The sequence below is a fragment of the Manis javanica genome, chromosome 2 (assembly GCF_040802235.1).
Source record: "Manis javanica isolate MJ-LG chromosome 2, MJ_LKY, whole genome shotgun sequence".
Taxonomy (NCBI): domain Eukaryota; kingdom Metazoa; phylum Chordata; class Mammalia; order Pholidota; family Manidae; genus Manis; species Manis javanica.
The window spans coordinates 126,870,772-127,014,950 of record NC_133157.1 but is presented as its reverse complement, the minus strand read 5'-3'; the positions used below and the strand labels follow the sequence as shown (position 1 = coordinate 127,014,950).

At 41.5% G+C, this 144,179-nt stretch overlaps 1 long non-coding RNA gene across 1 annotated transcript; it reads left to right on the top strand.

The window, feature by feature from the left end:
* Positions 1–25,229: 25,229 nt before the first annotated feature.
* On the top strand, positions 25,230–134,117 carry LOC140845209 (uncharacterized). Its single transcript, XR_012123982.1, has 3 exons — positions 25,230–25,302; positions 37,592–37,669; positions 133,837–134,117. It is a non-coding gene; the product is annotated as an uncharacterized lncRNA (long non-coding RNA).
* The last annotated feature ends 10,062 nt before the right edge of the window (positions 134,118–144,179 follow it).

Below are 144,179 nucleotides of genomic sequence, written 5' to 3'. Positions count from 1 at the left end.
TGATTAAGCATTGTTGAGAGAGAGCACTGCTGAAATCTGGGAAAGGAAGCAGAGAACCACAAGATGCTGATGAGCATAGGGAAAATAACAGGGTCATTACTGAACAGCCTTGTGGGGACAGAGTGATACAGTCAGTGCTTTAGATGTTTAGAACTTCGAGACAGAGAAGGGACCTTGAATAGAAGGATATGGCAAGTGAACAGTAAGCGAGGAGTGAGAACTCTTGCTACAAAGGGACAATTTTCCCTTTGAAGATATTGACAAGATCTCAGGTAAAGATGGAGAAGAAGGGCAGTGGATAAGGCAGACATTAAAGGTCTAAAGCAGAAAGAGTCATCTTGGGTTGGTAGGCGTAGGATGCCATCAGAGGGGCTATTTAGCAAGGAGAATGGCAGAATTAAAGAGAGAAGTTCATTCAGGTTCATAATTATAGTACAAACAGGAGGAGATGGGTATCTTCTCTGTATATTACATCAGTGTTAAATCTCAATAATTTTAAGTATAATTAACCTTTAATAATGCCTTAGATTTAATAATGTAGTTATTGCATGGGAATTGTCTACAAACCATTATAAAACTATTTGTTTAGGTTTACCATCCACGTAATAAAATACATGTGTGGAGCTTTGGTAGTGTGGTTCAGAGTACAGTGTATGTTTATTAAGTGTCTTACTCAATGTAATTGATTGTAAACCCACTTCAAATCACACAAAATAAAGAACATTTTACAACAAATTAATTAAAACAAAAATTTCTCTTTCAGATATTATTTCCTAATTTTCTCCCTTGTCCCCTAAATGTCTGCCCTTGGGGACATTTTTCCCTCCTAAATGTTACTATTTGAGTAATTGTAAAATGTGGTCTCTCTTAGAATCTTGTTTTTTTTTTTTTACCCTAGGGACCCAAATCCTGGGTTAGAGTTTATTAAGGAGACCAAAAAGGGGGGAAAAGCTCATTTTTTTGGCAACTAGTTTTTTGGGTGATAGGAGGAGGGCTTCCCAAATATCAAAATATATTTGTGACCCAAATACCTGCAAATTCAAAAGCATACTTAGATATCAATACAAGTAGATATAAAATCCTATTCTCTGTTGCCAATTATTTTATCTAAAACATCTCCCAAATCTTTCTCTTTATAATGGGTCATAGTGTTTGTATATTCACTGCACAAACGAAATGCCCAAGCAGAGGTCTTTAAAGATTGAAGAAGGTGAAATGTGCATTGAAATACATCTTTAAGTGATAATGTGCTGATTAATTTCTCTTCAGAAGGCTTTGCTGCATTATTGTGAGTTTTAAAGATTGAGAATGAAATCTAACTATCCATGACCTAGACGAAATGAAAGAATGCACCCTTAGTCCCATGCCATTTGGTGGACCTCAATTCGGGAAAGGATGGTTCTTGTAAATGCCCAGTTTTTGTTTACTTAAAGCTGTAAGAGTGCCTTTGCCCAAATTTCAAATTTCAAATTTCAGGAATGGCATCGGAAATAGGTTTTCTAGAAGATTCTAAGTGTGCATATTGGTGGTCTCCTTGGGATTCTTGTGTTATTAGCAGATATTTAGGCAATAATTAGTGGTCCAGTACCTCAGTTTGAAAATGTGAGGCAGGTAGCCAGCACAGGGTAATGTTCTGGTGGCCCTTATTATGTTTTCTATATATTGGGGAAATATTGGAGCAACTTAAATCTTAGCATATGCTGTTTGAATATGAATCTGAGCTCAGCCAACTGAATGAATAATATGTGGCCTAGTCAGTTTTACAATCCCAAAGGCTGGTATAATACTTGGTATACAGTGGGTGTTCTAAAAATATTTAACAAATGAATGCATAAATAACCATAGTCTTATGAGTTGCTCTGTGACCCACAGAAGCAAAAGTTTAATAATCCAATGGAGACATATCCTTGTCACCAACAAATATATATTAAAAGACATACAAAGTCTGGATTGATTTATTTCTTTCTCTGTCTTTCTTAATAGCACGAACAACCAAAATTCAAAATAAACTACCATCACCAAATGAAACAGCTAAGCTTAACAGCAAAAACAACTCTTTGTGCTTATGGTGGTCCCTGATCCACACTCATATTCTAGACCATTTCACATCTTTCCTTTGTGCCTTCTCCATCCTCGTTCTCAGAGCTGAAACCCTCGTTCCTGGGATAGCAGGTGGAGATTTGGAAGCTTAAAAATCACTGATTTTGCCTGTCCATCAGGCAGACTGTTCCCCTGTTCAATTCTCCAAGGTGGTTTTATGCCAGAAAACCACCGACTTCCTTATTTATTGAAGCATACCCATTGGCTTTCAAACCTATGAAAATTTTACTGAATATATTCTTCAGTATTACCTATCAGTTTCTATTACTGGTGAGTTTATGTAAAAAGAATTTTTTTTGAACCAAATATGAATAGATGATAATCTAGAGAAAATTGCCATTATAGGTATCCATCATTTTTCACTGAGTGGTTTCCAAAAGAAAAATATTTATTACTTTTAAATAAAATTGGACTTTGAGAAATACAGCTTATCGTATGTTTTATGATCTAACTCTCTTCATGAAGCAGGGTTCAAACTAATTGTGGTAATGAAGGCAATTCTGAGTTAGCCTCATCAAAGATTTGCCATGGGAAAATCTGTTTTAAAAGCTCTGTCAATGTTATCATCTGTTTACCACCACCTTGATGTACTCTTCCCCTTGCATGCTGCATTTCCCTCCAATGACAGCAGCAACTGAAGAAGGAAAGCGTTTTAAATCAAAACAAATCATCATCATCCTGGTTCCCTGGGACTCCTGGCTCCTTGCAATCATTGTATTAGGTGAAATACAGTTTTTGCAGCAATTTTTGTATTAGTGTGAAAAACAAAGCCACATGGCACAGTGGAAATCCCCCTGGGATGGGAATTAGGCAGCATCTTTCCAAATAGCCATTAGATATTGGGCAAACCACCTTATTTCTCTGGGTCTTACTTTATATTACATATATTGTTATACACATATATAGATATTGTGTTACATAAACAACACACTGCTTATATTGACCTGAGGGTTAGTTAGGCCAGCTGATGTCTTTATTTGCATCTCTGTGATTGGGTTTTGTACCTGCCTCTCAGGGGTTTCCTTTTCTCTCGTGTGAATGGGATCTCGGCACCTGTGCCCGGACAGTGTTGGAGTGTGGACCCCAGCGGCTCTCACTCCAGACCCTCCCATTATGCCTCACCACTGTTTCCTGTTCTGCTTCCTGGAAGGGCAGGGGATTGGACGATTGTTCTGGCCATAGCCCAGCTTCCATAAGATTCCCTTCCTCATTCAGAGGTAAGGAAGAGCTGACATTGTGTGAATCAGTTCTGCCACTGGTCATGGTTCTTAGTCACTTGTAGAAGTTGTAGAATCAAAATCGGATGTCAAACGTCAACAAGTAGAACCAATCTTAACAAAATATTTTATGTTGTTCTTATCTCATGGTGAATGAAGATTGGAAGGGACCCCCCAAAGAAAAAATGGATGCATTGGAGATGATGATCGTGGGAGCTTGTTAGCAATGTATGAAAGGGAAAGCAAGAGAGGAGCCTGGAGGAAAAGCTTGCCATCTATCTTAAAGAGAAACAGGGATGGCCTGGACCAAAATTCAAGGAGAGGCCAGAGCTTTGGGGTTAAGATAAGATACGTGTGAACAACCTCTAGGGAACTACAGCAGAAGCCAAAATGGGCAAAGGGGCCATCCATTTGGCTGCAGGAGGGAAGTAAGCAAAATTATCTCGATGGCTTGACCTTTTGAAGGACGAGCCCCACAGCAAGGTCATGACGATAGGCTAGCTCCTGGTCCTGAGTGTGGTCTGCAAGCTTGAAGGAGAAGATGAAGGGAAAGAGAATGGTTTAACGCGTTGACACAGAGGAGCAAAAGTCAGCGCAATATTGAACTTCAGCTGAGTAGCTTGCAGTGAAAATTCCCTTATAAGTTTTAAAAAATCCTTGCTGAGAAGCTGTCAGGACTGCCCTCAATTTTCTGCAAGGATTTATCGCATTGCTGTAAGTAAGTACGTAGAAGCATTTACTGAAATGTTCAAAGCTGTGGAAGTTTGTTTCTCACATAATTCAATTAAAATGTGTATTTTAGTGATAACTGAATCAGAACAAAATACAAAGAAAACATGAAAAAATGTGTGTGGGAACTAAGGACTGCATGCCCACTATGCATGGATTTGTTAAGTAATAAGTGGGGTGTGATGCAGCACCCTGTTTCTGAGTGTCCTGTCTCTTCCGAGAGGCCATCTGTCATTAACCTCATGTTGTTGTGAAAAACTGATTACCTACAGAAGGACAAATATGGCATTTTCTATTACACTTTCTAGATAAAATAATTTATATCAGAGAATCCTTGTTCTAATAAAAACTGGTGAGGAGCAAGTTTTGATGGCTAACTTCAGGTAGTTATATTGTGCTCTTTGGGGATTAGCAATTCATCTCTCTATTTTATATCTTTCTAGATCATTCCCATTGTCCAAGTGCTGGGCTCCTTCACCACATCTTTGAGAGCTTTTTTGCTTGTAGAAATAAGCTAGGAAGTAGCAAAACTATCACTCTAACAGGGAAACGTTAAGACCCTGGGATCTGAAGCGGCCTTTAAACGTTAAGACCCTTTAAATCTGAAGATTTAAAGATCAGGGTTTCTTACCACCTAGACTGTTTTTCCCAGAAAGTAGTTGATTACATGGTAAAGCAATCTAGAAAGAGCTCTTGGGTTTCATCTGGCATCTAAAATCTTAGGAGAACATGAACCCAGTGAACAATTGTCCAGAGGCTTCTTAGAATGGGCAACTTTTATGTCAAGTGTGACCACATTGACCCTCTTGCCCCTTCTTATCCATTTTAAACTGGATTTATCATGCTACGGGCCTTATGAAAGTGCTGGGAGTATTTGAAAAGCTCTTTGAAGATAAGAGAACTCTTTTAATTAAAATGAAGATATCATCGCCTAGCATTATGTCTTTGATCCCTGTGGACCATTGCATGCTGGAACTTGTTGTTTCTGGCAGTTGCTACTCTTTTTTGTAAGCCAATTGGAGCCCTCCAGCTTCTGGCAAATGCTGAGGCAAAAACCATTTACTCCAGTATGTAATGGTCAATGAACTGTTTGGCAGATATTTTTTAGTTTCTTTTAATCATTCCTTTTCTGTTTTTGTTCTGTGTTGAAGGGGTGGATGGTGAAGACCCTTGAAACTTAAGACTGCCATCAAAGAAATGCTTTACCCTGGTGTAGATGACAGTTAGTTCATGAGCCAGCCTTCCGTTCCACCCTCCACCAACCAATGTGTGGCTTCTCAAATAGAATTACATTCTGCATTCATGGGAATGTGCGAAGAAGCTGCCTCGTAACATGAACAATGAAAAGAAGAAAATTTTTATGAAAAAGAAAGCATCGAAATGAAAAAAAAAATAAGATTTTCTGTGTGATTTAACTGTGAAGGTTAAAGAATGAGAAAACCATACTAGATAGAGGAGAATTTCTACTTAGTGCATGAGACTTTGGGCAAAGATACTAAACACCTCGAACTCTCCCTCCTAACTACAAAGGATGGTATTTATAGTTCCTTCAGCATAAGAATTTGGTTTGGTTCTTATTTAAATGCAAAAAAGTAAAAACAAAACCTTTTATATTTTACTATGTCACTTCTTAATTCATGATAAAGGATCAAACTGAGGGTTCTGAGGTGTGTTTGTGGGGCCCACTGCCCCACGGCGGGAGGGGAGATGTCAGCTCATTGAGCCCCAACGTGCAGCGCCTAACAGAAGACTGGAGCCTCCTTGCTGGACTCTGATGCCCTTTGGTGTTTAAAAGCTGTAGGTGCTCTGACTTGTTTCTCTAGTCACCAAAAATTCTCCCTCCCCCCTCCAAAAGGCACCAATCTGAGTTCCTATTTGACCTGAATCTTGCCGCTGAAATGAGAGATTCTCGGAGGGATTTGGGAGGTCATGTAGTTTTAGCTCCCTCACTTCACAGAGGAAAACACAGGGGGCTCAAGATCATGGGGTCGGCAGCCGTGCCTGAATTAGAAATGCAGCCTTCTGCCTCTCAGGCCTGACTCCATATTCACGCCCTGTGGGCTCTGCCGATGTCACCGATGCCACCGTGACAGAGAGCGGTTGGGGGTGCACGTGCTCAGAGGGGGCTGTTCAGGTAAAAGGAAGCCGGGAGCAGGGGTCCTGCTTGGCCGCGAGTCTCCCTGGTGTCCCTTCTCTCTGAGAGGCCAGCTCTCCTGCCTGACAGGGGGACAGTGTGACCGAGAATTGGTGATCATTCAGCATAGATACCATTTAATTTCATGGTCTCAGTGGGGGTTGTAGAGGCAGAGCAGTTTATAGATGGATCTGGCGACAAATTACATACTCAGACCCTGGGAAATATTTCCCATCACCTTGACTTTACTCTAGGGGAGACGGTATTCCTGAGAAAATTCCTCAAATGGATTGTCCCCCAATTTTAAAATATATTCCTGTGACATGTCATATAATGCTTTTGAGGCAAGTTCTGAGAGAACACTCAGCCCTAAGTGTCCAGTTCACGTGCAGATGATTAAGGCATCACCATGTGTGCCCTGAGTCCCATCTCTTTAAATTAAAAATGATTTTAATGTTTAAGAATTGTTAAGGATTCTGCTTAAGGAGTCAGTCTGAAGGTAGGAGGTTCTAGTGCAGGGTAAGTACTAAGGAAGACTTGTCTTGATAGTAAACTACTTGCAGTCTGTGCATGAAAACAGACCAGGGTTTGAACACGACTTCCTTCACATCAGCACTGCAAGGACAAGGACCATGTTTTTCACTTCTGCCTTTCCCTCAAAGTTTCGATATTAAAAACAATCCCTAGCAGCTACTGGGCACTCACTAGATCCCAGGCACTGAACTTTACAGGGAGTATTTTCTTACTTAATCCCCAGAATGAAAGCATAAGCCATAAATGATTCTCATTTCCATTTTACGTTGGAGGAAATGGACTTAAAACACTTAAATGCCTAACCCCAAGGCCCCACAGCTAGCAGGTGGTGGTGTTGGGACTGAATGGAGGCAGCCTGACCTTAGAGCCAGTCTCAAAGAAAAACTTCTGAGAGAAGTTTCTTAAAGCTTCTAACCAGCAGCCATCTCGAGCTTTCAACAGAAGTCTTTGCAACGATGAATGTGTTCTGCGTGGGCACTGCCCAATATATCAGCCAGGAGCCGGTGGTGGCCTTTGAATAAAAGCACTCAAACTGTGGCTAAGTACAACAGAGGAACTGGATTTTAACATGTTTATTTAAATATGATTAGTCTAAAAGTAAATGTAAATGCCCACATGTGGCTAGTGGCTTCCATATTGAAGAGGGCCACAGACAGTGAGACTCTCCTGGTGGTTCTAGACGATGTTTATTCCCGATTCTTTGCTTACATGAGCTTCTGAGCTCAAATACACCCAAGTTAAAGCAGAAAAAAAAGGAGGGGGGTAGGGAAGGGGGAAAGAGCAAAAAATAAGAGAGAGAAAGAAAGAGGAAGAAAGGAGAGAACATTTACCTTGAACATCATGGTTTTGATCTGTGGGGTACGATTTTGAGTGCCTGTTTGGGTTCTGCATTTGGACCTCCTCAAATTTTCACTCCAAAGTTGTATTTATTAACATTATATTATAAATTATTTTGATCCGCATAAAACTCACCAAACCCGACTCCTCAGTGTAGTTTCGATTTTTTTTTTTACAAAGACCCTTGTCCCCGTGCATGACCTGGTGACTTTGACTTAAAAAAATATTCATTTCAGAATTGTTTGATGTTGCAGCTCAAACTTCTTTTTTACTTCATATCACTCAGCACTGTATTTTTTTTAACTATTATGAGAAGTGCATAACCACTTTTTAAGCATACTCTTTGTTTTTAGACTATTTCTTCCAAGACAATCGAACCTTTCAAAACATTTCTTAATGTGAGATAAAGTGATTTTCAAAGGAACAAAGAACCAAGAATAAAACAACCTCAGAAATTAAGGAAGCATCAAAATTATTTTAGCATCACTGTCAAATCACTAATTTTCACTTGAGAACATACAAGCAGGCCCAATCCTTTGCAATAGCTGGTATAAACAAAGATTGAGCACTTGGCATACATTTGTTGCATAGAAAACCAAGCAAAGTCTTTTTCTAAAAATTCATCACACTGGCTAGAATTGGGCGGGTACTGGGAATAGTCATCTCATTCATCTGCTGAAGCCCACGTTAGTGTTTGTTAGGGCTGCTCCCAGGCAGTTTGTCTCTGGTGTCTGGAGCTGCAGAGCAGCTCAGACTTTGCCTAGAGGGGACTGAAATCTCCCTGCAATGAATTACTCATGTCCCATTTATGAATCTTGTTCTCTAGAAACTTTATTCATCACAAACTCTTTTAGAGCCAAAAAAGTTCTCAGCAATCAAGCACTCTAACACTGCTAGCTGTTAAGCAAAGTAAAGCCCACAGACACAAAAGATGCACCTTGGCTTGCTTAGCCCTTGGTGGCGGAGCCAGTCTCTCTCCTAACTCCCTAGTCTAGCGTTTGTTAGGCTCCTTGGAACAATCTTTGATGCTCATTTAGGGTTCCATGAGTCCTGCTCTGATTCTCAGGAGAAACTCATCTAGAAATCTTCTGGTCTGTGATCCCAAATAGTTGCTGTTTGTTCTGCTGTGTCTGTTCCCTTGTGCACCTGAGCTACGATAAGCCATAGACAAAAAAGGAACAGAGGCTCTCCCATACAGTCGCTAGAATGAAATAATATTCTCTGCGATCTGTGCGTGGAGATTTGGTGATGCTGCTCTTTGAAGACTTCAGTCCAAGTATTAAAAAACACCCAAAACAAACTTTTTGGAGCGCTGGTGTGGCAGCTTGTCACTAATGCTGGCTGTCACTGGGACCCTGGGAGGGTAGAAAGGAGCATTTTATTTTAGGGAGGGAAACCAAAGTGTCCAAGCACTCACTTCAATGGGAGCCCATTGTGAGTTTTAAGTGGTTGTTTAGGTGGAAGATTTACAATGACAAGTTCTGGGCAATACAATGTACTAAGGAGAAATGTAATATTAGAGCAATTTAAGGAGATTTTTAAAAAGTAACAGAGGACTATCTAATGTAAGGGTTTTGAATTGCTTTACAACATTACCTAATTAATTTGCAGATACTTCTGTGAGGAGGAATGTGTCCAAGCTGGATGTGTTACCAAAATGAGGCCTACTTTAGATTTCAGGTACATCAGTGCAGAAAGGGGTGCATTGGAGAGAGGCAGAATCTTTGATGATTGATGGGGTAGGGGGGAGTAAGGGTCGGGGCTGCAGATGTTAGAATACTTCTTGGGTGTTTAGTGTTAACGTTTAGTAGGGTTTAATCGGAAGGAGTAAGTAGAGGCAATTAGAACATGAATGTAGCTATTGAGGAGCCAGGAAGCTCAGAGGTGTTTTTCTCCTAAAATTCCAGAGTGACTTTTGTGTTTAAACTCCCCACCTAAATTCCTCCAGGGCACCCACCTGGCCTTATGCCTTTCTTATATTCCCCAGAGCACAATGCTCAGGGTTACACAATAAGTATTTGCTGGGTGACTAATCTGTTTAGAGACTGGAATTATAAGACTATTTTAGGTTGTGACTTACCAAGGAAGTATGAATTTTCAGATGAAAAAGAAAGAAAGAGGGAAGGGGGGCATAGGTAGGGCGGGGCCTGGGGAAATTGTTGCCGGAAGGGAGTGTGGGGGCTAGCGTGGGGAGATTATTGAAAATTAAAAATAAGGGGTGTCTAGATGCTGTAGTAAGCCAACTCTAAATTTAGAGATGAAGCCTAAAATTGTGGCATGTGAGATTTTGGCAGGTAGGTAACATCGGATGCAGGGGAGGATGCTGAGAAGGTGGTTGGTTCAGATGGAGGAACCAGTGGCAGAGGCATTAAGAAGACAGTGAGCAAACGTCAAGGGAGTCTCAAGTGCATCAGGATGCTGCTTTCTCCCAGCATCTACACTAGCAACCTGCATGTCCACCTCCCTTGATCTGTTACCATCTTGGGAATGACTGTGGCCCACCTCCCAGTTCCTGCCTGTAACTCTGCTTTAGGAGGCTGATTTTGCCTCCAAACTTCCCTTCCATTTTCTCCTTATTTCCTGCCCTTCACTCTGCCTCTGGATTAAAATCAAACTACATCTGCCTCTTCCTGTCCATAGCTGTCCTGGTTATCATGCCTCTCACAGTTGCCAAATTTGTTGGGGTCATTTTTCTCCAGAGAATGAGAATCTGAATGAATAGTTTTTTTTTTTCCCTCAAACCCATCACCCAAACTAAATTGTGTCAATACATTGTATTTTATAATAAATGCTTGTCTAATATATGTGTGCAAAGATTGGTTGCTGGACCATGCAGCTTGGGTTCAAACCCTGACTTCCCCATTTCCCAGCCTCAACCCCGTCAGCTTCAGACAAGGACACTAGTGATGGTGTCACCTTCCGGTGGACATGGTGGTGATTAAATGAGATACTGAAGATAAAGCCTTGAGCCCAGTGCTACATTATTAATATATTATCACATTATGTCAGAGACTTGGGCTCTCAGTATGAGGGTGTTTTATCCCTAGATCCACCTGGGATGAGTATTTGATATCTTTGAAGCTAATTTTTCTATCTCTAAAATGGAAACATAATACCCATTTCTTCTCCACTTTGCAGAGAGTCTGTGAGAATACCAATATTATATTTATCAGACTCTGAATCTTTGGAAGGTATGAGGCAGTTGACTTGAGAGTCAAACGTCTTTGATATTTTTGGGTTTGAACCATTTTTATATGAAGAAGAGGGTCTTTTCCACTAATATCATAATCAGAAAAGGGGCAAAAATGGGCCAAGGCGTCCTTCTGTGCAAGTGGCTCCATGACTGGCCTGGCTTTGTCTGCCTGCCCAGGAACATCAGGGCTTGGCGACGACATTTAGGGTAAAATGAATGGAAGCAGGAAAGTGTGTTTTCAGCTTATAGAGTAATCTTTACTAAGCTTATATTAATGCACAGTAAGAAAAGTAAAAAGCTAGTAGGGAAGACAATGTTATTACTAATTGGAATAAGTCAGTTATCACCAAGGATGAAGAGTAGATAGAATTTCTAGGCTTGAGATTCCCACTTAACTTCAAGCAGTATGCATCATGGGGCTTTCTGGCATCTAATGACCAGGCAGCCAGTACCTCTCCTGGAGAATAAGTTATCTGGTGGATGGACGCCCGGGATAGTGTGTGTTATGACACAGATGCTGAAAAACCCTGCAGGGTTTCATGGAGTGTTGGCTGGCTTTCTGCCTGAGCTTGCTCTCTATTCTTTATGGCACAGATGAAATGTACTCATTTCTTAACATTCCACCCCAAATAGGAGGCACTTGGGTGCTTTCTGGAAAGAATCCGATTTTCTTTCCTCTCTTTCCCCAAGACCTGACATTTCTTTTTTAAAAAAAGAGCCTTCCTTTGAGACCACCCTTGTGCTCCCGTCTGATGTCTCTTCATCCCAGCAGACTCAGCCAGTTGTTTGAGGCCCTGGAACTTGGTGGGAAAAGTGTCAGTGTGCCAGGCAAGAAGTAGTTCCCCAGTGGGAAGCTTAGCAGCATCCCCAGGCTGGCTGGCTGGCCTCCTTTGACCTGTTCCTGGCATTTCAATTCGATCCTGGTTTATCAGCCTCCCTCCTGACCTGGCCATCGCAGATTGAAACAGTCACCTGAGCCAAGAATTACTATTCCCATCTTCCCGGGGTCTTGCCCAATGCCTCTTTATCAGATCTTCCCTCTGCAGGCTCTCCTTGCTTGAAAACATTCTCCTTAAGTTGCTGCTCACTCTTTCCTAACAGACTTGCCTCTGGTGAGTCCTGCATTCCACAACCTCTATCAAACCATCTGCTGCCTCCTCTTGCTGGTTCGGGATCTCCTCCTGCTGGGAACTTTGCCTTCATTGCATTCAGTCAGTTTGAATGAGACAGGAGCCTGTGGGAACTTGTGACCATCGTGTGCTCCAAACTGGCCTGTGAAGAAAGGCACTGGCTTTCCTTTGGGTCTGTGGTGGCTTTTCTCCATCCCACCATGAGGCAGTCCAAACAAAGACTCCACTTACAACTTTTGAACAGAAGAGCATGTTTTTTCATTCTGTCCTTCCTTGACTCAATTTACCTGATTACATCTGAAGCAATGATTTCGGCATGTTTTGTTTCCTCCTCTATGCCCAAGGCCTGAAATCAGTACCTGGCACAAACTAGGTACTTAAGTGTTTGTTGAATGGATACATGAATAACTTGTCTCTGAATCCAGATTTCCAGATCTCTTGGGCCACCCCGGGGGTCATGTTCATTTTTCTCAACAGGAATATTAGCATATGTCAGACCCACATTTACATTTCAGTCTTTTTCTCTGCTGGAAGTGGCTACTGGGAAGCTGGGTGTGTTCCCATAGTCCCACTCCCACCTTCCAGTGCAGGTACATCTAAAGGTCTGTCAAGTAACACTCAAGAGTTCACCTCCCAGTACACACAGTTGGCATCTCAGGTAATGCTGAAGCCAGTCGGCCTCACATTCCTGAGTGAGGATGGAGCAAGTGCCTCCCTCATGATGGATGGCCCATCGGAGGCTGGCAACGCTGATTTGCTGTGATGAATTTGCTTTAGTTGTTGGACAGAAAGTCTTCAGTGTTGCCATGGTATCATGGGATCCCCCTTCTTCGTCCCTGCAAAGGGAGTGCAATGTTCACATGTAAATCCTTTATGCAACTTGCTGTACCCCTCTTCTGGTGGGGTGGAGGTGGTGGAACTGTCTGCCAGGATCCCTCAGAACAACTGCCTTCTGTTGGCTCAACTTCCTTGCCCGTTTCCATTAAATAAGAGAGTCTAAAATTTTTTCCGAAATGCCACCACGTCAGTCTATTATTTTTCACCTCCAACAGAATGTTGGCATGCTGGGGTGAGCAGTTCTGACCTATAATTAGCAGTGGAGGGTATGAAATTTGTCATAGCAATCTGGCATCCCCGAGGATGACAGGTGCTTCATAAATGTAAGCCGTGATTATTTCTTGACAGCTAAATATAAAATTTCCACTAAATAACTACTTAACATTGTTGCCTTAAAGCTATTAATTGGGTCTTTTAACTATGTAATGCAATTATAATAGAAAATAATGGGTCAGCATGGAGAAGGAAAATAATGCCTAAAACAAGTAGTAAGCAAAACATGAGAAGTTAAGAGCCCACTGGTTAAAAGTTTACTTTAGTTTAAAAAGCCAATCAACCAAGTCTGTCTCGGTGGGTAAACATTCTAGTGAAGTGTGAGATTTGAGCAGACCTATAATTAATCCTGAATACAATGGTCGATAAGGGCAAGAAACATCGTGAGTTAGCTGACAGGTCCCTTCCAGAGCTTTCCATCAAAAATCTTTTCTCTGGCTTTGTAAAATGCTATTTTAACATGACTTCCATGGAGTAAATCAAATGCCTCCAGCATCCGGCCCCCTTGTTGTGGGGGAAAAGAGGTTTCAGCTTGTGAAAACGCTTTGGGGGTGGTGCTGTTGTTGTAGGCTCTCGGACTAACACAGCTCAGAGGGAAAGAAGATTTTTTTTGTTTTGAAAGAAAAGAGGAAAAGAGAGGGTGAGAATCATAAACTGGAGATTGTGGCAAGCTTTACAAACCGGCACAGCCTTATCAACAGCATTTCATGGTTTTCTGGAATTCTTTCAAAGGCACATTTCTTGTGCTAGAGACAGTTTAAGCTTTTTATTATTTAAAGTTCTATTTGAGAGGTTATGAAAATTGCTTTTTAGTTTCCCAGACTCGAAAGCATCGATCCTGGTGTTTACTTCTTTGGAATGTATCTCCTGGCCGAGGGGACTTGCAGTGGCTCTCGGCAGCACGTTGTCATTTACCCTCACCTCTCCCTCTCTCTCCCTCCTACTACATTACAGGGTTTCAGGTAGATCACTACTGGGTCCCGACAATTTCCCCTCTCCATTCAAGTAGGTACTGAATGTCAGTCCCTTATGGTCAGGGACAGATTTTTGTCCTGTAAGGTGACTGTCAATTTCACTCACCAGAGGCTAGCTACTTTTCGATTTCTAGGATCTATGCAAAACTCTTTCCCATGCACTGTTTGGGGTCCAAGACCACATCTCTGACATACTGTTTTCAGCCTTGGGCGCACTGGGACGTGTGCTATTATTTTAATACCCACATGACAAATCCTGTTAAAGATTATAATTAAAGCCAACAATCTTTCTAATTAAAAAAAATTCAAACCCCAGCCAATGACTCATTTATTAAAACAATATTTGACGATGCAGAATTCTCTCACCAAGGAATGTAGAAACCTTCAGAGTTCTTTGTCTAGGATCTCACCTAGAGAGTTCTGTTCTATATGCTCCTGTCCCTAAAGGTAGGAAGCTATTATCAAGAATGCTAAAACTAAAAACATTTCTTGGGTTTTAAGGCTCCCCATGATATTAACTGGGTATAAGAGGGTGAATGAAGTTGATTTTTATTGAAGTCTTTAAAAGAACAGGGTATGGAGTGGACAATGTCTTAGATTCTTGCTCTGCTTTAACACTTGAGAGATCTTGGCTAAGTCATTTAATCTTGGTAAGATTTAATTCTCCTCAGCCTATGTGATATCATACCTAAAGAGCTAGTGAATAGATATATTATTGTGCTAGTCATTGCATGGGTTTCCCAAGCTATCTGTGTATACATATATATGTATAATTTATCAAGCTGACCTGTTTGGGGGCTTGTGCAATAACCTTGTAGCTACAAAAGCAGAATGAATAAAACAAGTGTTTTAGGATTGACTGAAAAGCAGTGACTCAGAGAGACTGGAAGGCTGAGCGAAGAGTCACAGGAAAGAAGTGTTCTCTAAATTACAGCAATGCCTTTCTTCATTGAAGAGAGCCTGGTGCATTAGAGGTGATATTTTTAAAAAATGAAAGTGTTTGCTAAATATGGCATTAGGATGGATGTGTGTGCTAATGAACAAACTTTTTAATTATGAGAGAAATTAGTTACTGTTTTAATTACTCAGAAAGTGATTATGGAGCGTTTGCCCGAACACCCCCCTCTCCCCTTTTGGGTTGCTTGAGCAATTTACTGTGATCAAGAACATATTTACAGAGAGCAGTTTCTTTAAAAACAAAACTCAGTTTCAAGAAAACAAAATTCTTCCCCCTCTCTTGCAGACAAACACCCATTTCCATCTTTAAGAGTCTTGCTGGAACCTCATTGTAAATGTTGTGATGAAAAGTGAATCTCAGTATTTGTGTAAGGCTCTGCGGAAGGTCAGATATATAATCAATAATAACCATGATTTGTTGGAGCTATTGTTTGAATTTCTAAGCAGGGACATTTGAGACATCTGATTTAATTGAAACCCAAGATGCTAGAAAACTTTGTTAGCCATCATGGAAATAGAGAATGCTTATTATGAAGCATTGTTCCCATGACTGTCAAACAAGGACAGACAAATCAAAATCAGCCTTTTAGACATATGTACGTATGAACCATACAGGCCAGTTATCTCAGACACTTGCTAATGGACACCATCTTACCTTCCGTGCCATGACTAGTTGCTCATATGTCTTGTGCCCTATGTATTTTTTCCTTCTTCACAGATTCCTCCCATAAACTGTCTTATGAATGGCCTTCTAATAACATCTTGTAAATTCAGACCCACCTTCAGCTCCAGCATTGCCTTGGAGACCTTATGGTAAGACAATGGGTTATAAGATGGTGAGGACAATTCCTTGGAAATTCCTAGGAAGACTCTTCTTTCTGATGAAACAGGAATGTAGCAGCCCAGCATGCAAATCAGAAGCCACTCAATTAGCTCGTTAAATATTTTGGGACTGAGGCTTGACCCCTTAAGAGGTGCCGACCACAATGGAGGTATTTTGGCCATTTGAAATTCATGAGACTAGGAAGGTTTAAGATGAGCTAAATACAAGGGGTTTGGCTTTCTAATGTAAACACCATTATCATTTGGAAATCAATTAGCTCCTTGCATGGGGGGAACAGAAGACCAGGGTCTTCTGAACTACTATTGTATGCTGGGGTTATTTGCTTTAATTAAGAGGAGACAGAGTGGATTATTGTCTCAAGCTAAGGAGTTGGGAAGAGTCAGAAAATTGCACTTTGCCTTAGTGAACAACAAAGCCCAGCATCAGTCTGGTCTAAAGCAAATTATTTTTTAATCTAGAAACTTACTGAATAAAGACTCCTACAACAAACAGTTGGAAAAAAATGCCAAGCAGAGGTCCTTCCACAGTGTTAGGCTGCCCTAGAGAGCTTGCCCTGTTTCCAGGTCTGGAAGATCTGTGTGGTGTTTTCCTTCGCCACTTACTTGTCAGACATTCATAATTTATTGTAAAAAATAATTTAAAATTGGATCTTTGATGCAAAAATGTTAGTACCATTTATGTGAAATTACTGCACTAAAACCTGAATGAAAAATGTGATATTTTCCTTGACTGGCTGGAAAAAAAAATGGTCTGGTAACTAATAGTCTACAATGTCATTTGCCTGGGTGTCCACAGTCCCCTCTGCCTCTCTGTTGCTGGGACTTTATGGCAAACCAAGATACTGAAAAGAGTTGTGGCTACCTTTCTCATCCACCCACCCATCCACCCATCCAATAAATAAAGACTAAGGGCCAACTGTGTATCATAGTGCTAGGTTCTGGGTGATCCCTGGAAATAAGGCGTAATATTACTTTGAGGAGATAGTGAAGTAAACACTTGTGGCTACAAGCATTTAGAAATGCCTTCTCCTTGGGAGTCAGGGAAGGCTCCATATCCTGAAGAAGAGGCAGAAATGGCTGGCCCAAAGAAAACAAGCAAGGGCAAGGGCTCAGGGATGTGCAAGCCCTGGGGTCCAAAGGTGGAGAGGAGGGTGTGTTGTGCGGCATGTGAGGGAAGGTCAGAGAGGGAAGCAGGGGCCAGATACCTGAGGGTTTTTGCTGGCGGGCTAAGTATCCTAAGGGCAAGGGGAGCCACGGAGCAGGAGAGTGTGGTGAATCAGATACTGTGGCACATGTTTTAGAAAGATCATTCTGATAGCTAGGTAAGAACAAGTTTGAAAGAGGAAGATTGGAGATAGACAAATTCCAGGCTTGTTCTGATTATTCATATGAGAGATGTCGGGGGCCTGGACTAGGGTGGAAGCAGTGGGTACAAAGAAAAGCCTGGCATTCAGATGGTGGAAGCAGTACAATTTTCTTGTTACTGAGATGAAGAAAATGGGGAGATGAGATGGGTCCCCAAATTTCTGGCCAGGGCATCTGTGGGAGCAGTTATCTGAACATCTTGCGGCAATTCTATCATTTGTGTAACCAATTCTCTATTATTTTCACAGTATTTTAAATACAGATGAGGGGTGCCCTTCCTTATCCTGTCTTTGGGATCTGAGCCAGAGAGGCTAGTAGGTGCATGTGATTGGGTAATATACACGTGTGGATGGTGATTCCTGGGGGGTAATATACACGTGTGGATGGTGATTCCTGGTATTCATGACCATATTAAACAGGGTTGACTCTGTAGCCGGGAAGGTATTGTGGAAATGTCAGTGTGTGACTTGGGAAGCTGGGCATGAAAGATATTCTGGCTTCCGCTGCCTGGCGCTCTCTTGATCCCTCACTCTGGGGCAAGCCAGCTGCCACGTCATAATGCCATTGTCATTCAAACAGCCCTGTAAAGAGACCCATGTTGGCAAGAAGCTGAGATCTCCTGCTAATAACCAGAGCTAACTGGCCAGGGTATGAGGGAGCCACCTTGGAAGTGGACCTTCCTGCTCAGGCCGGCCTTCAGCTGATGCAGTTGGCTGCGCCCACGTAAGGTGATCTAAATTCCCGATGCACAGACACCGCAGGCAAGAAGAAGTGTTCTTGGCGGCTTTAAGCTGCTAAATTTTGGGATAATTTGGCAAGCCACAGCAGAGAATTAATACGCCTTGTGTGGATTTGGCACATAATTACTTAGTAATTCAGATACTGCAACTCAGGTGTCAGGTGTACCACAGGATTTATACATTTTCCTCACGTAACTTGTGATGCCTTTAAAAAAATATCTACCTTTTGCTGTATGGCTTAAATGTAGGGTTTCAAGGTAGTTCCTTTCTCATCCCTAAATTTCCTCCTATAAAGCCAGGCATGGGAGTACCAATAATGCAAGCTTAAATGCTGAAATGAAAGCTGTGTTTCAGACTTCTTGGCATTTAAAACGTTAACCTTTCCATAAGCCAAAGGTGAAACCTACCTTTAGATTTTTCAAAGATATTACTGATGCACTTAGCTGCTGAATTCTTTAATTTCAGTCAGAGCATCGTTAAGACTCCATTGAAGCAGGACTGACTCTAAATCAGGGAAGACCCTTAGGCATTCACAAAAACCTTTCAGAGGCATGGGAAAGACTTCAGGGCTGAGAAGCCAACCTGTTTTCATGCACCATCAATATGCTGGGTTTCTTCTGATTAAACGCTTGTGTCTTTCCTCTTAATCTTAACAGCAGTTTCCTCAGCTCATCTCCCCTGCTGTCCCATCGGAAAATCCATACCCACAACCTTTCCCAGCCTTTAATCTGTCCCTGGAGAATCAGGGAAGCCAATGGGGGCTTTGTTCCTTTGGCAACTGTGCTGGCCTTTGGGGTAGAGAAGCGTGGTGGGCGGCGTCGATGGCAGGAGTGAACGAGGAGGCGAAGCCATAGGTATTGTGCCTTCTGCCACAGGTTAGTGGCTGCCACTCCCGAGGGAGGCTTGGCTTGGGATCACTTCTGTTTGCAGTACTGTGTGTAATGTTGGCAAGCAATCAGCAGAGAAAATATTCATTATTGCCTGACTGTCTGCTGAAGACAATTTCAATTATTCTGGCATTTCAATGGGTGAAGAAGCCCCTTAGGCTGGCCCGGGAGATTAGACTTAAAGGCTCTGTAAATTAGGAAAGTTACAATCAGTATATTATCTGGCAGGCGGCTGTGGAATACACCACAGCAGGCAAAGAGAGACAGATTGCTGTATTCCGGTTGTGGGTTTTGATATATCAATTTACAAGCTTAACATACACTTTTGTGAAAGAATGATTTTGCATTTCTTAAATCACTTTTAACTGCCGGCACTCGAAGTCTCTGAACCTGTAACTTGAATAGTTGGCTTGCACTGCTGACGTTTTGTTTTAAAGCCCAATTTCAGCCTGGAAAAAATATTGCTGAGGACAGAGCCTGGGAATTAATCTCTCCTAAAGTTATTCAAATCATATAATATATGGCAGTTAATCAGAATATTCCATTTGCAGAAATGTGAATAATGCCCCATATAAAGGCTTTTTCTTTAATAGGATGTTTTTCATGTTTTGTTTTCCTAGATTCACCCTGTTTGTGAAAATAATATCTACATATTTAACATCTATTATTTCACCACACCTGTCTGATGTGATAAGTTTGAAAATAAAAATAAGTACCATAATCACATATCACAGTATTTTCCAAACAGTTACAAAGTGAAATCTACTGGTAAACAAGCTTTTCATGATTCTTCAAGTTCTTTCTGAACATTTTTGGTATCTTAGAACTCAGATATCCTTTAAACAATAGATTTTTTTTTTACCTTTGTAAAAATGCTTTAAAAAAATACATTTGGACACTGATGAATCCTTGTATCTGTGCCTGAAATAACGTTAGTATTTCCTGGATGATTTAAAGCTATTTCTCATTTTCAGATTTTAAGAAAAATTTTTAGCTTTTTGTTAATACGTAAAATATTTAACTTCTCAGTTAAAATGAAAAAAGTTTTAATTTTTAAATTTGCTCAAGTCCTCTATAAAACAAGTCAAAAGATATAAATAAATAGTAAAGCTAATAATTATTTAAAATTAAAATTAAAATTTTCTAAGCAAGAAAGCTTTGCAAATAATGTATGGCTTCATTAGCTTCCCCAAATAACTGCTACTATCTACTGCTCACCTCTGAAATTTAACACTAGTACAAAGAGTTCCAGAGGAAGCTCCTTGGCTTTGGAAAGATTTATATTTATTGGGTAAAGCAGATGGGCTAATTTTGATATGTCCTCATTCTCAGTCTATTTTAAACGATTTTTAGAATTTTTAACTTAAAAGCTTGTATTAGGTACTTCTTTGAAGGCCAAGGCTGACATTCAAGGGGCACATGTCCCAACTGCATTTGACCTGGTTCTTTGCTCTCCGTGTTGAGCTCAACAGTACTTCTATCAGTGTGTCTCTATACACCTTGTCAGAAAGGGCTTTACCAATCAATAACATGGAATTCATTTTTTTCTTCCTTGTTTACAGAGCCGGATTACCCACGAGGGACAGTTCTTGTCTTGTATAATACACAGGAAGCGCCCTTCATCACAAACACTGAAGTTCGACTGTGGCCTTACACGATACATTGTGCTGATATATTTTTTCCCATGGGAACTATTGGACTAGTTCAGGCAAGCATCACGTCTACAGTTCTTAAATGGACAGTTTCAGACTGGAGAACTTAAGAGACAATCAAATAGAGTTTTAATGCCCTGTGAGATAATAATGAAAGACATTTATGAAAAAAAAATTCTAGTTAGTTTGAAAGCCAGGGCCCACACTCCATGTTTTGACACCAGGTGGATGGCTGGCTCAACTAATCCTGGTTTGCTTTCTGACTTGGATTTGTCTCCCTGGTCCAGTGAGATTGTGAGGGCTTCCTCCAATCTGGTTAATGTTCAGAATCAATGTTTGAGTTGTAGACTAATTATGGGCCAACCACTGACATTTTTTCTATAATGTGAAGACTGGTGCCAGCAGTAACTCAGTGAGATTTAACATAAAAGCTAGATAAAACAATTAAAGTGGAAGAATATTTGATTAAGTAGATCACTGATTTATAGTGGGGTAAATTGAAATTGAAAGGACAGTGAACTTTTTATGGCAATCATATATTATGCTCATTATCAGAGACTCTGGTCCTCTGTGCTTTTGTGATTTACAAAGAAACAAACCAGCTTAAGGAGAGTAATCCTGGTAGGCATCGTTTTTGTCTTCCTGAGTTATAGTTTCTTTTCGATGCAAAAGTTAGATAAATCACATTTAAGTAAACTTGTTGCAAAACATTGAAATAGACAAAAAAGTGTAGTAACAAGGCTGCTCATGGGAAAACAGACACAAACAGTTTTGTTTTGGTGACAGAGCTTGACATATACTTCAATCATCAAGTATTTGGTATTTGCAAAAATTGTAGTCGTGGCAACATCCCTTAAGGGGTCTTGGGCATGGTGTCTAGAGGAACAGAGCACCAGAGATCTGGTATCAGACCTGGGATGTTGTGAAACTGCTATGTGCCACATGCCTCTTCTTGTCCCATGGCTGGGTCTGCTGCAAGACTCTGCTTACCTTGGAATTAAATCCTTTCTAAAGCTTGCTTTAGCAGGTGCTTGCAGCATGCTCCTGACATCTCATCCACAGACATCTGGACCTTCCTCTGTGTAAACCAAAATTGCTTTTGCAGTGGTGGCTGAGTGGGTGTGGCACCAGAAAAGTGAGCATCACAGTCTCCAGGAAAACAGAGAGGGGCAAGTCAGTGTAGGTGAGACAAAGGAAGAGCAGAGAGTGGTGGTTTAGGAAATGCAAAGAGCTTTGCAAAGAGGGAATTAAAACAGCCAATAATTTGTTTTGTTGTCCTGCGAGCATTGTAGAGGAAGGACCAGAGAGGTGCTGCAGTAGAGGCTGACCCTCAGCTGTGTAGGCTGACTGTGTGAGGTGCCCATCCACCTTTCACCTTTCAAGCTTGTGCCCATATACCAAGCTCAAAGGGACAGAGGAAATCAGAAGGAAAAGTGCTGCCTGCATAAAGAGAATATGCAATCATCAAATTATTCAGGTTTAGCCTTGATTCTTTGATGACACATCTGAGTTGCACTCATTCATCATTACCAAAATGTTATGCTATTGCTCTTTTTAAATTGTTGGCACAGGAAGAGGCCAACAAAACAATGAATGCTTCAAAGAAAGAACTCTGAGCAGAGTTCTGGTCCTAACACTGCCTCTCTGCAGGTGTGTGGCCCCAGGCCAGGCTTGCATGTCTGGTTCCTGGCTTCCTCGTGTGTGCAGGTGAAGGGTAAGGTTCTCTCAGGCGCTGAAGGGGCACAACTCTGTGACTGCTATCTGAAGTGGGGGAAAGAAGGCTCCTACTGCCAGCTACAACTAGGTTTTCCATTTCTGCATCCCACAGACAAGCTGGATGGGAGTTCGTGTAGCTGATTGGGATAGTACTTCACACTTTTCACAGGAGGCAGTTGTTGGTATTCCTGTCACCAAGGCATAAATGAATACACAATGGAGACGTTGGTTCTGCTACCCTCGAAAGAGGGGGCGGCGACACCAGCTCCCATTCTGTCATAGTGCCTGTTGCTGCCAAGCGTCCTCACTGTGGAGTTAAGGGACACTTGGTGCCATCTGTTCATCTTTTCAGAGATGTGCTTTTGTCTAGCTGCTCTGTGACATTTCTTCCCCTGTCCCTTTGCTCAGGACATCTGCTTTCAAGTTGTTTTAAACCAGAGCCTTGATTCAGAAATGAAAAGTCAAAGAGAGTGGGACAGAAGTGTTGGTCCTGTTGTGGGGCGGAGGGCAGTCAATGTCACAGATAGTCCCAGAATTTGCTCACAAAACTCCCTTTTCTGAAACAGTTTTGTCCCAATACTGTTGGACCACAAACATTTGTAAGCTAATGAGATCCAATCCCGAGTCACATAACCTTCCATTGCTGACAGGTTTAAAAAGAAATACATGGTCTACCTGTTAGCAGGTGTCTGCTTAATCAATGTGTGTGTGCAATCACTCAGACCACTGGCCTTGGGGGTTGACCCCCGCTCTCTGAACTACCCTGTGTGCGTCACAGAGGCTGGACTCACCCACCTGTTCATGAACAGCCCTGGCCCTGGGCTGGTCACTGTACCTCTCTCATTGGGAAAAATGAGGTGACAAGTCATTATGAAGCCCCAGTGAGGATGACATGAGGGGATGCACTGGAGGCAGCTTTGTACATTGTCAGTTGTAATGTACAAACATTACATAGATAATGATCAGATAAGCTTCCCGTGGAACTCCTGGAGGAGGTGCTCCACAAGCAAACTGAGGACACCACGGGAGGGGAGGCCTGGGAGCCAGGAAAGAGGCTGACCCAGGAGAGGGGAAGGCAATCCCCTCAGCCCTTGCGCCCCGCCAGAGGACTTGCCAGAGGTCAGCTGGGAGTTGCCAGGAGAATTGCCTGGAAGTCCTCAGGAAGACAGAGAGCCCTGGAGGGACGTTTCCCAGAAAATGAAATTCAAACAAGTTCAGAGATTATGAGAGAAGTGTTGGGATTCTCCAGGGCAGTCTGGGTTTGAAGAAATGATAATTTCATAGCAAATGGAACAATCAAAAGGCAGTGAAACCATGAACTCTAGAAAAAGGGATGACTAGGTTAAGACAGGAAATCCAAGTGTAATCATCCTATGGTTCAACTTTGAAAATTTTTGCCTCAGAATAAGGTGAACACTAAATTCCAATTTAACCAAAATTATAATGGGACTTCTTTGGAAGGATGAGGGAGGGGAAGTGGGGTGAACTTGGGAGGGAAAATCTTTATAGAAAGCAAGTCACAATGATGATGACTAAAAAAGAGAAATCAAGAGATGACAATGTTTCATGTATGAACATGAAGGTAAATACTAAAAATAACAGTGAAAGAATTGCAGAATTCTAGATGGCTGGCTCCAGGCAATTGCACTTGGCCACTGAAAGATTAGGGCTAAGGATGATGATTATTTCTCTAGGGTTTGTGGTACTATTTGACTTTCAAAGTATGTGTATATACTATTTCAATAAAGTATGATACATTTTTGAAATCTATTGGGTGGAAGGATAATTGCCTAAGAAAACGACCCTTTGGTTTTGGTCACTGTAAATCCATACGGAAGGTTGTTCAAGGTTGTATAATGAAGGCCTTGCAGAATCCAGAAGTTTGAGGACCATTGTCCTCAATTTCATGATCCCAATTCGTCTCTTGGAGGACAACATAACACATCAGTGGTATAGTTAGGGTACTTGCTAGGAATCTCACTTCTGCTTTCCCTTTTTAAGTCACAAAAAGCTCGCCCTATGCCTATAAGCATAGCCATCATAAAGGGATCTTGGACCTGAGAAATCCACCCAACTCTTCCCTTTTCTGCCCCAATAATTTTGTGTATGTTAAATTGGGGTAAATGGAACATTCTTGAAAGATAAATTCCACCAGGATGAGCTTGTTATTTCCATTCACAGGACTAGTACAATGTCTGGCACACAGTAAGTGCTCAATAAAAATATATAGCATGAATAAATGAATCAAGGGCATATGAAGCACCAAGGATTCACAGATGCCTCCAAAGATTAATTTATTACATCCATTCTTCCTTCCACCCTCTCCTTCTTATCTTTGTCCATATTGATGCCCAAACAATCTTGTCCAAGCTTAACTCTGATCTGGCTACCTTTTTGCTGAAAACTTTCAGTGGTTTTCCATTGCTCTGATACAAAGGACAAACTGATGTGGCCACCTGCCTCTGCCTCTATAATTTCATCTGATCACTCCCCCCTTTCCTCTGCCCCTTGCTCTCATATCTTGTTCCAAGTAGTGGACCTGTGGTCTTCTGCTTGAAATCATCCCCCTGTCCCTCATTTACCTCCTACTCCTCCTTCAAGGAAGCATCAAATCCTCAGAGGAACCATCCTCAACCTTTAGTCAAAGCCTTCTTTTTAGGTTTCCATAGCAATATCTCCTCTGCTTTGTTCTGTTGTAATTGCAGTGTAATATTTACTCATCTGATAATTTGGTTAATATCTGCCTCACCCACTGGGATAACAAGGATCTGGAGGGCAGGAACCACTTCTGAAGGAGCATCTCCATCTCCCTAGCCCAGTGCCTGACCTCAGGGGGTTGCTTGATAATGAGTGGATGAGTAAAGAAAAGGACAATGGGCATCCTTAGAGATGGGATCAAAAACGGGGGATGTCTTCAGTCACTGATAATGGTGGGGATGGTTTGTGGGCTAATTGTGCAGAGTACTCAGAGGTTTTTAGAACAAGCTGGTAAGCTGCTGTTTTCATTTGTAGCTTCTCTGAGTCACTGCCCACTGCAAGCATCTTGAGGTGTGTCCTTACACACATAAAACACACACACACCTACACATTACATCCTGAAGCTTAAGGGCCAGCAGTTTCACCTGTGACATTGGATGACTCAGCAACCCACCATTTCAAGCATCCCTGTCAAATTCAGTTTCCTGTGAGTATTGATGAGTAGAAATTTGCCAGGGTTTAGGAGGCTGGTGGGAGTTGAGAGGTTGGGTGGGGCAGAAGGAGAGAGGTGGCTGAGTTCCCCAGTAGCAAACGTTTCCAAAGTCTCTTAATTCCTCAAATATTTAAATGCATAGTTCAAGTTCCTGAGATGGTTAGCTGTAAACTTATAAAGGTGGTCTGTCTAGAAAGTTCGGGTGCTGGACTGCTGAATTTCTGGCTGCTCCTTAAAAGCTGCGTGCCAGTTTTGAAATGTGGCCATTGTGGGTAAAATAGTGACTCATACTTTTAACATTACAAAAACCATTCCATCTGAGCAACTGTGAGGGCAGCAACTGACTTCCTTATAAGAAGGAACACCAGTCTGAAAAATCAAGTTATTGAATAGGCTTGTTATAAATATAGACCTTTCCTAGCTCTTGCCATTGGGCAGAAATTCTCCCCCACAGAGTAAAATTGTTTTCCATGGTATTGCTTTCAGTACTATTTGCAGTCAAGATGTGCAATTAAATGTTAACTAGCTCAGTGTGATTAATACAGAAATTAAGTAATCCATTTGTATCGAAAATGTGTGATTCATTTTCTCAAAGTTATATTTAGAAATTGAGAGATTCAAGTGGTCTCAGGTTTTGATGTAGAATAAGAGCACATCACAGCAACCTCCACCTCCCTTTTTCCCCAGTACAAACCGAACATGAGACCTTTATCTAATAAGGATTTCCAAACCTTTTGTTGTTGCTTTCCCTTAATGCCCTGCTTCTGCTGATGCAGGAGGCTCCACCTGGGCAGCACCAGGACCTTTATGCTTTTGGGGGCTCAGTCCTGCATTGTCAAAGACTCAGAGCTGGAGGGATGTTCTTATTTTTAGCAAAAACATGTTTTTCCTTTGGCTACATTGTAATTGTAAGTCTTTCCTTCTGGATCTTTCTAGATTAATGGCATTAGTAATGACAGCATCACTAACAATGATAATAAACATGGCCAGCAAGTATTGTGTTCTTATTTCAGACAGTGAAACAAACCCACCAACTAGACATTGTTATTATTCCATTTACAAGTGAGAAAAAACAAAGCTTAGACTGTTTTCTAGCTTCCCTTGCAATGTTGTGTGACCATATGTCTAAGTTCTAGCTAATGAGCCCTGGAAGGAAGTGTCAGAGACCTTTCTCTTCCTTCCTCCTTTTTTTTCCTCATTGGAATACAGATGTAAAGTCTAAGTTCTAGCTAATGAGCCCTGGCAGGAAGTGTCAGAGACCTTTCTCCTCCTTCCTCCTTTTTTTTTCTCATTGGAATACAGATGTAAAGTCTGGTGTTTGGCAGCCATCTCAGACTGTTTGGCAACATGCTATAGATTGGTAGAGTAGCAAGATAAGAGATTGGGACACTGATGACTGTGGAGGCACAGTACTAGTCTTGGTCTGCTTACTTCCAGACTTATTTTTAGGTGAGAGAAAATAAAGTTGTGTCTTGTTGAATTCACTGCCATATAGTAATTAAATTGATAATGTAGCTTAACCACATCTAAGTGATAATGATATACTGTATGACTATAGAATGATTGATAGAATAAGAAGCTATCAGAGAGTTCATTAATGAACCGTTTTACAGATGGGGAAGGTAAGTACCAAGACTTTTGAATTCCTGAAAACACTAGCTAAATTTAGTAATGATTTCAGTGAATAAACAGAAGACAAGAGGCTTCAAGTAATATGTGGAAAGCCGTTCTATTGTGCTTTAATTTTATGTCCCAAAGAAAGTGTGCTTTAGAGAAAAAAAAATTATGCTCTGGTCCTTGGGTCGTTTTTGGGACTTTCAGGTAAGACTGAGACTGTAATATTGAGTGAAAGAGGGTATCCTCATTTCCCTGTTATTTATGAATAATATTGCTATAGTAGCATAGTAACACACGGCTGACATCTGTATCTAAATAACAACCAGTGAGAGTGACGCTAAAATTTTTATGTTCTAACCAAATGCATATGTCAATTATTTCTAGTTTCGCATTTTGCTTCTTTATATTAGCATTTCCTTAAAAACTGCCAGTGGAGATAAAGGATCTTCACCAATCCTTAGCTTCTGAGCCTTAGAAATTCTGCCTACCAACATCAAGTCTTCAAAACAATACTGCATTTTTCCTCTAATATTGGAACGTGGTGCAGGAAAATCCCTTGGCTGCAGCCATGAAATCACCTTGATTGCATTGCACTGTGACAATGAAAGTGGATATTTTGCAATGGGGGGATCCATATTTTCTGTGGTCTTGTGCAAGATTAGGAATCTTGCAGCCTCTCAATCTGTAAGCCACAGCCTGGGGCAATGAGCACTTCTGAAAAAGAAACCAAAGGAACACAAATAATCTCCTAAGGGTATGAGGATAGATTCCCCAAAGAATCATGGATCCTTTGCTGTCACTTTCCTTCTCAAGAAATGGCTTCCATTTCTGCTTGCTTTATACATGAACTTTTAAGCAATTTTTTTCTCTCGCTAGATTGGTGTTTTTATGAATTATTTAGAAGCCTGTGAACTCTAAGTTGATGTCTGACCAGATCAATTAAATCCTTCCTCTGAATGACCTATTCCTAGACTCTTCCTGGTGTGTGTGTCCTGTTTGATGAGAACTATACAATCTTGAGGCCCTTTAAAAGAACTGAAATGATTTGCTAACTTCTGAACATTTGCTTGTTACAAATGGTTTAGTATTTCACATACAAGCTTTGGCTTTTTGTAGATGTCCTTAGAAAGACATTAACCCTGGAACTGACATGGAAATTCACTTCCTTCCTTGGACTGATTTGAGTAGTTTTAGTTTAATTGACCTTAAGCATCAAGGTAAAACCCCACTCCCTTTCCTAGTTTATCAAAATGGAAAATAATATGGTTTTCTGAACAAATTTTATGAAACGTGGTGCACACCTGCAGTGTTCAAGTATTTTTTTGGATGTAATACAGGAGAGATGAAGAAGGTTTTTCTTAATGTTTTATAGTTTCCTACTTTTGCAAAGCAGGGAGGGAACTATAGTCACCACACATCAATTTGCTGCAGTATATTATTTTAACACTTGTCATGTTCTACGTTTGGAGGCTGCCCTGTTAGTCATCACAGAGGACATGTATCAGGAGTATTTGTTACCCAACAACTGAGTCTACATAACCCACCCACACCCTCAAGTTAACCATTTAAGGCTGGTGGAGTAAAGCTTTTCATCTGCTGCAATTAGGCCCAGCATAGCCCTATGCTGCTTTTGATAGCTAACAGCCATCAATTCTTGAAGAATTTCTTGACTATTTACAACAGTTAAACTATTTTGGTTAAAGGGTTATAAAGATCGACATCTATGGCATTTTTCTTTCTACTGGGAGATTTTGCTTTCAGTTTTCCTGAATTTACTTGATTTAAAGGTCAGATACATTTAATGGGATTGCCAGATGGAGGCAGTGGTGGTAAGAGGTACCCCAGGAATACACAGCCTCGCCCTGGCACTGATCAGTCCTGAACATCTGTGACTGCATGGGTAAATCCCATGTGTTCCCTTTAGGCACAGCAAGAACTTCTCTTTATTCCTCTTGTCTAGGCATCAAAGGGCAGCCCTGTAAAGTGCTGGTGATCTGGCCGTAATGCTCAAACCCATGAATACAGCTTCCAGGGAAGTGAAGGCCTTCCAGCAGGCGAGGCATCAGCTGCTCCTACATAAAATGCATGGAGAAGCTGGCAGCTAGGCACCAAGGTGCTTTTTCTGTCGTTGCCAGGAAAGCCACATTAAATATTCCAATGCTCTGGGCTCAAAATGGCAAAAAATTGACATTCTCACTTCCCATACTGGAGTGGAGTACGTGGTTCACAGACCTCTGCAGCATTAATCAAGCCGTGTTTACGTGGAAAGATGCCAAAAGAGCAGAGCCAAAGAGGTGTGTTTGGAAAGTCAGCTGATGATGTCATCTGGGCAGAGCTGCCCCTGCAGTCACTTAGCTGGCTTAAATGCCTGGTATTCAGCCGTACAGCAAACCCTAGCTAAGTGTCGGAGGAACACCACTGTGTTTGGCTCTGTTCTTTGGATTTACATGGTTGTGCTATGTTTTGTTTATCAAACAGTGTAACATCATCATTTGTTTTTATCTCAAGTGAGAAACAGGCTGATCTGCTGGTAACCTGGAAAGAAAAGAGTTCCAAACTTTTGCAAGGAGAAAGTGTGCATGCACATGCACATGCACACACTCAAAATACAAAGAAAAAAGTGCTACTGTTCCCAGTGATGGAATTATTTTTATCATACTACCAAAGCATTTCAGAGGGGAACTTTGGTTTTGAATTGACTAATATACTCTTTGCCTGTGATGTCTCTGCCTCTTATTATTATGAAGAATCCACTATAAAATTCGTCCTTGGTCACTTTAACGTAAGGCCTGCTATGTGTCAAGTACTGAGCTAAGTGAGGTATTGAGGCCACAGTGCTGGATGGGATGGTCATGGTTCTTGGCTTGATGGAGCTAAGTTGTATCAATCTGTTGATATAATATGGTAGAGTTTCTCTGAGAAGCACAGTGGAACTGGGCCATTTTTGTGTAATCATATTAATGCCTGATTTATAGATACTGTTTTTTTAGGACACTCCTGAATTAGCTCTTCTGAATAAGTCAAATATATTCAAGTGACAGTTTTTATCCATTTTTTAAAAGGATTCATAAAATGATCAGCATAAGAGATGTTTTTTTAAAAAGTAAACAACATGAAACAAAAATACCCCCCCCAAAGTCAGGTTAATCTGGAAACTGACTAGCCCTTGAATAATTAGTTAATTTTATTTAGGATATTTTATGTAACATGAGCAAAGAAGGGACTCGAACTTCTTATTGAGACAATAACTCAGTCTTAAGGAGAAATTATACTACATTATCTTGAGGGGTGTATAGAGTCTAGCAGTTTCCTCATGGTGCTGTTGGAGCTTTATAAGGGTAGTCGGTGGAGTAAGGACTTAAATAAAATAATGAAATAGTGTGCAAAGAATAGCAGGAGTACAAGAGCCTCTACTAGATAATTCTTGGGGAAAAGTTTGCTTTCAGAGTTAGACAAATGACAAGGCGATGGCAGCGGGCTTGAAATTAACCTGACTTCTTGGAAGCAGAGATTCTACTTTCTGATAGGAACTGACACAACACTTAATCTTCTGAGGCAGAAAAAGTGGAGTTTCATGCAATTTAGGAGACTTTCAGAACACTTCTTGAAAACTACAGCCTTCTCTGCTTTGGTTTTCGATGTCTGGCCCTGGTTGGTTTGGGATCTGTTTTGGTCTCCCAGCTCAGGATTTGATCTTGACTTCTCTTTGTATGTTTTACAGAAATATTTCATAGTATTACACGCTTTTCCACCCAACTTCCCAGTTACATAGCACGGAAACTCAGTCCTACTTCTTTAAGAAGAAAAATGGGCAGTTTCCTTACGTCTTGCAAATGTGTTTGTGTCTGGCATTTTTTTGGAAAGAAGTGATTGGTTGAGAATCTTGACAATAAACCTACTTAATAAATACCATATTATTGCATGAAAACATATTCTCTATTGCTTTCTTTTGTTAGAGATTATCAACTGTTAACCAGTATAGATTAAGAAAAGTCATGAACTGTGGTTGCTAACCACTCAAGCCTCAAACACTTTTTTTTGTTTTAGGTAGTATATATTTCATTCTTCCCTTATTACCAGTAAAAATGAATCTACATTGCCCAAATTGAAGTAGAGTTTGGTAATTAACCACATAAACTAATCAATGGGGATTATAAAACCATTAACAATTAGGATGCAAAGAGAAAGTTTTTGGTGTCTGTGTATTAAAGGGAATATTGCAACATATTTTTCTCTTTGGGTTACAGGAGGCATGACCATACAACATTCTTTTAAAGGAAGTGTTTTCAGTTTTGGATCAACTAATAATATGAGTACAATCAGTATTCAGAATGCTGAATTCATCTGTATGGTTGTAAATGAAGGAAAAAGAAGCTCTCTTTCTTAGACATAATTATGGAGTACACAGTTTACTTAACTTTTAAATTCTTTTATTGTCACTAGGGAAATGTTTGAATGACTATTATGGAGTCTTTCAAATTGTACCATGTGACTTCTTCAAAGAGCTATATGAATAGTGTATGCTTTAAATTATACACCCTTAAGATGCTGGTTTCATAGAGTTGGAACAAAGCATTGCTGTTTGCCATGGCTTAGGCATTACTCAGTTTGGCAGTATATGAAAGATTTACAGATTCAAAATAATACTGAGCTGAATTAGAACTTCCCAAAATATCTGCCACCCCTGTGGATAACAGCCAGTCCCACCCTGGGCCTTTACTGGGAATCTGTAGGCCCTCCTATTGTTCTTATATGGTCAACCAGAGGCAAAGGGCGCCTAAGGACAGTGAGGGCCGAGTCCCCACACCCACTCACACATCGCTGTGAAGAGTTATCCCGAATTCCTTTCCACACATACACCTTTTGGAAGAAAGCTTTCTCCCAGGTTCTTACCAGCTGACTGGAGTTAGTGCACAAGTGCCAATGTGGAGACAGGTGAAAACAGACCAGGTTTGGGGGCAACTCTTTGGTCTCTGTTGTTCTGTGGAGTAAGGGTGATAAAACTATTAACTGACTGAAAGATTAACAAACCAGAAACACAGTCATTAGGCATGCCATGTCTAGGCATGACAAGGCTGTGATATGAATAGCCAAGGGGAAAGCTGTCTCCCTTGTGGGGTTTGGATTTGTTCAGATATCCATCCGTGGCTGTGAGAAACCACTGGTACAGCATGGAGGAGGCAGTCCAGCACTCTCTCTCCTGGCATGGGGGGCAGGAACAGACCGTGGTTAACATCTATAGCGGGTCCTGTCTCACTTTGTTTTGTAGATTTCCCCTGCTTGCCCTTTTGGTGTTCTTTTGTCTTTGGGGTGGGAGTGTTGCCACCAAAATGCCTGTTGTAGCATCTGAATCAGCCTGGCTCTGCCTTGACATCTCCAGAATATGAAGATTTCAGTACGGGTAGAGCAGGGGAGACTGCTTTTTGGAGGGCAGTGGGTTTTGTAGGTTCTAAATCACATCCTCAGTGCAGCAGAAAGTATGTCTGGGAGTCTCCACAGGAGGACTTCCTCTCCCCTTAGAGGCTCCTCTCCTCTAATTTGGAAATCAGAGGTCAGAGGTCAATTTCTTGGAGTTTAATTTTCTCTTGGGTTCCCCAAATTTAACCTTAGGATATTAGTTTGGATGATTCTTTCATATCAAGCAGAGCCCCTTTTATCTGTGGAACTCTATGAAAGTTTCCAAAATAAATGGAAAGGAATGAGCAGAATGCAAAACCTTAGCAAGTTTTCAGCATTTTTATATAAATTTTAAAATCAAGTTATAAGACATCCTATAGGGATATTTTTTAATTGCTATTATTTAGAATGCATGGATTCATTAATCTGAGGAGAAATTTGAGTGTTATAACACTGAGTCTTCCAATTCTTGAATGCATTATATTCATCCATTGTTTCACATCTTTACAAGTTTTTCTATGATAGTCTTATGTATATATATATATATATATGGCATATTTTTATATGTATAAAATATAGAAATCATATATATACATGACTTATATCTCTGTGTTTTATATTTTTGTGTTATTATAGATCATCTTTAAAAATGTAATTTCTTAATGGGTTGTTTTAGCATAAAGAAATACACTGACTTTTTTATGTTGACCTTGTATCTGGTAAATTTGCCCAAGTAATAATTCTAATAATTTATCTGCAGATTGTTTTCTATTTTCTACCCACCAAATCTTATTATCTATAAATAATGACGATCTTAATGTTTTCTTTCTATTTATTTTCCTTACCTTATTGCATTGGTCAAAACATCCAGAACAAGATGTAATGAGAGTAGTTAGAATGGGCACTTCTGTCTTGTGTGATTTTATTTTTCCTTTTTCTTTCTATTTTTTGCAGAAATATTTTATCCAATTGAGAAAGTTTTTCTCTTTTTTTTAACTAAGAGTTTAAAATTATGACTGGATATTGGCTTTTATGAAACATTTTCTCCTTTTTTTCTGTACGTGTAGAGAATTACACATCAGCCACCTGTGGTGACCGAGCACCCCAAACTGGCTAGTCCAAACTGGGAAGTGCTGTAAATACAAAATCACACCAGATTTTGAAGGTTTGGTGCAAAAAGTAATGTTAAATATCTCATTAATAATTTTTCATATTGATTATAGAACTTTGCTGTGAAGTTAGGGGCAGATAAATTGTGTCTTGGGTGATCTGTCTTCTGGTGCTGAGTTGGAGTGTCTTAAATAACCTCAGTCATTTGACTGATGGTGTATTTCGTTCAGACAATTCAGCTCTCAGTGCAGTTTCTTTGTACATGTTGTTTCTTGCTCCTGGGATGTTGTCTCATGCTTATACCTGGTAAGCCCTTTTCCCTCTTTAAAATTAATCTTGTGGGTCACTTCTTGAAAGGTTTCTCTAACCCTTTTCTCTACTCTAAAAGAATAACCCCCTCCACAGGGTTTTGGTGCCTTTTCACTCTATCATAAGAATATATTTTTCTATCTTCACCATTAGACTGTGAAGTACAATGACTTGTTTATGTGTCTTTTTACCTCCTGTACCTGGCTGGCATGTGTGTTCTATTAGAGGTATCAATAAATTGCTGAAGGAATGACTACTTTGTTGTTTACGTGTGTCTTGAACAAGCTCTATAAATTCATACGACTAGCTCTAGATGGTAGAGTTAAGTGATCGTAAATTCTACCTGGTCTCGCTACTTCCTAGTAGTATAACTCTAAACCTCAGTTTCCCTCCTCCCCAAAAGAGATGATAGCAGTACCTACCTCATTAACTGTAATGAGCATTAAGTAAAGCAATTCCGATAAAGTATATTGCACAGTGCCTAGCACATGGTAAGCATTCAAAAATATTAACTATTATTTTTGATGAAGAAAGAAGTCATCTTCCCAGATGTTCTCTTAACATTTCTACTTTCTTATCTGAAGGTTTTTTGTTTTTTGTTTTTTGTTTTGGTATAAATAGTTGTGTACAATTGAGTGGGATTATAAGATTATAGAAGATGCCACGTAAGTATTATTTTTTCTTTCTTGTCCTCAAATATATAAAAGATTCATCCTTGTTTATGGTGCATAAACAATTAAACACTTGACTTTCTGATCATCCTGACCTACAGGATTTGGGTTGGATTTTCTGAATTCTGTAGCACTTTGGCTGACATCATCATTTGGTACTTGGCATATATTACCTTTGCCTCAAACAGTCATCACTTCCTGGGTGGCTGTCTTAGATTTTATATCAAAAGCTCCATGTGGGCTGTAATTACATCTCACACATTGTATCCCCAGTGACACAGCATTTTGCTCACAGTGAATTCAATACGTATTTGTTGATTAATTGTCTAGACTGGAGAACAAGCTGTAGTCTTACAAAGAGTAACCATTTAATTGATTCCTAAGAAGTAGATAAATAAGTGTTAATGCTTTTGTATTTTCAACTTAATAGGTGATCAATCTACATTTCTTTAATTGATATATATAGTGAAGCTGTTAATATATAAATATGCAAGTGAAAGTATGCAAGCAATATCTTCTCTAAATCCCTCTCTTGTGATTATACCCAGTAAATGTACAATGATCACTCTGGATTAAATAGGACCTTTATTTTTAAAGTAAAAATGTCACTAAGCAGCATCTAAAGTTGATTAAATTATTCTTTGCCATGCTGTGCACATGGTGTCCTCACCGACCACAGTGCCCATGAGTGGAGGCACCATTGGGTGGGAGGATTTTATGCAGGCAAGACGGAGCAGCTCTGTGTGGCTCCCAGCTGTCGCCTTCACTGTATGCCCATGTGAGGACTTCCCTTTGGTTTGCGGTCACAACCAAAGCACATAGAGACTGTGGTGTTTATCTTATGGACTGCGTGATGCATGAGCTCTAAATAGCCACTCATCTTCAATTACCGCTTCTTAACTTGGCCAACCAGTTGCTTCTACTATTTCCTAGCATTCTATGTCTCAGCCATATGGCTTGCAGTAATGGGGTGGTGTCCTTGGGACCTCTTTTAAATGATGTTTATTTAGTCTGAATATTTAGGGGATGCCTATGGTATGCCAGGTAATTTTGTAAAATGCATCTCATTACTGCCCCATGCCAGAAAGCGGAAGAGCCAGGATTCCCACTCCAGCTCTTTGACCCCTATGCTCTTCATTCCCTCATGGGGCAGCACTGACTCTCACCATCAGTGGCATTTCCACTTTAGTTTTATATAATTAAAATAGTAAAAATATCACCTAATTTATTTTTTACGAATGACTTATTTGATGACATCAAATCAGTGTCCAAGTCCCAAATTCTCTCTCTTTTCTGCCTCTCCTCTCCAGCACTTTCCAACTCCATTGTGGTAGCTTTATTTCAGATGCTCATCATTTATTAGCTGGACCATTGTGATGGGTTGAAAGAGGACAAGGTTGGAAAGAGATGGGAGCTGGATGAAGGTTAACCAGCAGGGGATGAAAAGCACATAAGGGCTGAGGTCAAGGGTAGGTTAAGAGACAGCTACCAGCAAGGACAAGAAGATTTGGTCAGGCAGTAACAACGAATGTGACACAAAAGTCATGTGATAAAAAAGTCATTACTTTATTTTGACTGTGGTCATTTCTACTATATAACAAGAGGATGCAAAGCTACCTGTGTTAGTTTCAGTGTAGGAAATACCAGAGTGTGAACTGGGAAGAGCGAGGGGATGTGTGTCCAAGAGGGGAAGAGGAAGAGAAGGACACTAAGAGAAATCATCTGACAACTAACTCTGGAAGGTTTTAGAATATAAAGACTGTCCAGGGATTTTCTTCTTTCTAGGTAGGATAAAAAACTGAAAACGGAAGTATGCCTTCTCACAATATTTCCAATGCCATCTTTTTCTGATATAATCAATGTTTTAGTTATTTTACCAATTATTTCATAAGAAATCCAGGAACATTTTCACTGCTTTCTAGACTTTTATCTGCTGCATTTGGCTTTCATGAAATAGTCTGCAAATTCACCACAATTAACTTAATTAATTGTATTCTATGACTTTGGGCTGGAATGCCAGAATTTCGGTGCCAGTTGCATTGTACTCATTGAAACCTCAAGAGTATCTTTCAGATATTGGTTTTCAGACCTTTCTTTCTGAATACATTGCTATTTACTTACTATGTGCCAAAGCCACCATGTCAATGTAATTGAAAACAAGCAAGAAAGAGACTGGATGGCTCAGATGAATGGAAATGCGATCCAGACCCTTCCACCCACAACCCATTGGCTGGAATCCAGGCGAGGCTGATGGGGACTAAAAGTAATTACCATCTGATGGCTGGACAATGGTCTGTGTGAAATGAGCTGGTTATCTCGAGTCTAGCTCCTCATGGACAGGTGTTCATATTGCAGTTTCCACCTTCAATGACAGCAGCCCAGGGCCTGAAGGAGTCGGAGACCTGGACTATCCTCTCTCTCATTTGAGATTGGATGCCTCTTTGTGACACAAGGGAACTTTAGGTTCCTGCCTTAAACCTTTCAATAGATAAGCAGAGAATGTGAATGTGAATGTCCATTCAATCTCTTTTTTTTCCCTGCCTGCCAGGAGTGTGAAAGTTACATGTAAAACAAGGACAAATGTTAGGCATTTTTCATTTGCCATTTAATTAAAAATGCTATAGTATTAGCAAAGGGACAAGGCAATAATAGAAAAATGAGAACAATATGACTGTTTTTAGCCCCATAATTATGTGGCCTGAACCCTTAAAATTCCAGCCTTTCCTTATAAACCACTGAAGGATAATAATGAGAACTCATTCCCCCCATCTGTTATTAAAGTCATAGGAAAACACCCAAATTCAGTATCAATATTATTATCCATTCTGCCAAAGCCGAAGATTACTTCCCCCGTTCATTTAAGTAAAAGATTTTCAAACTTTATAAATATTGTTATGTCTCTCAAATGCATTACCTCACAGGTCTCTTCTGAAAGGTATCCAAATTCTACATTAAGGCACTTGTGGGAAAAGTAGAAAAAATAAATGGTTTACTTTAAATGGGATTTGGAAAGGGTATGATTACGGTCTGAAATGTATCGCACTGACATAGTAAAACCGAACTTCCTAATGGATTCTTAAATTTTGAGTAAGCATTAAATCCATTTATTGAACTCCTTTCTGTATGTCTAAAAGTTACAATAAATACATATATTTTTTCTCTGATGGACTTTTCTGCAGGGAAGGACATCATGCATTAGCTGTGCAGGCTGCGCTTATAGGATGCTGAGGACACAGAGCTGAATACGGAACCTGAGGGTAAGGAGAGAGCCAAAATATTTTCTGAGTGAACAATTAAGTATGTGACTGGAGAGAGATGTGCTTTGCTACATAAAGAACAATTACTAAAATATGCCGAGCTAAATGTCCTTCAGTAGACTTAGAAATGGATGGCGTCTCTACCCATGGTGTTTTTATGTCATTAGGTAATCAGCGCTGAACTGTGTCCAGAAATACATTAAATCTTGCACTTTGGTGGTGCCAGGCAGACAAATATACAGAAGGACACACAATGGCAAAATTTAAACATGAATAGAGAGCTGGATTTTCATTGTTTGCTCACAATACCTCTTGGGTGGAAGGAAGGAAATAGGCTGTACTGCCTAATAACTCGAAATGCCCCAGAGAAAGAAAAACAGACAGATTCCCATTTTGGTGGTGCACTGGCTCTTGCGGCCAGCGGTTCCTAGTGATAAGTTTGTTAAGGGCTATTTTGCAGGTCCTGCTCAAATTCTAAAGCCATAAACCATCCATGTAGTCAATGAGTCTGTCTAGCTGACAGGGACACAAGGGTATGATTTACAGTCTCTGCCAAGGAGACATCAGGATGGGAAAGTTTGCTAAAAAGCTGTGTATGAAAGAGGCTCAAGGATGGAAGAATGGTGGCCAGCTCTTCTCTTGTTTCTCTGCTTGATTAGTTAAATAGAAAAAAATATATTTTTGAGTTTGTAAAAGTTATGTGTGTGCTCTTGGCACACATTCTAATAGGGATAAATTTACATTTTGGCATTTGGTCAGTAAGTGCAATAAAACCAGAACTTTAAGATAAAGGAGAGTAGAAGTTATGGAACCCAAATGCCCACAGACTTGCAGAGAAAGGTTAACCGATACTGAGAAAGTGAAATGCTGCCTTCGAAGGCATCTACTTCCCGGACCTGATGGCAGACCAAATGGGACCACGTGTGAAGATCTCTCAGAAATTACCTTCTGATGTGATGTTAGAGCCAGTTACATTTTTGTCTGTACAGCAAAGTTCATTGGTGTTCAAACAATAACCCTCATCCTAATTTTTATAGTCTTTACTTCTAATTTTCCCACTTTCCTCCCCCAACAATGATTTTGCATAACAGACAGAGGGACTAATTTGGTTTCAGTGTTCCTACACGGGTTTTATTGCTGTAGGAGTGAGCTAATGTGGGGAATACAGACTGCAGCAGGATGTTTCTTTGACCCATAATTAAATTAACCATCTGAAAATAGGCATTATATGCTAACACTGCCTTTTTATTCATTTACCCACATAGTTTTTGAGTGAATAACGTCTACTGAATAATCTGCTGGGTGATAAAGTACACACATTAAAATGTGTAGTATGTGCATACATAAAATATGTGCAGAAATTTCTTTGCAACCTTGCTCAGTTTTAAATTGCTAACTTCTTATGAGGTAGGAAAAGTGTAGGAAAAGATTCTTGGGTGTCTACTTTGTAGAAACTCTTGCTGGTAATGAGTTATGAATTCTTTTGTTACAACCAATACAGGCTTAATTTTGTTAACTATGGTATTTCACTCACCACGAAATAAAAAAAAGAATATTTTGCATATTGTTTTGTTATATGAGTTGTTTTAACCATCATCAATGTCATTTGCACACTTTGTATCCTAATTAAACCTTAAGGAGTTGAATTTTTTAAATGTCCAAGGGTTCTATGGGGACTGTTTATATCAATGTTTTGAACTACATATGTACATAAAGTACTGATGCAAGGATAACAGATAACAGATAAGCAATTGGAATGTGCGTTATGTGCATGTGTGTGTGTACACAGGACACTGACTTGCAGGCGCCAAAAAGAAAACCACTAGTTTGATGGTGGACTCCAGAAAAATTAATTGGCTGTACTGTTTCACCTACTAAAAGAAACCTGTTCTTTCTTCCATCATTTCTACCCCTATAAAAGCATCGTACTTTTTTCACTACCTTGAGATTGATACTTTGAAAGAGAAAAATGAGTGAGTCAGTGCCCTGCTCATTTTCAGGCAAAAGTCAAACTGAGCTCTTCTGAGGAAAGACATTGCATTATTTTCAAAATGAGTAAGTGCCTCAAATTCTTCATTTAAAGTAGCGTTTTTTAAAAATATATGTCAAAATATATGAAAGAATGTCTTAAAATAAAAAATACCTTGCTTTTCACCTCCCCAAACCCCCATGTTTCCAGCTTCAATGGGATTTCTTCAATATATGAACATTTATGAAAATTGTCAAAGACCCTAGAATGAGAGAAACTATGAAGTCTCTCCATCTCAGACAAGCTGGGTGTCCTAAAGAGCTAGCTTCCACCCCTCCTTGCAAATCCTGGGTGTCCTACCTTTTGGTGCAGCCCTGTGTGTTTGCATAATTGAGGTGGATGCATCTCTTTGACCATATTTTATGGCTTTTGAAGCAGCTATCAAATTGATTAAATTTAAACAAAACAGGTCAAAGAAATTTGTACACTGAGAAAACCCCTTAAGTGTGCTTGATGACATTTCCAAACTTAGATTGGAAAAACGTCTAGTCCTATATGTTTTGCAAAAGTGGTATCTATTGCCATATAAATATTGCTAGATGTAACTCTTCCACGAAATTATAACACCTTTCTGATGTAACCAGGAAAGGAAGCATAGAAGTGGCTGCTAAAAACACTGACCTTTTTATAACCTCACAGAAATAGTGATCTACTTCTAGCTGGTAACAGAGGTTAGAATGGTACAGTTTCCATATGCTGTAAAAAAATATCCTTCTAATTTTCTAAGTTTTACAGGGGGAACCAGGTTCTCTCTCCCTGACCCACTTTGTGACCTTCAGTCACTATTCACCTGACCCCCACCGTTCCTAGACTAGGAGAAGGAGGCCTGCTTAACCCAGCTGACTCTGCTATGGGGGTGAAGAATCCCAGGGGTTCTTAGGAGATGAGGGCAAAGGAGCAAACAGTGGTGTGGGAACTGGGTTGGTTGGGAAGGGATGGGGCCTGGGTCTCCAGGGTGCCCGCAGGGCAACTTTCTCATCAGTTCAGGTACACAGAACAGTGTTTGGCTGGAACTGGTCCTCGGCTGAAAAGCCAGGACTGAGGCTGCCCGGGGTGCCTGAGTCGCTCCCAAGCACAGACAGTCGTAATGTGGACTGCCAAAGGGCAACACCCGTGGCTCTGTGAGCAAGCGCACTGACCTCCCTCCTAGGCAGGACAGAGGGTGCAGTCCACGTCCCTGTAAGTCTGCCTTACTTGCTATTGTTATTGGGTCTAACATTGAACCCCGGCTCAGAGAGTTATCTGTGGACACCTTCCCACTCTGCAGTCTCCTCTATGTTTCAGCTCACCCTCCCCTGCCCCCCAGAGGAAACCCACATAGGATAAGAATCTAGCCTAGTGTTCATAAGCTCTTTCCCTATTGGTGCCAATCTTGAAAAACGAGAATTAGAAGCTGCTAGATGAGAACCCAATGCCTTAGCCAGGACAGATGAGGAAGAGGGGGGAGAGAAGTCAGATGAAACAGACACCACTCAGATATCCGCCATTTTTCCATATTCAGGAGGGAGCCTGTGGTGCAGAGGAGAGGAGGGGTGGTGGTGTGATTAGGAAGAAAAAAACAAAGCAAAATAGACAATAGCCCCTGGATGAGAGCAGCTTTGTTTTTAGGTGTAATTGAAAAAGCAATCAAATGAATGAAGTTACAGTGGAATTTTCCCACCTTTAAAATTGTTTGGACAAACACAGGGAATGTAAATTGGTCAGCAGGTTGGACAGAGTAGTACAGAACTGCAATCAGAGGTTGTAACAGTGTTAAAGAAAAATATAATGGAGGCCAGGAAAAAATAATAGGAAACATAATCACTCACTTCATTGGGAGATTACATAACCAGCAACCTGAACAGGAAATTATCAAGGGCACTATCACCAAAGGATGTCCCTTGGATGCTGTATCATATAAAAAACACAGTCATCCTATAAAAGTTATAAAATTTATGAGTATAATGATTTATCATAAAGCAGTATGCAGACAGCTCCACCCCATCATCTCACGTCTGGCCACCATGCACCTGTTTATAAGCCAAGAGTCCCCACTAACTCCCAGGATTTCCAAAGGTGATCGCTCACGGCCCCTTCACTCCCGTTGGCTGCATTTCAATCCATGGTGAAGGCGGAGGAGGCAGTTGCCAAAGAAAAGGAGAGAATGAGGTTTTCAAAGCCCAGTCAGACACCCGTGGGTCTGTTGGTTACTCTGGCCTAATTCTCTCACTGTGAATCTGCTTCATTTTCCAGGGGGGTCTTAGATTGGGAGAAAATAGAACCAAGAATACTAAACTTACTGTTTGGTCTGAGAAATTCCAGCTGTTCTACTATCCTCACTATGCCTTTTGAAAAACTAAAAATTTAATGGTAATGGTCATTTAGGGGAAAAAAAAATTAGCTGACAACTTTGGTTTGGATCGGGACATTTATGATAGCTCCATTTCACAGCATTTAAAATGCCTTCCCTTTACTGCAACTGAGCTACACACAGCAATGTTAGACTTGTGGCTGTAGCTGGCACTTGGAGTAATTCTGTTTTTTCACATGTAGGTTGACTCAAAAGCCTTTTTCCTCCTATCTGTGCATCGGGCTTTCCTATTTATTGCTGGTACTGTATCCTAGAAATCCTTACATTAAAGAAAATAAAAACAAAAACATGCTTTGTCTGCCAGCATTGAAGAGATCCATATTGTAGTATGATTTCATGGCATGTGCCAGTTTGTAAATGACTTAAGAAAAAATTAAGAACTCACCTACAAATTTGTACAGGCTTCCTGAGGCACAGCTCCAAACAACAGGAGGATGATAGTGTGCCATCCTCCCAGGGCAGTTCTGCCACTGTGTTTAGTTCAAATGGTAGGCTGTGTCCTCATATTTGGCTTTCTGTTTGGGAGGACATGTATATGTCAGAAGATCAGTGTGATACCCACGAGGGGCACTGACTTCTGGTGGCTAAGCGCATTCACACAACACATATAACTGAACAATATGTTCTCTTACCGACAGGTATCTTTCTGGATGGCACTCAGCAATAATCTGTGCTGTTACTGTGTCCTCAGAGCAATTACTTCCTATGGCACCTGTACTGTACCGAGAGGCATTTCTGTACTTTGGCTTCATATACAGAGTGCAAGAGTTAGCACAAGTTGGGAATAATGTGGAAAGAGACTGAGAATGGAATTCAGAATACAAAAGGATGGGAAGCTGTACATCATCACACACAGCAACATTATAACGTGGTGGCCTCAGTGAAGTCTTCTGCAACACCATAAGCTGTGGCCAAAAATACCGCAGTGCTTGAAATTCGAAACTGACTGTAAACTTGCCTTGAACTGCCCCCCTACACTTTGGCCTTTGTTTATTGAGGTCTTCGTTTTCCTCTGACAGTACCAGGAACCTAACATTTTCCTAGTCGAGTACATTTCTGTCTTCATTGTCTCTGCAACGCCAGGTTAAGTTGACAGCTTGACAGCTTGGTTGCGTGAACGAACCTTTATTGACGATCTTCCTTATCCTTCTTCTCTGCCTATTAACCTGAATTCAGTTCTCTTTTTTCTGGTCAACCCGGTCCAACGCTATTCCCTCTAAGAAGTATCAGAGAACTAAACTCTGTGTAGGCAACTATAGTGAATTTTGTGGGGAGTCAGGAATATTCCTGTAGGATGGTTTGGCTTCAGACAGGGTTCAATGGTACCCATCACAGCCCTTGAGAGCTTGCTGTGTGACTTTTGGGTAAGTCATAACCTTTCTCTTTTTAGTTTCCTGAAAAGTGGAGATAAAGCCGCAATGCTTTTCATCCATCTACCTTGGAGGAGTTCTGTGAAGGTTAGTTAATTAATTGTCAAGACTTCTGCACATGGGATGTGTTAAGGGCATGTCAAATAACAGGTCAAACCAGGCAAGAGGAGGGAAAAAGGAGTGTTGGGAAAATAATTGCTAATTTTTCGACTTCAAGTTTCTAGGGCAGTTGTCAGGCAACTTTCCCAAATTTGATCACTCTGAAAAACACTGAGATGACAGAAGAGTTATTTCTAGCTTCATTTCTTTCTATAGGATTCTATGTAGGAATCTGTTGATTCAATAATTGTCTTTGAACTTCAGTAAAGTAGACCAGGCTTTGGGGAGGCTTTTGCCTATACACGTGAGCTTCATCTGACCATGTCTTTGAGGATATATTCAACCAACATTCATGCAAAGGAAAAGATGAAATTGTCTTCTTTGAGAGTCTGCCTCTGCTCAGGGTTTAGAAGAATTGAAGAGTTTAGAATAATAAAAGCTACCAGTTCTTGAACACTTAATATGCTCCAGGAACTTCACTTACATTATCTTATTTGCCCACAAAGCAATCCAACAAAGGGAAATGAAGCTTTCTGATCCCTGATTCCTCTCTTGCTCTATTACCTTGGCAATCAACTTATACCTCTTCAAGGCAGTAGCCATAGGTCGTGACGTGTGGTCATGAACCTGAGAGGCATGAACAGGCTCTTAGGAACTCAAACCTGTGAACCATTCTGACCACAGTAGGGGCAGGCTTCGAGCAACTATGTGTGAACTGGTAATGGACATATGAAATGTAAAAGCAAGCATGCAATTTAACATAAATCACCAAAATGTTAGCAGTCCTGATGATTCCAGAATCTCAGTATTAGAACATTGCAGCATGGGTTGGCCTATATATTTCAGTTTGGGGCACTTAAATAATCATCAAACTAGAGACATATTGGGGTGAGAAGAGAGTATAGAATTATAGGGCTGCCAGAGCAGTTGCTTTTCATTTTTAGACAGGTTGGGTGAAACTAGGAAAACAGACAAAAGGAAAAAAGTGTGTGTGTATGTGTGTGTGTGTGTGTGTGTTTGTGGTGTGGACATGTCTTCTTTGCTTATTTATTTTGCTCACATTTGGACAAACTAGAGGAAAGTATGGGCCAGAAATCTGTCTTCCTTCTAATGCGTAGCAATCCAAGGACCCCATATCCATTGTGGCTGAATGGCCCACACCTTGAGAACTTGATGGCATCCTGCTGCTGGAGAGAAAGTGCTTCCAGGCAGCCTGCTCACACTCACATAGTGGTTTAATGGCTTAACTAGAGATGGAAACCAACGCCTCTGACTTCTGATACCCAGACTGCCATCCGTTAAAAGTGAAAATAATTTTCATTACTTGATGCGGGGAATAAAGGCAGTTTGTAGAAAATACAGGCTGGTCAAGAAACACCATACCTCCTAGAAAATCAGTGTGTAAGCTATTAACGAATCCTCTGAAAGCATAAAAGTTGGTGTCTTCTTGGACATGTGTAAACATGCCGGGGAGTGTGATGTGTGCCTCTTCCTCCCTTCAGCAAATACTTAGTATGTCTTCAAGGTACCCAGGAGGAGGCCAGGCTCCAGAGTTGATGGAGTGGGTGGAATACATCTAGAACCCAAAGCTAACACAAAAATAACAACGTAACACACACACACAGGAGATTTCGTCTTGTCACAGGCATGTTGTGGAAAATCTGTGTGCGGGGGTCGAGACCCACGGGCTGCTTGTGTGGGAGTCGGAACCGCCTGGACGGTGAGGTAGGAGGCAAGGGTAGGTAACTTAGCCAGAAAGCCACACGTGCTCGTCTATTTATAGCTCCCCGTGGTGAAAAGTAAAACCAAACTGCAGCTTCTATCTGCTGTTCCCAACTGAAGCGAACAAAAAACGGATAAGACCTCCTTTTGGTTGCCTTTGTAGTTTCAACTGACACACGCCGAAGTGATGACTTAGGTCGTTCCCTCCCCTCCCCCTCCTGCAGGTGAGGAAGTCAGGCAGCCCCGCCAACGTCCTTCCTTCCCCTGCCTGGTCCGGAGAAGGTGTTCGTTCCATCGTCAGCCTTGCTAGGTGCGGGCCATGTTGTTTGTTTGTTTAAAGAAAAGTTATTGTACTCCCTTCTTCAAGGGAGCTTATGACTTCCATTCAGGAGCTTTCCCTTTCCAGTTCATCCCAAAGAACACCAAGGTACTGTGTACCCTTTATCTTTCGGGTCTTTTCTCCCCTCCAGCTTATGTGCAAGGCACGCACACAGAGAATCGCAATTCTTCACCGACGAACTACAAACAAAACAAGCCTAGTAAAAAGGCCGAGTGGTGCCTTGTAAACAAGATCTAGCTGCTGGCGGAAGATGACGTTCGCAGGAGCTCTGGCCCTCCCGGGGCTCGGTGTCGGGACCTCGGTGCCGGTTCTAGCCCTAACGGTGCCAAAAGGGCATTTTCAGGTCTGCGAGGAGAGCTGATGGGGCACGCGGAAGGCTGTGGGCAAGAGCTGGTGATGCTTCTTCTGAAAAGAAAGCCTCCAGAGAGGAGGGCCATTTGGTGGCAGGAGGGGTGGCATTGACCCCCTAACCGCGTGTCCCCACGGGGGGCTGGCAGCGCCCCGGGGCGCAGGGTAAGCAGGAAGCTGTGGCGAGGCCGAGCCGCTCGAAAGCTACTGGAGCTAATAGATTGCGGTCGCGAGGAGAGAGGCAGCGTCGCGGTAGTGATGGGAACACTCAAAGCATCGTCAAAACAGTTGCAGAAAGCTGCTGAGCTCTGCACTCGGCGCGCGCGGGCGGGCGCAGGGCCGGGCGCTGGGAGCTCTGCAGCCGCCTGCCGGCGAGCCCGCGCCCGCAGCACACCGCTCCTGCCCACCCGGCGGCTGCCCGGGCGGGCGGGGACGCGCGGGGAAGGACAGGTGGGAGCTTCCACCTTTTCTTTGAAAAGAGGAAGAAGGCAGGCAGCAGCGGCCGGAAGTGTATGGATTTGAATTTTGACACGGAGGGTTCTAACGCTGGGTGAAAACTTGCCGGGCCTTAAGGACCCTGCCACCCGAGCTCCCTCATGTATAAAAGAGCGTTGCTGACACGCAGAGAGGCCACACAAGCCAGAGAAGCACAGAGCCCAATTTACTGCTGTTCCCAGGGCTTCTTGGTTCCCTGGGTTAGTGTTTACTGAGCACTTACTGTGTTCAGCCGGTGCTGGGAGCCGGAGTTGCCAGCAGGGGAATATCCCTGGCTTGGCCTCATTTATCATGCGCCAGACGCTGCACGCACGGGTAGAAGGAGAAAGCAGCAAAGCCTGGGTTCTAAGGTGCTCACACTCCCAGCCATGAAACAGTATTGCCTGTGTGTGTGTTTATGTGTGTAGATCTGTATTTATTCATTCCTAAACTGGGCCCCAAACTCTTTATTATATTACACCACCCCCATGTGCCTTGACAAAGAAAATCAGCTGGAAAAGGGTAAACATTGTCTGGTGGCTGCTTTTTATTAGAGATCTGTCTTGCAGTCCCATCGTCCACTAGACAGACACTCAGTTGTATGGTTAGCGCTTCAAAGCAGGTTCATATACCTTCCTGGCACTTCAGCATGATCCTTTGAGGCTGCCAGTATTACCTCTGCTTAGTCCACTTGGCACAGCTGGGAGTCATGCCCAGACCTTTGCCCCCAATGCAGGAAGCTCATCTCCTGATAGCAACAGAGGGTCAGTTAATTCAAAAAGTAAGCGGGCCCCCAAGAAGGAAGACAGAGTGGTACTGACCAGGGGAGGCTGTCAGGTTGTAACTGGCTAAGGACAGTAGATAGATTGCTATCCTGTATGCCAGTTAATAGCATAATTCCTGGCATCTTTTCTTTTCTTTTTTAAAAGTTTTTAATAAGGTATCATTGATATACATTCCTATGAAGGTTTCATAAGAAAAACAATTTGGTTGCTACATTCACCCATATTATCGCCCCCCCATCCCCCATTACAGTCACTGTCCATCAGTCTAGTAAGATGGCACAGAGTCACTACTTGTCTTCTCTGTGCTACACTGTCTTCCCCATGACCTCCCCACACCATGTGAACTAATCATAATACCCCTCAATCCCCTTCTCCCTCCCTCCCTCCCCCACCGCCCATCCCTACCCCTCCCCTTTGGTAACCACTAGTCTCTTCTTGGAGTCCCAGCGTCTTTCGTTATTCATTTTAAAATAACAATTTTTAAAATGCTCCCAGTTGAAGATGTAGGATGATTCATTGTCCTATGCTAGTAAGCTGGATTGTGCAATATCAATGGAAAATAGCACACTTCTCAGACAATATCTGACTCTGTTATTTCATTCCTTTTTCCTATACAGAACTGGAGAGTGTTAGGGAAAAGAGGGAATGGGAGCCTGATTGTGCTTCCCTGCATGAAGCAAATTTGTTGGAAAAATGTGGTAGGAAAATGATGAGACTGGTTCCCTTGTTAAAATACACTAATGCCAAAGTAGAAGCAACCAGCAACTTCCTGGAAACATTTGGTATGTACTGTGAGTTGTGAATTACCTTTCCCTCCTCCTTTTCTCCTTCCCTCTCATTCTTCCAATTATTTCCCACTCCCAAGGACTGTTTTGGAAAAAAAATTAAAACATTTGCTGATGTTTCCTTTTCTCCCCCCATTTAAAATAAAAAGGGCTTTATTAAGATGCATGGGAAAAAATTAAATTCTTGTGACTATTTTACTGAATAAGAAGACATCAGTGAGAATTTGAATGTCTCTTCAGCCACTGAACTGTTTGTACCTGAGCATGTATGAGAAATGGCAAAATGAAGTCACTGGCCGCTTATCCTAAAGGGGAGGCTCAAGGGCGTGGGTTATTTACCATGGATGTACATGCTCTGGAGTGGGACTTCATTCCGGTGATGGGGAGAGGGCACTGTGGGGCAAATCTGTCTTTGGTCTCAGACTGACTAAGTCTGCATTCTCTGATTTCTGCTGGGTGTCCCTGATGTTGACTTTAGTTACAAGCACACGTGTAGAATTAGTTCCACCTGTCACCTCATGGCAGAAAAGCATACCTCTTAGAGCACCATCTAGAACACTTCAGAGCAACAAGAGCTATGGCCTTTGACATTAAATAAACAGGACAAAATAAACCTTTCCTTGAGTGGGTGTGACGTCAGATTTCTTTCTGAATCCTTCAATCTAACCTGACCCAAGTTCTCAGAACATGAATGCCCACAAGTGCCTTCAAATACATTTCATTGTTTTGTTTACTGCACTTATCACCAGTACAAGCAATCTACTGGTATTTTTTTTTCTTTTGGTGGTAAAAAAGAAAACACCTAACATGAGATCTACCCTCTCAACAAAATGTTAAGTGTACAGCACAGTATCATGCTGTGAGCACAAGGCTGTACAGCAGGTCTTAGAACTTTCCCATCTTGCTCTGCCGAAACAGTACCCCATCAAACAGCACTTCCAAAGGCTCTGGCACCTACCATTCTACCCTTTGCTTTTATTGGTTTACTTTCAATACCTCATGGAATACAGTATGGAGAGTCCTCAAGAAATTAAAGTTAAACCTACCAGATGGTCCAGCAAACCCATTTCTAGGTGCAAGAGTTTTAGCATCTTTATTGTTAGATCTCATAAAAAAGTGTGTTCACCCTCGGTGGATTTGAAATGACTTTTGGGCAGAGCTGATGGGTGCATTTGCAGGGAGGTAAATAGTTTCAAGGCTTGGACTCTAAAAAGTAAAACTCTTTTTAAATGATTTTATGAGGATTTTCTCTTAATAGAAAGGGGAAGTACTATTTCATCATGAACAAATTAAACCCAACAAATTAGAGAGTGGGAAATGATAAAACAATGATACAGCTTCTCACTAGGGAAAAATAGCAAGAGATCAAACTTTATAACCTTATCATGTTTTCAGTACCATTCAGCAATGATTTCAACAAGCCTTTGATGGACTTCTAAGGTATGTCTCCTGAGACTTCATCCATATATGTTAAAAATCACACACAGGGGGTTTTCTTTTAGGGGGCCAATGGTTCTCAGCTTGCTAACCCCATGGAATGAGTGGTGTACTCCTGTCCCAGATTTAAAAAAGTACTTAAAGAGAAAGACACTCCCTTCCTCTCTTCATTTGAAGAGAAAGATGTATGTATTCTATTTATGAGAGTAAAGAGAAGGGCATTTAGTTTTCCCCCTCACACCATTTTCCACAGATAAAAATGGAATAGATGCCTTCACCTGAACACCTGTGTTGCCATAATCACATTAATGTTCATCACTTTTACATTTTTCTTCTTTGGTGTATATGTCAGGAAGAAAGGCTTCACTTTTACTGGTGCTTTCCATTTACAAGTTTTCTCTTTAATTTCCTTAGAGTCATTTTCAGAGTCATAAATTACTATTCGACCCTTTCCTGTTCATCTGCCACCCTCTGTTTAGAACATACATCTTCTCAATAGCACATGGCAGTTTCTGGTCTGGGCTCTAGTTCACTTCTGCTACTGGCTAGCTGGGTGGCTTTGGACAAGTTACTCCATCTCTCTGGGTCTGTATTTGTCATTTCTGAACTCTGCGTGTTAGGCTAGAAAGACGCTGCCTAAGTTCCTTTGAAGTCTAAAATCTGTTAGGATGTTGTGGGGCCAGTCATTCAGTAGAGCTGTCTGGTGACTTGCACCTTAGTATTAAGGACCCATCACCATGAGATCTTTATTTCAACAACTGGAACTCACCGGGTAAGTTTGCTAGAGGAAAAAACTCAGGGAGAGGGCATGGTTGATGGGTCTCTGGAGAGAACGATTCCGTTGAGCTCTTCATGTTCTAGACAGTTCTTTGACAACATCACTGAAAGTAAATAATCTCCAACTTATGTTTTCTATCTTTTTATAAAAGTGGCAATCATGTTTAACTGTACAGGTGTCTAAATCAAAACATGTTGAGCGGAAATCCCTCAGACAGTGTGGGAGAGCATTGGAGATTCCTCTGCTTAGCTAAGAAGGGGCTCACAAATATGGTACGTCATTAGTATTGATCTGGAGACTCTCCACCATTTCTGAGCCCCTAGAGACATTGTCACCCTTGGGTACTAGAATGGGAGTTCAAGTGATTGTTAAAGATTTTTGACCTATATTAATATAACCTCAGCTATTTCCTTAGAGGCTCGTAGAAGGGCTATAGTTCATCTTTATTTGGAGAGGAGAAATGGGGATAGAGGTGGCAGCGGGAGGAGGTTGACAATCAATTGTTCTTAGTAAGTTTTAGTTCATTAAAATATTGTACCAATCAATTCTGTATGAGTCTGTGAAAGTGAATGGAAAGTTTTGCATATTGGAGAGAGTCAGGTTAGAATTTGGGAAATGATGGACAGAATTCTGTTCATAGACTCTTTAAAAGTAGATAGTGTCAAGGGATACAATGAAGTTTGATTAATTCCTTAGTCTTCAGCTGAGCATGCCTGCCAGCATGCCATTAAGTTGGAAGCTTAGATAACCTCTGGATGCAGTTGGTTTGACATTTCTTTGGGACTGGAGGTGTGATTACATCCACATACAGTTTAACTTTTGTTTTTAAACGAGAAGCACATGACATCGTGAAAAAGTGTGGAATCTGGCTCTGAATTTAGGCAATGATTACTGAACCTCATCTTCTCTCTTCTTTTTGTAAAATGGATATATTTACTGCACAAGTGAGTTGTGAGAATGAAAAACCATTAACATATGTAATTAACATCAAACTATGTCATTCTCCTTCAGTTCCCTGTTAATAGGGAAAGTAGCTCGAGTAAAAAAACCTATGGACTAGAAATCTGGCAATTGGATATTCTAATTTTGTCTTTGCTAATCACTTTGTTTGAGACCCCATTCTCCAGTATAGAAAGGGAAATAATGGGTCAGATGGGTACCACTATATACTAATGTTGCTAACCTCAAATGCACTGTCATAGCTCTGCCATCCCCTACTGCTTCCTGGGTCAGCTTGTTCTCTTGCTTTTCATAATGATCATGTCAGATATTCTCTGCCCTCAGACCCTTGGATCACCCTTCTTCCCCCTGCCCTGTCTCATGCTGTTTCCCTGTCTCAACTACTGGCCTTGACTCCTATAGCATAGCTAAATGGAAGGTATTAGATGGCAACTTCTCCATCTCCCTGGTCTAGAAACATGAAAACTTCTTCTGTCTACACTTATTCTTTCTTCCTTCTCTCTGGTTCAATAGAATAGGAGGGCTGTCTTCCAGTTAAAATAAACCTCCTCATCTTTGCTTGGCATCCCATCCCTTACCACCTTCTTGGAAAACATCCATTATTGACCACCCCTTCTTTCTCCTGTATATTCAACATCACTCTCTCCAACAGGGTATTTCTGTTGTTCAAGCAACATGAACCACCAAACTGTCATATGGAGGAAAGATGCCCACTAACTAATGATCCCCACATTGGCTATTATATGAACAAGAGTTGATCAATCATTGGCTGGGATGTAAATCTGGCCCTCCACCGATTTTGTAAATAAAGTTTTATTGGAACACACAGCTATGCCCATTTGTTTACATACTATCTGGGGCTGATTTTGCACTGTAACAGTGCAGCTGGTGCAACAGACACTATCACTCTCAGTAACTAAAATATTTGTCATCTGGTCTTTATCAAAAAAGTTTGCCAATATCTGTTGTGTTAAGCAAATGTAATTTGGGGTTTAATTGTTTAGCAACAAGTATTGCCCTAATTAATATATCTCATTAAGCAGAAACATACTTGTCTGCACCCTTTCATTAGCTGATACATTCTTTCAACAAGTCTTGACCATCTAATATGTTTTTAGTATTGGGGATACAAAGGTGAATGACAGGTTTACTACTCTCAGGAAGTTTTGATAGGGAGATAGAGGAATCAATTGTCAATGAAAATACAGACACTGGTGGTAAATGTAGGGAACTAAAGACACATGGAGAGGTACTCATGCAGGTCTTAGGAAAGGCGGTGCTGAGGTTAAGGCCCTCACGGAGTGAGCTCTGAGATGGATATTAATGTGCTGGAAATTGACTGTTGGGTGCTTTCAGGATCAACACCTACAGGGAAAGGGAGGAAACAGGATTAGGCAGAGGAGGGAGCTGGGCACTGTTTTCGCAGCACAGCCCTCAGCCAAACCTGCAGGGAGCTCTGAACCTTAGGTGGGACGTGTGGTGTGACCCCATGAGAGGAGGTTCTCTTCAGCTGAGTGCTGTTCCTGAACAGAAGGTAGACAATAGTCCTCGGGGGAAAGTTGTATCTAAGCTGGCATCTAAACTTGGAGGGGGTTTTCATCTTGCAGAAATGAGTTGTGGAGAGTGCCCTTGGGCAGAGGGACTGAAACGTTCAAAAAAAAAAGGAGAGAGAACACGGGGAGGGTTAGACGGTTCACTCCATCCAGACTGATCAGCAGGTTGTCCATGTCTGTATGTCCTGCCTCCATCTGACGGGAGCTGCCAAGGGACTTCTTCCTGTTAATTTGTGATTGCAGATTGCCTACCTTCCAAGCAGCTCCAGGTCATAATTAAATTTACCTTATGTTTTTTTCAAACTAAGTATCCTCTATGTAGTACAGTTTAACTAAACCTGCAACCTGGGTGCAGCTTTATGAGATCTGTATTAGGAATGTAATATCTTTATTCTCTCATAGTTTGAGTTAATTACCTAGAGTCAGTGGTTTCTCATTCAAATCATGAGATTTTTCTATCTCCTGAAATTCTCATTCTGCTCAGAAACCTATCTGCTACTTACCCAGCAACTTTGACTGGCTGGTGTGGATGTGAGCAGAATAGTGGAAACTTCTACCCTGATGGAAGACACGTTTGTGTTCTATAAACTCAAACATGGGGTGAATTTGAACAATTCTAAGGGTAAGTGGTAAAGTGATTGGACTCAGCATTCAAAACAACTGGATGTCTGTCAGTAACTTAGAACAGATGTGTGACTAGCCTCTACAACAAAAACGCTACAGAAAGCATGTTTGTTGCAAATGCCCAGGAGGGATTTTTGTATTTGAAATCCCACGTTTCAAGTTCTATACTCCTAAGTATATCACTTAACAGATTCCTCGAGTTGATAATTGTGAATCTATTTCTAAACTTTTGGTCATCATTTTTTCTCTTTTTATTTAGTTATTATATTACTAGTTCATGATATTCAATTTAGATCAAGATTAAAAATCAGAAATCACATATGTGTTAGTGTGTTTTATGAGCAGAATATTTAACACAGTGCAATAAACATGTTGTAATAAAAATGTTGATTTTGTATTATTTAGTGACCTAAATGTTAAATAAGAAGCACAAAAATGAAAACACTCTTTAACCATTCGCTCACTGTAATACCAGAACATTAGAAATTAAAGCCTACCTTTATGCCCTTTCCTGATCCAGTCCTGGCTCCTCTCCCTTTCTCCCAAGAAGTAACTATGACTGAACATTTGTCTAACATTTCTTTGTTAATACAATAACAAACATATATTTAATCTAAGTAATAATTTTGCTTGTTTCAAATGTAAGAAAAGTACTAAATTTAGTCTCTTATGGAACTTCTTTCAGCTTCCCATACCTAAGATTCATCACTGCTTATGCACGTAGCTCTAATTTTCTGTTTTTACCTCTGTGAAGTATTCTGTGATATGTATATTCCACAGTTTACTCATTTTCTTGTTGATTGATATTTTTTCTAGTTTTTGGCTTTTCTGTAACAAACCATGGTGCTTTGAACAGCTTTTCTGTGTCCCCAGAACATGTGGGTGGAAATTTCTTTTGGATATATGTCTGGAAGTAGAACCACTGAATGGAAGAGTAGGCAGATGATCAACTTCATAAGGTAATGGAGATCGTTTCCCACAGTGGTGGGGCCACAATTTAATTCCCACCAGCAGGGTTTAAGACTTCCCATCCTCTCAGACATGCCAACCCCTTGTACCAAGAGAGTAGTTGAGTGGACTTTAGAACCTCAGGTCCAGATTTATGTCTTTGCTCTCGTATTTACTAGTTGTTTGTGTTTACCTCCTTTCTAACCTCCAACATTTTTCTGTAAAATGGGGATAATGATGGACTTCTAAGGGTTCTATGAGATTAAATGTGTGAATATAGAGGTAGCGATTAGATGAGTATCTGGGTTCACAACAATACTATGTATTTGCTATTATTTTCTTAAATGTTGCCAGCCTGATAGGTGTAAAATAACATCTTGCTGTGGTTTAATTTTGCATTGCCTGCTTATGTATCAGCTTGTTTATCAACCTTTCTTGTATTTTGCCTTTGTATATATTTTGGACATTTCATTACTGGGCTGTTCATTGTCTTCTGTGTTTTGGTGTTCTTGATATATTTTGGATTTTTAAGAACCTGTTGATTCTACTTTTGCAAAATACTTTTTCTAAGTTTGTAGCTAATCTTTTCACTTTTAAAATAGGGTATCTGATATTTCTTTTGTGATTAGTGGGGTTTTGTTTTTTTTTGGTATCATGTTTAGGAAATCTTCCCAATTCTGAATCATAAGGATATTTTTCCTATGTTTTTTTCTAACATGATTAAACTTTACTTTTCTTAGTTAAGTTTGTAATCTACCAGGAATTTATTTTAATGGGAAGTAGGAAATATGCTTCACTATATATGCATAAATAATTATCTCAGTATTATTTACTGAATTATCCTTTTATTTATAATCTTTTTTCTTGTGTACTGCAATGCCACCGGACCCATAGAACATGTTTTTATTTGCGCATTTATCTGTTACTCTGTTTCATTGATCAGTTTGTCTGTCTCCACACCAATGTCATCAGTTTGAAATACATTTATTTTATAATGTATCTTGGCATTTGATATCAAAAGTGCCTTCCCCCTTACTTTTGATGATGCATTAAATATCTAGTTCTTTGCTTTTTCCTATAAGCTTTAGAAATGCCTTCACAAATTCCTTGAAAAATTACATTTGAATTTTGATGAAAATGATGTTGAACCAAATGATCAGTTTAGGAAAAATTAATACCGTGATGATATTCCTATCCGTGGACCTGTATCTACATTTTTAGATCTTCTTTAATGTCTTTTAATAAACTTAATACTTTTCTCCATAAAGGTTGCAGTTGTTTTGCTGGGTTTGTTCCAAGGTGTGAGGTTTTATATATGTTACCTGTGGGGATAAATACAACTGATTTTTACATATTGATCTTGTATTAAGCCACTTTGTTAAATTCTTTTATTAGTTCTAATCATAATCTGTAGATAATTTGGTTTTGTCTCATTTTCCATATCATAATCAAGTAAGAACAGTTGTGTTTTATGCTTTGCTATCCTTACCTCTTAGGTCTTTCTCTTGGCATAAACTGGTATGGCTTTTCGGTATTGATTATTCTATAATTTCCTTTGTCACACTGCCCTTTCTTGCTTTCATTTTTCAAAGATGTGCTAGCCTAGTAGAGTTGCGGCAGGTGGCCACTCACTCATTTTCTCTTCTCTGAAGAGTTTGAGTAAGTGTCCAATGATTTGTTCCTTGAAAATTTCTTAGAACTCTCCCATGAATCTATCTGATTAGGTGGTTTGGTTTTGCTTCATTTGTTTCATGGGACTCCGTGTCTGACTCAGCGTCTTAAACTGACAATTCTGGCTTCTTATCTCTTCTTGAGTCACTTTTGGAAATTATATTTCTGCCATTTTACTTTGGGCTCTTTGTCTTTCATTTCTATTCTTTTTTCTCTGTTCTTACTTTTTTTTGGATTGCTTATTTTCTTATTCATTTTTAAAAGACTGAAATAAAAGAATATAAAAAATAAAAAATTACGATATTTACATAATAGATGGAGTCTTATTTTGTGAATTTTTGTTTCAGTTACAAGCACATGAATATTTTGCTCTGCAGTCTATATTTGAAAGGGACTGCTTTAAAAGCTTTGGTGGTAAATCATTTCAGGTTTGTTTATTTAAAAAAAATCCCTTTATTTTGCCTTTGTCCTTGAAAGATGGTTTTGCTGAGTGCACAATTCCAGGGGGTTAGTTTCTCTTAGCAGTTTGAAATTATTCCACTGTGTTCTGGCTTCTTCTATTGTTGTGAAAATGTTTTAAGGTCTTGTCACTGTTTTTACATTTTTTTTTAAGAATTAAGTTCAGATGTGTTTTCTTTTCCTTTATTCAAGTATAGTTGATATACAATATTATATTAGTTTCAGGTATACAGCATAGTAACTCAATTATATACATTCCAGAACACTCACCACAATCAACGTCATTACCATCTGTCACCATACAAAGACATTACAATATTATTGACTATATTCCTATGCGATACTTTGATCCCCGTGACTAATTTATTCTATAACTTGAAGTTTGTCCCTTTTTATCTTTATCCCCTTCACCTATTTTGCCCATCCCCCACCATGACAATCGCCAGTTTGTTCTCCATTTTTATGAGTCAATTTCTGTTTTGTTTGTTCGTTTGTTTTGTTTTTTTAAAATTCTACATGTAAGTGAAATCATACGGTATTTGTATTTGTCTGACTTCACTTAGCATAATAACCTCTAGGTCCATTCATGTTGCTGCAAATTACAAAATTTCATTCTTTTTTTGTGGCTAATATTCCATTGTGTATCTGTACCATATCTCCTTTATCCATTCATCCTTTGATGGATACTTAGGTTGCTTCCATATCTGGGCTATTGTAAATAATGAGGCAAAAACATAGGGGTGCATATATTGTTTTGAATGAGCAATTTTGTTTCTTTGGGTAAATTCTCAGAAGTGGAATCTCTGGGTTGTACAGTATTTCTATTTTTAAGGTCTTTATCTTTGCTGTTTTGCAGTTTCAATAATTTATCTACTTAAAATTTATCTTGCTGTTTTTGGATTCATGTCTATAGTCAATTGAAATACTCTCAACATTATTCCTTTATATGCTTCCTCTCTTCTGTTTGCTTTTCCTGGTACTGTACTTAGATTTATGTTAGACCTTTTCAGCCTATCCTCTATTCTTCTTATCTCTTTTAAGATTTCTGCATTTTGGATACTACTTTCCATATGTCACCTTGTTTATGAATTCACTCTTCAATTGTATCTAATATGCTGTTTAACTCAGTGATCAATATTTTATTTTAACCAGTATGTTTTTCATACCTAAAATCTACTTAATTCATTTTCATATTTGTCTGGCCATTTTGTTTTAATGATCTCTTGGTCATTTTTTTTTGTTTTCCTTTTGCGAATTAAAAAGTCTAGTTCTTTAAACATTTCTGATGTAGTTATTCCATATTTTGTCTCATAGTTCGAATACCTGAAGATCTAAATCTGACTCTGAATCCAAATCTCAGTTTAAATCTGATGTTGTTTTTGCTATCACATGGTGGCTTGGATTTGTGTGTGTTTGGCAGTTACTGACTGAGAACTCATATCACTTGCTCTTGATCAACAGAAGTCCCAGTGGCCTTCAATGGGAATGCTCTCCTTCATGGAGAACTTATGTTTACTTTTATCAGGAACTAGTGGAAATTGGATTACTTCAGCTATATTTGCATCTTCAAAGAAATGTGGAATCTCAGCTCAAGATCCTCCACCTGTAAAGAGCCTAACATTTATTATTTGATTTCTAGAACTGGCATAAAAATTTGTTCCCAGGGCAACTTCACTTCTATTTCCACTTTTGGTGGTGACCATTCTTCTTCTTATTTGTTTGTTGGTTTGTTTGAAGAGTTCACTTACCACTGTTCAAGCCCAGAAATATATTACAGAGTGTGTTTTTTATAATTTATCCAGGCTTTAGTTATCTTGGCATAGGAGGAACTTTCAGAATATCTGGCCTGCCGTACCTCTAGAAGGACAAGTTAGACAGCTACGTTTTGATGTTGACAGTAATTGTTCCACTAGCACTAATATTACACTATTTGCATGGCACTGGTTAGTTTCTCAGCATATCTGTGGAAGGCAGACATTTTGTAGGTACAGATGTTAGTACCCAGGACATTAAGTGTCTTCCTAGATCATATAAATGGTTAAAGTCAGAACCAGGATAAAAACCCAGATTTCTGACTCCTACCTTGTTGATTTTTTAAATAACCTGTGTTAAAGTTCCCACTCTTTTCACTCAGGCTTTTCATAAGCTAAAACATGATTTTGGGGGCCAAAAGACAAGACTCCATCTAGTCTCTGAATACTACAGGACTAGAAAATATTGTTTCAAAACTCCCATGATATCCTACAAGTTCCTTCAGTAAGCTGCTGTAGGACCTTAACATTCTTCTTTAAGTACTTCCTTTATTTCTTTTGGTATCTTCTTGCTGAAATCTCTGCTCATTGCCTCATCTTTCCTTCTTTCCCAAATGAGGAGTAGCTCTTGTTTATATAGTAATTTTCCTTCCTCCATGACAGTCACCTCTGAGCTCATTCAATGTCACTCTGTATACACTGATTCCATGAAAAAAACCATGGAGGTCCCCACACATACCTTAATGATCTCGTCTTTGGACTAAAGATATTCTCAGTTTGCTTGTTAAAGATATTGTGTTTGAAGCTTGTGAGCCACTTTTGTCATTCTTTTCTGCATATTTTCTAGTATTTCTACATTTCTTGCAAGTTAGGAAAAAGAAGACCGTTTATATTGCCGAGAGATCAAGCCTTTCTTGGCCATAGCCTTTCTTATCTGAAGTCTAGAAATGACCTGGAGGTTATGCGTCTTTCAAAACGTTGAATTGATTGGGCCAGTTGGACTGATGGTTCCTTTCTACTTTTGCCCTTCTGAATATACTCTTGAACAACTTCCCTGTTCCCTCTTCTTTTTTCTTAAGTGGAACAGGTATTTTCATTTGGGCTGAGAGATCCAATCAAAAGGAAGCCAGTGTTTTCAGTATGTATAAATATGTATCACTTGAAAGAAACAGAATAAAAGTATCCCAGCAAATTCTCACATATGTGATAATATTTTCCTTTGTAAATACGACACTTGGGTTGGAAAGTTCTATCAGTTAACAATGGCAACCATAACAAAACTCTTCTCAAACCAGCAGCCAGGACCAACCTATCAAATAAATAGATTCAGGAAGAAAAAATGATCTAAAGTAATCTTCAATCTAATGTTTTACAATTCCTCCCCTTCATAATGCCAGTTTCTGATGAACTTGTTAAATTTGATTATAAATCCTTTTTTCTTTTTCTCTTTTTTCTACCTGGGTACACAGGCGATCTGCCTGAGCTGAATCAGATCTTGTTTTCTGCTTTACATATCAGTTTTATGGAGTATTACCTGAAGCAGGCCAAGTGTTCCTATTAAAAACAATACTGTGTGCAGCATTTTGAGCTTTGGTTACATCACTTACATTGCTTCCTGCATTTCTAGACAGATTTTCAAATTTCCTCCACCCCCTGCTGACTGGCATCACAATAGGTTTTATTGTCAAGTGTGCTAGGGTGTCAGGCTACTAATTCCAGAAGTGGAGCCTCTGGGGATCTGTTTCTTAACATATGGGTGTTCTCCTTGGACTTGTTCCACCCCGTCATGGCCACCCCCAGACCTGTAGGTATCTGTAAAGCAAGCACTGTGCAGATCTAATCAGACACATTATTTGTCAAACGTCACACTTAGTGCAACTTAGCTGACGGTCATCCCATTTGGTAATAAGGACCCTCGCTGCATGGCTTTGGCACCATCAAATAAAAAATAAGTAAAATGGCACTGTGTTTCAGATACTTTTTGAAAGTGTGTAACCAATTAATTGTAAATAGCAGAGAGAGGGATAAAAAGATGAAGTGGAAATTGACATACAGAAAAGGAGTTCAGTCTATCAGAGCAGGCTATCTGGGGAAGCAAGGAAGATGACTCAGGTTAATCTTATTTGAAGACAAATGTTTTCCCAGATACAACATCGATATTTAAACTTCCATCAGGATGCTGGGGCTAATTAGCAGATTGTGTTCTTAAAAAATATGGCCTATGGGATGGAGTTTAGGTGGAGATACAGCATCTAGGAAAGCTTTATCTGAGAGGTGTTATCTGAGCAAGCCTAGGGGCGCAGGTAGGATGTGGAATATGAAGGTTTAGGGCTGTGAAGGGAGGTGGCAAGGACATTCCAGGCAAAGGGAATAGTGTGCCACAGAGCACATGCAGGGTGAGCAGGACAAGCACTTGGTTTGGTTGGAAAGTAGAACACATGCCTGGCAGAGATCAGAGACTAAAGCTAGCTCACAGGTGGCAGGGATTTGACTCGGCAACAGGAGACACGAGGATCCTGGACAGGGAGTGATAGGGTCAGAACTTGGCTTCAGGACGCCGAGGATCCTAGAGGTTTTGGTGTACAGACTTGGCAACTTTTGTAACGCGACCCCCAAACTTTGAAAGACTTTAGGGAGTGTGCATCCTGCCTCCTCCCCTTGAATGTCAGAGACAATGTCAGTGTGGTCTGGTGAGACCTGGATGCCCGACTCACTGGAGAAGAGAGGCTCTCGGGTCCTTCCTAAAGAAGAACCTGGTCCTTACCTCCTGGAGCAGGTCTTATTCCAAGACTAATGTCAGCCACTCTTCAAAAGATCAGAGGACTTAATTCCCCTGCTGCTCCTGAGTCTTATCTGACTCTTCTGCATGGGGATGTGTAAAAAAAAAAATGTTTGACTTTAGCTTTGAATTTAGTGTTTGTTATTATATGACATTTCAGAGTCCCTCTGCTGTCTGGGATCCTGAAAACCACTGCTCACTTTTTGGGTTATGGAATCTTTATCCCAGTGCTCATTTCACACATTTATTTTTCCTTTTTTGTGCAGAGCTCTTATCTCTGACAAGGAAACATCAACAGCAGTGTCTATCTCTTTAAAAAAAGAATTGGAAATTTTCTCATGTGACTTTTTAACTGATACATTATTTATGTCAACTTTAAACTTATTCTGCATCCATTAAAAATGCTTACTTTGACTTTTAGTCTACAGCCAATTGCCATCATATAATCCTGGAGGAAACAATTATATACATATAAGAATTTAAAAGACTTTGTGTATGAAAGTATGATTTTTACAACACTTTCCTAAGGAAGCAGCTAAGGGTTATATATTCCTTCCTAAGTTTACGAGTGAAACAATGAACAAATTACTTGCTACCCCTGTATATGCTTTAGTCAAAATTAAAAGCACTTCACAGAAAGCGTGCTAGATTCTAGGGATGAATCCTCAGTTACCTCCTCTGAAAACCCAAGAATTTGGCATTTACTTTAGAGATGGATGATTAAAATCCTGACTTAGATATAATCACTTTCTTCAAGATTTGTGTACTGACTATCTTATTCTTTGGGGGTTTTCCTTTATGTTCCCATTTAAGTTACTTATTTGTCCCTCCTGTTCTGACCTCTACACACTGGAAAGAAGCAAAACTTCCTGCATTAGCATAACTTCCAAACCTGACAGGTAGTATTTAGACATTGATTTATGGCCTCAAATCTACATTAGTTTCCATCCCCATCCACACAGTATGGAGACCCCTGCATGCTCTGTAAATGCATGATGTTTTTAATGGATGTGAATTTAACCATTAATGTAACATCTCTGGTTTAATGCAGATACCTTGGTTAAATGACAATATAATTACTAGTCATCTCAAACCTCAAAAAGGTTGGGTGGTTCGGTTCAGTTAAACACCTGAGAGCTCAGATGCTTATCTGAAGTTTACCCCTAGAGTTTGACAAGTCCAGGCTGGAAAACATTAGAGATCCATGTCACACACAAGACTTTCGTCAGCAATTCTGCTGTCCTGTGTGTCTCAAAACAGCACCCCCATGTCTCAGTGCTGGCCTGCTGAGTACCTAAAACACAACATAAAAAGATAAAAAAAAAATCATCTTCAAATCAAGCCAACTAACGTTTTCACAAGATGATGAAAACAATGAGATTAACAATTTATAATGAAGGAGAAATGCCACTTTTTTATAGTGTCTGGTATGTTTTGCCTACCACCCTTTCCCCATTCTTGTTTAAAATATTTACTGCTAGCCCTTTTCTCCTGACATCAGATTGGGGGTGGGGGAATTGCTGAAGATGACTCAGATTTCATCCTATTTGAAAACAAGTCTTTTTTCCTAGAAAAAGTATTAATGTTTAAGCTTCTTTTGGTATGCTGGGGCAGGCCAGCAGGTTGTGTACTTAAAAAAATAATTAAAATACTTTCAGTGCTGTGTGTTTTGTGTTTAATTTAGGAGGTACATTGCATCAGTGGTGGTTTTTCTAGTTTTATGTTCCTCTAAGCGACCTTTTTGTCTTTCTCTTGTCTTCTGTTTCATAAGAGGGTTTTGAAATGAGGAAGAACTTCGGTTTCAGGGGTACTTCTGTCACTGACTTCGAGAAGTGTCTTTTGCCAGCTGTTGGAGCTTGGTGATTTTTACTTCCTGTACAGAGCAAGACTCTGGACACAACATGTGGCATGGAATTATTAGGAGCTGTGGATCACAGGTCCTGTGAATGCATATCATATCTCGTAAATAAAAATACAGCTTTCGGGAACTCTAGTATGGTACTTAGGATGGAAATTAAAATATCTCTTTGTTTTAACTTAGGAATGTTACCATCATCCCAGGGAAGTTTTAGCCTATATTGAATTCCAGTGTTGGTGAGTCTGAGAAGTCTGTCTTGGTTAGAAATCTTGTGAGGCAAGTTTTTGAGCTTATACCTGTGTTAGCTTCTCTCATGTGAACAAGGAGGAAGCTGTCTGAGTTTAGTTCAGCTCCATAGGTCTACTCTGAACAGTTTCCATGTGCTTATACTGTGTGAATAACATGAAGGACACAGAAGAGGTATGCAAAAACTTTTCCAGGAATCAACCCACTGATAGGATAAATAAAATAACTCCAAATTTTCTTTAGGGAGTGGGCATCTACCCCAAAAGCCAATCACATAAGCCAAGTCATTATATTTCTTTGCAAGGTTTCAGGTCAGGGAAAATTTACACTGCTTTTACTTTGAGCAAGACTTTTGAAGGAGAGGCGCATAGATAAAATTGTTTTTAAAAGCAATGGAGTGCCATGGAAACCACCATTTTGGAATGAATGTAAACCCATGTGTAATTTTGACCTCACTAGAAAAATTTAGAGGAAATCCTTAGATAAACACAGATATTAAGCCCTCTAACATTATGTCTAGCATGTAAAATTAGTATTGTTAAATATTTATGTCCTGCTCCTACCATCTTATTGCTTGGTTTCTAATAATTTGAATCACATTTTATTTCTATCTCTTCTACTGGGCTGCAATATGCTAGAGATGGTTGAGTCCTTCCTTGCAAAGTCATTAGGGCCACATTGACTAGTGAGCTTGCCCTTTACCTCTCAGCACTCCAAGTTCATAAAGTCATTGAAGATACCTTAATTGGTTTTGCATTTCAACAAGCACCACACACAATATTTCCAGAGGGCTGGCTTGCATAATCCACTGAGTACATAAAATCTTTATTAACCAGAAGATAAACAACAGACTCCTTCAGACCTTCAGTACTCTCTCCCAGATTAGTTAATGGAATTCTCTCCACCAAAGACAGAAGCAAACAGAGACATTGGCCATTAGGGCTCATACGTGCTAGTTTGATGCCTGAACATCATTCTCTTGGGTTAGGCACTAAGTTAGGGAAGGTGAGTGTGGTATCTTTTCTGGTTGAGCATCTTTGTTTTCTGTGGCAGGCTCTGAGAGAGTATTCAGTAATGCAATGGAGGAGGGTTTTTCCATCATTTAAAAAAGACTCATTAGGACTCTGCAAATTGATGCAGTACAAACAACACTGAGAGGGTCTGGGTTCCCACATAAATTAGCTCAGTTTGTGCAAGATGAAAAATGCTTTGGCCCTAACTGCCAGCACTACAAACAGAGCCGAGCTTGGCAGTAAACAAGGTGTGCCCACTGTGCCTCTTACATCACCAGCAGTCATAAAAGTGCTGTAATTAAAACGTGGCTGGCAATTTGCTTAATGATGTGTGAGGCAGAGAATCCTAGGAGCCCCCACATGTGGCCGGTGGTGGTTTCTGCCATTCCAGCCCGAGGAGCAGCGACACCTGGAGCAATGAGAACGCTTCTTCACTTGAGAAGATGGTGCCTAACCAGAGAAGTCAGCAAAGAGAAAGGCGAAGCCTGGCCAGCTGTTTTAAATCATCAAGACCATTTTCACTATAATGAGTTTGTGTGAGTGAGAAGGTACTTACGGTGTTTTGGAATCATCTATTCATAATTAGTGAGGTCGAATTTAAGAAAATTGCCCTATTCCCCAAAATATAACGTTCACCAATTAACAACTTAATTAGTTCACTATAATAATATGAGGTGGGATTTCTAATTCAATCTTCTTACTTCAGAATTACTATTATTATACAAGAAAAGAATCTTTTTAAAGTTTGTGAGTCATTAAGCCTCTATGGGAACGGGCGCAATGCTGCAAGTGCCGATCTTTTTTAATCCAAATTCTGCCGCACTCACCTTTGACCCTCAAACAAGCACTTGATCCCCGTATTTCCCAATGTGTAAAATTAGGAGCCCAACTACCTATAGAGATGATTTGGCTTTAATTCCTGATAATCATTACATGCTTGAAAAATTTGGAAATGTCCTAGGTAGATACAGCATGTATCCAGATGCTCAGCTGTTGAACTAAACAATGGTGCTCAACATTTCTCGAGTTATTCTTTAATAATTTAAAAGTACATTTCCTTAAGTACCTTTATGCTAGAGGAAAAACAAGCATTGAGCAGCAAATATCAGAAGGCATTTCCTAACACAAGATGTTAAACATTGAAGCTAAAAAGGTAATACTCACACCATTTCTAAAGTCCAACTTACCATTAATTCATAGAAAAACATACCATCTATATGTTTGTAAAGTTTCAAGTCAAAGAATTATTTCTAACACCTCTGCTCTCCAGCTAAATTACCCAGAAAGTAAAGGAAAGGGGCTCTTTATTGACACAAGAGCTCTTCTACCTTATGAAGGAAGGTGTAAAAGTTAAAATCGATATTGGATAATATGAAGAGACAAGACACAATTTCTAGCTCTTCTACCTTATGAAGGAAGGTGTAAATATTAAAATCGATATTGGATAATATGAAGAGACAAGACACAATTTCTAGGGTAGTATTTACTATCCTCCCTCTCAGCTAGAAACTTCTAAATAGTTTTATAGTACTCATTTATGAAAGCAAACCACTTTTTGAGTCAAAACTAGAGGAGTGTCTTCCTGGTTTCGTCACGTGGATTTCTCAGGGGCATTCTCTTGACATCAAAAGCTGGTGAACGTGGAAAACTGCTTTGTCCAGGAGGCTCTTGGGATATTATACATGTCCTGAAACCACACCCTGTACTGGGCTTCCACTGTAAAATGGTTGAGTGTGATGCCAAGGCAATTAACTTGGTTCCCTCGCAGAAAACCAGCTCTATAGTAAGTGGGGAAATAAAATGGAGTTTTGTTTAACCAAAGAACTAGAATCGTAACTGTTGAGTTTCAAAAGAGCTTATGTACAGAGATCGAATAGTTCCAAAAGTTGCTTTACACAACCATTATTGGGACTTTCTTCCATATCTTGAAAATAGTGATAAATGCACTTGTAGAGGGCAAAACTATACCCAATCTGAGAACACCAGAGATGGTCCATACTCATATAAGGGTCCGATAGTACCCTTATGTAAAACATTGCTTTAATGTTATTTCAATTTCTTAGCCCACTTAATGTTTAACTTGAAATTTTTAAGTCTTTTATTTTCAACACTACAGCAAATAACTTAATAAATATGCTTAACCGAACAAATATCTAGCTTATGATTCCAGATGATGCTGCAGGTTGAGAGCATAACAAAGTAAATAGAAGGATAAATTTTGAAATCTGAAAAATCTTGAGTTTAAACCTAACTCTGTTATTTATTAGATGAATTACCTAAGTAAGTTATGTAACTTCTCTGAGCTTTGACTTTTCTCATCTACAAAGTAGGAATAATAAAACCTTCCTCTTGATGGTTGTGAGAATTAAATGATGTGTGATGAATGTGACATGCCTAATAAAGAATGTGGCACATACTGGGTACTCACCACATTGTAATACATTATACTATAAGCACCTTGTTGACATTTCTCATTCAACTTCGTATATCCAATGGCTAGCTTTTTGCCTGGGGCATATTAGGCATTAAAAAGTGTTTAGTGAATCACTAAATAAATAATGTTTTCATTTTCTAATAGGTCTTAACTCTTTAGACAATACTATCATATGCATAATCTTATGTAACAAAAAAATACTAGAAGTATAAGGAAATGGCTAATACTAGAGTCTAAATAAATAAATGTGGTTGAAAGATATTAGCAGATTTTATAGAATAAAACTCTTGACTGCCATCCTGGAAGTTAACTGAGCCCATTTCCTTATTAATAGGGATTCTTCTTTATATTTAATACATTTCTTTAGATAGCTTCACTTAAATAGTGAATAAAAATTTTGTGCAGATAGAGATTTCTAAACACATCATCAGACTGAGTAACTGGAACTTTTGGGGCAAGTATAATCAACTGAAGAACAACCTGTTTATAGAAATGTAGCCTACCTTCTCCACATTGCTCTCAAAGATATCCTCTGGAAGGTTTTTAATCATAGTCTGTTTTTTTTGTACTAATGAAAAAGGGAATAATGTTTGCTCTTGGTGAGCTTGGTGAACCTCGGCTCCTAATGGTTGGCTTTTCTTTCTGATACCCACCAACCATTTTCTAGGTATGCATCAATGCATCAGATAGAAAAAATGTAGATCAGTAGCAGATCTGTGTTTGAAAACATTTTCATAACCAGTGCATTTTGGTATTGTTATTCCCTGTAAAACATACTGAAAAACCTTACTCAATTTGTGATGAATTGGATGGAAACCACTAGTTGACTTGTTTTATGACCAGTGAAATGGTGACAGTGAGGAAATGGAGATGAAGGGGGAGGAGAGGCCAGGGAGCAAAAGGGAAGGCTAGAAAAAACCTTCGTGAAGTTTTCAGTACTAAAAATCTTTTGGACCCACTTCCTCTGCCACCCACCCCCACCCCCCAAAGAAATTGCAGTCTGGAACTCTTGAAACTTCTTAAGCATTAATATATCTTATATTTTATTTGGGTCTTAAGAACTACTTCATGGGAATAGAGAAGGGATGTTCCATTATCTCTATTTTATGTAGGCGGGAACTTAGAACACATGTGTGCCATGCCTTATCTACATAGCTTGTCAGAGGTGGAATGGGTAGAGGTACAATCATTGGGCCATGAGACAGGCAAGGCACCTTTAGGACACTAGACATGTTTCTGCTACAATTTGCATTCTTCAACTGTGGGATCTTAATAAAATAGCCACTCCAGTGCTTTTATATATTTATTTTTCCTGCCTTAAAGTCTAATAGTCTACTTACTCAGTCATTTGATTTCCCAGCTGCACTACTAAAAATAAATGGATGAAAAAGAAAACTTTCTTGGCAAGGTATCTGATGCACTGTCTTCTTGAAGGCCTTTCCTGATGTAGTTACTGAGAAATGGCATCAGCAGAGCCAACCTCAGAATGAGATTCTTTCCTTACCAGCGTTCCACTCCCAAAGGACCTAATATTTAATTTAGGTAGATGGTCACTATAGAAGCACAGGCCATTGGCTTAGAGAGGGAAAAAAAAATCACATTTGTTCCTGTTATGATTATTGAACGTATTTTGAGAGGGTAACAGAAACCAATAAATTTTCTCTACTTTTAAATTATAAATTTAGAAATGTAAGCCAGAGATTGAGTCTGGATTTTGTGCTTTTTGGGGGACTTGTTGATGAAATAAAGCACTCCAGGAATAAGGTGGGTGGGTTTTCCACCTTGTCATTCCTGTAAAGGAGGAAAACCAGACTTAGAAATCCAGGGTCAGTTTCTACTCAACTAGGAACAAATCACATGAAGAATCTTCTCTCCCTCCTTTGCTCCCTGTGCCCCTATTCGTGTTTTCCCAGCTCCTTCCCTTTTCCCATCAGCACACTTTCATTCCAACTTCATGCGTTTATGGTGTATCTGCCACGGGCCAGGTCTAGTCTAGCTTTTACATGAATCCTTCCTGAAGCGTTTCTGTCAAGCTGTCCTTCCCTGTATGTGAACAGTCACTAGAGGCCTCAAATAGTTGGGAAGGTCTTCCTTCTGTCCAGTGAGGGTGTTCCTCTTCGCTTTCACTGCAGTTTCACTCCTATCCCCTATCAAAGCTGCCTATTTAAGTTTTAGAGGTAAGTAATGATCTGAAGTGGCTGCTGTTTACGTAGGCATCAGGGCACACTCTTTCTCCCATTTGGGAAATCAGTAAGGAATGGTATTGGACAGCGCGGGGAGCCTCTGCATTCGCTCCTGTTCACATATATTTTGTGCTGAGTTTCTCCAAGGGACAACCCCCTACCTGTGTGAGCCTCACCTCATTCTCTTAGTTCTTTGATTTCCTAGGTGAATATCCAGTGAGGTTCTGGTAGGACTGGAGCCTGTTTTTCTTTCAGTGGCTGGTGAGGTCACACACCAAGGACGATTCATTTCTGAAGATATGTGTTGAGGTGGGGCATCCTTCACGGAACTCCTCAGAAATACTAACTCATCAAGCAAGAAACATCATATATCGGATGTGGGGAATGACTCAGAATGAAAAGATGACTTTGGAGGCCAAATAAGAGAGGGGGTGGAGGTGCTTGGGTTTTCTGGGGGGGAAAGGGAGACAGGTAAAGGCCAGCCAAGAAGTAAGATCTTAATAGATAAACAGGAAAATGATATAAATCTTTTAAATTATAAAAATAGTTAATAAGCTGAAGAGCTTAATAAGAAATGCAAATTAAATAAGAATGAAATATTCTTCCTGCCCCAGTTTTTCCTTTTTTCCCCAATTCAGCTTTCAGTAGGTAAGAAAATATGCCCAGCAAGAGTGACTGACACGATTTTTAGAGATGAAATTGTGTTTACCATTCACAATTTACACGGTAAATGAAAACCTTTACCTTGTGTTGGAGAGTCAACTCAAATTATTTTCCCTATTGATGCTGAATCTGCAGATGACCTGGGTAAGAAGAAAACACGTTTGTAATAAGGGATATAACAATCCAGATATCTCAGAAGAAAATTGTTTCTCTTTAGTAGTTAGAATATATGTATTTGCATTTTTCCCTTTGTATGTGTGTGTTTCAAAACCATCAGTTATCTTTTTCCAAAAAGCAGCCAAACCACCAGTCTTTTTCAAGAAATGTCGCTGTTGGCTTCTTTCTTTCCAGTATCAGCCTCATGTAGACATTTGTGAGTAATTTACATCAGTACTTGTGGATTTCATCAAATGTTGACATTTGCTTCTCTTACCTTTTATTGGATATAAGCTGATTGATTTCATTTGTGGACCTATAATTGAATATTATTTCTTAAATTTACCCCATAGCCACAGCCTGCACCAGGGGGCTACATGCAAATGGAGAGCCAGACATTCTGACATTCATTAACTCTTTCTGTGACTCAGGTCCCACCCCTACCCTTTATGTTTCAGGGTTCTTACATAAAAAATAAGAGTAACAATACTGATCCACTCTAGAAAGATATTATTAAAAATAACCAAATGAATTGACAGCATGGAGTTCAAAGAAGAACAAAGTGCTCTAACAGTCTTTAATAATGAAGGACTAAAGGGGTAAAGAATTTCACTCCAGGGCTGTTAATCCAGAACCTTTCAAAAGCACTAAATTTATTGAAGCTAAATAAAAATAGCGCATGACAGGCTGTGTTACTGTGGGAAATTGCAGAGAAAACAGCAAAGACATTGGGAAATTACATTTTTTTTAGGTAATTAAAGGTCATACTATTTAGCTAAACCATAATCCATCACAACTAGCAAGGTATTGATTACTGCTCTGGACCACATTCATTTTTAATTCCATTAGTGAAATAAATGATAGCCTTTGAATTTGCCACTTTCTTGTTACACAGCACCAAGAAAAGCAAATTACTCTAGAATCCAGAATTGCTGAATAGATAAGCTTCTTTTTTCCTCTTTGGCATCCCAAACTACAAAGTTTTAAGTAGTAATGAACATCATAGCCATCTTGTCCAGTGTACTGTAGCAGCAGCTCCTTGGTGATCTGAGAATGTTCAAAGTGAAGCTATTCTCATGATTTACCCATGGGTGAGCTGCTGAGATGAAACACAGTTTGGAGGCTCTCACCCCCATTCCTCACTCTGGGCAGAAGTTGGTTTCCTTCAGGGCCCTGAATCTAACGGTTCTAATTCAAATGACAACCCAACTGAACTATATTTCTAGGTATATGTGTCCTAATGGCTGTCAAGGAGAACACGCCAAGCGGGTTATCTGGCTTCCCCATCTCCTTCAGGTGTAATGTAGTCATTCATTTTGTTAACTCTCCCTTTGTATTTAAACACAGAAGAGACCACAAACTGAAAAATACACACCAGTCTATTTTTGCTTTCTGTTTGTCTGTTTGTGGGAGTAATTGTTTCACACTCAGTGAACCACAAATGAGCTTGTGTTTGTATAAGAACTTTTAAGAGAACAGAGGGGCATTCTTCTTGCTTTGTTATGTCCGGGGATGAGGGCCCCTAAAATGCGTAGGAAGATGTATGTCTGAATGTGTTTGTCAAATTCTTCACAAATAAATTCGCTCTCATTCTTGTAAGGTAGTATAGACTGAGGGAGTTTTTCTGTTATTGAAAATTACTTCTGTGGTGCAAAACCAGTCTTGCAGAGTGGCTTAAATTTATTATCTGTGCCTCCTCCCTAACCCCCTTTTCTCTAGACCCATCTCCTTTACATGCCAACCTTCACTGTCCTCTGCCGTTTTAGATGGGCCAGGCCTCTGGCCACCCTTCCCTGTTAGCATGTGCCCAGATGCAGCAGTGCCGCATGGATCCGAAACCCGATGTTCATGCTTCCCAAGTGGCTGATTGCAAGATTCTTTAATTAGAGACCACTTTATTTCTTACTCCAGATATACTTTTACTAGGTTTAAAAAGTGTGTTTGTTTTCAAGCAAACACAGTGGGGGAGAGCACTCTGAGAGGCACTCACAACAAGAAGTAACACAATCTTTTCTGTAAAGGGCCAGGTAATACACACTACAGCTTTGTGGCCCACATGTCCCTTACACCTTCTCATCTCTGCTGCTGTAGTGTGGAAGCAGCCACACTACAATGTGTCTGTGAGCGAATGGGTGTGGCCATGTTCTAATAAAACTTTATTTACAAAGCTAGGCAACAGGACAGATGTGGTCCAAGGGCCATACTTTACCAACCTCCAATCTAAAGTGAGATTCTTTAGAATCTATCACCTGGACAGAAGATAGAAAGATATTTAGGGAAGCCATAGCATAGAATATGTTTTCTAGTAAGAACTCTAGCAATGTTTTCTAGTTATCTGGAGCGTATTCTCTTTAAGAGACATTATAGAAAGACATTTCTTTGCTAAACATGTTTCAAATGACTTCCCCATGCTGTTTAAATTATTTAGACAAATTCCTCATCTGGGCTACCTCAGCCCCCAGAGAACTAGGGGAAGAAGACTGATTCACTGTGTACTGATGGGCGCTAGCCTTTCTATGATTTCTCTAAGGCCTGACTGAAGTAGTGTTAAAAAAACAAGTTGAGTTTGTTCATTTTAATTTAGGCCATTACCAGAAAGCCTGCTTTGTGGTTGACCTAGACCTCTTTTTTTTAGATGTTGATAAACAGCAATTTGCATAATTAATTCCCTCTTCTCATCTCCCCAACACAATACACAAACACACATAGACACATACACACACCATACATACACCACAATACCTAATGTATTGGCATGAAAACTTGCAGGGACAGACTGACCTCTCACTTTGGTGTGGCTAGAAGATTTTACTTTGAGGAGCCATCTGCCAAGCTCAGGATACAATCACTGAAGTCGCCTGCCATGGAGTATAGAGTGTCTTACTATTAATAAGGTCTCAAGAGAACATATTCTATAACTAAGTTAAACCTAAATTATTAGCATAAGGCTTGGACTATGTGGTTAACCAGGGCATGTGTGTAATATTTTAAGAGCATGAAAAAAATTGCTGGATAGTCACTGATAACAAGCGTGGCTTGTAAACTGAGATAATGATAAGGGATAATCACATTTCATGCTTTAGGGCATAAGTTGATCGCTTGCAGGAGTCAGAAAGGAATTTCTCCCTCCCAGCAGAACAATATTATGCAAGAAGCTGAGCTCATGAAGAAGTCTGGAAGTGCTTCTTGCCTGGAGCAGGAAGTCTTGCGAGGGACAGTCTGGTTCTACCCGGAGAATCCTCTGTCCTTTAGCATTTTCTGAGCATGCAGGTAGATATGTATCTTGTTCTTTGTGCTGGAGAGGGCTGTTTAATTGTTTCTCTGGTTTGGCTGCTCTTTAGTCTTGCTCAAAAGTCAATGAAAGTGCTCATGAAATGTAATGCGCCATCCAGAGGCTTGTGCTTTCCACCTGATACTCAGTTATATGAAATCCTCATCTCAGAGCATAGGCAGAAACTACAGAGCATTTCTCCAGTTACTCTTGGACAGAAAAAGAAAAAAGTGTTGCGCTCAACACACCAGCTTAACCACTGGTGTCCTGTTCCTTTTTGAATATATACATGTATATGACAGAATATATCTATACATTGAGTGAATATATATGTGAAAGTATATTTCTATATTAAATGAATACATATGTATATATTCATTTTCTCCCATAAAATAAGTACTGAATAGTTCTGTAGACTTTAGTCTCATCTTTAGTTCTATTCACCCTAACCCATGTGTAAATCCTGGGTGTTGATGAGATCATCAAAGAAGAATAAACAGACAAGAAAGAGACGGGAGAAAATCCTGGGGAAGATGTGCAACTTGAGGAGCAGAGAGAATGTAGATGTCAGAGTCAGAATATCCAGTCCTGTGCCTGAAACTCACTGAGTCCTCCGTGAGCCATACTCACCGATGCCAGAATTTCCCTGAGGGTGGAGAGTGTGTCTTCTGTATCTTTGTGTGCCAGCACCTTGTACTGTTTGCTGCTCAAGGCAGGTGCCCAGGGATGCACTCACCCAGGGAAGGAGAGGCTGCAGGTGGAAAGTGGCCACGGGGAGGAGCCAAAAATCGAAGAGTTTTGAGGAGGGGTATGTGGTCACATGCCACCAAAAGGTTAAGTTAGTACCAGATTGAAAAGTGTCCATGAGCTGTGGTGATTAGTGGGTCATCTGTGACCACAGTACAGCAGTTTCAGTGGAGCGGAGGGGTCCTGGATTGGGGAGTGAGTGGCAGGTGAGAACATGGTGACAGGGAGCGTGTCCTCTGCTCTGTCGTGAAGCTGGGCTCTGAAGGAAGGAAGAGACAGTCATGGTGGCCAAGTGCCTTGTGTCCCTTAAATTTCATAGGATCCTAGTGTCCCAAGGCAATCTCTAGGGAGGTCGCTTGGCTGACCCCTCCTCCTGTGCCAGGCTGGGCGCAGGGTCAGCAGGGGAGTGTCGCTCCCTTCCGCTCAGACCCTGATTTTTATAAAGTCCTTGCTAATGGAGAACCCATATTTGTTTCCATCTATTGTTGCTACTTCTGCCTTCTGGAGCTACAAGTCACATCAGTTGTAACTGTTCAGTTTTAGTGAACCATGAGTTGAGGAAAAAAAAAAAAAGAGAAAGAAAAAGAAAAGGTTGCTTTCTGAGATACGTGTTTCCTAGCACAATTTTATCCCATTTTCTCTGCCTTTCTTCTTTCTTGAAAGTGTGTAAATTACTTTGATATATGCTGTCAACCAAAAATATTCTCTCAGAATCTCCAGCAAGTTGTTGGTAAACTTGTGAAGGGGGAACATTTTTTGATGCTAGAAACATGTTGCCTCTGAGAACCTTTAGTGGTACAGAAGAAAAATCACCATAAAATTGTGCATATTGGAACTAATTTACTTAAATAAGCCATTTTTAAGACAAAGGCAAAGTTAGTTTCATAAGCAAAATAAAACAATATTTTTTCCCCTCCTCCCTTTGAATTTTTTTCATTTGGAAGAAAAATAAATTTAGGTCCAGGAAAAAGTTTTGATTTCAGTACTTAAATGTTTTTAAAGTGCAATGGAGATAGCTAGTCTGTCGATCACAGACATTTACTTAATTAACTATTAAAATGTTAAAAACATTGGTTTACTTGATTTACTATTATATGTCCTTTTCCATTATAAATTTAATGTATATCATTTATGATACCTCAAAGCTTGAGGAGTTATTATAAATGTAGCTCTCACTATTTATTCACTGTCCAGGCTCATATAATTGAAGATACTTTGGCATCTACAACTTCAGAAGCAGAAATGACAAATTGCTTCATTTTCACCTGAAAAATAGATTAGTTTTTCACTTTAAAATGCAATGTCATCTGGGATGGGCTTAAGAGCAAAGTTTTTAAGAGGTTAGTCTGGTTGTCAATGCGCCTTACAATGGCAGCTGTCTGTAGTGGTGTAAAATCCAGGCTACATTGCCCTAGAAACAGGTAGCTTAGCATGTGGTTAGGTGCTAGCCACAGTTCTCACAAGGCCCCATTTCCCAGCCCTGTTCCATTTTTCTTTTTTTTTCTCTCCTTGCAGTTTCTTGTTTGTGGCCACAAACCTGCACTAGCATTAGTGCACTTTACCAGAGACATGGGTTTCAGAAGTCTTTAAAAAAAAACTTGGTGAGAGGAGATGCAGCTCCTTCCAGCTGCCTGAAGCATGATTCATGCCCATAGGGTGCTTTCCGCAGGCAGGGGGCCGGGGCTGTCCATGCATGCTTCCATCCCGCACCCAGCTCTGGGAGCCAAACTCCGCCCGGCCCACCCATTTAGCCATGGGCTTCAGAAACCTGTTCTGGAGTGATTTGGAAAGAGCTGAGGATGGGATTCCTCCCGGATAGCTCACTGCCTTCCTACGTGACCCTGGAACACTTTTCTTCCCAGTTTAAACTGGTCAAACCTTTCTTTCTTAACCCTTGAAGGGAAAACAAAGCCTCACCTCTTCTCAGTTGGGAAAATAACATTTATTCCATTTGGTCACATTCACTGAGAGGCCTACTCTGCAGAGCTAAGTGCTTAGGAAAGGGTCTGGAGTGGATTTATTCATTCACTTAACAAATACTGAGTATCTGCTATGTGTCAGGGATGTGGTTGGTGCTCTGGGCTTAAGGTGAGAAACAGTGACCCCAAATAGTTCACAGTTCAGCAAAGAGAACAAAACTGCCCACAGCCATTAATAAGAAGCCAATAATTATATGTCAAAGAAGTGATACAAGCAAGGTGCTAGCGGAGTGAGATGTGGGGGTGCTGAGGGTGGGGAATGAGAGGAGGTGGCATTTGAGATGGTCCTTGAAGGATGCGTAGAACTCTTCTACCAGAGAATCAGGCTGGCTTTCCAGGTTTTCTGAGAAAACAGAAAATGTGGCTAAAGCATAGGCTGCATGGCGAAGATGTTGCCAGGTGAATTTAAGAGTCACCCTTTTTAGGGTTTTAATTAGCAATTGATGTCTGGCATGAGATGCTCAAATGTCACTCTTGTATGCTAACCAGCATCAGTGGAGAAAATTCAGTATATTTAAAACCTAATTTAAAAAAATCTCTTTTCATTGAATCTTCAACAGATAGAAAATAACTAACCATCTCTGACCACATAATGAATTTTATTGCTTGAGAGCTGTCTAATATGATTATCTGCTTAAAAAGGAAGTTATAGAATATAGAATTTGCTCATCAACAAGTATGTTTATTTATTTATTCTTAGTTTTTAATAAACACTGCACATATGTAGGGTGTGAATCTCATGACTTGGTAGGCATACACATAGAGAAGTTATGTCCTCAGTTAAACTGATCAGCACACCATCTCCTCACATAGTTTCCATTTTGGGGTGATGAAACCTCCCCAAATCAAATCTTCTAGCAAATTTCCGGTGTTCAATACAGTACTATTAACTATAGTCCTCGTTCTATACACCAGATCTTTAGGCTTATTCATCCTCTCTGACTGTAACTTTATACCTCTGACCATTTCCCATTTCCCTACCTTCCTGTCCCTTGTAACCACTGGTTTACTAAACAAGTGGCTTAAGTCCAGGAGTATAACCCTGTGTCAGACTCTGAACAAAAACACATAGTCAGTTGAGGTATATGCCCCAAGATCTGTCCTATGGCAAGTCCCAGAAAATTATAACAATTCCAGGTGGGCATTCAGTATATTTTTCTATTATGTAGGTATTCTCTGTTACTCTGATAGGCGTTCTAATTTTGAGGATGCCAGAATACCTTCAATGATGTCCTTTAAACTTGGTCTTTTAGTCTAAATATAAACCACAGCTACCAGAGACAACATACTGCCTATCAGTTATTACAGGCATATCCAAAAGAAAGTCCCCATGATGGGAGACGTGGAGCACTGGGTTTCATTTCCAAAGCAGGCTGTGGGATATTAGGCTGGGAGACCATAAGACAACATTAGTAGTTATCTGGCTGACTGTGGCCTGCCCGGGGTGAGGTGTCCTGTAACCGCTTACTGCCCTAATGTTCCCAGGAGGCTCCCACAGTCACAGAAGCCTCTGCTCGATTACTAAACCAAGTCCATTCTCCTGAGAACACTTTTCAACAACAGCTCAGAGACAAACCTTGGGCATGAGCCCAAAGTCATGTTAGTTGTGATCTCACTTCCTTAGCAATTATCAGTTTGTGTTCTAGAAAGAGGTGCAGGAAGGGGCCCAGGAAAATGTTTATTCTACTTCTTTCCCGGAATAGATCAGAGCCCACCAAGGAAAACAGCAAGTCACCGGAGGAGGGGACTGGAGCCAGTCCAAGGGTTAAGGTCTCCTCGCCACCACTCGCATGGACTAGTAATGGATCTCTGCAAAGCTATTGTTCCTCCTCTGTAAAATAGGGGCAAAAATAAGCGACCCACCTACCAAGAAGAGTGTGAGGATTACCTGAGATAATACATTTAATATGCCTGGTACCCAGGGAATGCTCAAAAAATGGTGACTCAAAGAGGGAAAGCAGAGCCAACTACTGCTGCTTCTGTATCTCTAATCCCCACACTCCCTGGATCCCTTGTTCACTAAGAGCCTAACATTAACATGGAGACGCAAAAGAAGCCTGAGTCGGTTTTACCTGCACTTAAAGAGACTGGAGTCCTTGGGAGGTGGCCACAGAGAAGTCAGAGCTTGTGGAATTGGAGTTGCTGGCTTCATGGGGGGGAAATTGGACAACCAGCAGGTGCATTCTGCAAATACTGAACCCATTCATAAGTGCATTATTGGATGCAGGATTGAACGGGGTCTTTACTGATTGAACCAAATATGTGTAAAAATGCAAGAGCAAGTGAAGATCAGCACATGTATGGGATTTCGACATGTGTGAGACTGGTGTGAAGAGGGGGAATAGTGAGAAATAAGGTTTTGGGTAAACAGACTTATTCTCCCTACCCCTTTTTTTTTAGAATCTGACTTCTGGAATGAGGGTGTATTAGTTTGCTAGGATGCTATAACAAATTGCCAAAAACTGGGTGGCTTTAAACAACAGAAATTTGTTGTCTTGTGGCTGTGGAGCTTCAAAGCCTGAAATCCAGGTGCTGGGAGGGTTGGTTTCTTCCAGGCCTGTCAAGAAGGATCCTTCCTGCCCCGTCCAGCTGCTGCTGGGGCCAGTACTCTGGGGCCTGGGGCCGTGGCCCTCCCATCTCTACTCCGTCTTCCCAGGGCTGTCCTCGCTGCATGTCCCTGTCTTCACATGACCTTCTTTCTGTGTGTCTGTGTCCAGTTTTCTATCTTCTTATAAGAAGACCAGTCATATTGCATTAAGGCCCACCCTGATGACTTCATCTTGACTTGATCATATCTGCAAAGATCCTATTTCCAAATAAGGTCATTTTCATAGGTAGCAGGGGTGAGGTCTTGAGTGTATCTTTTGAGGGAACACAGTTCAACCATAACTGAGCCATACATCCTGTAAGGATTGGGAGGAACTGATTGTATTTCAGAGGAGATGCATGTTAGTTGGACATACAGATGGCTGTGCAAATGGAAATCAAGGGCTAGTTCTAGAGTAGACATCAGCTTCCAAGAAGAAATGAAAACCCTATGAGGGAACATGATTGCCTATAGAATTGTTTAGAGTGGAAGAGAATGGGCTGTGGGCAGAATGTTGGGGATTCCCACCTAGGAACTAAGTACCTTATTATTAAGTACGCTTATTGAAGTGTGCCAAGACTTGTTATTAAAGGTGTGAACATGAAAGGAAAGTCTTTCAATCTCACAGAGCCCACGTACCAGAGCCAGAGGCCAAGGAACTTGGGAAAGAGAGGCCAGTGAGCAGGTGGGAAATCGGCAGTGAGTGGAGCCACAGGAGTGCAGGGAGGAAGGGGAGAGGAGGAGAGTGGCCCACAGTGTTAAATGCAAGCAGGGAAAGGACACAAAATAGGAACCCAGGGTGGCCCTTAGCTTTAGCAATCACGGAACCTTGCTGGGCCTGAAGAGTGCCAGCTTAGCGGAATGCTGTGGGTGGAGGCTGTTCTTAGAAGAGGTGGGGAGGCTTGGATCTGGGAAGTGTGTTTTAAGATGGGACACCCTCCAGCATTTGTATCTGTGGAGCTGAAAGGTTGCTGAGGAGGGCAAGGAGGAGGACGGAGGGGAGAGCTCCAGCGGGTCACTGATGCAGTGGGGTTGCTGGGCACAGTTCAGGGGTGCAGCAAGGAGGAAGGGGTTTCAGGCTGTAGGAGAACTCCGGCCACAGAAGAAAATGTGGTGAGGATGGTACAGATGGCAGCAAATCTCTAGGGGCAGGAGAGGCGAGATGCAGGAAGGCCTTCTACCCTCAAGTCCCAATTCCAGTGCTGCCTCCTGAAGCCTCGCCTTCTGGCTGCGGGGCAGTTCCATGAGGCCGGGCTTCTCTGCTTCACCCCCACAGTGCTCCTCAGAGGCCACACATAGGGCCCGCCTCACTCCCCACAGCCCACGTGTGACCTTGCTTGACCTGGAGCAACATGTGGGAGATTGTGGGTGGTGACAAATGCATCCTGCTGGGTCCTAGGCCTTGTTCTGCCTTGTACCAGTTGGGTGATGTTGGGCAAGTCATTTGATTCTCCACCTTTTATAAAATTAAGCAGTTAAATGTGCTAAACTAGGGGTCAGCAAACTATGACCTGTGGGCCAAATCTAGCCCACTGCCTGTTTTTGTAAATAAAGTTTTAGTGGATGTTATGGGCTGAATTGTGTCTCTCTCAAAATTCATGTGTTTGAGCCCTAATCTCGAGTACCTTAGAGTGTGACTGTATTAGGACACAGACCTTCAAAGAGGTGACTGAGTTAAAATTAGATCAGGGTGGGCCCTAATCCAGTCTGACAGGTGTCCTTACAGAAGGGCATCCTTATAACAAGAGGACAGTTGTACACACAAAGGGACACCAGGGCACCGTGCACAGAGGAAACACATGTGAGGACACCATGAGGAGGTGGCTGTCTGAAAACCAAACAGAGGCCTCAGAGGAAAGCAGTCCTGCCTACACCTCCTCCTTGGACTTCAGGAATGGAGAACTGGGAGATCATGTATTTCCGTTGTTTAAGCCCTCCGGTCTGTGGGTGTGGATAGTGGACCGTCACACTGAGACACAGCCCCCTCTGCTCGAGCACTGTGGCTGCTTTTGCTCTGTAGTGGCAGAGCTGAGAATGCCAATGCCTGGCTACTAAAATATTTACTATGACCTTGTATTGAAAAAGGCTTGCTGACGGCTTCTCTAAAGCACCCCAAAACTGTCCTACATAGGAATGGTAGAAAGGTAATATAAGCTTATTCGTCTATGTTTCTGTTTCCCAAGTTGGATGCTGATCCTTTGGAGGGCAGGGATCACACATTCTATAGAACTGTCTCTAGTATCCAGCGCTGGATGAACAGATAAAGCAAGCGTGGTCTGTATGTATGTACAGTGGACTAGTACTCAGCCTAAAAAAGAAGGAAATCTTGCCATTTGTGACAGCACGATGACCCTGGAGGGCATTATGCTAAGTGAAATAAGTCAGAGAAAGACAAACGCTGCAAGGTCTCATGTGTATAAGCCGAAAAACCCAAACTCACAGAAACAGAGACTAGAATGGTGGTTGCCAGGGGGAGGGGAGGGAAGTGGGGAAATGGCTGAATGTGGCAAAGGGCACCAAATTCAGTTGCAAGATGATTAAGTTGCAGAGGCGTTGTACGGCATGGTGACTACAGCTGACAGTCCTGCACTGTGTCCTGAAAGTTGCTAAGAGAGTCGATTTTAAATGTTCTCACCACACAACAAAAAGCTGTAACTGTGGGAGGTGATGAATGTGTTAATTAGCCTTATTGTGATAATTGTTTATGACATGTACATACATGTTCATACATTGCAATCACTACATGTACGCCTGAAACGTATACAATGTTATATGTCAAACTTATCTCCATCAAGCTGGAAAAAAATGACATGGAATGTCCATCAGTCCAGCTGCCCATTTGTCTCTATGTTTTTGCTATTTTTTTTTTTAGTAAACAAACATTTTTCATTAAAAAAATTACTGCTCACTGAGCACCTGCCATATGCCAAGAATTGTGTAATGCACTTTGCTTCTAGTTGCTCTGTGAGGTGGGTACCTTTCTTATCCACATTTTACAGATAAAAACATGAGGCTGTGTGAGATGGAGAGAGATAGACTTGCCCTCGTCATAGAGCCTGTAAAGGTCAAAGCTGAGAAAGTGGCTATCTTCAAAGCCATGGTCCATGCCACTTGCAGTTTAAATTTTTTTTTCTGTATTTGTGCCTCTAGTGATTTTTAGTACATTGCTACTCATAGATACTCAGAGACCGTTTCTTAAATTAATCCCTGGCTTGACACTTCTCCCTTCTGTCAACAGATATATAGTAAACATCAGTCATAGGCCAGGGCCTATAGTTAACAGACATACATTCTCTGCTCTTGTGGAGTTTGCTAGTTGAGAATTGGGTGTATCTTTTTCAGTGACTTTACACCAACTGTCTGGAGCTTGCCCTGGCCTGATTCTCTACTTGCAGTGAGAAAGACCCAGCTGAATGGCAGCCAGTGCTGGGGCCTGGGAGCTGTCCCTGGAACATCAGTGCCAGAAGCTCTTTTCATCATCTGAGAAATATTCCATACCCCTTTTCCCTGGGTCATTGCCTCCCTCTATTGTTGTAAACAGGACAGCTTGGTGCCCACATTTTCCCTCTTTGGCACATGCACCATATACATTCCTAAAAAAGCTACAAGAACTCCACAAACTACAAAACTGTGTCTTGGGTAGAAAATGTGATCTCCAGCAGTCCTTTGGGGTGGGGAGAGAGGTGGACCGCACACCAAATCTGGCTTTCCAAAAGCAACGATTTCCGTGCTCAGGGGAAAAAAGTTTTGGCTGTTCTAAAACTTCTCAGTATTTTCTTTGAAATCAAATTAGACATTGTGGCCCAGCTGAACACTTAAGCCTAGTCTGGGACACAGCAAGCAACCACAACATCTTGGGGCACCGAATTGTTTCACTCATTTGGGAGACTTGTCACTGAATCTTATCTGACCTTTTGCTGGTAAGCTGGAATTGCATGCCCTGTCCTTCCTCCAGACTAATGGCGCTTTTCAGTGCAGCCTAGGTTATCTCTTGACATCCCTGAAATCCATTTCTAAAGTAAAAGGGAGTCTCATTGGGAAAAAAAACCCCACAAATTTTAATGAAACAGAGTCCCCCCAAAACTTGATGCCAGATTTTATTATGCCACCCCATTCACCTGTTGACACTGCGGCTAAGCTACCTCGTTGAAGTAAAACATGTCCATGGCTTCCCTATAATTTCTAGGAATTATATAGGGAATGTGGAGGAAACAGCCAAAATGTCTCTGGCTATTTCTTTGCATCTCTGTTTTTTTTTTTTTTTTTTTTTTTTTAGCGTGTGAAGTGAAGGCATTAAAGTAAATAATATTTAAGCTCTCTTAACTCATCAATTTATATATATATCCCCACCCTAGGAAATTGGATTCTGTCTCACACTAAATATACTTTCAGTGAAATCGGGCTTCCTGACTCTTGCCATAGACCAGTAAGTCCTGTGAAGCTGCCTTTAGCATGTAAAGCTCAACAACTAGCAGAGGTCTAGGGGCGAGGTTTTGGTGGAGTGGCGGAGTGGTACCAAGGCTCAGATTCTGGATAGAACTGTGCTGTTAGGATGCAGCTGAACCCTGGGCCAGTCAAATCTCTTTTTCATCTTTTTTACAATGGTGGAGACTAAGTTCCCTGCAGTGCCTCTGGAAATCTATGGCTGCAGTGGTTCCTAGAACTGGGTGATTCCCTAGAAACTCTTCTTGAAGCTAGCTTGGCTCTTGGCATGGCATTGGTAATGGTGGGGAGGGTGAGGAGAAGGTGCTGCTGGACAATAGTTTAAAAGAACAAATGAAAAAAAAAGAAGAAGAAAGAAGGAAGTACACTCGACGACTTCCAAAAAGCCACACCATACATCTCCATAGTTCTGACCCCACAACTAACCTTAAAATGATCCCTGCTTTTTCTCTCTTGAAGAAGATTCTTACGGAAACCCATGAGACAAAGTCAAGCTCTTATGTAGGAGCCCCCGATGATCACAGCACCCACAGGCGGACCATTTGAAAACATTCTCATTGGATCTTGTGATTAGCAAGCATTTACCTGGAAAATGTCTACAGCTAAGAAAATGTTGTATTTCAAAATATGTGCTTTTCTGTAGTTCAAAATAGCCTGAAAAGATTTCAAAGATGAAATGATGTTTTATTATGTAAATCTCCATTTAGACTCTGGCTCCTTTTAAAAACAAAACAAGGGAACCAAAGGAACAACAATTGGGAGTGTTGGAAAAGGTCCATAAAAACAACTTAAGTTTACTGAATAAATAAATAGTAGATAGTTTAAAGTCCTCTTTGGGGGTAAGTGAGAAAGTCACTCAGACAAATCAGAGATGAAACGGACTTGTCTCGTACAGCCCTCCAGGGGACACTTTCTTCCGGTCCTTTCCTTCTGGATTAAAAGGTCAAAATGACAATAACACTAATAATAAATTATATACTCCCAGTGCCTTCTTGTAAGCCCTTTAATAGCCTTGTGAAGAGCAGAGAAATGTAGCATTCAATGTTTAATGTGGTTCCTGTTAGAATTACGACTTCCTTCAAGAGAGCTGTTCCTGATGTGGAGACCCTAGAGTACAGACTGACACTTGACCAAGGTGGGGGATAGTCCCATGATTTGTTCTGCAGGCAGCTTCTCTTGATTTGCCCTGAAAGGAGGTCTAAAAGAAAAAACAAAATTTTTTTTTTTTTTGGTGGAGCAGCAAAGTCATTTTGTACGTTAGAACTTAGGTGAAGAGTGAACAAATCATATGATAATTGTACCTACTATCAGATATTACCAAACTGCTCTGCCCCTTTCATTTTCAACCCCCTTTTTCGAGTTTTTATAGAGTGTGTTTCCCAGCATTCCTAAGTGATTGCCTTGGAAAGCAAGAAAGGATAAAGGATGGTACCCTGCTAACGAACATGCCTACTCGCCCTCCAACCTGTGGAGCACAGGCGTCAGCCATCACTTACGGTAACTGAATTGCTTTTAGGATTTGGATGGAATTGCTCCCCGATCTGTGATGTCACTAGTGTGAAAGGTATTTTGTGGGGAACTCAGCATGTAGACCCATTTCCAGTGATAAATGAAGAAAATGGAGAGTTTTGATGGCAATATATATATATATATATGCAGGAGAAAAGTTGCTGTACAAAAGTGCTTGTAAATAAGTGCCTCTACAGAGAAGACAAGTAGTGACTCTGTGATCTTGCTACACTGATAGATAGTGACTGTGGTGGGGTGGGGTTGGGGGCTCTATAATATGGGTGAATGTAGTGGCCACAAGGTTGCTCATGTGAAACCTTCATAAGATTCTATATCAATGATATCTGAATAAAAAAAAAAAGTGCCTCTAAGAAGAAAGGTTGTAAGGCAATTTATTTACTTTAAATGAGTTTATCTAAACAAACAAATAAAATACAATAGGAGCATTTGGATAATTCCCTTTCCTAATTTTATAACAAATTATGTGAAACCATGTATACAGTCACCAGATTGGGTTTTTATTTATTTTATAACCTGTCTTGTACCCCCTGGGTAGTACTCAGAAGAAATAAAAGCAACTTTTTTTTTCACTCTCTTATTAGGGCAGCTTTGTTTCTTTTGGGTGTTCAGACTTCTGTATATTTGCAAGGCTTATTTATCAATAGAGTAGCCAGTGTTTACAAAGTAAAGGAATTTCCATTTCCATCAGTGTTCAGTCACTGCTAAAATGGCTTGACAGTTCACTGTAAAATGGGGGAAACACTGGTTGTTGAAGTGGCTTTGAATCCATCAAAACAGAAAGATTGTGGCCCCTGGCAATGACTGAATTCGGGGGATGCAAGACACATCAATGTCCTTTAATTATCTCAAGGTCCAAGTTACTTTCTGAGCTTCCCCACTTGGGGACTTCCTCTAGGTCTTGGCTCATACACAGGAATCTGATGTTTAGAAAGTCACTTTCCTGTTCTTATAAACAGTTCCACCATAATAACCTGGCTTCTGGCACCAGAGGTTCATTTAAATTTTGCTCAGCTTGGTTTACAATTAAGATTTAATTAGTAAACTCATTACAAAGGCAGGAAATCTCTGACTTTCCCCTTTTCAGCCTTAGCAAGGACCCAGCCTTGTCCCTTTGGCTTTACATTTGCAGTTTTCTCCAAACATAGCTATTCTTGCTAACTTTAATTTCAAGATAAATTATTGTTCTTTGCTTTTGCAAATACATGGAAGTAACCCAGTCACTTAGGATTCAGGATTTCTCTAAAAAAATGCCTTGTACATATTTTAAAACGTTTTAGACTCTGAGAGTCTGTTTAGATCCTTCCAACTTTTCTCAATAGCAACTGAAGTTGGAAAATGGGGGAGAAATGTTAACAGGGACAAGCAGAGAAAGACCAGAGTGTGCCCACCACATGGTGACACCCTTGAGATAATGCATAACACTGGGCTATTTCCAGAGGAGGGGGTGGCAATACTCTGATGTGAACCAAGGAGAAGGATTTGTATTTTGGTTAAAAAGAACAGCAGGAAAGCATTTGCCAAAATGATACGAGAAATGAGGGGTAAAATAAATGAACACTCATCTAAGAGTTTTGCAATGTTTGAAGCTCAGGACTAAACCAGGTTAGTTGGTAATATTTTTATTGGGCAAAAACTAGATAAATTCATCCTAAGAAGATGAGGTCCTTTAGAGAAAATGATGGAAAATTTGGGTTCAGAGCTGAAGTGTTACTGCTTTACTTTACACAGTTAAAACTCACATGAAAACCTTTACTTTGACACACAATGATGATTCCAGGACATTTAAAAAAGAAATTTCCTTTTCCTTTAAAATTCCTATTTTATTTCAGCTTGATTCCTATAAAAAACTGAAGTCCTTCATATGATCTTCAATCCTTAGAGGAACTTTCACATGGTTAGAAGAGTGACTCCATTTTTGAAAGTCAGTCTTTCAAAACTTACTTAGTTAATTACATGTAACTAACTATAAGTTGTTTCTGATTTTAGGTTCATATTTGAAGTGATGAATTTGAGACATTTTAAAAAATCAACTCAACTGTTATGTGGAGCCTTATTTTCTAGTGATTCCTTGGATCATACTTTTTTTTCTTTTTGTCCTAAGAGAAAAAGAAAATATGGATCAGACAGGTTAAGTGACTTAGGGAGATCACACAGCCAACTTGTAGACAAGGCAGAAAAAAGGTTGGTTGGTTACTTTGTTTATTTTAATTAGGTGGAAAGCTCTGGGCAAACTCAAAGGGAAAAATTATAAGTAGTTGTAAAAATCAAGACCCCTGATACTTAATGGGTATTTCTCTTGGGCCTTCACTGAGAGTTTTTATGAGGCTTTGGAATGTGTCAAGAGATAGCACTGTGACCCTCTGGGCCAAACCCTTCCCTCTGGGAAATTTTGTCTAGTTTGTTTCTGGACATTTTCTGTCAGAAAAGGAAACATAAACTTTACTTTGAAAGTGGATCAGAAGAGGTTGGAGAATACAAGACTTACAGGATTCTGGCCAAATTAAAGAGAAGGGTATAAAGTACTCAGCAAAATTGTACAGTTGAAGAATCTGGAAGTAAAAATTCAGTTTCCTCTCCCTGCCTCGTTGGCCCTCTGTTTGGAAAAGTCAGTGATCCCTGTGGGAGCACAAGACACAGGCCAGTGTGGCCAGGTTTCAGCCTCACCTCTGAGAGGCTGGGTGCAGCCCCATGGAAGGCAGTGGAAAGGGAGGGAACAGAGATGTCTCAGAAACACCTAAAAAAAAACCCCAGAAATCATGAAGGTGCAAGGGATATAAAACTCCCAGGAAACTTAGCACTCAGAGGGGCTGCAACGGTCTCCAGAGGTTACTGTTTTCAAGGAGGTTTCACTTAGTGGAAATACAGCCACTAGGAACCACAAAAGACGTCCCTCAGGGGATAAAGAAGTAAACAGAAAGAAATCTCAGCTAGGGGTCCTCTAACTTTTGTAGAGAAGGAATTCTACTTGGGAAGGTATATTAAAATTTTTTTGGAGGGTTGGCCTCAGCTTTATCAGAGGCATATGAACCAAATACAGCTCATGAACCTTGACTGAATCCTGTTCGGAACACAACTGCTATAAAGAATTCTCAGTACAATTGGGGATGTTTAAATATGAATTATTGTGAATAGATGAATGGATAAAGGAGGGGTGGTACAAATATACAATGGAATATTATTCAGGCATAAAAAAGAAATCCAGCCATTTGCAACACCATGGATGGACCTAGAGGGTATTATGCTCAGTGAAATAGGCCAGGTGGAGAAAGACAAACACCATATGATTTCACCTATTTGTGGAATATAAAAACAAAGCAAAATTGAATGAACAAAACAGCAGTAGACTCATAGACACTGAGAAGGACCTGGTGGTTACCATGGGGGAAAGGTTAGAGTGAGTGGGTGGGGAGGGTAAGGGTGAAAATGTGGCACAAAAATTCTCAATCATGATATAAACTGGTCACAGGGATAGTAGTACAGCATGTAGAATATAGCCAATGATACTGTAACATCTTCCTATGTTGACAGATTGTGAGGGGGTGAGGATTTAATAACATGGGTAACTATTGAACCATTGTATATTTGAAACTAAGATCATTTATCACTGATACTTTAATAAAAATTTTAAACTTAAAAAAGAAACTAAAAAATTGCTGGTGGGAATGTAAAACTGAACCATCACTTTGGAAAGTTGGCAGTTTCCAATAAAGTTAAACGTATACCTGCCCTCAAAAATATGAATTATTGTCATCTACTATTTTATGAAATTACTATAAATTCTCCTAGGTGTGATTATATGATTGCAATTATGTAGTTATTCTTATTCTTAGGCAATGCATCCTGAAGTTGGGTTGAAGTGCAGTTATGTCTGAAACTTAGAAAAATGTCTGTGTACTCATGCACATTTTAAGTGAAGATGATTGAAAGAATAAAGGGTTCAAGGCAGACAGTCGGTTAGTTCTCTGGTCTTGTGACATTACTAATCAATTATATGAGAATATCAAAAGCTAATATCATGCTCTGTGCCAGGCCCTTGCAGGTGCTTTATGTGATAACATGTGTCCTCACACTGCTCTGCCTCTAAGCCAGAGAGGTTTAACTACTCAACATTTAGCTTGAGTGCAAGTAAATTCCCCCAAATTAACCAGACCCTGTTCTATTGGAGTTGGGATTCAATTCCCAGCAGTCTGATGTCAGAGTTTTGCTTTTAACTATATCATACTTCTTCTGTGTCATCATACATACAAATGACTACAGAGCAAACGTGGTTATGCTTACTGGATCAAATCCTAGAACTTACCTTGGTCCGAAGTCCCCATTCAGAACCAGGGAGGGAACCTATACACAAAAGTGATAAAAGGACTGAAACAAGACCCACCCAGAACAGGGTGTGGTTCCTGTAGGTGGGAGGCCTCAGCAGCTTCCAGCTGAAGCTGGAAACAGTCATGCTACCACCCTCAGGAAAACAATTACGGGTGGATCCTCACAGAGAGGGACCAGTATTAAACGTGCTCTGTCCAGGCATATATCCCCAAGCCAGTGGACATTGTTTTTGGATATCTTTCATGCATGTGTGTGTTTCCCAAAATATACAGAGAGAGACATGGCCAAACTGGGAAAATGTACAAAAGTTTGTCAGAATAACATTTTTGAATTAAATGCTTTAAAATCTACTGGAAGCCCGGGAGGCAATGCTGCATTTTCCCCGAGTGCACACCTGGTGCGTGGTCTGTGCAAGCCAGACAAACTTGGTTTCTCAGTTTTGTGCAGAATTTGTACATCATTGTATTGGCTTCCTTTGTCTTGTATATTCAAATGGACAAATCCCTCAACTCTAGAACTTTCTCTGTCTTTTTCTCCTCTTGGTAATGTGTTTTGAGTGGAGTAGAGATTCAGGCAGGTGTGCCTTCTTCTTTTGTTCACACCCCGGAGTTAGAAGCTACTGAAACACTGAGACTCAAGACTAAAAACTATGGGCTCGGGGTACAGCTTTGCAAAGGTCCTTCCCCCACCATCCCAGAAGCCATCTCACCGTCCTGGGAACATGGCCTGTTTCCAGTGTTTGCTTCAACCTATAAATCCCTCTGCTTCTGGGGAGAGGCTGTGCACACTGTATGTCTTTTCACATAATACAGTCAAATGAAGACTATGCTCGATTCATATTACACTTTGACCCAATAAGAACAAGTAATCTTCTTGTAGGGCTTTGTGGTTCTATATCTGCTTTGATGCTCATAGCATTCAATGAGGTAGGTACAAATATTTCTACGTCTTCTTGCAATTGTGATTCTGCTTTATCTCTTCAGGTTTTGGGTCTGTTATCAATTGTCTGTCATTAGAATATTATCAATGGTCTGTCATTTCGTTATTTAATTGATGCTTATTTCATGCTCTTTTTGAGTTTTTTACAAAGTACTATGGGGGAATAAAAAGGTAAAAATGAAACTCTTCTTGCCTTCAAGGAGTCTATGGTATAGTTGGAAAAATAACACATACAGTCTTTAAAAGGTGTTGAATAAAATAAGGCATGTAAGGCAAGTGACCAATACATGATACATATTTAAGAAATTTTTTTGAATACCTACTATGTTCCAGGCACTATTCCAAGTACCAAGAATTGAAGAGGGAACAGAGGAGACAAAAATCCTGCCTTCTTTTAAGTACCATTCTACATGGGAAGTAAGATGACATAAATAAAGAAGATAAATAAGTAAAACACATAGTATGTTAGTAACTAGTGAAAAAGGGGAAAAACCCAGCAGGATGGAATAGGCACCATTGAGTCTGACAGTGATTAACATTGTAAGTAGGAAAAACTTCATTAAAAATAGAGTCATTTCAGTAAAGCCTGAAGGAAGCGAGGTACTAGTTATTCAGTGAACTCAGGGAAGAGCATTTCCAGCAGAGGGAACGGGAACAGCCAGTGCAAAGACCACAGGGGGAGGTTCTCAGAGGTGCTGAGAAAGAAGGAGGCTTCCGTGGCTGGGGTGGGTGACAGAGGAAGGGAATAAGAGGAGGAGAAAGCAAAATAACAAATGGGAGCCTGCTCCTGGAGGACCCCACTGGTCTCGGCAATGAGTTTGGATTTTACTCTGAGTGAGATGAGGATAATTTTGAGCAGTGCAGGGTCATAATGTGACTTGGGAGGAGGCTAGAATAGATGCAAGGGGATCCTTCAGCAGGCTATTGCAATAATCTAGGCAGGATATAATGATGGCTTAGAGCAGGGTGGGATCTACAGAAGCTTTATGTATTTGCTTTATCAAGGTCAGAGAATAGCATGTTTGCATGTGAATTTAATAATGCAGGACATTGTAATGATGCAAAGAGGAGCAGGGAGATTTGATGCCACACTGTCCTTGAGTGGTTGAGAAACTGAAACTGCGTGCCCAGGGGGAATGGTTTAACTTGGTTGGAAGCATGAAGAGTTCAATTCTAGCCTTAGTGCAGAAGGCAGGATATAAGGCTACAGGTGCACAGTTGTGGGCAAATGGGGGAGTCTGGGCAAATGGCAACCTTAAGGTCCTGCTTAATACTAGGTCATTGATTTTAAACCAGTGAGAGAAGTTAGCTGAGCTGTGTGCCTTTCTCCAGGTTGGCTCAGCTGCCTGGGTGCCAGGGTGGGAGGATTTTGATTTAACCGGCTTGTGATTTTGTCAAGTCATGAGGATGTGAGAGAGAGGCAAGGAGTCATGAGGCATGTAAGAAAGAGGTTTTAATGAGCAGCTATGGAGTCAGATGGCTTAAGGAGAGAAGTGAGAGCATGCAGAGTCAGTAACATGAGTTCCAGTGGGGTCCCCCAGTTACCCGAGATGGGACATTAGAGGGAGTGGGTTGGAGAGAGAGAATGGTGGTGGAAGAATGGGGTGCTTGAAATGAAAGTAATTGTGAAGGGATGCAGTTATCTGTCAAGAGTGTGTCCATGGCTAAGGTGATGGGGGGGCCCAGCTCAGGAACAGAGGAAGCCAAGGAACCTAGAGAGGAAAGGTGTGAAAATTATCACTTGGATACAAAAATTACCAAGAATTCCAACAGAGCTTGTTGGAGAGAGTGGTACTCCCTGGGAGTGGAAATTGCTTAGGAACCGGGGAAGGGGGTGGACAGGGAGCAGGGAGCAGGGAGCAGGGTTGATTGTTTGATTGCAACATGGAGGAGCAGCTTGTGGAGAGGTTGAGGCTATGGGATTTAAAGCTGGGAGTTGTAGACAAGAGGGAAGGAGGTGCTGGCTTAGCAGCAGCATCTGAAGGGTGAAGAGATAGGAGGCATAGCCCTTCTTCAGGCCCAGGGGACCAGGGAGCAGGTGGTAACTTGAGCAGAGTGTCAGAGGAGACCAGTTTCCATCAGGGCAGGAGGGTGGAGAGGGGACAGGTGGCCACCTGTTAGTGCCAGAAGGTGGGGGTCTGTGAGCCTAGAGATGGCTGTGTGCAGGCTGAGTGGGAACTAGACTGTAGTGACAGCATGGGGTTCTGAGTTTCCAAGAGGGCCCAGGGCCAGGGGTGTGGTAAAATAAGTCTCAGTGGTCCTGGGTGAGTGAGAGAGAGCACTGTGGGTGTGGGGGGAAAGGAGCATTTTTTGGAAGGTCTGAGCTTTCCTTGGCCTCCCCTTGATTCCTTTAGAGGCAGACTTGGAGTGCTGGAGAGAGCAGTGCTCTGCTGGCCCAGGAGCTCTCCCTTGACTGCTGCCAGCAGTGGCCTGCCTGGGGACTCCCGCCCTGAGCCTTTAGGCAAATGCTTATTGTGTCATCCTGCATGCATCCATGTGCTTGCCATAGGCCATCCCTCCTTCACCCATCATTGACCCTGCATCAGGCTCTGAGGTCCACTGGGTGCTGGAAGAACTCAGATGGAGAAGAGCTCTTCCCTGTCCTCTTCCCACCATTAGCATCTCAGATGGCCTAGAGCAGATGTCCTCGCCATCTCAATATAAGTTTTCCTAACTTGACTTCTAACCCAGCTCCAATTTTGAAAGAACTCTATCCAATTAAATAAACAGTACCTTTTGCCCCACTGAATTCCAGAGCCAAATTATCTGACCTGACAGACTGGGTCAGGGGCTGGGCATGGGGAGTCACCTTCTCTGTCCTCGTCCGTGTTGCTACCTGCAAAGCTTGGTCCCGGAGAACCAAGTTCCCACCGACAAGAGGACCATTCTTTGTTCAAGGATCTCTAAGTGCCTGACCTCTCATGTAAGCTTTTAAAATTCATTTGCAGGAAATAATTCATTTCCTAGTTTTTATTATTCAAAGCAAGTAAAATTGAACATGCAGCGACAGCCACCAGTGTTCAGTAAACACCAAATGCCCAGAGGAAATAGTAAACTGATCAGTTTAATAATACAGTGCATGGTTTGAGAGTTACATCAGGTGTCTTCTTCAAAAGCAACACAACTACTTCTAGAGATTTTCTGAACTATGGAAAAGAGTCATCAAATTCCCATTAAGATTTGTGGGAATTCAAAGACCTTAGTCAGGGAATCTCTATGGTCTAGTCAAAATGCCCCGACAGAAACAACTGTAGTTCTGTTGCTCATGCTCCTTCAGATCGTCATCGAAATCAATAATTTGTGCTTCCTTTTGATGCACCATGAATTGAATATTTAAAATTCAAGCTTAGAGCTCTAAAGATTATCCTCATCAAGTGTGCTTCTGACAAAGCAACAATCCAAGGGAGATTCCCAGCTTGGACTGGGTAGTGCAGTGGGGATTGGTGTCATCAGAATATTCCATTTGGAGACAGTTTGGAGAAGCATTTATTCTTTTCCAGAGATCTTGGAGATCTCTAAATATGAGCTCATATTTGAAAAAGGCAGAAAAAGTATTGTTTTCATAGTCCAAAGAACACAGAATAAATCTTTACAAAATTGACATGGTGTGGGGTTTTAGGACCTATGGTTCTCAGCCTTCAAGACAGAATCCCAACAGAGTAGCATATTGGAATCTCAGCAGAGGAGAGATGTGAAGTTTTTATCATTACAGAAAGAGGGCAGAAATTAAAAAATAAATGAATTGGACACGTAACAAAGTTTCCCAACAGAATATTAAAAAATCAATGTTTTTTTTTTTTAAAAAAAAGGATTGACCAGTCTTGCTTACTGGCAACATGGCAACTGGAAATGAGAGCAGGCCAGTTAGTAGTACCCAGAAAATGGCAATACCGACTCTGAACATTTCCCAAGAGTAGAGGAAGGCATGACAACTGACATACTTTGTCAATTCGTCAACATCTTTGGAGCCACTCAGCTCATTCGAGAGCACCAGGTTTCATGGACTAGTTGAAAACATGTTTTCCAGATAAAGGACATTTTGTCCTCTTCCTTGAAGGTTGCTTTTTTTTTTCTTTTTTTCCAGTGGCGCTCACCAGTGTCTCAAGTGTGTTTAACTTTCAGTGAAACTGCATTTTTCAAATTGCATATATTGTGTCACAGAAGTCTCTGGAAAGAACTTCACCAGATCTCGAGTCCACACATGTTGAGACTTGGCCCATGACAACTTTCTCTGTTTTCGCCCTTGGCCTATATGCTTCCCTTTACGTTCACTCTCAGGGACAGAAAGGGTAGACTTTCCAGATTGCTTCCTTACCCGGTTTGCTATTCACATTTAAAACATTATAAGAGGAATTCCTTGATGACACAGACCTCTCCCCACACTGATATAAAGAACTGTATTATCGCGCAGTTTAGGTGTTACTCACAGTTGGGATGGAATCAAATTTTGCGACAAGGAGAAAGAAATCACCATCTAAGTCGGGGGGAGTCTAACATCTCTTCAAAATGGTGAAAAATAATATTTGAGGGGCCATGGCCCCCCTCTCCTGCCCAGGATGTGGGGCTGGCTCTTGAGAAAAACAACTCAGAGCCTGGTGTTTCACAGCAAACAATGCCTGCCCTGAGTCCTGATTACTTTTGTCTTCCTCAGTGGAATCCCACGATAAACCTTGTTTCCGACACTTGAGCACCTCTCTTTCACTAGTCCCAAATCCATCAGGCACATTGTGTTTGGCTCATTGTGAACAAACAGAACTGACAGTTTCCTTCCTCAAAGTAAACAGAACTGGTATTTAGGCACAGTTCAAAGGGTTTATCACCCCAATGTGGCTATTCTTTTAGGTGGGTAGGTAGGGCCAGCTCAAACTTCTGATGAAACTGCTTTATTCCCGCTGACATTCCCGATGTTTATTAGCAGAGAAATGCTGTGACAATTTACAGTTTCTCAGCTGGTGGCCTATGTCATAGCCCTCACGTCCATTTTCCCCTGTTCACTAAAGTAACCATTAACCTCTCATCCTGGTTTAATCCGGAGGCTGTTGATGAGCATGTCATTACACAGTGAAAGGAATAGGTGGGCCCATTTATGCCATTTTGGTGTTTGATTTCTCTTGGCTTTACTTTCTCTGGATTACTAGGAATCTGGAGGGTGGGCTATTGTCTTTGGCCATCTCCCTTTGCATTCTCATGTTTACCATTATTAGTTCACTGGAGAAAAGCTCAAGAAATGCAGGGGGCTTCCCCGACAGAATGGAAAACTGAAGGATTTCAGTTTTCCCCGACAGCCATATGAGACCTGCTTCTCATGCCCCCCAGAAGACAACCATTCATATATCCTATTGTTTTCTTCAGGCACTTGCTTCCTTCTGTTTATTCCAGCTTTCATAAACCAATGAGCCATGTCGCTTGCTCCTGAGTCCAAGGGACATCCCCACTGAGGGTCATTTCAGAAGAAGCCACCTCAGAGATGGGAGCAGTAGCTGGGAAGGAGTTTTGTTTGGGGTTTTGTCCTGTAAGTTGGGCTTTGTTTTATAATTTCTTACCAGAAAGTGTCTGAAGGAAAGGCCTTCAAAAGTGTCCTTTTGGTCCTGTGATAGCAAACCACTCAGAACCACTGAGCCAAATTCCCTTTTGCTCCAGGATTCCCAGCACTGCTTGGGGGATTTCCCTAACACAGCATCCATTATGAAAAATGACCCTTAAGTACCTTCAGGTAAGTGCTATAAACAGTCAAGAAGCCAGAAGGTGTGCTCCCCCGGGGCCCTGAGTGTCCTGGCAGCCCTGGACACACCTCTGTCCCTAAGAGGCAGCAGGTTTGAACAAAGGACCCTGGTGACGGAGTGGCTAAGGAGTTCCAAGAGAAACTACTGAGGTGTCACACAAAGGGGAGGTGGCCACGCACTCCACCCGGCTTGCTGAGGACCTCCAGCTGTCATCCAGCCTGTCTCTGCATTGCTCTGTGAGGCGGATTCTTCAGAAAGCAGCACGTGGAAGGAAAGGAAAAAGGCATTTTATGAGCACTATATACATATATATATATATATTAGGTATAAACAGGAGATGTTTGCTGCTTGCAGAGAAGCATCATTGTTTTGTTTAAGGGCACAAGGAATTTACACAGATCGCTGTTTAACCTCCCAATGGTAACACAGATTTTGTTAATGACCTTTTCTCCTGTTGGGACTGAACTTTGAGAGGGAGTTCGCACACCCTGCCCTTTTCCTTTTCTCCACATTGCAAGCCACCTGCCACACATTGTAATACCAGACCTTATTTGGGCAAAGAGATTCCATAAAGACCTCTCTGCTCTACCATCAGGAAGTGGGGGTTTAGCCCAGTCTTTGGCACCATGGGAAAAAAACACCTAACTTCTCCGTTTGCTGCAATAGCTCTGTCTGTGAAGCAGGAAAAGGTCTACTAGGGGAGTTCAGAGGTCTTGAGTGGTGGAGGCATGCCTTCCAGCCTGCTCTGAACGCTGTGTGGCCATTAGTCAGCGTGGGGAGGAGTGGCGGGGAAGGACGAGGAGAGGGTCTTCCAGGCAGAGCGCACGTGTGAAGGAAGGCCTCCCTGCTGGAGCTTTGGTGGGGGACTAGGTAAGAGTAAAGCAGACAAGGGAGACAGAAACTGCATCAGAAGCTGCTTGTACGAGTATTTTAAGGATTTTGATATTAATCCAATAGCAATGAGGAACCAATTAAGTGTCTTGAACAGAGAACCTCTAAACAAAAGTATAACACCCACCCTGCCCTCAACTTGCTGACATCGGTGGAGGTTGGTGGAGGCATAGAATCGTGCACTTCACAGACCTAATATAATTTTTTTTAGGTTGTGGGGGTAAACATAGTACCATCATTTAAAAATGTTTGCCAAAAAGGGACATTATAAACAACAAAAAAGTCTACCATCATCATCATCATTTCATTGAAAAAAAAGAAAGGACACTTAAACAGAAAAAGGAAGGGCAATCTGAGAATAATGGAATTTATTTGGATTTAATTGATTTGCTTTATGAAGGAAAACTGCACTGTTGTTACTACTATGGTTATTATTTCGTTTGGACCTGTGAACACTTCTTCACATCCTTATACCTGCCAGTGATCTGGCACTGGTAAACCAGGGGCCAAGGTGAGCAGCTCTTTGCACGATGAGGAAAAACATGGCTGATGTGCCTGGCTCTCTGGGGGAGGGCACTGTGCTGGATTTGGGGGCAGTTAGAGACGAGAGTGGATAACAGACACGATAGTCCTTAGGAATGCTCCAGTAGGTGCCCATTGAATGCCAGTCTTGAGCAAAGTTGAATTTGGTAATAACAATAACCAGTCTTTGTCTAATGAATAATTTCATAGCCGTTGTTGAATTGATTACCACTTGAGAGGTTATGAGAGGGATTATTATTCCTATTTTATTATCCTCAAATCAGGAAATTTCAAATTACATGTGAGTTTCACACAATGTTTCTGTAGCACAGGGCTATTCCAGACTGTTTTACAAATGTTTCTTTCCCAGGATTCTGATTGTCTTTTAGGGTGAGTTTACATACAAAGTAGGAAAGCTATGTAACCATGGGTCACACCAGTCCTATCTTCAGATAACTTGGAGCAATTTGAGGTAGCCAACCCTGTCTAACACATTTGGTCAGTGAAACTGAAATTAAATGATTATGTCTTAATTTTGCATAGACTTTCCTTTGCCAGCATTTTGAAACAATGTAGAGGAAAAGTAGTATCAAGATCACCATGTCACAAAGGGAAATGGAAGACTCACAAGATCCTCAATGTTCGAATGATTATAGCTGGAACTGGGGATGTGGAGAAAGTGACAAACGAGTTCTATGTCTTTTAATGTGGGAGAGTTGTTTGATACCGAATTCTAATTAGTTCTCTCTTTCCAGATACTGGCTAGAAATTTGTACATTTCTTTTGTGACCTTTACTTTTGGTATATAACAAATTACTTTGTCAATTAAAAAAATGAAGTTGGCTATGCATTAGTCCCTGTATTGAATTTATCATGATGTTGGCAATAAGTAATCCATCCATTTAATTATTTATTCATTAAGAAAGCTCAAGAAACTGTATAAAGTTCATTCCTTTTTACTTAACATCCATATACAGAATCGCCCTGACCACCTTCTTGCTCCCCATGGGCCCCAGGGTCAGGGGAGACCCCAGCTGCACAGAGTTCAGCCACCGGTCCTGCTGCTTCTGGGGTGCAGCCTGGCGGCCCTCTGGTTGCATTGTGGCAGAGAGCCCAGTGGTCCTGACCATCCTGATACCCAGTGTGGGCCTCGCCCCTACAGGGCACTGCTGGTTCTCCAGGTGGGGACCAGCTCCAGCCCGCGGCTGGGGAGTGTGGCCTGCTGGCCTGTGTCCACGTGCAGGCCAGGTGCACACAGGTCCCCAGGTTCCTCCGCTGCATGAGGGTCCGCGGGGTGCATGGTCCAGCGGGCAGGACCCACTTCTTGCTGCGCATGCTGAGCGCACTGCTGAGAGGGTCTGGGTTGACAAGGTCACGCCACCTCAGCGCAGCTCCGGAGCTTACAAGGGCCTTTCCAATTGGCAGCCTCAATCAGCTCTTCACCTTTGGGGGCGCAGCAGCTGTTGGCAGTGACGCGGTGTGGGTGAGCAGGGTGAGACTGAGAGAGGCGGTGGGGTTGGGAGGTCAGGCCTGGGGATATCCCAGAAGCTCTGGGTCCGGGCTGTGAATCACACCCTGTGCCCCGTTGATCACCTGGTTGAGCTCCGGGGCGCCGTGCTCCTGCTGAAGTGGCTGGCAGTTGGGGGGGTCCCACAGCGGCACCTGGGGGAAGGTCTGGCATGTCAGGGGCTTGGCTGCTGCACTTCTGGCTCCTGCTGGGGCCTCCGCGCGTGGACATGGTGAACTCTGGGTCGTCGTCTCGGAGACCATCACGGTGCCGGGGGCGCAGAAGCCTCCTTGAGGGCCTCAGCGTTGCATAGGTGACTGCGGACCTGGCTCCGCCGCGGCGGGCACTGTGCTGGTGGCGGACAGGGCTGGCGCTTGGTGCCCTCGTGGTGAGCACCGCCACAGCCGTTCCTGGGCCGCCCAGCTGCAGTGCTGCCACACGCGGCCTGTGAGTCCGGTAACCTCCCCGCGGCCACCGTTGTGCTACTGGGCTCCAGGTCAGTGTGTGCCAGTGAGGAACTGGAGAAGCTCGGAGAACAGTGTCCTGGGGTTTCACGCCTCAAGCACCAAACTCTTCTCAAAGACCCGACCGGGTCCTAGAGTAAGCACGCAGGTTGTTCCTTTGGTTTGAAAGTATAGACAGAGGCTACTAAGGAGAAATAGGATTAAAACCCAACTTTCTGATGGAACTTTGAAATTCTAAGGAATTTTAACTAGAATGAACATTTTTACTACCTTGCCAATCTCTTTATGCTAAGGTAATATAGCTTCTGGCCACCATTAGCATGTTTATTCTAAAGGATTTTTAGACCACCCAGCATGACGCCTCCCAGTGGGTCTCTGGTCACCACTGCCGAGCTAGTAATTCACATTTTACCTCTACTGAGTCAAAATGGTTTACAACAGGCCGGGTGGCTCCTGATCTGCATCTTACGGCATTACTCAGGTAGCAGTGAGTCAAATGTCACGGTGAAATAAAGGGTAAATGTCACCCACCCACACCATGCCACTTGCACTGCCTTCCTCGAGGAGATATTTTTCACTAAGTCCTTGCCACTAAGTCCAGCGGGCTCCTCCATGACCTTCTTGACTGTCCTCCTGCATATGACACTCTGCCTCTATCTCTCTTAAAACTGTTTCTCTGTCTCTGGATGTTCCCTCTCGTCTCCTCTCAGACTCTGCTCTACATGGCGTTGTGGGCTGGGCTCACTCCTCCCCTGACACATTTCCACCTGTGCTTTCATCCCAATTTCTCATTTCCAGCTTAGATTCTTCTCCTGAGTTCCAGATAAATATATATAAATGCCAACTGGATATATGTACTGTTATATTCTCCAGGACCCCAAATTGAAAATGTCAAACTAAGCCATCTCCACTCACAGACGGTGTGGCCATCTGCATGTGTCCCATGCCCACCTATGCCAGTCACTCATGGCCTCTCCATTCCTTCCCACATGCATCCAGTTACAAGTCCTGCTAATTCCCACCCCCTCAAGCATCCCTAGATGGGAAAGCAGGTAAATAGAGTCAGAAAACACCTAAAGGGATTGACCTGTGTTACTCCCTTCCAGAGGACTACATCATGTACTAAGCATAATTTTTGAGCAAAAACAAAGCATTTTCATGCACATATTTCCCCTCCCAACTCCAGTCCCCTCACACACATTTTCTGAAACTGAAATTTGATGATATCATTCTATTGTTTAAAGTTTTACTGTTTTCAGGAAATAATCCAGACTCCTCCACAGGTCCTTTATGAACCGGCCTTGCCTTGCCTACCTCTTTAGTCTCACCTTTGAGCATTTACCTTCTCCCAACTCTGGGAATCCTCTAGTGCTCTAATTCCAATGTACTCTTGCCTCTGTGCATTCAACATGTCTCCCACTTGCAGACCCAACTTCGCAATGAATAATCCTACTCTTTCTTTAAAATTCATCTCAGGAGTCATTGCCTCTGATCCTCAACTCTCTTGCCTTGAGTGAGGTGTTTCCGTCTCTCTTTGTTGTCCTCATGACACTCCACACACCCCTCCTCAGTGTGTGTTTTGAACAATGATAAATATCGCTTTACTTCCCAGGCTCCTCAATCCATGAGCCCACTGAGGCTTTCGCTATATCTTCCGTACCATCATAGCAACACACGACACACACTAAGTAGTGAATGAATGCTTACGAAGGGGCTCAATGGCGGCCAGCCCATGCAGGTTTACAGTATGTGGACATGGAGCAGAGAAGAGGTAAGATATCTGAGAAAAATACCCAAATTCCCTCTTTTGCACGGATTTGATATTTGAGAAAGGCTCTCTGTTCTATTCAGCAAGATCTCTTAAAAGCACTCTCCAGTCCCGGGGCCTGCCATATCTAGAGGGTAGTTAAGAGGAATGATTTGGCTTGAAGAGTCATCCCACATTATTCTGCGTGATCTGAATGTCTGATTATTTCTGGGATTCTGGGAATCCACTGTGGGCTGAATTCTTGTCAACTTTCTCCTTAGGTAACCTACTTCCTCCAGGACTCACTGAGGACTAGGCTATCAGCCTAGGACTAGGGTTCGGGAATGTTCAGACTGATTCAACTGGCTTTCTCTAGGAAGCCCTTCTAGGTTCAGATCGTGTGTGTGCGTGTGTGCGTGTGTGTGTGTGTGTGTGTGTTTACGCTGAGAGAGAGAGACAGAGGGAGGATAGGAGGAGGAAGAGGGACAGATACAGAGACAGCTTTAAATGTTTTTTCATTCTCATTCTCCCTCCCACCCCCCTCTATTTTTTCATATTGGGTGCTAATTAAATGCCAGTCACTCTGCTAAGGTTTCTACCTGCATTCCATTCTTATACATACACTACTTAGTCATACTTACTACACGTATTTTCAGGTTAAGGTTTAGAGTACTGGAGTAGCATGCTGGTCACACAGCTAGCAGATTGCAGAGGTGGACTGAAAGGCAGTCCTTCTGACTCTAAACATGTCTTCCTAATTTGTATGAGCTTTTAAACTGCTTGTGAAAATCCCTCTTGACAGTGATTGCTTTATGAATGCCATTTTCTTCATTTTTCTTTTTGTCCTCTGATCTGAAAATGGCTAGTGGACCCAGTGACCATCACGATGTGCTGTTCCACATGTGCTGGGTTGAGTTTTGTGTCAGGAAGTTGAAAGCAGCCTCGCGTTGGAGCTGACTTACTCTAGTCAATAAACACCAGGAGAACAGACACTATGAACTTTATTTTATTTTATTTCTGCTCTGAACCGAACTTGATGACCGAATATCTACTCTCAACAAGACTATTATGCTACTAATTCACAATTAAAATGATCTGCCCCTCCCCTCATTCCCTCTGCCCAGGCCCTCAGCTCTCACCCCTGCCACCCTTTCTCTGCCTTATTTTCTTATTCTTTTTATCTTGATGAGGCTGTGTGATAGAAATTTGCTTTGGAGGAAATACAAATTGGTCAAGGATATGGGCTTGGGTCCCTTGCTTTATTACTCTGTGTGTGAGGTGGCGCCAGGGTGTACTGGAGGGGCGGGGGGCCTGGCACACAGAGGCATCGGGTGGGTCCCTTTGCTGTGGCTGGCTGGAACTCCTTTGTCCAGAACTGTTGAGGAGGTAAATCCCTGTGTTCCTGAATGAATTACAGGGCTGCTGAGCCATCCAGAATCCCTGGGAAAACATGTGGCTTTTGCTCCACAGTCTTGGGGCACTGCCTCTGTTGTGCTCCTTTAGGCCGTTGGTCAGAGGGAAACAACTTGCTGGACCAATGCAGCCTCCAGTGGAAAAAAGGACAGTGTAAAGGCATCCTGAATGCAGAGCTGTCTGCTGGAGGGACCTTGCTCCTCACCCTTGCAAATTGGTTTTGGTTTCTTTTGTATTTTGAGTGGAAATATTTTGTTATGTAAATGCATCACCCACCCCCACCCCCTCTGAAATTCCTAAATTAGAGAGCAGGTGAACAGTAGTTAGGACATGCCTGAAGCCATGGCCCTGTGTTACTCCTGTTCAGAGGGCTGCATCTTGGTACATGCTAGTTTTTGAGTAAATAAATGAGGCATTTCACGCATGAGGGTTCTTTGCGGAGCCTCCTTCAGGTTTTTGGTTGCATATCTGAAACAACCCTTATGGACTGAGGGCTGCCTACCTGAGTCAGGCAGTGCCTTAGCTGCTTAGAGGGAAACAAAAGCAAAAGCATCACAAAGCCTCTGCCCTCAAGGAGTTTTCAGGCTCTGGGGAGCCAAGCTGTTTACCCCAACAGACTTTGGACCCCTCAAAGACAGGGTCTGTGGTCATGAGGCTTTGTATTCCAGGTCCTCCCAGTGCCTGGCACCTGTCAGGCATTTCACTGTGAGCCATGGAGTCAGTAAAAGTGGTGGGATGAAGGGATGTGACCCGGGCAGGAGAGGGGAAGTCTGTGTTCCGTGCCCAGGTAGAGATGCTCCTGTGGGGTGACAGGAGGTGGCTTCTCAGAATATTTGAGCTAGTTCTTGCAGGAGGAAAAGATTAAGGAGGGACAAGGGGATGTTCCCAAGGGTGGGGAAGTGGTGAGCAAGCTGAGAGTCTCCCAGTCTGACGTGAGAGGGTTTGCGCTGGAGAGAGGGGGATGAGAAAATTGGAACCCCCCCGAGTATAAGTACCAGTTAGTTCAGGGGGATTGTAATTACTGTTGTTTCTTCCTGTTGAAGAACTGTGGGGTGAGATCGAATAACATTGCCCTTGTTATAAAGAGCTGGTATGGTGTCTAGGTCTGGCAGAAGGGAGCAGGCTGCACGGCTATCACTAGAGAGGAGAGATGTGCACGCTCCACTGGGGGTGCAAATGGCAATGTCTTTGCCTTGGAGGGTTGTGTGTTCACCCCTCTGAAGTGTTTTATTAGATATGTACGCATATTCCCTTCTGCCTGACGTGTTGGTGGTTCTTTTTGTTGTCGTTGAAGGGTTAACTCAGTTGAAGAGTTCATTTGGTCAGTGCTTGCAGTAGGATGTGGGTATTTTCCACATCCTTAAGTTGTGAAACCATCTTGGAGCAAGCGTTCACCTCCTATGTAAAATGTGTGAATTTGCAACACAGAAAGAGGTAAAGGGCAAGCCCACCTCTCCCTGGGGCCCAATGTAACTCTGCGCTTGACCCCAGGAGCTCTTGGACTTCCAAAAGGCCCTGATGGAAAGTTTCATCATCCCCGTTTATCTCCCCAAGTAGAGCAGCTATTTTAAGAATACAACAAAACAGACAAATGCAGATGTCAAACCAAAAATCAGGATCAAGGGAAACTACAAAGGGAATCCCCACTTCCAAGGAGTGAAGTGGACAGTTTACCTGGGGATCCAGTATAGCTCATCTACATAAGGGGGAGAGCCCTTATTTCCAATACACAAATCCATTAGGTGGAAATGAAGTACATAATTTCTGAAGGAATACAAAGCCAAGGAGGTAGAATATGTGTCTAAGGGGAAAACATCCCAAACATAACATGGCTTGAGTGGAAGCATTTTTGTCAATAGGTTTGGAGACCAAAAGGTTCTGACTCAGTGGAAAATGAATAATTTGTGTATGAGTGAGGGTAAGTTCCAGCCACATAACCTATAACGCCCTGAGCTACAGGGAGGACAGGAAGTAGGTTATAGTCTTTGCTCTGCATAAACTCCTGTGCAGAAGCCCAGAGGGATTTGCATGAAGCTTTTCTTTTCCATTTTGTTGGCTGCTTTCAGTAATGTTTGATGAATCAGTCATGCCACCCTTTACAAGTTAGGGAACAAAAGATTTGAAGAGAGAACAGAGATATTTCTAAGCTCTGCTGAAGCCTGTTGGATTATGAGAGTTCCAGTGATAATAGTATTTCTTATTTTGCTTCCTTGACACCTTTCAATAAGCTCAAACATCTACAGACACTATCTCATTAATTCTTTCAACATCCTAGTTGAGGGAGATGGTGCCAAGAGTAATGGTTACCACTTTATAGATTCACAAATAGGACCAAGTATCTTTCCAGAAAACTCGAATGAATGTGGGCTATTTCAGAAAGTTATCATATGTCTTTGCCTCCATTTCTAGAGTCTTCATGCTGAACTCCTATTTCCTCCTTGTGTCTCTTTGATCAGGTATCTGAAACACCAAAAAAAAAGAGAGCAGACACATTTTTGACAGATTATGATCTTTTTTAGGGTTTCAGGTTTGGGCTTACTTTATACCTGAATACTTGAATGGAAAATCTCTCACCTTCAAAGATGGTCTATATCATTTTAAACCCCAAGATTCAGAGTGAACATTTATGTAAATTTCTGCATCCAAGTTTCACATTTACACTGAAGGCCCTTCTCTACATCCTGGACTGTATTGGGAGCTCCAGGGAGAGTGGAAATGAGGGGTTTCTACTTCTCTGCCTCCTTGTTTTGGTGGGGTAGGTACAGCTACAAAAGCCCCTGAGTTGGTGTTATTTAGCTTCATTCTTTGTCATTCTGTCCCAGCAAAGGTCTGGGGATAGTATGTCTCGAATAGGGAATTGTCCTCTCAATGCTACTATAACTAGGGTCAGTTTTTGCAGGTCTATCCTTAGCGTTAATATTTATAAAGCTTTCAAGAAGCGTTCAGTGTCTGATTTGACTGAGACACCCTGGACACCACTACATTGGTCCTGTAATGGATGTGCATTCCAATAAGGCACCCCGAATTTCTCTAGATACCACCCACCAGGCTGCTGGATCCCTCTGTAGGCAGACCTGCTCTCATCAAGTACGGCCAGCTCCCAGTTTGTTGGTGGGAAGCTGTCACTCTGGGGTCAGCTTTTCTTGGTTTTCCTGACATTTAATGGCCAAGAGTTTTGGTCTTCCTCTTGTCTCTCTAAAGCATGGACTGAGAAATAAAATGGGCTTTCCTTCATAAGATCAGCAGGCAGGAAATCCCTTTTAGATATTCTTCCCCTACTCAAGGTGACCGTTGGCCCTGTAGACCTCCTGGCAGCCTCAAGCAGCTGGGCCCTCCTCAGCGCCCAGGGGCAGCTGCCCCCGCCAGAGGCCCTGGAATGGGCGGCCAGAGGCACCTGTGGGGCCAGACACGGCTCTCCGTGGTTCCTCCGACCTTGCCCTTGTCTAGCCCGGTCCTTTAAAGGACATCCTAACTCAATTTATTTTGTGGGCCAGGGATTCTGAACTTTTGGTAAATGATAGAATTAATTTAAATAAGGCAGAGAAAAGGAGGTGACAGGGAAAACACTCTCCATTTTTAAGTTTCTAACTGCTCCTGACCCCTGAGAAAACTTACAATGCTTTAAAGAAATACCAGCGATATTAAAATGCAGACGACAGGCTCCCTGTTTTTTTTTCCCTCACTGGGCATGTGCCCTTCAGATCCCTTCCCAGAGTGTGGAAAAGTCAGTTGGTTTCAGCTTGCCTCTCCAGGAAACACAATTAAATTGTACCAGGTCGTTTGTTTCCATTTTGTTGGCAGTTTCATTTGTGGGTTTGTAGTGGAGGGATGTCCCTGTAGGTCCCAGGAAAATCCTGTGCTTCATTTGAAGGTAAATGCTTTTTACAATGACATTCTTTTTGATCTGGGATGAAGCCATCTCCCTCTCCAGTGTCTTTTTCAGATTTTTAGCTTCCCTTGGAATCTATCTTTTGAGCGGTGTCTGTCCCCCTTGCGGACCTGTGGTTTACACTAGTTTTGTGGTGGGGATGTCACTCTGGTCACCTTGGCAGTGTGAAATATTTGCACAAAATAAAGAGAGCCTCTTACTTTTCTTTGCACCTTGCTGAAAAAAGATTAACTTAGCACATACTTGTCAAAACCAGAAACCTGTTCTCTTTCTCACCTTGGCAGGGGGGAATGAGTCGTCTTGCCCAGTTTTCTGTCTCCCCAAATATCAGTAATGATCTATCTAATCCGTTTTTTCTAATCTGAGCCAGCTGACACCTATCTTCACCCCTTCCTCTTCTTCCATCTTTTCTCTCAAAGCAGTTGTTCTCATCCAAGCTCAGCGAGAACTGGCAGAGGCAGGAGTTTTCTCCCTCATTTGATCATGAGCTGAAATGCGTAACAGAGTGACCAAGAGTATAAGTTCTGGAGTCAGAATGACTTGTATGCTGTTTCTGCAGCTTGCCAGCTGTGTGACTTTAGACTCCCGGTTTAACTTCTCTGAGCTTGTTTCCTCTGCTGTGAACTGGGGATATAGTAAGACCTATGACCTATGGTCCCTGGGAAGGTTAAGTGAGATGCAGTGTGAAGAGCTGGTACAATGCTTGCTACAGAGTGAGGATGCAAATGCGGCAATCACTGTTATTAGTAATACTAACCAGAGAGCATGAGCCCCGCGAGATTCCCTCTGAAAGAGCAAGCCACATGGTGGGGAAATGGTGTCTCCACTTTCTGGTGATCCATAATGGCATTCACATAATAAAGGCTTTCAGAGGAACAGTGAAGAAAAATATTTATTTTATTTGAACTAGTATTCATTCAAATCAGTTGTGTATGGAAACCCTCTTTTCTTTCCATTAATGTACCTTAGAACACACCTAGAGCACAATATTGAGCCAGTGTGATTTTTAGTCCCCTCCCCATAATTACAGATGTTTGTATTAATCCTCTGTGGAATAAGTTCCACAACTTACAGAAAAACATATGTCAACCTGAGACACACAAAGGAGGGAGCATGCATTGAAGACCACTTGGTAATGTGATGTGTTATTTGGTCCAAAATGCTTAAACCTTTTTTCCTTTACCTCCTTATGAAATTATCAATTTATTTTAAAGTGAATATGTCTAAAGTGAATCAGTTCCTACTCAATTTTTGCACATTGATCTTACCTATTACCAAGTCTCATGATCTGACCTATTACCAACTCTCATATTCTGGAAATAAAAGTGTAAACTACAGAAATGAGGTGCCCTTCATGGAAGATACAGAGATTTTTAGATAGTCAATGAAGCTAACCAAATCTGTGGACCTCTTGTTAATCTTGTGCACTGATCAAGTGAATGTGCCTCATAGTTATTATAATAATGGAATCATTTGTTTCTTAGGGTGGAATGTTGTGATTTGACAGATGAGTGTAGAGAGGCAGAAACACATTGGTGCCTGTCTACTGTTTATTAGTTTTAAAAATCCAGTTTCTTGGGGGCAGTGGGCTCAAGAATAAAACAATCACAGAAATAATGGAGGTGACCTTGTGATCCCAAGTTAGGGAACTTCTTTATCTGGAAAGGTTGAGGTCAAGGGCCAGGAGGGAGACGGAACGAACTCTAAAGCAAGATTAGATTTGTGATGAAAGTGGCTGAGGGGCTAGAACAGGTTCAGGGTGTGTCCTGAAAAGAGAGACAGAGCACGGAATGTGACTGTATGTCTGGGCGAAGGAGCTTCCTCAAGGGGGTTTCTGTCCCAGGGTTGGCTCTGAGTCACCTTGGAGCAAAGCATATGCTCTTATTTTGTGACCTAGGATTTCTGGAAAATCCTAATTACAAATATTGTGTTTCATGTCTCTACACACGTACTCTCAAAGAGTTTGGGAATCACATCCTGAACATATATTAAGGCCATCGTCACTCGTGGCCCCTGGGAAAGAGCCAGGGAAGCCTGCCCTGCCACTCACAAGCTCTGTGGCCTTGGGTGTTCATCTCTTCTTAGAGCTTCATTTTGCTTATTTATAATAGAAGGTCTTGGAGCAGGTCATTTCTATGTTCTCTCACAGAACAAAGATCCCAGCAATATACCATTTAGTGAAAAGCATTAGAATAGTACTCTATCTTCAGGACCTGTTACTGTTTGTTAAGTACTCACTGTATCTCTGAGGTGATTTTTAATTTCCACAACGCATGTATTAATTTGAGCTCAAGGCCCCACCCCTAACCATGATAGCTGCAACTCAACCTATTGAGTGATTTTTATCAACTTATGCTAGAAGTAGCTACAGTAATTACTCCTTGTTTAGTCAATAGCACAGTTAGTAAAAATGTCAACAATTCAACAACGCACTAGGTAATTTTTCTAAGCTGCCCTAAAGGCAGACACAGCCAAATGCTATCAGTTTAGATATTCCATCTAAATCCAAGATCTAACCCCCATCTGGTGTTAGAACAGGGCATGTGTTTACATCTAGCTGCAGAAGAAATGTTGGAGGATGCATTCTTTTGTCAAAATGGGGCCAAATCCTGGGAGAGGATATAAGGAGCTTTATTATTAGTTTTCCCCCTTCTTTCCCTGTGCGATGCTTTGTTTGTCCTGCAGGCCTGCAAATCAATGCCAGGCAAAGGCTCATGTAAATGAAGACTGTGCTCCTTCCAGGGAGGCCAAGTTGACAAACAGAATCCCTAAGAGAAAATAGGCATTCTGGAGCCCATGAATTCCATCTGAAGAGCACTGTGGCCCCTGATAGGTGAGTGCCTGCAGGTGTTTATCTTTTAGTGCAAGAAGGGGCATTTCTTATCTCTTCTCTAACTGTGATAATAAATATTTCGCTTGCCTGGGTCTAAGACCTAAGTGCAGCAGGTCTCTTATGAGAGATGGTTCTAATGGAGATGAGCTGAGCCAGGGTAAATGGCCAGTTACTTGAAGATTTACCCAACTTTTTTTTTATTGGGATATTATTGATATATAACATTACATTACTTTCAGTTATAAAACATAGTGATTTAATACATATATATGTTTGAGTATATATATGTATATATTCACCACCACAAGTCTAGTTAACATCTATCACTACCAACTTTTTTTAAAGCCATGCTTCCAGGATTTTAAGAATGCTATTCCCGTGAGAAAAGTAAGTACATTAATTTTTGTCATATCCCTCCAAAAAGCTTGCATATAGAAGAAAATAAAATAATTGTTGAGTGAATACATGAACAAGAGATAGATACATGAATCTCTATGGAATGAGATCAATCTTGGAAATGGTGGTCCAGAACCACGAATCTTGAGGTATTGATTTTGGACTGAATCTCTTCACTGCAACATTTGACCCATTTGTACTTTTGCACCATTGATTATGGCACTTTAACATCTGACCAATCCAGGCCAGCCAAGGATCTCCTACTTCCCCCTTATTCAAAATAATGCTTATGAAGCACAAGCCAGGATGGAACAGATGAGACACAAGTGGGGTGTATTCTATTTATTTCAGGCTTTCTATTATGACTTTCCCTAGGTCTTGGCCTAGGTTTTCTTTTATCCTCGGTCATGCATCCAGTAAGTTCTATTGTGATTGTCTTCGGAAGGGTTCTTCTGTGCTCCCAGCTCTATTACTGTGGTTTCAATTCTCCAAATTGCAGTGTTTAACTGATGACCAGGAGAGAAGTAGAATTGCAGTGGAGGAGTAGAATTTAGTTCCGTGTCTCTCTTGAAATTCTCTTTTGACATAAGAAGTGACTCATGTGACTCCTACAGTATGAAAGACACTGAGAAGGAAAACAAAAATCCCCTAAGTGGTGTGGTATGTCCAAGATACATACACGTATCAAAAGAGGATCTGACCCAAACAGCAGACTAAAGCTTTTGGGGGGCAGGAAGTACACCCCTAATAGATGCTCAGGTAACACTTTTTGTATAAATGAATGAATAGTAACATTTTATTTTAGATAACTCCTTTTCTTTGGGCTTAAAACAGCCCATTAAATAGACTCTTTACTATTTAAACATTTAAAGGATTTGTTTAAAATTTGTTTTTATTTTGAATTACTTTTAACCTCACTCCAACAGTTTTGGAGCTTGTACTATGTGCAAGAGCACTGCACTGTGGCCCCTGAGAAGATGAGCTGCGGCTATGTCTGTGCTGCAGAATGTGGTGGAGAGCACAGCACGAGAACCCTGAGTCACTGCAGCACAGTGGTGGAAACTGGAAATACATGCTATCTAAATACATAAATAAATTGTGAAAAGTTCTCTGAAGGAAAAGAACCCGAAAACATGCTATGAGAGAAAATTAGGGTGGAGGGGCAGAGACATATTTCAGAAGCCGCCGAGGATAGACACTGAGGCTAAAGTCTCGAGAACAAGGGAGGGGTGGTGCAAGAGAGCACACAGTGAGGGGGGAGGCCACACAGGGCGCCCAGGAGAGGCTTCGTGGAGTGAATGAGCATGAACATTATTCTAAGTGCAGTGGGAAGCCATAGGAGGCTGTTGCGTTGGCCATCCACCCCATCTCACACATATTAAAATAGTTTTAAAAATATTAATTGGCTGCTATGTGGAGAATGAACTAGAGAGGAGCTAAACTAGGATAAAGAAGACCACACAAGATACCTTCAGGTCCCTTGTGCACCTGGGATGAGCGAGGTGTCATGTCAGAGGGGCAGTGAAACAGAGCGCTGGTGGGAAGGTCTGAAGAGCTGAGCTGGAGTCCAGACTCTGTGACTGATCCTAGGTGCCTAGACAAGTCACCCATATGTGATTGACTGGGACTCAGTTTCAGAATAATAAGAACAGTCACTGGGCAAATGAAGATTAAATTGAATGGATGTATGTAAAGAGATCCATACAGTGCCTATCAGAGCAGAAATTTCTTTAGGCCTTGTCCTGTTCTCCATGTGGAATACTCCTAACTGTCCTTTGTCACATTCTAGCTGGCTCACACATCCCCTGTGATGGCTTCTCTGACCACAGAACACTTAGATACATCACTGCTCACCCCCAACATGGGCTATAATTTCAAGAATTTTTAAAACTCATTTTGTTGATTTTGTAACTAAACTGTATTTAGTATTTAGAGGGAGTAGAAATGGTTGCACTGAAAAACTATTGCTCATTTATCTTTATAAATTATTGTTTATCTTTATACATACTTTGCATATTGGTAAATTTTGTTAATATGAGTGTTCTTATACCCATGATTTTTTGTGAGGGGAATTTGTTGTGCACATTATTATTATATTAAACACTTTTATAAAGATTTTACACATTATTTTAAAGGTTATTCTTTTTGAAGAACAATGTTCTGTTATTCTTTCTCCAGAATTTGTTTAAAAAGAGTGCATGGACTAAGGTAAGAAATAGGATCCTATTAGGAAGACAAATAGAAGCCTCAGGTGAAAATAATGTTATCATGGGGTTTTTGCATCTACTTGCCTAGAACCCAGATCTCACATTTATGTACCCAAAGTTGTACAACTTGTTAATGTTGTACTGGGCCCTGTCTATTCAAGTTAAACAGTAAACTATCCCAAACTTTTATAAGTTTATAAAATATATCCATGAAGTAGTTATGGTAGTAATAATTTCTGTTCACGTATTTTCATCCATTTAATGTAATAATCAAGTAAAGTACAGATCGTATTGATCTCATCAAGTGAGGCTGCAATTCAATCTGTCAACGCTGAGTTCGTTAAATTCTTAGAGCCTAGGAAGTTCGTGCTTTTGGTGGGAAAGCGTTGCAGACCTTAAAAACTTGAGACAGACAGGACATAGCCCCTGAGGGATATAGTTGTTTTTTAGGGAACCTACAAGAGCACTTTTTATCATATTCTGACTCAGAGGCTGCTTGTTGCTCAGGTCTCCTTTTCCAAGCCAGAGAAGGAGCAGCAGCAGGATGATGAACAGCAAAGGCAAAGTAAAATGAGAATAAAACCAGCGATTTGGGGTCTAGGTGCCTGGTTAATTGTAATTTGAGAAAACAAGGGCCCTGAGATACTGAGATTTAAAAGACAGGGAATTTATTCCCAAAATATCTATTGAGTTCTTACTGTGTGCAAAAGCCCTGGAATTTGATGATGATGGGAAGAAAGGTAATTGCCCCTTGGCGCTTACAGCTGGGGAGATAAATGCATAGCCACACTCTCGTTTCTGCATTCCTCTCTTGCCTTGAGAAATAGTGGCTCTGAAGTGTCCGGCCTCTCTCCCACCTTAGAGGGTAGATAGATTTCGCATTAAAGGATTAAAGGCTGGACACCGCAGGGTTTTCTAGGTTTTGTTTGGAATCCCTCATTCATTTAATTGCCCGCTGAAGAAGGTACTAGAGTGGTTCCCATGACAGGGTTTCAGGTGGGGAAATGAGGTGGTTGCCTGAGAGGCCTGTTTGCCTCTGTCAGCTCAGAGCAGAAGGGTCCCTAAGCATGAAGGTTTTGGCTTGACTTCTATTTAGAAAGTGGCCCCCACATCATCACTATGGTTTCAATTGGTTTTGAAGTGTCGCTGAAAGAGTTCTTTTGTTTTTACTTTAGGCTGGCGGGTTTGCGCTGTAACTGTATCTGCTTTTCTACATCTCCGTTTGACACTGGCTTGACCTCTGCTTACCTCATACTCACTAAAAAGAAACATATCTAATACCATCCACCTCTGTGATAAGAGAAAGAGAAAACAAACAGTGGAGAGGTCCTTCAGAAGCTGATGACCTACTATTAGTCGTAGGACCCCCATTGCTGGGACGGAGTCTGGGGATGTCCATGGGCGGCTGGCTCTGAGTGGGGAGACACAGAGAGGGCCCAGAGGTTTAGAACTTTGCTTGGAGCAGAGTTCTAGGCTTAGTCTGGCAATAGCTTGCCATGTGTGGTATGTTTAATGTAGAAATAAAGTGAAATGCAATTTCTTAGCCTGTGTTTCAGTTTCAAACCATAATTTCCATATTCTGTCTAGGATCCAATGACCTCAGCCAGAGAGTTAGGTCAAATGATTAGAGAGAGCCTCCGGGGATATACTCAGTTAACAATTCCACCTGCCCCTGGGAATCACTCACCTCCATCTCACCTCCATATTCCTTCCCTTAGTTTAAAACAAACTCCTCAAAGGTCACCAAAACACAGCTTGGTTGTTTCAGGAATAGGATTTTGGGCCACCTCCATGAGGTGAGGGTAACGTACTCTGTGTGTGGCAGGTAAATAGCAAGCACCCAGCATATTTTAGGAAAATATTAACTGGGAATGGTTTTCCTCATCTCACATTTGCACACATACCATTGTTTTCAGTGAGAAAGAAAGGGACAGAAAAAATAGCTGAGTTTAGGGAATAAATCCTCTTTTAATTTATGTAATTGTTTTAAAGTACACATCATAATGAATTAACTGACAAACTAACTGAGTTTAAAGACTTTTGAAAATGGTTTTAGGTCTAGGAAGCCAAGTTTGAGGATTAGCAAAAGCATCAGAGGAAATAATGGTCCAGGAAGGAAATTAAAAATGATCACAAATGCGCAGCTGGAAGCTAGAGGAATGCAGGTTTCTGAAAATAGGTGAAATCCCAAGATTTCCAGGAGTGGAAAACCTCCAGGAGGGACGTCCTCCAGATGTCATTTCCCCTGCACACCTTCCCTCCTGTGCGGGTGATTTCCCCGCCCAGGTCCGTGGCCGCAGAGTGCTGGGGACTCATAACTTCCTGTCTGCCACTTCGGCCTCTCCCCTGCACATGGGGCTTCTTTATCCCTATCTCTTGGACATCCAATCCCTACTTGGACATCCAATAGACATCTCAAACATCAACATTTCAAAAATATATCTTTTGGTCCCACCTCCCTTGAGAACTAGTCTGGTCTCCTGTCCCCACAAACCTTTTTCACCATCATTTTTCACTGTCGGCACTCCTCCCTTTTAGGCAGTTCCTACCTCTAACTCTCAGCAATTCTGTTGGTTCAACTTTTTCAATATCCATCCATTTCTCTTAATTTTTCCTGCTATCACTTCAATCAAAATGTATCAGATATTGCACTGATCTCCCTAATATTCTTCTCATCCATTCCTACATGACAGGCAAATGACTTTAAAATGTAAATCAGAATACATCAGTCCTCTGCTTAGAGCCCACCAAGCCAGTGGCTGTGCCTAAAATAGATCCCCAAATGCTTAATACAGCTGTACATTGCTACAGTGATTGGGCCCTGGCCTGCTTCTCTATCTTTGCTTCTTGGTAACTGCTGGTCACTTCTTAGATTATAATGCATTAACTAGTTCATTCCACAAGTGTTTATCAGAATCCTTTCTGTGTGTCCGGCACTCTTCTAGGCATCTGGGATAGATTGGCGAACAAAGCACATGCGAGCCCTGTACCCTCAGAGTTTAGGTTCTAGCAAGGGGAGGAGGACATAGCATAAACAAGAGAATTAAGTTATTTAGTATGTTGGGAAGACCAAGTGCTATAGAAGAAGGAAAAAGGTTGAGTTGACTGAGGGGAATCAGGTGCCAAGGGGAGGGTCTTGAGGCAGGCCGTAGTGGTGGCCATAGCAGGCCACAAGTCAAAGGGGAAAACTGAGCAGAAAGTCAGAAAAGGTGGGGGAATTAACCAAACAGGTATCTGGGAGAAGAGTGTTCTGGAAGGGACAGTATCTGGAGTAAAGGACCAAATACAGGAGTGTGCCTGTTGTGTTCAGTAATCAGCTAAGAGGCCAGTGGCCTGGAAAGGAGTGAGTGTAGGCCCTGGAAAGGAGTGGAGCTTTCACTCTTTGTAAGATGGACAACTATTGAAGGTTATGAAAAGAAGAGTGATAGGCTGGCCTCACATTAAAAAGAACCCTTTTAGGAAGGCAGAATAGCACAGAGAAGACAAGTAGTGACTGTATAGCATCTAATTATGCTGATGGACAGTGCCTGTAATGGGGAATATGGTGGGGGCTTGATAATAGGGGGGAATGTAGTAACCACAATGTTGCTCATATGAGACCTTCGTAAGATTGTATATCAGTGATGCTTAGTAAAAAAAAAAAAGGAACCCCTTTAGCTGCTGGGTCGAGTATGGACTGTAAAGTAGCAAAGGTTGATATTCTGAAGTTATCACAATAGTAGGGCCAGGGCCACGGTGAAGTTACGCAGACCCCCAGGGACAAAGTTCAAGAGCTGCTCACCCAGGGCCATGTAAAGCACTCTTGTGCTGTCCCAAAGCGACCAACCAATAAACACTTAAGCTCAACTAGGCAAGACATTTTAAAATGTTTTTATTTATTTAGCAGCACCAAATATTTGCTTATCAAAGGATTCAGTGGTTTTATGCCATGGGATAAAGATGAAGTTGTGTGCCTAACAACTATCAATCAAGATGGGAAAAAACTGATTGAATAGCTCCTACATCTTTTAGTTGTCTTTTCAGTTTTGTTGATTAATGAAAAATATTTCAAGGGTGGGCATCATGTTTTCAGCTTCAGTTATTAATAATTGAGCCCAAATTCTTACAGGATCATGAAATTCATCAGAGATGATGTTGATCTAGATTTTTTTTGGAGGGGAGGGACCCTACTAAGTAAAAAACTTCATGTCAATAGAGTATTTCAACCAAGATTCCAATATGACTCCACAGACAGTTAACAGTAACCTAAAGTAGGTTAAAATATTTGTCAGTAATTAATCTAGAAGCCAGAATCCAGTGCATGTAGCTTGGTGGAGTAAAAGGGATCTGGACCACGAATCAGAAAAATCTGATTTCAAATTGTTTCTCTAACACTTCCACACTGTGCAATTGTAAACAAATTCCTTGATCTCTGTTGTTCTCCTTGTCTATAAAAAGAAGTGATGACCATCTTATATGGAATTATAGGAATTAAAAAATATGATATGTGCTTAATATATCATAATAAAAAATATGATATACGTTAATATGCTCAACAGATATTAGACATGCAGATGTTACCTGAGTGATACTCAAATTATTTTAAAAGACTCTGTTTCCCATTGTATGAAATACCAATCCCCAAAGCATGTAATGCATTTTAATTATATATAGAGAAATGTCTCTTAAGTTGGTTAGAATGCGAGTAGTGTGATAATGCTCAGTTAAACTGATTTAAAAAAGGAGGAAAAAAATATCTTATTAAACAAGAAACACATGTAGGGCAGTTGTGGGTTCGGCTCAATCAGTTTCTCAGGGATCCAGGGTTTCCATTCTGTCACTCCACTGAACCCAGTGAATTAGTTTGGTCCTTTGGTTCTGCATTTCATGGTCCCAAGATATCTGCTTTGGTTTCAAAGATCACATCTACACCAGCCTGAGTCAGGTCAGGGAGGAAGCCTTCTGGAAAGTCCTATCAGACTTTCTGTTATGGCTAGAGTTGCATTACATGTCTGGGATGGAGCATCCTGGCAGGCAAAGCGGCATGGAATTAATACTGATGTGTTCAAGTCAACATTTTCTCCCTTGGTGGGGAGGGCCCACTCTCCATGAGGATATGACCCCCTGATACTTACACAAAAATAGTGTTCTGTTAGCAAGAAAGAAAGGGGGGAGGGGGAGGAAATGGTTGTGGTAATTGTAACCAACAGTGTTTTTCACACCATCCTCATCTTTTTTGAAGGGAGGAGGGAGTTAGTGGTTATTGCAAAACTCAGAATGAGAGGATGTCACGATGGCTAAAAGGTTGGAAATTACAGTTGCATGGGCTTTACAGTGACCACGTTTTCATTTTTCGATGTAACTGGTTATATGGCCCAAATACATAAAGAGCCCAAGAAATCTCCTACTAGAGAATGGCTTCATGAGTCTTCTGTTTTTATTTTTGTTTATTTGATTTTAGACAAACCCATCAAACCCTTTGTCATGCAAATTTGATTGAATGGATATAAAAAGTAGATCTTGATTTAAGGGAGGAGAGAGAATTTAACATATAGCAAAGAAACTAAAGAGAAAGTAGGCATTTAGGAAATAAGTACATCAGAAGACATGGCAAAGAGGATTTAAAGGATTCTTTTGAGAGTAAATAGGGTGGAAAAAACATGAAGGAACCATCATTCTCTGATTTTATTAACTGGTGCCATTTTTCTGTACTGGTATTAGTCCTTTATTCTTTTAGTGTTACTTCATTTTGTATCTGAAGAATAGCTTGGGTTTTATTCTTTTGATGTTTTTAATAATGTTTTAATCACTGTATATGATCATGCAATGCCTTAAGCACGTTGGCTGGAAAATGGTTTCTAAATAAAATTATTGTTATTATTGTTATCTATATCTCTTGTAACAATACTCATTATATTAAGATTATATCTAGGCTAGAAATAGTTCAACATATGTGATTATATGTAATCAGTGTATTTTTTCTGCTTTTTTTTTTTTCAACACTGTTGCTCGCATTCAACTTGTTCTTATCGCTAAACAAACTTGCTTATAAGTTGTAGGTGACTCTGATTTGCTTTGAAGAGTAATTCTTTGCAGGTTTAAACAAGAAATTGTTTCCGGTAGGACTGGGATCCAAAGAAACTCCTTGTTCCCAGTGGACATGTATTGATAACAGGCATAGCATATCTGGAGACCGACTCGTCAGAACTCCACCTGCAGCCCAGGATGCTCAGTGTTTCCAGAGACTGAAACTGTGATTAATTAGAAAAACTACTGGCATGTGAGGTTCTTTCCACCCAAGCCCACTGCAGGTGTTCTAGACTGCCAGCCCACTTTGGTGGGAAGCTGTGAAGAAAATTCAGATATTCTATAGAAGCTGGTGTTCAACAGCCTCTCCAGTGGCTGGCCTTTTCCCAGACTGTTCCATGTTGGTTGACCTGCCTTACTTGGTCTCTGTGGCTGTGTGACAGCATTGACTGTGGCATCACACATTGGCTGCCCTTCAGGGCAAAATGCAGTGCACTTCCTAGACAGCATGCTCTGTGTGTCACTAAGACTCACTCATGATATTCATCAGTCTCAAACAAGAGGTAATGGTGGTCAGGAGGTTGTAGCTGGTTGGCTTTGGGGGTTAGGGGTTCAGCTTCAGGAGATCAAGGTCTACATATCTGACTGTCAGTGCAGGTCAAAACATTTCCTATTCTCTGTGCAGATTGACTGGTGCAAGTGCTACACAGTTTTGATAAGTGGAAAGTTACAGGTATTAAAAGTAGCCAAAGGTATTATTACTAAGGCCCCCTGATGGGTGCTTTTGCCAAAGCACTACGCTCTTGGTTATCAAAGCTGACCAGTAGGAGCGTCAGCAGGGTGAATGTTCACCCACAGCCAACAAACACAGACACAGAACCAAAAGATCCAGGAGACGGTCCTGAGAACGTCCAATGGCAGGAGAGGGTGTGGTAAGAATGACGCAGCTTATAGGGGAGTCTGGGGCCAAACGTGTTGCTGGACCCTCTGTAAGAACAGAAATGTTGGTGGATTTTGTGATTACCACAATCAATAAAAACAGTGGAGAGTGTATTTTTGGATGCCAGATTTTAAAATTCAGTTCAAGTCCAGCTTCAACGACCTCTTCTGAGGCCATGCCTTCAAAAATTGGAATCTTCTAGACAGTCTAGGATTCTCATTTGGTCATCAAGTATTTATTTCCTTTATTGCTATTCAATTCTTGCAGTCTTAGAAGTCAGCTGCCTGGAAATACCTTAAAAAAAAACAACCCAAACTTTCAATTTTTTCAAGTTATTTTTGTAATTGTCAAATTCTACAAAGGATTGTATGTATTTATGGATGTGGAATTTTCTTGTTTTGTTTCAGAGCCAAAGTAAATGATTTGATAATCCTCTTCCTATATGTTTTTAAACTCGAATTCAACTACTCTTCTTTGAGTCTACTCCTATAAGCTATGGCGTCCTAAAGCTGACAAGTTCCTGGGGTCCTAATCTCTTCTGACAGCAGTGTCCCTGGCAAGGCTGATGCTGTCTGGGGTAGTCCTAGGCAGACTCACGGTATACCAGATGTCCACCTTCTTTTGTGAGTGTTTCTTTTTCAAGTCAAGCTGAAAGATGGAAATTGCTGAGTTTTGCTATTCAGTGTTTGATGCCATGCTGGGTATTATTCCTGTTTTCAAGTAGAGTATAAGCGTGCACACGAGAGGTAACTTTGTGCCAGGCAGCACCAGGATGCAGACATGCACCTGTGAGATACCTCTTTGGCAGGGAAGCAACATGAAGAGTTGACCCTCCCAACTTGAAGCTGATACGGAAATTAAAGAGTCCAAGAGCTTTCTCCCCACAGATTGCTATATCAAGGTTTTGTTTCTCTCCTGTCTGATAGGAGAGAAAACATGAATAGTGGACCAAAAAAAAAAAAAACCCTTCCATTAGTCCAACGCCATTGTATGGCTCCTAGAACATCCTGGATTTGGTTTATAATCTTTCATGTGACTGCTGAGTGCCAGAACAAAAAAAGAGCCATGAGCCACCTCCAGTCCCACCTACTGTATTACATCTGAGGAGCGAGGGGCTCCCTTGGGCAGCCCAGCTTAGCTTTGCAGGGACAGGCTTTTCTAAGGGAGGTGAGCAGTTTCATTTCCCCTGACTGAGGCTCTATTTGCTGTCAATTTCTTGCCTCTGATGGTGTCCAGCAATTATAGGGTCTAAGTTTAGTCATGCAAGGAAGAAAAGAGCCAGATGAAATTTATAAATGCTATTCCAGCTCAGGGCTTAGCATGTTTGGTATATTTGTCAGGCCATGGGAAATTCTTTTTTGCTCAAATAGATTTTCTCCTTTACATCTGATTTTTGTTTCTGAGTCTTTTCACTATTTTAAATTCAGGCACTTCCATGTTTCCTTTTCATTTTTGAGCAAATTAAGCTAAAAAGAGGATTTGTGTATCTACATTAAAGATATTTTCCTTTTGTCACCTAATTCTGTACTTTCTACTATCAATACAAATCTTTGATTTCTGTGAAGAGTGATATATCGATTTATCCTAAGTTTGATAAATTTCTTTTCTGAGTATTGTCCTGGAACCATCCCTTTGTTTTTAGGTAAAGTTGGACCAATTCAATCTCTCACTGGTCTTTCAGTAGCTTTGGAGAAAGAATCCCATTTATTGAATTTGAAAATTAAAAATAACCTTGAGAGACATTCGCTGGTGTAATACACCCTCCCCTACCAATCAAATTAATCAGAAGCTATTAAACCTGTTACTTATCATTAAACTTTTTATTTCCTTAAAATTGTTATATTTAACGTAAATATTAACTTGCTAATTTTAATATTTAACAAAGTGTATACTTTATTAGATTTTCTTATTAATGTTTGTTATATTATAATTTTCCATAAGTGTGTTTCTCTTTCTGTTTTGAGTCTAACTTCTTGCTACGTCTCTTTATTATTCCCCGTTGCAACAAGCACCAGGCCAGACATGTTGGCGGGCATCCAACACATTTGTTGACAGATTCATTGATGACAGACCTAGAGAAAGAAGTTGTGGCAGAGATGTAGAATATGTTTTCTGCTATCGATGATTATTTGCTAGTCTTTTTATGTGAGCAGCTTGTGAAGGGCCTGGTTCACAGAGTAGGATGACAGAAAGAGGAGTTTAAACACTGGGACAGTCTCTTATGGAGTTGTCAAACTTAAAAACAATCTTTTATAGGACAAAATAGACACTTTAATTTTCATTCCACCCTCTGGGGCGGAGGTTTCTCAATCTTGGCTAAATTGCCATTTGGGCCAGATAATTCTTGGTTGTTGAGGGCGTCTGTGCATTGTAGGAGTTTGTCCCTGGGATGTAGCCACTAGATGCCAGTGGCAGTGTGTCAACCAGAAGTTTCCAGACATTGCCCAATGTCCCCTGGGGGTAAAATCGCCCTGCTGAGAACCACTGTTCAAAAGCCATGTCTACACACGAATCATTTTGAGGTAAAGGGCCAAATGAATGTACAGAGATTGGTGTTTGACTTAAATCTTTCTGGCCTTGGCAGAAAGCGCTCCCAGGTTAACTGAATCTAATGTTGGGGCAGAATTAACGCAGTTGACAGAAGTGGGGTTGTGTCTACCTGGCCTCCTCCCTTCTGTCTGCCTCAAGGAGTACACTGGGGGCTCTGTGCTGAGCCCAACAAGACCTGCGGGTTGTAAAAGCTGCTTTCCCAGGGCCTCCCTGGCTGCTGGAGCCCTCGCTGCTGTCTGAGCAGGCTATACTCTCTGCACAGCAGACATTGGCTTTTTGATCTGGGAGTTCTTCTAAGGGAAAGCATGCCCAGGTCATTTCTTTTGTTTTACTTATTTATTCTATCATGGAGATATGGAAGAAGAACAAACAGATACAGCATTAAAGCAATTGAGCACTTGGAATGTTCTGGAGTTCCTTTCTCCCTGCCTGCAAATTCTACACTTTTCTCTCTGGTCCTCTAATTCTGCACTGGCAAGGCAACAGTTGAGCTCTTGGGGGTATGATCCATCCACCGGACACTGGAAGAGACCCATTTCTCAGTGCCCAAGTCTGATCACCCCCGGAGTGAGGGTGGGAAGGAAACTCTGGGTTTACAGCTGAAACTCTGGCGCTGCCAATCAAGAGTAGATTGGCTGAAGCTTCTCACTGACCCAGATACTCTGCTCTCTTGAACACTTTTTCTTCTAAGACAGTGTTGGCTAACAACCTTTCTTTTATTCTCATTTATGTTTTAAAAAAATAACAAGTAAGCTTAATTCTGTACAAAATCTTCAGTAAATGCCTTTTAATCCAACATAACAGTAGTTATTTTAAGGAAGTTGGCAAAGGAGTTCCACCGCGGTTTTCTATTTTTCGGTCTGCATTTTTTGCCTTATACAGAAGCACTCAATCACATTTAATCTTGGCTCTCACAAAGACACACTGACTTTGTTTGCACAGAACTGATCTGACTGCCGTCAGTTGCTCTATTCTCTTTTTTGTCTTCCCAGTAAGCCTTACAATTTAAATAACAGATTAAAACACACACACACATGGAATTGATTCATAGAGGCCATGTCTCTTTACTCACTGTAACTTCTGGGGCTTGATGCCACACCCCAGCTGTGTTTATTGAAGGAAGAGAATGGCCTATCAAAGCCTCAAGTATAAATGGGGAGAAAGAGCAGGGGAGATGACTGATGCTTGGATGAACGGTCCCTCAGAGAGGACTCTTGCCCAGGGGAAGCACAGTGTAACAGGATGGAAGTCTTCCTTGCCCAGTGGAAATGTTGAGGACTGTTTTCTAGAGATAAGAACAATGGAGAGATTGTCTACATTACCAAAGGGATGGGGCCTCTGTGCATCTCAGGTGGGGCTTCCTCTGGTTGGTGTCTGCCATTTAAGACCAGGGCTGTGAGCAAGCTCTTCAATGCTCCTGTAGCCCTGAGCTTGTTCTTCCCAACTCCCAGCTCTACTCGATTTCTTTTAAATGAGCTTTGTATGTGGAAAACATTTTGGATTTAGAGAGAAGCTGAATTGATAATGCAGAGTTCTGGGATGCCCCTCATCCAGTTACCCCCAACACTAACAATATATGACGTTACTTTGCAACTCCCCTGTCCATTTTAAGAGCTCATTTTCCTTTCCACTCCCAAGGAAACCACAGAATTGCCCACTGGTCCCAGGGTGCTGAGTATAAATAAATAAATAAGGTGCCTAATACTTTGCCAATTGTTTAACAATCTCCAACTGGGGGTTGTTCTGTTCCTCATTTTAAGAAGCAAAACTTTGTATTCAAATGTATTTCACACCTAGATGTAGCTCACGGTGACAACTTTCTTACTGAAATGTAAGTAGCAATCACATCACAAATCGGTTGCTCTCCTGCATTAAATATGGGGTGATATTTGTGGATTAGGCCATCACTACAATCCAAAATCTTAGCAAATTTCCTTCAGTCTGATCCTCACCAGTTTATTCCAGATTGCTTTCTTTAAAACAAATGTACATCAAAAAAGACTAGTACATGGTGGAAGGGAATTAAAAGAGCTCTTTTCTGTAAAATGACTTAAAAGAAGTGTTAGAGAAGGAAGCAGTGAGGGGTGGGTAAAACTTTGACTACTATTTGGTACACAGTAGTTATAAATAATATTGCTTTATTGAGGTCTATTTCTGGATGGGGAAGTATAAACAATGAAGCCTTTAGAGAGCTCTGAGTGACAGATTTATTTTACAAACAAAATAAAGTGATTATAAGGAATTAAAAAGGCTGAACTGGGAAAGGCCTCTTCTCTGGAGCAGCTCTGAGGCAGACATTTGTTTCTCTTGGTCCTCCTGACATAGCAGAAATATGGGCACAGATGAGAGATGGCAGTTGTCAAGGAACTGTCCTTCCACCAAGCTACAGTGCTGTTTGGGAGTCAGAGAGAGAGGTCCTGGGAAGCATTTGGCTTGTGACTATGTTCAGTTTCAAAGTGAGTCCCCTTTCCATCCCACACTGCAGTCCTGAGTATCAGAGGTGTTTGTGTGGGATTGTTCGCCTGTGTACACCTCATCCCTCTCTCCCCTCCTCTTCCGTCTTTCCTTCCTCAGCCCACCCTCTGAAAGACCTTGTTTGTGCCCCTAGGAAACATTCTAGAAGAAATAAGATAATGCTGCTAAGGAGGAAAGGTGGAATTATGGATATCCGGTGGACTCAGATTTTCTCCTTAACCCTTTGACTGTAGTTAATAAAATGATTGTTTCTTCTAATCCCAGGGAGGAATTTACCTCAATAGGAACAGTATGCACAAACTAACCCTTGCCATAAGCCTTGTCTCACCCCAAGACAAGACCGGAACCAGTGTACTGTAGACATTTGTGCTTTTCAGAGAAAATCGAACAGAAAACTTAGCATATAATTCTCCTCGAGGGGCTTCCATTGAAGAATAAATTTTGATGGAACATTCTCATTCCATTCATATAGTGAAATCATTCACAATGTTATATGGGAATCCATGCAGAAACGTGAATTGGTATGGTAGCTAAATTTGCTTAACTCAAAACCAAAGAGAAGCTTGGACAATAATTTATGATCTAGGACTGTTAACTGAAATGGACAATTTAATTTCTGAAGTGGATTTTTACCCCAAAGGATAGAATTGATCTTTACTCAGGTGCAATGTACTCTATCTCTACTACTTCTGCATTTCAGTTTCTGCTGTGTAAATTAAGGGCCACAATCTAATGCTCGTTCTATCTTAGCTTTTCTTGGTGTTCTCCCATAGGCCTTTCTTACGGAAACCTCTGTGATCTGGGTTCTAGCCATCTTCATGGACATGCCTGGTCCTTGACATGCCTGGTCCTTAAATCATGGACATGGTCCTGGCCATTCTATCCGGGTCATTGTGGTTATCATCATGCTGCAGTTTGAATACTGGTGTTACTGGTTAGCCTGGGATAAAATGCAAGTGTTGAGACACTAATGAAGACTCACGTCTCAGCTTGTTAGGTGGTGGGTAGCAGGGTTGCTTAACACAGCACTTCAGTTCAAAGTGAAGGCAAGAGGGAGTGGAGATCGTAGATCATAGATCACAGAGCAGATGCGAACCCAGAAATGCCAGCGTTCTTCAGTTGCTGAGCAGACTTGCAGGTACACGAATTATCAGGGGGAACTCACCAAAATGTGTGCAGGGGAAGTGAAGCCAACAGAGTGATTGGAGGAACCCATCCAACTAATAAGAAGCTTATAACTCTTTGGCAATTTGTTTAACTTGGGAGTTATTGCAAAGTCAGAAAGGTATTGGGCCCCCAGGATATTGGCACTGTTGCTGGGAGTCTCCCACTGTGAAAAGCAAGCTTGCTAATGGGATATTTTTTTTCTTCAGGTGTTCATTTTGAGTTTTTCAGGTCAAGACTTCTGGAAAAAGCAACATTAATCACCTTGGCATGCTAGGCTAATGGGACTGGTGGCTGCACAAATGCTTCCATTCAAATATGTGCTGCTAAGGTCTTCCAGTTTAGATGATCTGACTCATTCATTCATTTATTCATTCAACAAATATTTGTTGAGGTTTTCCCATGTGTCAGGAACCACATCAAGTATCATAAGACAGACCCAGTTAAGATTCCTCTTCCCAAGTCTCTGACCAGGCATCTGGCACTTCTGCATTCTAATTCGGTGTCCTCCTGTTTTTTATTTCTTCTCTTAACTCCTGATTCTGGAGTTCTGATCTGAAAGAAAGGAGTAGGAAAAATGCTTACAGGGAGAAAGAGGTTGAACATACTTGTGGTTTATTTACTTATTCATTTAAAGCACGTTAATTAAGCACCTATTATATTGTCCAGAAACAGGTGATTGAGGCAGACTTTACATGAAGGAGAATTTTGCCTATCCACATAGTAAACTTCCTTCCATTAAATCTCTTGGGCATTACAGAAACAGTAATTGATTGCTGTCCATATACTAAATGATTTTGTAGGATTAATATTTTAGAGTACAGAAAAAAATTCAGAAAACTGACTCTCCCTGACTTATGGGTCTGGGAGGATGGATGGAAGTAAATGTCTCTGACTTAGGAATGGTCCCCAGGGACCAGACACACTTTCTGTGAGCTCCTAGTCTCACATCTCACACCATATACAACCATTAGTCAGGTCCCAGTGATTCTACCTCAGTAATGTGTCTTTCTTTCCCTTTTCAGCTGTTAATTGCTTCCATCCAGAATGTTTTATTATTCTTGCACATATATTGTTACAACAGCATTCAGGTCAAAGACCCCTTATCTCCAGACTTCCCCTGCTCTGGATCATTTTCCATATGGCTGTCAGGTTTATCTGCTGTATATTAGTTCTGTCCTTAAAGAAAAACACTATTTCTATTGCCTCTTGAGTTGAGCATATATTTCCCAGGAGAACATCAAGTCCTGCATCCTAAACAAGCATGGTGGTGGAGCATGTGGCTCCTGGCATAAGAAACATCTGTGTTAACATCCCAGCTTGGCCAGTGAAGCCTCAGTTTTCTCATCTGAAAAATGGGATGCTGTCTGTATCTCAGTTGGCAGTAAAGGCTGAGATGGGGGCATTTGAAATTCCAGGCACACCACGTAGGCACTCTGTAAATAATAGTTACAGTCCTACTACTAATTATTATTATATTCCACAGCTCCAGTCTGATGTTGCTCATGATATCCCCACCTCTGCTCACATGGCTGTTCTGGGTATGGTGCCTTTCTTTTCTCCTGTTATCTCTGCTCGTTGATAGTCATTTCGGTTGGAAGCTTGTATGCCATGAAACCTCTTTCTGATTCCTCTGGAAGCAAGCATCTTTCTCCCTTTAGTTCTGGGTTTGTAGGCAGAGTGACACCGACCCCTCCTTTGCCTGTCATCCTCTGTCAGGCTGTGGGGCCCTGGCGGCAGAGAGCATCTGAGTCTGACTTCTCCCTGTGCAGTGTCTGCCTTGGAGGGCTCTGCAGGCTGTGTGCTTGCTTGTCAAAAGGTTGCCCTGGACACGGGTTTGGGACAGCGACCTGTTCTTGAGGCCCTGAGCAGGCGTGACTTTGAGTAGCTGCTCAACCCCACAGCCTCCCTCCCCTCGGAAACCTCCTGACTGTTGATGCTCCTGGTGTTCAGGATGTCTTGGATTTAATCCATAAAATGAATTTCAGAACAATAAGAAGGCTGGGGGAGACATGGAAATCTTTCCCTGAAGCCTTCTTGCTTCTCACACCAGGTTCTGCTGAAATACCACTTTCCTTGACAAAGTGCCCCCTAAAACGTACCCTGCAGGAAGGAATTGTCCCACCCACCATGCCCCAGTGCACAGTGGGCCTCGGGTGCTCTGAAGGTGATGGTGCCTCATTCTCCTGTGGCTCCAACACTCAATGTCCACTACAGATGAAAGTGTTGATCAATATCGAGGAATCCCAAGACCTTGTGATGGAGTTATCACAGCTCCTGAAGGCAGGCCTGTGATCCTTTCTGGGTTCCAGGCTGGTTTACCTTATCACATTTCTGTACTCCTCATTTTAGAAGCTTAAAAAAAGTGCTGGTTGATAATTGGATAGTTAAAAGATGCAGTATGGACCCTTGAAAGCATTAGGAAAAGGCTCTGAGCAGAGAAATCACTTGCCTCTGGCAGAAAAAAAAATCAAGAAAAACAGTGATTACATTGATTACATCGGTAAGTAGCAAAAGCCACATGAGACATATACAGGTGTGCTAACAGTTTTTCCTTCCTAAATATCAGCTCTGTGGTCCCGAGAGGCGAGGGAAACCGGGTCCCATCGTTGTATCCAGGAGGTAGTGGTTAGAATCACTTGCAGAGTTAATAAAGGCTGTTGAACTTGAACTTCCGTTGGTGGTTAGCCCCCTGTCTTCTTCAGGTTCCTGAGAGACACCTGACTGATACCATAAGCTGCCAACGTGTTCAAGCTCATTAATAGTGTGCAGGCTTTGCTTACTCTGGGATAAGCTAGTGAGCCGGGAAAAGAGCAGAATTCATGGTAAGATGGCTTTGCACTCTCTGATAATTTAGAACTCAACTACGCATGTGAGTAAAGCTTGCGCCTGAATGTGAAATGCTGAGGATGGATCATATGGAGCAGTACATGAAACAGATAGCAAGATGGGCTCTGACTTTTCGCTTCAGCATTGCCTGTGTGGGAGTGAAATGGCCTTTTACTCTCAGTCTTGGCATTTGTGAAGGATAGGGATCCTTCATGTCCAGTGTCCCTTCCGAAAGTCCATGGGGGAGACCATTTAGAAATAGGACCACATAATTGCCAGAGCCACTGAGTGGTGGAAAGGAACTCTGTTTACCCCTCTAGTTCAACACAGCCAAGCTAAAAAGCTTCAGATGCCTCTCAGGGAACTGACTGGCTTGTTGAAGCCCCTGCCAGGCTTAGGACACAATGGATTTGACAGCAAGAAAGACCAGATTTGAATAAATGTCTGTTTCTTCCCAGATGGAAGACTTTGGGGCAAGCTGTTGGGGAAGTCTCCAGGGGAGGCACTGCAGGGGCTCCATGTCTGAGCCTGCAGGGCTGGCAGCCTGGAAATGGAGACCAGAAGGGGTTTCTGTGTTGCTCTCTTGAGACAGAATTCCCTCTTCTTGGGGAAAACCCAATATATGCTCTTAGGACTTTTGATTGATGGAATTAGGCTCACCACCCACATTTGGGAGGATAATCTGATGTTCTCAAATTCTACTGATTTTAATGTTAATTACATCAAAAAATAAAAAAAGGGGAGAGACAGAGACAGAGACACAGAGGGGGTATGAGGAGGCAGAGGGGTGAGAGCTCTTTGGGGTCCCTGCTCTGTGTGAGGCATTTTCACACCAGTATGTGTGATGGTGATTGTATGTGTCACCTTGAGGAGGGCACAGAGCCCACTTGTTCCATCAAACACCAGTCTCGACTGTGTCTGTGTCTGTCTGTCTGTCTATCTCTTCATAATGTTCATTTCTTCTACTATTTCAGTTTCACTTGCCTGCTCAGGGTCCCTTTTTACTCCTTGATTTTCTGCCTCCTTGCCACTCTGAGTTTTCCCTCTTGAAGCCTCCTTCCCATTCATCCCCACTGCACCCCAACATTCCTTGCATCCGTCTAAGAAATAGTCTCACCATCCTCCTTCAGCTCGCCCTCTGGTGGCCCCTAACTCTCTCCCCAGCTTCTGAGCATGCCGCCTCCTCTCCTGGTGCACCATGCTGTGACTGTGACAGCTCCAGGGGCTTGGGTGCAGTGTCGTGTCAGGGAGAGTCACCCTTTGCGAGCTGTGAGCTCCCCAGCCCCAGACCCATCTCAAGTCAGACCCCTGCCTGCCCTTCTGCTTGTCCTGCTGTTGTGCGAGGGTCAGGCAGGCACTGTGCTGAGGGGCGCAAGTGCACACCCAGGCTGCCCACGTGGCCAAGGCTGGGCCTCCGTCCTGGTGCTGGGTGTGTAGGGTGGCTGGCACTTGAAGACAGATCACAGTGGGGAAGGGACCTGAGCCAGTCCCCAAAGCAGAGCCGCCAGCAAGTAGTCCTTTTAGACTTAAAGGGGATGTTCCTTTTAGAGGGTTGGGCTCTCCTCATCTGGCATACGTTGGAGGAAGGAATAAGGAAAGCCATCTGGAACCTGTGTTACCAAAGCAGCCCTTCCAGAGCTGGACGTGACTGGGGAAGTGTTTGATTCCAATGAGGACATTTGCAGATGAAGCAGGACTAAGTCTCCTGACTTGTTTGCAGTATTAGTTTTGCTCCCAATGAGAAACAGACTGATGTGTCTGGTCACCAGGAAATGATCCCACTGGTAAGCCCCTGCTGCTCACTCCCCTTTGCAGGCATAAGCATAAAATCTGCAAATGATCTTTCAAGAGAGGGACCCCGTAGCCCTGTGCTTAGAGCCTAGGGCAACTGTGAAGGACTCTCTTCGAGTCCTGGAAGCGCCATTACTCACTTGAATATTATCTTCTTAATGCCAGACTTTAGGGGACAAGGATGTCCATTCATCTTATTAAATCAGAGACTGCCTTCCCAAGTTTTCTAGTACAGAATTTAATAGCAATCAGTTAAAAAAATAACTTGTAGTAAGCTCCTTTATTAGGCTCCTCTTTTACCCAAATTATTTTTTACCCTTCCTCCCTAGGCATTTATCTGCTGAGAATTGTCAGGACCATAATGATTTCTCTGGAGACTATATTCTCATTTTCTACCCCTTCCTCTGTTCTCAGATACCCGTGTGCAGCTATGAACATCCACTGGGGTTGCTCAGAGAATATTCTGCCTGCAACCAATACCTATGTCTTACTCACCCCACCAGCAGAAGTTCCCAGAGAACCTGATAAAAACAAGAAAACAAAAATCCCAGAACATCATTTTCATTCAAGTTCCCTCAGATATTTTGTTTGATTTCACCTAGGTCTGAGTAAATAATATATAATCAAATGTTAAAGTTCTAGCTCTCCAGTCTTGAATATGTTTCTCCAGAAACACCAGATTTAATTTTATTTTAAAGGGATGACATGGGATAATTTCTTCAGAGTATAACTTTTTTGTTTCTAGAAACACTCAATTGTTCCTCTACCTTACCTTTCCACTGAAATTATAAGTCCAATGGGGAGAGGTTATGTACATCAATAATGATAAGTACACTTGTGGAGCGCCTACTGTGTGGCAGGTTTTTATTTAGACCCATTTTATACCTGCTCTGAGGGATAAGCATAATTCCCACCTATGGGCAAAAAGACTAAAGCTGCAGAAAGTTTAAGCAGGTGCCCGAGACCATCTACCTAGAAGGACTGCCTCCGTGGGACCCCAGGTTCATGTGTGCCCAAATCTGTGTGCTCCGTTCAATAGCCTGCTGCTTCTAAGGTCATCACTACACACGTGGGGAGGACCCACTGGCGCCCGATGATGCGTGCCTAGTGGAGAGTGTGGGGCGCTGTGTGTAAGGTCAGCTGAAGCAGCCTGTGGTGGGAACCAGTCAGGGACGGAGGAGGAGGCAAATGCAGAAGAATGTAATGAAGGGCCTGGATTTTTGTGTGATCTGAACTTCTCAGAGTGAATTTCAAGCTCTGTTATCATTACACACTGTGGCAATCCTAGGGACGGAAAATAAAAGAATATCTACAGAACAAGGGGACTTTGAAGAAGGAGGTCTTGCCTCTGCCCTACCTGAGAAGAATACTTGTTCCAGCTACCTACTGCTGGGAATTTAATGGCTTAAACAAACTGCATCTTACTATTCTCTCTCAGGGCTCTGGGCTCAGCTGGCTGGTTCTCAGGGGACCCTCACCAAAGCTCTGTCACCCCCATGTTTACTCCTGGGCCAGGAAAGGCTCAACCACGCAGCTTCAGGCGTGCCTCTCTTTGGTCTGTCCATGTGGTCTCTCCAGTTTGTTGGCTTCTGGAAAACCAGGATTATTATGAGGCTGTTCAGGGCTCCAAAGATGGGCAGAGAGCTAGATAGAGATAGAGATGGAGATGGCAGAGATAGAGGTAAAATGAAGAGAGAGAGCGAGAGCGAGAGAGAGAGAGAGAGAGAGAGAGAGAGAGCATGCGAGCACCATGCCAAAGCCCCGCGGCCGACTACCATCCAGTGCCTGCAGCCACTTCCACTGTGTTCTCCCTAGAGAGAGAGCTGCCGCTAGGAGAGGGGATATAGACCTGCCTCCTGATGGAGATGGTGGCAAGGTTCTGAAAAGACCAGGTGGGATTGGAAATGCTTCTGCTAACATTTTTGGGAAATACCATCTGCTTCACACAATGTTGCTCCTGAGAAGGTTGCTGGCACCTGCCGCTGGGCCTCTCTTTTCAGTAAAGAGAACGAGATGCACCACAGGAGCACTAAGAGCCTTTGCAGATCATACATTCTGTGACCTTGCAAATGAATCCGCCCATCTGTCACACCGTACAACACAAGACCTCTGCACCTGACAAATCCTCTGGAAACCACATCCTTCACGGTGGTTACCATCAATCCTTGTCTCAGTTTCCACAAGTTTGAATCTTCTGTGCAGATTTCCCGGAGGTCTCCTGGGTGCATGTAGCTATGGGACATGGAGGGGAATTTTGTTCAACTAGTTCCTTTCCTGATGGAAGGATGCAATCCTATGACTCTAGCCTAACTCTGCCATTTCACAGAGAAGAACATGGAGTGTCCTGGAGGGAAGGCATGCAGCCACGGTGTGTTCAGAGAGATGGTGAAATGAGAGAGTGTTTAGGAAAAGGCAACTGAGGTGGGAAATGGTTTTAAACATCTTGCCACATCGGAAGCAGTTTTAAACATTGTAGCCTGGGAAAGAGAAGACAATGGGAAAAAAAGATGATTAAATTTGTTTGGTGATTTCAACAATGATTTAAAAGCATGTCTGTGGAGCCACGATAGAGTCCAGCTTTTATGTCCAATGATTCTGTGCATTGGTTTTGTATACACTGAAAAGTTTTTACTAAGTGAATTATGTACTCTTTAAATATAGAAAGGGTAGGGAAAATATCTCATATTTATCTTGTACCCCTGACTAACAACAAATACTATTGTGGGCACAGAATAGAAACTTAATAAGTATTGATCAATTGGTACTTGTTGATTATTTAATTATTGATTAATACCTAGTGCTGAGATCTTAGTGTTTTTGGGAGCTGCAGGACAGTGCCCAAATGAATAAAATTATGGCCCTAGCACACCCTGATGAGTTTTTTATCCACACACTTCTTTCACTTGAATGAATGCACTTTTGCAGATTAATAATCATACTCTTGTTGCCTTTAGTGCCAGGAAGCTCCTTCCAGAGGCTGTGCTCTGTTTTCAGGCCCATTGGAATTTTAGAGGGCATTCTCAGTGCCCATCTCAGGGAAGAGGCTCATCCGTCTCCAGGAATGAATGTGCATAAGGAGGACTTGGGCTTCTCTTAGGTCTTGCATATCAATTCCATACTTCCATAGAGCTTGAGAGACTGACAGAGGGAATGCTGGGTAGCCAGGGCTATAAATAAGTGGGGCCTGGGTCCCAGAAAAAGGACTTGAGAGAGTCACCTCCTAATGCAACCAACTTCCTGGTGTGGTAACACCTGCCTTTTCAGAGCAGAGAAAATGCAGCAGCCCTACGTGTGGTTAAGGGGATATAATCAGGACACCTTCAACTTTCAAAATGAAGTGTGACCCCAAAAACATGATTTTACTTGAACTGTTCACCGTCCCCAGTTCTCTGGCTGCAGGCATTTCTAAGTCTGGGAGTCAGCTCTCTGCCCAGCTGTCACTGCCCTGAAGGACAAGGATTTCCATTTCCCTGTCAGCACAGTTTAGCCCTGGCTGGCAGATGCAGGCAGTTGTTTGCCACTCCGTAGGGGTGCAGCTGCAGCCCCCCAGAGGGAGCAGGAGAGAGCTCTGCTCCGTCCCAGGACAACCCTTCTAATGCTGTGTGGAGGGAGAGGTTTTGGACCACGGTGGCCAGTTAAGACCTTTCTCTCTTGCCTTAGACCTGAGGTTTTATGAAAGATACACCTGCCGACTGTGAAAAACTAAGTAGCCCTGATGGGCCTCAGTGAATTAACTGTGAAAGGACTTCACCAAGATGAAGTATGTTGTCATTTAAGATGCCGCTCATTGCCATCATCACTATCCCTAAGTATTAATGTAACTACAACAGCATTAAGAAAAAGTTGATGAGTACTGAAGCCACATTTCAACTGTCTTATTTTGTTATAATCATACTCTCTAAAGGGACAACTGAGGAATAATATGATGGTCCTGTCTCTCCTCTGTCCCCAAAGAGTCCTTTTAGGAAGGTGACTTACAAAATGGTCATTTGACAAAATTTTAAACAAAGTAGCCATGATTTAAAAGCCTGTCTGAAATATGAGCTATAGGTTCCAGCTTTTACTTCCAATGATTATTTCCAAAATTAGTTTCACCTATAGCATATACTCAAACGTTTTTACAGGGGTTATGTGCTAAATATTGACTGAGTACTTGATTTTCCTCCTTATATGGTTGATGTTAGGTAGATGTAATGTAAAATTCAAGTTGGAGCTTCTTGAAGTGGTAAAAATTGCAGTGATTTTGCTGTCGTGACCCTTCCAAGTGGTCCAGCTCTATGTCATGGGTGCATGGTGAGATGTGCTCTGTTTGCTGCATGTTAAACCCATGTTTTGTTAATTAGAGGCCTATAGTAAATTAAGCACTCATTTTTATGGCATAAGAGTCCACTTGGCTCAGAAAGTTAGGCATCTGGCTCTGATTTTGTCCTATGGCCTGGCTCTGAGGATTCCCTCACCCTCCCCTTTCCTTACCTGTTTAGAGAGAATTAGGATGGAAACTTTACTTCTGCAGAGAAGACGTGATAAGGGGGATTTTGATTGTTGTAGGCAGGGGTATACAGGATGAATAGCCATAGCACAGAACCCTGGGGAGGACTGTCAGGCCTTGCAAGATTTTATTGTTTCTTTCATTTTATTTTCTGTCTGTGGAAAATATCAAACTATAAGCTTCTTCAAATTCTTTGTGGAATGAGGTAGAGTATAAACAAGTAAGTGTATGACATGTATAGCAGTGCTGCGGGAGGTATTATTTCTTGCTCGGGGGTCCAGTTACAGCTCTATTTAAGGCTAAGTCCCAGGCAGAGAACGTGGCAGAAGTGTGAAAGCCCAGGTTGCAGCTGAAGGGCATTCTGATAACCTGCCATCTAGGTGGGGCGAATGTGGGGTGGTAGGACCCAGGTTTGGGGGAATCCCTGTTCTTCTTATGTGGGGTGGGGGTGGGGGTGGTGGCTGCAGTGTGCAGCTAGTTGTGGATGGGGTTTAGAAGGAGAGCCCGTCCCCTGGACTTATTTTAGAACAGGTCAAGCACTGAGTCCGGTTGGATGGATCCTTAGGCCAGTTCAGTTTGGTACTTTATGTATTCTGTGCGCCCTGATCCTTATTCCCGGGTTCTGTATTCCTACATTATAACTGAGCCAATATACAGTTCTAGGGTAATATCCTGTCAATATCTCTTATTTCTACAGCAGAATGCCACCCAGCTGAAATGATCACCTGTCTGCCTCAAAGACTGATGATGATGGCCACTGTGGAATTGATCTATGGTGATCTGCATGGACCCCTAAGACAGCTGGGATTGCTGGCCCAGCTGGGACATGGTTCTGGTCATTTACAAAAATTCAGCTCTAATTTTAAATCTTTGGATTTTATATATATATATATATGTATATATACATACATGTATAAGATATGAATAACATAATATATTAATAACATGTAATACATTAAAAAAATATATAATATTTGAGTCCATGGTACATTTATACCAATAAAAGTAAGTTTTCTAACAATAAAATAACTGAGAAAATTAGAAAGTTATTCCATAGATTTCAATCCCAAATTCTATATAGGAAGCAAAACTTTCTCTAGTGATAAAAAAAAAATAAATAAATAAGAAAAAGAAAAGAGCAAACATGTCTGGTTTAGAGAAGATAGTTATTTTTTCCCAGCCTGGTAAAACTGAAATCATATCAACACATTTGAACCTAAACTGTGGTTTGCCAATAGCAAAATGATGGATATTGGTGTTATGGTGGGTTTGACCTGTGTGCCTCCTGTTCAGCATCTTTTTTCTTATTTAAGTTTCCTTGAAGTCAGTACAACACCATTTCCTACTTTAACCTAGCCACTTAGCCTGGTCAAAGACTACGCTTTACCTTTTTTTTTTTAAGCTAGGAGTTTGTTTTAGTTTTTGTTTTTTTTCCCTCTCTCCCTAACTTCCTGGTTTGGGCACATTCTTTTCTCCCATTAGCAAAGGGGAAGATTCTCCAGCGGTTAAGGCTGCTATTTATACTTTGGTGGGGGCTGTGTTCTAGGGCTCCTACCTTTTCTTTTCCTGGATTTAACTCGGCTTCTTTACTTCCCCTTAGCTTTTGCTTAGTGAAACTGGAATTTAATATCACACAGTGTTATTTCCATTGTCTTCCTTCTATTTTTATTCAGACAAAATGCCTTTTTCATAGAGGAAATATTAAAAGCAAGATGATGCTTCTCCCAAAGCCTCCCTTTTCTTTTGCTTCTATCCCTTCACCATATGCCTGAAATATTGGAAACACAATGCAGTTCTGGCTCTGGATGTAATGCAGTGTAAAAGGGGGAAAACCCACCTGATTGTTTCCTGTTGAGATGAGAGCAGGGCTGCAGAGGAGGCATCTACTCCCTGGAAAATATTTCTCTTGAAAATCTTCCACAGATATTCAGGCAGTACTCAAGCCCCCTGCTAGCTAATGCAGCAAGGTGGCCAAGAGCAGGACTTGGAAGCCAGAAGGCTGCGTGTGAAGCCTGGTTCTGCCACTAACCTCAGGTACTTCACTTAATCCCTCTGAACCTTGGGTGTTCTCAACAGCAAAATGGCAGTAACTGTACCTATTCAGTGACATTGTCAGGAAGGTTAAGTGGACTGATGCAGCTGGTACACTTCTGCCTATTACATGGTGCAAGAAATGTTTGCTGTTATTGTCACTCTTTAGGTGTCACATCACTGTCTCCCCATGAACCTCAGTAGCATGGCTCCTTGCTCCCAATTCCAATGGTTTTTCAAACCCATGCCTCCAGCTATTGTATCTCATCCTTTCCTTGCTTGTGTTTTTTATCTGTATGTCAGTTTCCCCTTTCCTCTGGGTTAATCCTTTTCTCCCTGCCTACTCTCTTAATATGCCACCTCTTTTCCTTACTTCCATACCCCCAGGAATGGCAGTCTGGAGTTTCCAGTTGTTTCCAATCCTCTCCACACATCACGTTCTGCTTGCTGGACCAGACTTTCTTCCAGCACTGGTTCTGGCTCTCCTTCCCCAGCCCAGCTGACATGTCCAGTTCTGGGTATTGGCTCCTCCCAGGCTACCCTGTCATGCTCTGGGGAACTGAGCCATGCTCAGCAATGTCTGCAATACCATGCTACTCCATCTTTTTCCCTCTCCTTCTTTCTATATGAAAATGTCATGCCTTCTCTGAATCTCTTGATTAATCACTGTGGCGGTTCCTTTCCACAGCACTTACAGTGTTCTGTCTTGTATTAGTTATTTGCCAGTCCTTTCTGAATAGAGTACCAATTTCATGAAAGTATGGACTTTATCTTAAACTCCATGTTGCCCTAAATACCTTAAATATTGTGGACACCAGAAGTTGCAGGATATATTTCAATCTTCCTTTCTGGGAATGTCAGACTTGTGGGTGAACATGATTATCTGACCACTTTGGCAATCCAGAACCCAAATATTAATGGTTGACTTTCAGTGTGCCCCCATGAATCTGCCCATAGAATCTGGTACATCTCAAAACTAAGGTTGTAATAGTACTCTCCGAAAACTTTCATGGTTTGAACTCTTCCACTTAAGGGTAAGTCAGAGGTGGAGAAAGAAGTGAAGGCGTGAGGAGGCAACATTTTGAGTGCTGGAATATTGGATTGTTAAATAAAAGTAAAATGAGTGGGGATCAATGAAAGGGCTGCCGAGAGGTAACTTAGCTCCATCAAACTCAAAACATGATACACAAAAGAGAACTTGGGACAAAAATCCGTTACCCACAGATAAAGAAGGTTGCTTAAATTATAGGAGGAAGAATTAAAGTTAGTTACAAAGCCAAACTCCAGCAGTAAGTGGTGATAATTACTTGGCAGGTGCTGTTGATGGAGTAGAAATAAGGCAGCTATGACTGAAGACTTATTTGTCCATGGTGTAGATTCCAGACCTCCCGAACGGTTTCAGGGCAGCATTCCTCAAGGCAGGAGGGGAGATCAAATACAGTTTGGAGGCCCCTTTCAATCCCATTTTCTGTGATTCTATTAGTTTTCTTAAATGTTATCCAATGCTTGCAGATCAAAAGGCACTTCATGCCCAGTGAGTCCACATCTGGACTGACCCTTGGGGGCCCAGAGTATTCTGGAAGGTGCCCTAACTTCTGGAGGAACCTCTCAGCCACTGAAGGTGGACAAGTCATTGGGCTTTTTTTCTTTAATTCCTTACCAATAACAGCCATATTAACAATTTTATTCTAAAAAAAATTCCCAAAGTTATCTTAAAATCATTACTTTTTCTACTCTAGATCCCCTTTCTCCCCAGCAAACAAACAAAAACCAAACTTTTGATGACTAGTACACTCATTACAGAAACATAAAAAAAGTTGTTTCATGGACTGGGCTACAAAGTACCAGAATTAAGCACTGAATAAGTCTCACTGATGCATGCACTGAATACTTTTACTGGTGTGGCTTTGGTGATTTTCATCACTCTTGTCTTTGAATGTTGTATTTGCACTGGGCAGCTGGCCTAAAGTCATGACATAAGCTGTGTCTGAGATCTGTTGCTTGTCAATAATTAATTAGCTTAGGTTTCAATTATAAAGAGCAGACGGGTGGTGATATACAGCTCTTCATGTTTGTGTTCGTTCATACAAAGGCTTAGTCAGGGTTTCAGCTCCTGGAGGGCAGAAATGGGTGACATAATTATTTTGTACCCTTCACAGTATTGAGGACGAAAAGTTTCTCAATGCACACTTAGTGAGTAGAGCTAGAAATGGAAATGCTTGTAATAACAGAGGATATATTTTGCCACTTCTTTCTGATGCCTGAACATTTTAATTATAGATGTGGGAAAAAGATAAATGTCATTAGGACTGCTATAGGTTATCAGAAAAGGGAGGGGATTATGGTAAAATAATTATAATTCAATACAAACTAAAAGCACCAACGGTGCTCAAAACTATGGAATATATTTCTGGAAAGCTGAAGACAGAGAGAGGGTGTAAAGGTCAAGAAAGCAATGGTTCAAAAAAAAAGGGGCAGAATTGAGAGGGTTCTTCTGGAGGGGATGCTGGGTAGCTTCAGAAGGATACAAAACCAGATATACACGCACTTTCTGCCGGAAACAACTTTTGGGATTAGGCCAACTGGAGCCAGTCAGGTGCCAGGACATCTTCATTCGGGAGAAAGAGAAGAGATTGTAGGCCTTTCTTTCTGACTCCATCCTGCCCACACCGTGAAACAAAAAGCAAATCAATTCACCTTGAGAGTTAGTCATATACCTATTATTGTGTTAGGATTATGTGTAAGGATTCCTTACTTGATACCTTTGTGAAAAGACTTAATAGGTTTCCCAGGTCTTTAAAGTTCTCAATGGCATTTTTTAGACTAATACGTGCAGTCTGAATTTCTCTAATTGACCATCTTAGATATGTTTCTTCCTGCAAAGCATCAATAAGATACAAATGTGATCATGTCTAGATATGAGAAAGAATATCACAACCTGCTCCAAAGTAGTGAGAAACTCAATGGTTTTTCCAAATGAATCAATGAACCCATTAGGGGACATTCCCTAGGAGTATTCTAAATAGGGCTTGGTTATCAAATTGGCAGTTTTGATGTCTGAGAGGACAGAGAAGAAACTTCTGCAATCACATAAAATATGAGGATTTGTTCCTATAGAGATAACAGTCTTAAAATCTAATAAGCAATGGAGAAAAGATAGTAAATGAAAAACAAATCCAACTTGTGTTGAGATAAGTTAGATGATCTGAAATCAATTTGTTTTCCTTTTCCTCAGGATCTCATTTTGACAAAAAAAATGTGGGATATATAACAAGTATAAAAAAGGAAGCAAAAATCATGTATCATTTCTTCACCCATAGGTAGTGTTAGTTAATTTGGTTCATTATCTCGTAATTCTTTACCTTCCTTTATTGCTTTGAAATTTCACATTTTGCCTAAAAACAATGAGTTGTTAATAAAATCAGTTTTCATTATCGGATTAGTCAGCTTTATGCTCCACCAAACCTTTCACCTTATGAACATGTGAGGGCATCTTGTCAAGACCTGACTCTCCTACTCCAGAGTCTATCTTAAAGGGTCCAAAGATACACCAGGATTTCTCTCTGCTTCAATAGCCTCATTATGGAATATTAAGAAGTATCTAATGGTTTTCCGTAGAACATAAATTGCTCAAATTAAATAGGAGGATTATTTCAATAAGAGCCAATGTTTGTTGACTGTTTACTATGTGTTATCTTGCTGAATCCTCACAAAAATAAAATGAGGTTGGATACATATTTCGTTGAATTAACCTGAGATAGAGAGATTAAGAAACTTTTGCCAAGTCACACAGCTAGTAAGCAGCAGATCTGAGATTTAAATCTAGGTTGTTCAACTCCAGAGTCTACCTATGCCCATCAAAACTATGTGAAAGTGTTCTTAGGATCCTTCAGATCTGTACTCTAAGAAGGCATTCCAAGATAGCAAAGAACTGCTTTGTTTCTGTTTGGGGAGGTCCTGGTACATCTATTTTCAAATGTCACCACATTTTTTTACATCTGGTGCCAAAAAGTTCATTAGATTTAGTCTGTTTTCTTTGATTTCAGCAAATTTGTGTGTGGACTAACTTTAGTACATACATTACAGTCCACTAAAAATCCTAACACCTTCAACTTTTAAACTTTTCAGTTAATTTCATTGGTTCATTCCCTATGACATCCTCCTCTCTTGACTGGGGAAACTCAGCTTCCTTTACTTTTGTCCCCAAAGTGTCCCCAGAGGAAGGGCACTGAGCCTGTGGAGAGGTCCAAAGGCCCCCAATCTGAGCCTGTTTGTTTTCCCTGCATGGACAGTTCCATGCTCCTGAGTAGTAAAAACATAATTGTTTCAAATTTTCCTATAACCATTTCTAGGTTTTATGCCTTAAGGGACTGGTTTCTATTCCAGCATCTTCTTTCTATTTTACCATACCTCCATTTTCCTTCAGTCTTTCTATAGGTATGCATGTTTCAATTCCTGTATGTGTACAAGTGCATAATTATATGGGGCTTATTTCACAGACATTACTGGGTGCTGTCCTAGACAGTGAAGGTGTGGAGGTGAGTGACACCGTTCCTGTCCTAACAGGGACGTCTTCTGGTGGGAGAGGGAGGCTAGCAGAAACCACCGGCAGCCTAGCATGGCTGCCAGCAGACCAAGCACACAGCAGTGAGGACAGGCTCAAATGTGGGACATGTCAGGAAAGCTGCTTTCTTGGGTGTAAACACTTACCACATAAATTTTATTCATAACATGACTTCAACTTCTGTTCTTGAGTTTTTATTCTCCCAACCTCTGTAACCTCAATGACAATCATGTACAAGCAAGGAAAACTCAGAAAGAATGGAAAACCGTGGTCCAGAAAAGCAATTCAATGTTTCTTTTGAACATAATGAAAAGAACTATATCCCCAAACTCAGCAAAACCACGCTTCATAAATAGAAATGGCCCTGGGTGATTCAGTATCAAAAAGAAACAAAAAAATCCTACAAAGATCTGACATTGTTAGGAGATAATAATTTGCCCTGGCCTGTACACCCTGACAGGCCCAAATTGAAAATGAAAACAGACACACAACCCTTGGAGAGGATCCATGCCCTTTTCATAAGGCACTGCGCCACAGTGTAATTGCATACTGCTAGGCATCGCATGCGGTGTGATGCACCACCTCCACCTGTGTCTCTTTGCTGTCTGCAGAAACTCAGTGGAAACTGCCATTCTGGAAACTCCCTCCTCCTAGGAAGAGCAGCCCAGAGTAATTCTGTGCAATGGTAGTCATCAGTAAAATGAATTCCAAACAGCTCATCATTTCTGTTTTTCCCATAAGTGTTGAAATCACAAAGTGCTCAAGGCCTGTGCTTCTGGATGTCACATACACTCCATGCGTCTCGACTCTCTTTCACTGAGAAGGAGGATCGCTCTAGTGGGCAATGCACTTCTCTGTCAGTTTTGGTCTCTCTTTCTCTCTTTTTTTTACCAGTATTTCCAGGGTGTACTACCTTTCCAGGGCTCAGGTATTCTGGACCTTTGGTCTCCCTGGTTTCCTGCTCCTCTGAACTTTGGAATGAGCTGCCTCTGAAGTTGACAAGAGCCACTGAATCTGGGTCAGCAGAACTGGACATACAGAGATGTTCCCAGCAAGAATGGGTGTTAACTCTCGTGTGCCTCCATGGGTGTTCTTTATTCTGTCTTGAACATAAAACACAGTTTGCAATTTACTTGACAGGATTAGTCATCTAGACATTAACTTTAGTCCATTTCCATTCTTGCAGTGAACTTTAGAAGAAAGGCACTTTGTGCCAGTGGTTTTTATATTTATTTTATAGGGCATTTCAGCAGAGGCAGGATTTAGGTAAGCAGGGAGGAGAGTGGAGCAATGCTAGCGAAAATGAAGAAACACAGGCAGAAACGCGTATGGGCATACCTGGGATGCTGAGATGGGAGTGCTGTAAAATCAAAGGATGGTGTGTCTTGAAAAAAGGTTTAGTTTAGGAGTGGTGGGAAATAGGGAGCCAGGGAGGTTCATGAATAAGAAAGGGACAAGATGAAGACGACTCAGCAGGTTTGGTGCATCAGGGACATATGAAAGTTACTGGAGGGGGCTGCATGGGGAGAATAAGCACATTCATCATTCCCATTTGGAGGAATTTAAGGGTTTAGTACCGTGCTCCCCCTTCTCCATGGTGTCTTTTCTGGCAGTTTCAGTTTCCCACATCCACTGGGTCTGGAAGCAGACGCTCCTCCTTCTGACTTAGTGTCAAAAGGTCAGTGACAGCCCAAGTATGCCCAGGCCTGCGTCCTCCACCGGCTCACCACGTGGGCACTTTGTCAGCTCACCTGGTCTCACCTGGTCACGGGAAAGGTCAGCGCAGCACAAGGCGCTGTTCTTGGGGAGAGAGGCCACATTCACACCGCTTTCTTGACAGCACGTGGTTATCATTGTTCTGTCTCATCACTGGTTATCGTGGTTCCTCTGTCCCTGCACCAGGTGTACACACTGCGCTTTATCACAGGTGTGTGTGTGCAGTGATGCCAGAGTACCTACGGAGTTTATATGTCCTCCAGGGGGACTACTATGTAGTGTAGTTCGTGGATGTGTGGAGGGAAGGATGTCATCAGACCTGTGAAGGGAGGAACTTACACCATGTTCCAGCTTGACCCAGGATTAAAGGAAAGCCACACGAAGGGACTCCAGGCTCCGAGCTTCATCAGAGAGAGCAATCGCAGCGCCTCTCCTGCAGACAGTGAATGGGGCCGGCTGACACAATTCAATGTAGGCAAAGGACCGTTTCAGCTTGGACATACTGAATGTTAGTGATTGATGGAACATCAGATATGTAAATATCATTTGTAAATGGTATGCTGATATGTAAATACCAGCAGGCTGTTCAATAATCCAAGCCATCAACATAGGAGGAAAAGGACAAAAATACAGGAGAATCAAAAAATCCTGTGTCCCCTCTAACCTGAATGTGATTTTGAGGAAAATGTTTTGAAGGCTTGATATTTCTGAACCTGAAAATTCCAAGTAACGACAAACTTAACCCTTATCAAAATTTCTTCATAAGTGTCTGAATTGAGCTCAGTCTTAGTTTATGTAGTATAATTTGTCTAATAAGTCTACAAACACATTTGACTGAGAAAACCATGGTCAAAGATGAAAGGTGTCTTCTTTGGGAGCAATCTTAGCTCTTTCATTCTGGAGTTTCTGTATTACTGAGGGCCTGCCTATAATTTTTCCATCAATATTTTCCTGATAAAGAACTGCATGAATAGGATGAAAGGTATGACATTAGTACCAACAGGAGTTCTCAACCCTGGGTGCCTATTAGAATCACCTGGGGAGTTTTAAATATTGCTGATCCCAGACCAGTGGAATCAGTCTCTCTGAGGGTATCTGGATGTCATTATTTTGTAAACTCCCCAGGTGATTCGAATGAAGATGCAGGGTTGAAAGCCCTAGACAAATGGATAAACAGTGGTTCTCAACCTTAACTTCACCTTGGATTTACCTTGGGAGCTTTAAAAAATATATATATGCCTGACTCTTACCCCAGGAATCCTGAACAATAGGAGTTTGACAAAGTTTCCAGGTGGTTCTATTGTGCAGCCAAATTTGAGAACCACTGACCTAGTCTCTGGTTGTCTTAAGTCACACTTCCCAACTTCACTATTGCAAACAAGTTTTTACACCTGTCTGGGAGGGCACAACTAGCATAGCTGTGGGAGAATTGCTTGATATTTTTGCCGTAGGCACGATGAGCCCAATTGTCAGCTAGATTTTGATTGCAGAGTCTTTCTTGCAGGTAATAATGATGTAAGAGGCAGAAAAACATCACTAGGATTTTCAGATCCCAGGTTGAGTTTGCATTGTTGGCAGTTGGAAAGTTCATGTCTCAACTTGTAAAACTGAACTTATTTTGAACTAAAAGTCACTGAGACAGTAAATGTCATTTTACAGGTGTTTCTCTGGTGAAAAACTCTGTGACAAAGAGACATGTATACATCTAAAATCATAGTAACTCCTGTTAATGACAGGAAAATCTCAGATTTAACAAAAATTCTCCTCCAATATGATAGAAGAGGGCAACTCTAAGAGTATTGCACCCATTCATTTTTCTAGCTGAAACAGGTATATAATTTCTACCTCTCTAAATCTATATATGTTCTAGATTTAATCTGAATATCTTTAAAAAGCAAAAAAGATATTTGTTTTTCAATTTTAATAAATAAGCTTGCTTAATAGGCTACAAATCTGTGACTTGAAATGCTTCTAAAAGGAAATACTTTCTCTGCCAAGAATGCTCTATCCTTTACTCAAGTGCTACTTCTTCTGGTTTGCTCAAATTACATCTTGTCTGTTAGTGTGCTCAGGCTGCTATAGCAAGATAGCATTGACTGGGTGACTTAAACAATGGGCATTTCTTTCTTGTTGTTCTGGAGACTGGAAATCTGAGATCAAGGTGTCAGCAGTTCCAGTTCCTGGTGAGGGTTCTTCTTCCTGGCTTGCAGACAGCTGTCTTTGCTCTGTATCTTTACAAGTAGAATGAAAGAGAGAGAGGAAGAGAGAGAGAGAGGAGAGGAGGCTCTCTGGTCTCTTATAAGGGCACTAATTCCATTGTGAGGACCCCACCCTCATAACCTCATCTAAATCTAATTATCTTCCAAGGGTCCCGCCTCCTAATCTATCACAATGGACATTGGAACTTAAACATATGCATTTTGAACAAACACAAACATTCAGTCCATAATGTGTGTGACATCTTCCTGTTTCCATTTTGCAGTGACTCCTCCCTCCTTTGAGTTCTTGGCCTGCCCTTCCATGTACATGCATTGAAAACAACCTTGTTCTGGATTTCCTTCCCAACTAGATCAGAAGTTCCTCGAGAGCAGATGTGAAGCACAGCCAATTTATATATACTCAGCCAACAAAATGCCTTTTGAATGGTAGATGCTCAGTTAATTAGTATTGGTTGGTGATGGACTACCTGGTTGCTTGTGATTTGGGGCAGGTTACATTAACTTCTCAAG